Source organism: Lissotriton helveticus, chromosome 3_1 (genome assembly GCF_964261635.1).
Source record: "Lissotriton helveticus chromosome 3_1, aLisHel1.1, whole genome shotgun sequence".
Lineage (NCBI taxonomy): Eukaryota > Metazoa > Chordata > Amphibia > Caudata > Salamandridae > Lissotriton > Lissotriton helveticus.
The window spans coordinates 1,704,188,890-1,704,333,068 of record NC_136061.1 but is presented as its reverse complement, the minus strand read 5'-3'; the positions used below and the strand labels follow the sequence as shown (position 1 = coordinate 1,704,333,068).

Below are 144,179 nucleotides of genomic sequence, written 5' to 3'. Positions count from 1 at the left end.
GCCGAGCCGGTCAGGGTACGGTCGTAGTTTAGGGAGTCCATAAGCTTAATACATTCTTGGACCTGGTGGGTTTGTACGTTGTTAGAGAGGGGAAGGATTTCAGTCTTATCTTGGTTAAGTTTTAGGTGGTTGTGTGACAGCCAGTTTTCAATTTCTTTTTAGAGTATCGTTGAAACAGCGTATGTCTTCTGGGGAGGAGACATCCAGGTAGAGCTGGATGTCATCCACGTATTGGTGGTAGGTGATGTTGGCTTGGTTGATTATGGTAGTGAGGGGCTCTATGTAGACATTGAAGAGAGTAGGTGAGAGGACTGAGCCCTGAGGGCCATCTCTGGTCATTGTGGAGGTATCAGAGATTCTGCTGTTTATTTTGATTTGTTGAGAACGGTTGTGAAAGAAAGAGGTGAACCATTTCAGCACTATGCTGTCTGCTCCGATACGTTGTTTTAGGGTGTTGAGAAGAAGTTTATGGTCCACTGTGTCGAAGGTCGCAGTTAGGTCCAGGAAGATGAGCAGGCAGCAGCGACTGGCATCCATACATTTTTGGATGTAGTCTCCTATCCAAGAGATTGTTTATGTCGATGTGCTGGTTGAGTTTGAGTAGGACCCATTTCTCGAGGATTTTGGCCAGGAAGGACAGGTTTGAGATTGGCCTGAAGTTGTTAAGGTCCTCAGGGTCTACGCCTGTTTTTTCAGTAGTGGCCATGTTTTAGGCAGTCTGGCATGACCCCAGTGTTTAGCAAGCTGTTAATCATCGTCCAGAGGGGTGAAATGACGTGACTGAGGATTTTTGCCATGGAGGCCGGGAGGGGGGTCTGCGAAGTGGGAGGAAGGTTTTGAATTCACAATTCGTTTGGAGATGTCCATTTCTGAGAGTGGGTTAATGCTTTCTAGCAATTAAGGGTAGAGGGGGATCCTAGGATTTGGTTGCCCTCCTTTGTCTTAAGTAGGGGGATCCCTACTTCAGAGTCAGGTTCTTATGTATGGTTTTCAAGGGAGGACTTAATCAACATGATTTTCTCATCAAAGAATTTGGTGAATTTATCGCAGCGTTCTTTAGAACCCTGAGGGGCTTTAGTGGGAGGTTTCAAAGTCAGTTTTTTTATGATGTTAAAAAGGTTTTTCAGATGATTTATTACATTGTCAAGGGCACTGCGGAAAAAGTCTGTTTTTACTTTGATGATGTGATTTTTGTATGTTCTGCATTCTGCTCTGAGTCGGTGGAGGTGAGGTGAGGTGAGGAAGGGTTTACTCGCCAGAGTCTTTCTACAGCTCTGAGTTCTCTTTCTGTGTTGAGGTCCTTGGTGAACCAGGATCTCGAAGGGGTGACTCTAATCTTTTTTAGTTTCAGAGGGGCTACTTGATCTAGGATGGCTTTCATCATAGAGTTGAAGTGGGTTGTGAGTTTGATCGTTGAGAGGTCGCCTGATTTTGGGGAAAGGCTAGAGAGCATTTTTTTTCCAGCTCAGCTAGGGCAACTTGGCTTGATTTCTGGACCACTGAAGGGTTTTCTTAGTATGGATGGGGTATGATTCTTCCAGGTGTAAGTGGAATAGGGTGATGCGGTGGTCTGACCAATCAACTGGGAGGATATTGTTGATGGTTATCACCTTCTCCTGGGCCATGATGGCGTCAAGGATTGAGCCTCTGTTGTGGGTTTGTTATTTGCAGTGTTGGATAAGGTTGTGCTCAAGTTAGAGTTCTATTAAGGATCTAGGATTAAGTTTTTGGCGTCTGAGAATGAGCAGTGTGTTACCAGGTCTGGTAGGTGTACAAGGTTGCCTGGGAGTGGTAGAGAAGGTGGCCGTTTGTTGGCTTTTTATTTTTCAATCGTATAGAAGTGTTGAGATATTCAAAGGTGCTGTAAGTGGAGGAGACAGGACATCGTGATGGTATTCTTGTGGATAATGGTTAAGCCCCCTCCTTTTTGGTCAATTCTGTTATTTTTTTGATGATTGAGAAACCAGGAGGAACTAGTAAATCGAGGATCGGGTAGGATGATTCATTAAGCCAAGTCTCTGTGATGAATGCAATATCAATGTCATAGTTAAGGATGGTTTCTGCCAGTTCTGCAGCATGCTTGGAGGTAGATCTACAGTTTATAAGTAGACAGCTGGTATTATTAGAATTGCTGTTGTGTTTCTGAGTGGTGGGTGCCCTGGGGATATCCAAGAGGTGTACTGGCGGTCTGGCCGTTATCCTGGGTAGAACAGGGTTTCTCCTGATACCAGTGATCACCTGGATCTTGGAGGTGGGTTCTCTTTTTCTGGTTGGTGTCCATATTAAGCATGGGCGGATTTTGCGGGTCCACGATTCACGGATTTGCGTATTCACGGATCGGCGGATTTGGGGCGGGGCTTCCATGCCAGGACCATCGTGCCAGAATGAACCCTGCCCTTCATATTTATTCAAGAAGACGCCACCGTTTTGTGCCATACCTCTACTCAACTGGAGTACTTTCTACTGAATATTCAGTAAGTGCTACCTCGTTGGGTAAATGTATAGTGCTTTTACTACACTACAGCTACCTAAAGTGCCAGAGAGTTGTCTACAGCGACCAGGTGTGTGTTACTATGCAATCGCGCCGAAGGGCGCAGGGGTCCCTTGAGTGAGCTATCATAGTGGGTAAATGGTGGGAAGACGGTGCACACCACGAGTGTGTGGGCGGGGCCAAACGGACGGGGCTTCCATGCGAGTGCACATGCCTCTTGTGTGTATAAAAGGTCAGAGACCGATCAGAGCAGCAGATGAAGATACAGAAGCTCCTGGCCACAGGAACAGCACGAGGATTGCGCTCGTGAAAGTCAAGGATGCAAAGGCCTCTGTCCAGCATCACAGCTGATTTGCGATGGTATATTTGGGAAGAAGGCACATCTGCCCAGCCTTGACAACGCTCACGATTGTTTTTTGGGCCGATGAATGAGTCACTGAATTTAAGCTTCAACTAGGGCACATGCTTAATTGATATCTGTAAGTGCTTCCGGTTGAGGTTTAATTTTTGTGCCAGGAGCGTCGTGCCAGAATGAACCCTGCCCTTCATATTTATTCAAGAAGACGCCACCGTTTTGTGCCTGTTGTAACTATTTTACGATGGCGCCGGCAAGCTGCCAGCGCCATCCTAAAATAGTTACTAAATTAGCTTCAACAGGAAGCTCTAATAGATAAAATAAAGCAGGCGCTCGAGCACCTGCTTGATTTTATCTATTAGAGCTTCCTGTTGAAGCTAATTTAGTAACTATTTTAGGATGGCGCTGGCAGCGCCGGCGCCATCGTAAATTAGTTACAACAGGCCAGCAAGGCTTGAACTTTTGCCCCCGGAATCCGCCGCTCGCGGATTTGCGAATTCGCGGTAAATTCGCGGGAGTTTGCGGATCGCGAATTTACCGAAAATTCGCAAGATCCGCGAGCGTAACGGATTTTGCGCTCATACTTAGTCCATATGTATGTTTTGGCTAGCTCTATCGCTTCGCTGTGTGACATCTTAGAAGTAAATTGAATCGGTCTGTGAGCGGGGTTTTTTAAAGGAGTAGTGATCCAGCTATTAGGCTGAGTTTCTGAGGGCTGGAGTGGAGTCCTGGTGTTGCCCGAGGGGTAGAGGGGTGAGCAGTGAGCATGGTCGGGGGGTTTGAGGGTCATTAGGATTTTGTTGATACCTAGTATCACTTTATCAGGCTGAGTTTACATGAGATGTAGTCTTTCCTTTAGGTCTGGTGCGGGGATTTGGTTTGGGGGGAAGGAACTGGGGTGAGTGCCTAAAACTTGTTGGGAGTAAAGTGTTCAAAGTATCCAGGGAGCAGGTCGGAGAGTGTAAGAGCAGTGGGCGTGTTGGTACTTTCTCTGTTAGGGCAGTTTCGGAGGGTGCTTTAAGTGGGCATGGCATGGGGTCAGTCTGCAGTTTGGAAGGGCGAGATAATGCATTGTGCCTGTTCAGAGTGGGTGCTGTTTCTCTAGTGACGTGGGTGGATGGACGGAGGGGTATATGGTTTGGGGGTGGGGTATTGGGAGAAAAGCTGGGTTGAGTGGGAGGATTGACGTAGGAGTTTGGGTATGGGCTGACAGTTCTAATTATGTGGTTGATGTTCTGGGGTGAGGGTTACTGATCTGGGTGGGTGGGAAATTTGTGTCTGGCTTCGAGTGGGAAGGGGTGTGTACAGAAACTGTGGTCATGATGAGGGTAGCAGCGGAGAGTTGGAGGAGGCTGTTGTGGATATCCTCTTTCTGGATAGCATCTCTCTGGTTGGGTTTGTTTAGGGATGGGTTGCTTATGAGGGAGGGATCCTTGCAGAGAGTGGGGAGTATGGATGCAAAGGAGCATAGGTTGGTGTCTGTGGCTTGGATCAGTACGATACCGTTTCTTTAGATAGTGATGATGGCCTTGCCTTTGAACATGGAGGAGTGAGATACCGTCAGCATATGGTTATGAGGGATGGTGAAGGTTTCGCTGATGTGTAGGTAGTTGGTGATGGTAGAATTCCATTTCAGGAGTCGGTGGTGTAGAAGATAAGATCGGATTTTTCCTGTCCTTTTGAAGGGATCATCCCCTCATCTCTTTCCCATCCCACAATATTGGGCTTTAAACTTGATATGTATTTGAATGAACAGCAGTGTCTACTCTTACACTCAGTAACCTCAGGCAAGCCATGCTTCAACCACACCTTTTCAAACCTGACACATCTTTCCAAACATGTCCACATCCTTGGGCAATCTACAATCAACTCCATCTCAACCAAGCTGTCCAAAGGTGGTCAAAAGCCATATAAAAATTGAGTGCTTTAAAGGTTTGGCAGATGTATTATGCACCATAGAGATAATACAGCCAGGCCACCCAGAAAGCGCTGTAACCCTTGAGAAAATATACCACTATATGAATACAGTGCCATACAATGCAATGCTTTCATTACAAAAATACTGTAGTTTTAAAATTCATAATGGGAGGGGATGATGTCATACCCATGACTTTTTTACCCCTAATTTGCAAAGATGTTATAATTCCAGTAAATTATGGGCTCTATCTAATAGGATCCTTGGTCTTAGATGTTCTTTCCACCAAATATTTAGGGCCATATTTACAGTAAAGTCATGCAGCACAGCAAGACACCTTGCTGCACTGCACAGCAGGGAAAGGGCAGGAATGCACACTATTTAAAAGACTGCTGCACATTCCTGCCTTTGATCCTTCGCTGGTGCCGTTTTGGCTGCCTAGCCAATGCAGGCACCCTTGTACCATGGTGCAAGGGTGCCTGCATTGTAAGAAGGATCAGTTTTTTGCACCTTCCTGCACAAAAACAATCCCCTGAGGCATTTTCCTCTTTTACACATATAAAGAGGAAGTAATGAGGAGAAATAAAGATATTTCTCCTCTTTACGCCTCACATGGGAAGGCCCAGCATTTTGGTGCCGTCCCAGGTGTACCACTTTTGGTAAGTCTGGAAATGCTGCAACATCCATGGATGTTACGTAGGAACACCCACACAAAACCCAAGGAATGCCTCACTGGTGCAGAGTAACACAATGTAGCGATTTGCGTTCTGTTCTGTTACTCTAGATTTACGAAGCCATTTAGGGCCCCACAAGGTTGCCTTGTATAACTTCATAAAACAACGTTTGGGCTTGCATCACACATGCATCACGCTGCGCGACACAACCCCACTCAAATGTATGCCCCACAGTCTCATAACATTGCAGAGAATTTAGATGATCAGTGCATTAAACAAGTCTGCCGGGCTTCACTATTACTCTTCTCTTACTATTACTCTCTCTGGTCAGCATTCTCTTTATGAAAGTTAATCAAATTCTGAACATTGCAATTGCAATTAGAGCTCATTCTTAACAAATCCTGTTGAAAGGAGTTTTAAAATCCTTTCGCCTCTAGAGACATAATGCATTTCTTGCATGGCAAAATCTATTTTCCAAAAATCCCCATCTTTTGAACAAAATGTATAAAAATGTTTCTCTTTTTTTACAAGTCTGCAAATCAGTATAGTCTAATCTTATACTTAACATTTTCAATATATTTCCTAACTTAAAAATACATATTTTTCAAGCTAACTTCATCATAAGAAATGTGGAACTGAAAAAGAAAAACGACTTCGTTTTTTTCTACAGTGGCCCAGCTATTACATACTTTTGATGGACCTTTATATAAAGTTAAACACACATGCACACGTGCACACACACTCACAGACACACACACACGTATATGCATACACACAAGAATTCAAACATACACCAAGAATAAATGGTCAATATTGCTGTTCAATATAAACAAGTTAACAATCGAACATGTTTTTTTTATCCGCTAATATAAAGCCAGATTTGAGCACTTTTCAGTTCAGCTATCAGTCCTGTCAGTGTGCTCTTGTGTGCTGAAATTAATGACTCATTTTATTAAAATGTGTGTGAGATTGAATGCATGATAACATACAAATCGAAAAAAAGTTTTAAAAAAACAATTCTCCTAGAAATAAGGATATGTAGATTTCTAAGTTCACTAAACCTAACCATAATACATTGCTTGTATAACACCTTGTATCCTTGCCAGCATAACGAAGTGCTTCAGAAACAAGTTATACCTTTTTAATACCCAATTATAATTAATTGGCGCTTGTTTTACCTGACTTGGAAAGATGAGAGGCCACTGTGATTTGAACCTGCATACCTCAATTTCCCACAAATGGAACTGATGCCTCTGTTAGTTGAGATATCTCTCCAATTATGTTTGAGCAGGTCGATTGAAAGCATAAGAAATATTTCTGCTTTTTTAGGCAATTGTTCTTTCTTTCTTTCTTTCTTTCTCTTTTCTTTCTTTCTTTTTTCTTTCTTTCTTTCTTTTTTCTTTCTCTCTGCTTTCACCTTCTGTTTCACTTGCATGCCACAGCTGGTATTGTTTTACCTCAGTAATGGTTACTGGCATGAAAGATAATCCAGGAATGACGTGACAATTCAGTCATTTATCTGGAACAATACTAAGATTTTTATTAAAACGTAAAGATTATGTCATGGAGAAACTTTGAGATATTTAGCATTATTAGCCATGTTTTCATGAAAAAAATTGGTGTTCATTTTGCAAACCATGTCACTTTCTCAAATGGCAACGTTTTGAAGCATGGGCTACAACGTAGTAGAACAATATCTAATGTTATCTACCCTTTTTCTACTTTAAAATCTCGTTTACATTTTATACATTTGTTTTATTTGATTGCATATCTTAGAAATATAAACATAAGTTGCATTTTACATTGTTTGGTTTTTACTTATGTGTCGTGTTATGTTTGTTTCATTATGGTTTGATAGTTCAGAATTATTTGAAATGAGTATCTGAAGTGTTCACCATGCTTCATATTGTTTAATACTGACGCTGGAAAATAATGCCAGACGCAGTAATATACGCATCCTCAATGTCCCGGAGGGGAGTGAGGGTTCCGATATTCAACATTTTGTAATTTTGCTCCTAAAGGAGGCACTGTGCCGGGACCAAACTACTGAAGAGTTGGCCACTGATATCCAGCGGATTCATAGAGACCCTTTCAGGCGGAACCCTCAAAGGTCTAAACCAAAAAAGATCCTCGTAAACTTCCACACATACTCTCTTAAGGAACATGTCCTAAATCTAGCCCTAAAGCAAAAGTCTCTGGTTGGGAAAGGGTTTAATTATCAGATAAGGTCTGACTTATCTAGGGTCACTCTGGAGAAGCAGTGGGAGTTTGGCAGGAGGATGGATGCATTTAGGAAGCTGGGTGCGATAGTTCAACTAGGCTTCCATTCCACGCTGAAAATAATGTACAACAATGAGATGTTTAATATTCGTACAGTACAGGCGGCAGATGAGCTATTGCTGACTCTGGGGAAGGATAAGGGGCCTTCTGGATAAATTAGACACAGGCTTATAAGTTTATAAGTTCCCTTTCTTCTGCACCTTATGAAAGTGGATAGAAAAGTCGGTCATAAAATATAATGGAAAATAAAAAGCAATATTAAAAAAAAGAGAAGGGGGGAAATATTAGGTGAATATTCTTTATCCACCCGGGAGGACAGTTGGTGTAGGTGGAGTACAGTTGGAGTAGAAGGCGCATTTTCAGATCATTATGGGGGAGTCTCTTGCTCTCTCTTCTTCACCCTCTACTTCCTCTATATTACTCTGCTCTTAACACTTTTTTAAATATTTAGATAACAGTCACCTAGTAGGAGCTCGGGTAGGGGTACTATCTACTGGACCTGTTCCGGTTAGGTAGCTCAAGGGTTTCTCATGGGGGGGGGGCAGCTTAGGGCACTGGGGCACTAGGTGGGGGGGGTGTGGGTAGAAAAATTAAAACTTTCCTCATTTTCCGATTGGTTTTGTTTAGTTTTAATGGTAACGCAGTATTGTCAAAAGAGTTAGCCTCGCAGGTATGGCAGATTATTGTTAGCCTTCTTTCTTTAAATCAGTGGAAATCCGGTGGTAGGGTTTATACCTCATGAGTAGTCTTAAAATTCTCTCCTGGAATGTTAATGGCCTGCGCACCAGACCTAGAGCGGATAGGATTATGCAATCTTTGCGTGATTCGGATGCGCAGGTCATTATACTCCAGGAGACACATCTAATCGAGACAGAGATACTCACTCTGGTTAAGATAAATAGGTGGATCGATGTGTCAATATCAACCTCACAAGCGATGAATATTAGGGGGGTGACTATCATTTTTAAAAAATCAATAAGAACTAGAGTAGTTTCTCAGATGGTTGACCCAGGTGGCAGATGGGTCATCACTACAGTAGTTATTGCAGGGGCTCAAATTACGTTTGTTGGGTATTATGGGCCTAACCAGGACGATCCTTTGGTCCTGGAATCTCTATTCTCACACCTTCTGTCTTTCCCGGAACCGACCATCTTGGCGGGGGACTTCAACATAGTATTTGACCCCTCATTGGATAAGACCCCTAGCAGTAGACCTTTGGCTCATTCTAAATCTAGAGCTTTCCTGCTTAATTGCATGAAGCAATATGGTTATGTAGATATTTGGAGGACCAGGTCAAGACAACAACAAGGAGCCTCTTTTCGTAATTACAAGTATCACCACCAATTGAGAATAGATTTTTTCTTAATTAGTCATAAGCTGGTGGACTCCGTTAAGAGTGCTTGTTATTCCCTTTCTCATCTCTCAGACCATTCATCAGTATCTTTGGAACTTACCGGAGTCACTAAAACCTCTTCTAGATCTTGGTCTTTTGACCGTTCTCTACTCTCGTCATCTGATGATGTTTCCTTCATTAAAACCGAAGCCCAGAATTATATGCAAGATAATATTGGGTCAGCTACCTCCGGTGTAATATGGGATGCCTTTAAGGCCTGTTTGAGAGGTCTTATCACAAACAAGGTCGCATTCCGGAGGAAAGAGTACAAACAGGAAGTCGCTTCCATAGAAGCTGACATACTTAAAACTCAAGCTGATATCGATGCCACTACCACCGTCTCTGAATCTATATTATCATTGTTACATAATAAGCTACTCTCTTTAAAAGGACAACTGGGTTCGGTACTAAACCAGAGAATTTTACAGAAATGGGAGGCTAGTAAAGTAGCCCATTTCCAGTATTGGGAAGGGGCTGGTAAATTATTGACCTGGAAGTCTAAAACCGATCAGGCCTGTAACAATATTGAGTCTGTCACGACATGCTCTGGAACTTTCTCTTCTGACGTAGATATCAGAAGAGTATTTAGAGAATTCTTCCAGTCTATATATTATGAGGATAAAAAGATTGCTCCAGAGCGTATTGAGAGTTGGTTGAGTGGAATCTCTTTACCTTTACTCTCCTCAGAACAACGCACCTTTCTCGATAGTGTTATCTCCGAGGATGAGGTCAGGGCTGCAATTCAGGGCAGTAAGGGGGGTAAGGCGGCAGGTCCAGATGGCCTACCAGCTGAAATCTACAAAGCCCTGGAAAAATAAATAACTCCCTTTCTTACTACCTTATTTAATCAAATACTACAGGAAGGGTTATCACCTCCGGCAACTTGGGATAACGCATCAATCACTCTCATTTTAAAGCCTGGGAAGCCGGCTTCAAACTGTGGGTCATACAGGCCAATCTCAATATTGAACGCAGACTATAAAATCTTTGCTGCCATTCTAGCGAAGAGGTTGGGTCTGGTTGCGCCCTGATATTTTACATCCGAACCAGAAGGGGTTCGTCAAAGGCCGTCAACTCTATGAGTTGACATATGACTTGATAGAGGCCAATGACATGGCAACTATTGATTCCATACCTCTAGCTGTCCTTACGCTGGATGCCACCAAAGCCTTCGACAGGGTAAATTGGTTATACCTGTCGGGGGATTTGGCAAAATGTAATATTGGGGATGGCTTTCGCAGAGCAGTCAGTCTTCTATACCAGAGCCCCACAGCTTGTGTCCTGGTGAACGGAGACTTATCGGACCCTCTTACGATCACAAGTGGGACACGGCAGGGCTGCCCTCTTTCCCCTCTCCTATTTGATCTCTATATAGAACCCTTTGCCCAAAAATTGAGAGAGGATATCAACATGAAGTCCTTTATGTATAGGGGATGGGAAAAGAGGGTGGCCCTGTATGGGGACGATATTTTGATTTTTTCATCAGAGATCCGCACTGCGTTTCCAGCAGCTATTAAGTTGGCTTTAGAGTTCGGTGAAATTTTAGGATACGAGGTTAATGCCTCGAAGACTAAAATGATGGTCTGGAATGATGATGCTAGCGAGATAAATATGCAACCCAGTTTAAGTCTTCGATATCTAGGTCTCAGCATTGTTAAAGATATAAACCAGATTGTTTTAACTAACCTTACTGCTGTTGCAAAAGACTGCCGTAAATTAATGCGATTCTGGTCACACCTCCAATTATCTTTGCTAGGTAGAGTTAATTTGGTGAAAATGACTATTTCACCAAAGATCTTTTTTTTTATTTAATACAATTCCTCTTCATTTTGATGCATCTTTATTAGCTAAATTACAGTGAGATATCTCTTCTTTTATTTGGGATAAATGAATCCCAAGGATCGCATGGAAGAAACTTAGGCGTCGTAGGGAAAAAGGCGGCCTAGCAGCTCCAGATCTGCAAATTTACGCATGGGCGTTCCAACTTTCCAATGCCCGAATGCTATTAAAGATGCCCACAGATGTGGGCATTGGGAGCATGTTTTCAGCTTTGTTAAAAAGGGAAGGAGTCGGTCAGTCTGGCTTTCTGTTTAAATTTGGAGACCCTAAGGGGCATATTATCAAGGGGCTTTATCTCCGCTTTTTTGGCTTTAAAAGCCAAGAAAGCGGAGATAAAATTATCTCCCTATTACCAAGCTGTCGCTAACACCAGTTAGCGACAGCTAATAGGAGATAGTGACCATCTTGGGCCCCGCTTTGCATGTCAGTGATATTTATCACTAATGACATGCAAAGTGGGCGTGCCAAGATGTTAGCGACTGAAAACAGTCGCTAACATCGCTATCTCCTATTACCAACTTTTGGAGATATTCGCGCTAAGCGCGAATATCTCCAAAAGCTAACACTTGCCCAGGAGCAGTTCTTAGCCATGTTATCCAATGGAAGGTGGATAACATGGCTAAGAGCATTTGCTCGATAATGCATGAATATCGCTGACTTTTCAGCGATATTCATGCATTGCGGCCGTTTTTTATCGCATTTGCGATAAACCTTGCTAATAGCAAGGTTTATCTGCGATAAAAATCGCCGATTTGCGGCGATAATTTTTGTCTCTAAACAAGTTAGAGACAAAAATTATCTCTATTGGTTGGTAATATGCCCCTAAGTTCTTTAAAAAGATCAAATTGAAAGTGCTGCAGGGCATAACAAAAACATGGGCTACGCTGAGGTCTTCAATAAAGCTGGGATACTTTTCTAGTAGGTCTCTGCTTTGGGGTCTTCCTGAGAGTCCGGGTTGGCTGGGAGACAGTCTAGCAGTTCCCTTGAGGGATGCAGGAATATAGGTTTGGGGAGATCTGTTTGTGAAAGGGTGTTTGCTCCCATGGGATTGTTTAATAAACAAAGTTGGGCCTAATTTTTCGAGATTTAAGTACATGCAGATAGTTAGTTAGGCTCAATCGTACACCTCCCAGCCCTCTCGGGGGAGCAGTTTACCATTGGGGGGGGGGCTGTCAACTTGAGTCCCTTTTTCTAGATAAACCCCCGGCCAAGAAGGAGGTCTCTCTATGGTACAATCTAAGCCGGGAAGAAATTGACGGGGAATTCCAACTACCAGAGTCCCTGTGGGGCCCCTTAACTCTTGGCCAAAATGTGCAGGATCTGTGGTTGACATCTTGCAAGGTTCTGTGGGACATTGTTAAGCTGGCTTGGCTCCGCAGAAATCATCTTTTCACCATACACAGGGCCTACTATACCCCACAGAGGCTGTCAAAATTCTCTTCGGGAGGTCCTGTGGCATGTGCCCGGTGTGGCTTAGAAGCAGCCCCAGATGTGCATATGTTCTTTGACTGTCCTCATTTGGCTCCATTCTGGGACTCAATAAGTAACACACTTAAGTCCTCACTGGGTTTTCATGTGTCAGTCGACTTCCGTCTTGTAATCTTCGGAGTTATAGATCTTGCTCGGAGCCCAGCCAAGAACCTCTTGTTCTATTCCATCTTACTGGCAAGAAGGGAAATCTGTAGAAGATGGAAGGATCCTACCCCTCCTTCTCTTAATGATTGGTATGCCTCAGTTCTGCAAGTATTCAAGTTAGACCTGGCTAGGGCCGGAAACCAAGATAAGAGAGCTTTCTGCCATCTGCTCGGCTGGGTCCATTAAGTGCGCCAAGGTTTTTCCCCTGGTTCAATGATTACGCAGCTATGGTTTAATCTTCCTGCTCTGCCTTTTTTCGATTGGAATTTCGGCATACAATGGCAGTAACTGGTACCTTCGTTTTACTCCTTTTCTAGGTCTCCTTGGAGTTGACCTCTATGGAAAGTGTCATTGCTGTTGGGAGTTGGAACCACTCGCAAACAGAATCCCTGACAGTCTTTTAACTGAGGCAGCATGACGTCTTTTCTTTTTCTGGTGTCGACACTTGAAACCATGGTGGTTAATGAGGACAAAAAAACAAACAAAAAAAAAAATACTGATTTGGGATACTGTTCATATCTACATTTCTATAGTCACCTATGTGCCTCAGAGCCAGTAAGTAGGTGATAGGTCATGTTGGTTGTTGTTCTTGGCAATGTTCAATAAGCAATAATATGTTCAATGTTATCCTTGATGACATTCATTAGAAGACCCCTGAAGGTTATAGAAACCCAATCAAACAAACAATATGAAGAAAGGAATTTCCAAAGAGTTGAGGATCAAGATTTTTTCAAAGAAGCCGCAAAAATCTCTTCTTCAAAGACATGCACACTCTGGTGCATATATACAAGCCCCTACCACCACCGAAGCATCACTTTTTTGACGCGGCAATGATTTTGCGCCATCCCAAATTTTACAGGGTGGTGTTAAACCACTTACCGTGGCTTTATGCCACCTTGCAAATATGCCCCTTACTGCCGCAGTCTACTGCGGCAAAGGGGGGGACAATGGGGGTTGATGTTGGTGTTCCACCACAACACCTATTGCTTTCTGATGCTGCTCCAGATTCACAAGGCTGGGGCAGTGCCAAATAACTAAGGCCAGGTAATACCTGGTTTTAGAATGCTGATACGTGGAGAAATTATTGATTTCTCTCCGTTTAGTGCTCTTTCCATGTGTGCAGCATTCTGCAGCAAACCTGGATAGAGCAAATCGCCATTATTGATCGTTTATGTGCAGGAATATGTCTCTTGCTGCATAAAAACAATCACCCCTGCAGCACAGGCACCCTTGCAACATGGCGCAAAGGTGCCTGCACTGGGACTAGGCAACTTTTGTAGTGCCAGCACAAGGGCCAATGCAGAGGTGCATAACATTTTTGTAAGAATATGGCGCATCCCTGCGTTTTGAAAATGTCAGAGCATGGTGTTGCCAAATTTGACGTAACACCATGCTCCAACATTTTCTTGTAAATATCCCCCTAGATGTCACCTTAAGAAAGTCAGACAGCCTTTTCCGCTTCTGCTGGAACATCACAACTGCTGGCATCAAGGAGAGAGACAGTAGCTCCCTTTTTCTGCGGTACAACACATTCATTGTTCCATTTAGGTATACACTTAAAAAGCAAAACCACTTAATAATTCTTACTGGCTCCTTTTGGTGCTAAAGCAGTTTAGCCAGAAGCAGGAAGGGAGAAATTGGAACACTACAGTGAAATGCTGTATACCATTTTAATGTGCACTTTTTCCAATTATTTGACCTGATTCCACTACTATTACCACTATCGTGTTTTGTCTTATAGTTACTGCTATGCATATTCTTTGCTCTAAGATAGGACTTTAACCTTAGTGCATTTTCATGTCAGTGTATATTCAAGGTGAAAGAGTTTGGAATCTACAAACAACAAATACTCCTAAGAGTCTCAGGACAAATCGGTGCCCAGAATCCACATCCCGTGGTGTGCAGGAGGTTTATGAAATTATAATCCATCAGGTTCTCTGTCTCAGGGCTGGTTTATTGTCTAAGTCCTTGTTACCAAAGGGACTAAGGGGCCCGACCTTGGGCGGCATTCAGGAAAACTCCAGAAAACATATTACTTCCACAAATTTAGTGCCTGATTTAAATTTTGGTGAAGGTGTTACTCCATCTCAGTGGTGACGGATATCCCGTCTTTGGAAATATAAATCCCATAGGATATGCATTACAATTGTGACGGAGTAACCTGTCTGCCGAAATCTAAACCAGGCCCTATGTTTTCAAAAAGGTAAGCTTACAAAATACGCAGAAGTGACACAAAACAGTCATCTCCTTTCTGCTGACATGCCAGTGTTTGGAGACTGTACCATCTTGCAAACATTAATGGTGTAAACCTACGTCCCACAGGACCTTCAAGGAACATGAATGATGATACACTTTGGGGTCGATTCCGATCCGGTAAAATAATCCGGCGTACGAATCGTATCCGGAGCCGTTTCCGTATGACTCGTACAGACGCCGTACGACCGGACGATTCCGATCCCGATCGGCCGACCCGTACGCGATTCGTACGGTACACGTCGATTCGTACGGAAAAGCGCACGATCACCTACACACCGTACGGCACGTACCCCCCATGATCGCAGGGGTACGCGGCGTACCCCTGTGGTCATGCGGGGTACGTGCCGTCCACCCAGCGTACATGGGGTACGTGCCGTACACCCACTGTACATGGGGTACGGTGCGTACCCCATGTACGCTGGGTGTACGGCACGTACCCCGCATGACCAGAGGGGTACGCCGCGTACCCCTGCGATCATGAGGGGTACGTGCCGTACCCGGGGGGGGGCGTTCCGTAGCTGTTTCGGCGCGAACTCTGAGTTTACGACTGTTTTCGGCTCCCGTAGGAAAAGGGTCTTACGGCGCGTACCCGACACGAATCGTACTTGCTGGGTCGTAAAAACGTGCCGCGATGTCGCGTACAGCGGGTTCCGAGTGAGATTCGTATGGAGATTTGAGTCGTACGGAGTCCTGTACGACTCGTACAGAGTTCGGCACCTAGTACGGATCGTACTTCATCGTACGTACGGGACGTCTACGGATACGATTCGTACGGGGAAAAAACTCTCCGTACGACCATTCGGAGCGCATTTTACCGGATCGGAATCGACACCTTTGTGTGTAGTGACCCAGAATTTTGATGGTTCTGAAGTGTACCGTGTGCAAAGTGGCTGCAAGGCAACATTATATTTTCAGATCTGGGATCACATATTTTTTATTTCTCTGGAGTACACTATTTACTGAACAATGACCTATAAAATGACAGTGGAGCAAATTGCAAATTTGTTTGGGGTGTAAGCAAAGATAACAAGTTAAAAATAATACATGGGGCTTGATTCACTTAGCCAATTACAGCATACATCTATGCTTAATACTGGAAATGGGTACATTTAGGCATGCAGCTATCCACAAAAGGGATCACTGACATAATATCGACGTCACAAATATCGAGATACACAAATATCGAGTGAAAAATATCGAGTGACAAAATATCGACTCCCTATCTACAAACAGGTAAGTACCAAAATATCGACTCCAAAATATCGACTTACAAAAATATAGACTGTCAAAATATCGATTTTTTTAAATGTCTTAAAATTAAGTTAAAACTAATATAGTAATAAATATATTTAATATAAACTTAGAAATAATTATTTTAAAATTTTAATTTTACTAAATAATTTCTATAATTAAAAAAATTATATCACCAAAAATAATACATATCTATATATATATATATATATATATAAAAAAACATATTATTAAATAAACATATATAACATTTTTAGCGTAGCATAGAAAATGGTTAAAATTTATTGTAACATCTATAGTGAGTTCAACATTAGCAAAAGTGTTGGATAGCGTAGAGGTAAAATTTACTATTCCCACTCCAGTGGGTGCAACAGTAGGGAAAGCGCTGGATAGCATAGGGGTTAAAATTACTATTCCCACTCCAGGGATGTATGACGTTACAACACATACTTTTACAACACCTACCATTCATTACATCAAAACTTTTACAACACAAAAACTTTTACAACTCATACATTTACAACGCAAGATTTTACAACGCATATACCTTTACAACGCATACCAAAACAATGTAAGTATTGGTAAGTATATAATATTTTTTTTAATATAAATTAATTTAAAATATTATAATATAATTTAATTTTATTTAATTGTATTTAATTAATGTAATTTAAATGTAATTTTACTTTATTTTTTACAAAGTACCTCTGTACCCCAAAAACCCTAAACTGACCCTGAACCCTAAAAATACCCCTTTGCCCAAAAACTGAAAACTGACCCTGAACCCTAAAAATACCCCTTTACCCAAAAACTGAAAACTGACCCTGAACCCTAAAAATACCCCTTTACCCCAGAAACTGAAAACTGACCCTGAACCCTAAAAATACCCCTTTACCCAAAAACTGAAAACTGACCCTGAACCCTAAATATACCCCTTTACCCCAAAAACTGAAAACTGACCCTGAACCCTAAAAATACCCCTTTACCCAAAAACTGAAAACTGACCCTGAACCCTACAAATACCCCTTTACCCAAAAACTGAAAACTGACCCTGAACCCTAAAAATACCCCTTTACCCCAGAAACTGAAAACTGACCCTGAACCCTAAAAATACCCCTTTACCCAAAAACTGAAAACTGACCCTGAACCCTAAAAATACCCCTTTACCCCAGAAACTGAAAACTGACCCTGAACCCTAAAAATACCCCTTAACCCAAAAACTGAAAACTGACCCTGAACCCTAAAAATACCCCTTTACCCAAAAACTGAAAACTGACCCTGAACCCTAAAAATACCCCTTTACCCCAGAAACTGAAAACTGACCCTGAACACTAAAAATACCCCTTTACCCAAAAACTGAAAACTGACCATGAACTCTAAAAATACCCCTTTACCCAAAAACTGAAAACTGACCCTGAACCCTAAAAATACCCCTTTACCCAAAAACTGAAAACTGACCCTGAACCCTAAAAATACCCCTTTACCGAAAAACCCAAACATATAACATTTTAAAAATAATTATATACTTAGCAATACTTACGTTGTAATGGTATGCGTTGTAAAGGTATCTGCGTTGTAAAAACATGCTTTGTAAATGTATGCGTTGTAAAAAAAATTGCGTTGTAAAAGTTTCGTTGTAATGGTAGTGCATAGTAAAAGTTGCGTTGTAAACGTTGCATACCCACTCCAGTGGGTGCAACAGTAGGGAAAGTGTTGTATAGCGTAGGGGTTAAAATTACTATTCCAACTTCAGAGAGTGCAATAATAGGGAAAGTAAATACTTCACAAATAGATATAAATAACATAAATAGTAATACCAATTACAAATAAAATATTTTACTTGTGTATAAAAAATATTAAATATTTATTTATAAATACAAAATAAAATTATTTAATTATAAAAATTGCCTACTCATACTAATTAATTACCTATTAACAATAAATTAATTTACAATTTCAAAATTAATAAATTTATTTTAATTACCAATTATATTTTAATTAATTACCAATTAATAATCAATTAACAATTAATTCTAAATAAATATCAATAAATAAATTAACATATTTAATTAATTATAATTAAATTACTTCCCACCCTATTGCCCTATAAACCCACAACCCGCTACAGAAAATAAATTACTAAAATTAAAATATTTATCAATTAATCAATTATAATTAATTACCAATTATATTTTAATTAATTACCAATTAATAATTAATTAACAATTAATTCTAAATAAATATCAATAAATAAATTAACATATTTAATTAATTATAATTAAATTACTCCCCACCCTATTCCCCTATAAACCCACAACCCGCTACAGAAAATAAATTACTAAAATTAAAATATTTATCAATTAATCAATTATAATTAATTACCAATTATATTTTAATTATTACCAATTAATAAGTAATTAACAATTAATTCTAAATAAATATCAATAAATAAATTAACATATTTAACTAATTAGAATTAAATTACTTCCCACCCTATTCCCCTATAAACCCACAACCCGCTACAGACTTATATTACACAAAAAATAAAAATTATTATTAACTTACCTTAAATTCGATATTTTTGTTGGCTATATTATGTCTAGTCGATATTATGTCCATTCTATATTTTTGATTCGATATTATGTCCATTCTATTCGATATTAATTTTCTCTAGTCGATATTTTTGTTGTCTATATTATGTCTAGTCGATATTATGTCCATTCTATATTTTTTACTCGATATTCTGTCCAGTCGAAATAAAAGACTCGATATTATGACTGCACACCCCACAAAAGGATACTTGTCAGGTGTAAATGGATTACTGCTGCATATCTGTACACTAATATTGCACACAATTTTACACTAGAAAACTTCTCTTAGAGGATGGGGAATGGGAAGATCAAGTTGCGGACTGAATCCAGAGTTTGTGAATTCTCACCAACGTGTGAGTGTGTTCACTTTTAAACCTCTTCACAAACAGTTTCACTCCCTGGAGACCGTCATAGGTTTAACTCCATAAATGACAGCTGAGAAATGGGAATAGAACACTCCCAAACTTTGTAAGATGTAGGGAAAGTGTTTTTTCCACAGAGAAAACGTTTCTGCAGGGAGAAAAAATGTATTTGCGTGACAGGCTTCATTTAAACTTTGCAAACTCATACTCTGGGCCCATTATGATGGCGGGCGGATTGCCCCCGCCAGGCTGTTTTATTCATTTAAGATTCAGTATGTCTGCCATTTCTTTCTTTGGAATATCAGAGAACAGCCATAGAGTTATCGTTTTCATAAATCTAAGCCCTATGCTGTGCTGACAAAATACACATACCAACACATTGTAGCTGCAAATAATAAAAAAAGACTGTGTGTCTGTTCATAGAAAAGTTAAAGGAACTGAGGCACAGGTTTACTTTCCCTCTTGCTTTCTCATTTCTTTTTTGATCTTCTAGAGAATGAGGACAACTTAGAAAGACTATGCCAGCACAGAGAACCCTCCTCTTGATCTTGTCTCTTCACTTAGGGCCCGATGTAGGTAGGCAAATACCGGTCGGAAACGGCCGAAAATACCGATTTTCGGCCGTTTCCGACCGGAATATTATTGAATTAACAACTTTTTACCGAGGCCAAAACAGAATATTGATGTTTTTGAAATCCCCTGCTAGTAACACAGTTTAGAGAAGTGAAAATGAACAGTAATACTTTTCTTTCTGGCATTGATGAAGTGATTTGCCTCAATAAAAACAGGCACATCATTCTGCATTCAAGACAGAAACTACTCTGGGCTAAATTTACACTTTCAAAATTACTGTAAATACAGCCCCTCAAACCTCTTCCAGAAAGGAGACAGGTCTTTTAGTCACTCTGACTTCCTTCACCCCGACCCCCTCAACTAATCAGAATGGCTTTAATGAGGGGGCTCATCATGATTGGTTGCTGAGTTTCCAGTCCACAGATTAAAATGTTCATGGAATTCCACCAAATCTGATTTGTCATCCTGAGACATGACTCCTGTGGTGGGGCTCCAGCCACTGGAACAGTCGCATCTTATCCTGCCCATAATGCATGCTTCTGATCAGGAATGGGGTGCATTCTGCCTCTCCATTCTGATAGGTCAGTTGGCCATGCTCCTTATTCATAATTGATTGTACAAGTGTGGAACTCTGACACCAAGCGCTAACTATATTTAGCCGCATTATACTTTTGAAAGAAACTATCACAATGATCACTTTCCAAGCATTCTAAGATCCAGGTGTGATTCTCTCATTTTGGTGATACTAGGAACTTCCAGGCTAACAGGGTCCAAAGACTGTCTCAGTGGGAATAACCTAAAATGAAAAGGAATTCACTGATAAGATTGCCATGCTTCCACAGGACCTAGTATGCATCCCACTGATATTAATTGAGACTATGCTTAAACCATCTTTCTCACTTGACTCAATGTTTCCTTCAAATGTAACTATTACTTTAACTTTTCCCCTGCACTTTACTTCCCAATAACTCGGACTCTCGCGGCCCCACATCTTTCCTGCTTTGCTTAGATTTTTTCATTACATGGTATATTTCCTGTCTCCTTAATGTACTATCTACATTTCGCTTCTCCTTAGTTACTCATTTAATTCACACCCCCCTCCTACCCCTGCTTATGTTCTCTGTTTGCTCACTTTTTTCTATTCAGATTCAGATTTTTTCTGCTGGATTGATATTTTTTTCCATTGCCACTTTTTCCCCGCCTTACTTCTTTGACTAGTTTTCTACTTTTCTTCTGCTTCTCTAACCTCTTCTACTGACTCACTTCTTACTTCTGCTGCCACACTCCTTTCTTCTCCGTCTTGTTCATGTGTGCTTCCATTTCTCTTCATACTGTGCCTCCTTTTTATCCTCTGACTCACTTTGTACTGATCTGTTTCATCTCTTTTCTTACTCTTTCTTAATCATTGCAATTTAACAACCATTTTGCATGGGTTTTTTTTAAGACTGAATAATCCTTTTCTAAGACTGTTAAGCTCTAAATCCTTGCAGGAGGACAACAACTTTAATGAATAGGACTGTTCAAGAATGTTATAGAATAAGAAATATTGCGAAATAATTTTGATCAGGTAAGACAATTTAATAAAGGAATTTTGGGTTCAGCACTGAGCTGAATAGTGAGCAAGAAAATGTCTCTGGAACAATGCTAACAATCATGGTTTATTTTTTTAATTTAGATATGCAGAGAAATTGACACAGTAAGCTATGCTTGCAATGCATTTTTTTAACATGCCGTATCATTACCACTTAGGGGCATATTATCAAGGAGGCATCGCCGAGTTGTCGGCACTTTATCGCAGCCAAAGTTGCGATAAATGCATCTCCCCATTCACAAGCAGGTGCTAACAGCACATATCACCAGTTTACCTGCAATAGCAGCCGCAAAAAACATTGCCACAGATGACCCCGTCAACTATCGCTAATGAGATGCAGAGTAGGTGTTCCCGTGCAAAAAGCAGCGACAACACCACGTCACAACATTCTCAATGACCAGCCAGATCGGCAATAAGATCCCAAAACATGAGATAAGGCGTGTTAGCAGCAGGACATTAACACCTGCTCTGACCTGGTGTAAAGTCGGACGACAGCCTGCACCAGAAAAGGGAGCCGAGCCCAGGGCTACATCTGAAGGGCAACAGATGCCATGGAGCCACTGATCATGCAGGCTGGACAACCAAGAGGGCCACAACACTCACCGCCACCCCCCCCCAGGACCCAGCTGACTCCCCCCAGGCCAACACTGAGGCAGCACAGACAAAGACAGTGATGTTAAAAAAATGCACCAACCTCACAGACCCAACACCAGATAATTTCATTGTCCCCCACAGGCTAAAAGGGACAACCATCCTCTGCATTCTGACCACCACTGCCCACAGGCTGACGGTACCAACACAGCAGACAACCAACATCCCACCTCAGACAAAGCTGCTGCCCGTGCTGCACTTGTTGGCCTCTGGTACCTTCCAACTAACAACTGCCAGAGTCGGACAAGTCTCACAGCCAGCCCTATCCAAGTTCCTCACAACGGTCGTGGATGACACCATCAGCTTGGTGCCTCACTATCTATACTTCCCCCACACTGCTCAGGAATAGCTGGAGACCAAGCAAGGCATCTACGCCATAGCTGGCTTCCCGCACATGTTGGGGGCAATTGACTGCAAACATGTCCTACTTGTGCCCCATGGAAACACTGCACACAATAACTGCAACAGAAAGCACACGTATTCCGTCAATATGCATGCAATAGTGGACAACCGGGAAATCACCACCCACATCGACACCAACCACACAGGCAGTTAGTATGATTCCTACATCTTCTGACAGTCCATCATCAACCAGTGCTTTGAGGCTGGCACCTATGGGAATGATTGCTCATTGTTAAGTACCAAATGAAAACACCACACACCTCAACTCCCGAATCATGCAACTCACAACACAGGGAATGCACACGTTACAAACTCACGTACAACATGCCAAACAACATGTTCACCCACCAGACACAACAGCACTACTTACTGTGGGAACCTGGGCCAGCAATGCACATAAGCCATCAACGGCATGGCACTTCAGCCACACAATAGCAGAATTTAGGTAGAGGTGGGAACCAGGCATGTGCGAAGGAGGCAAGTGACCAATGAATAAGAAGGTACACAAAGCCAAGTGTGGCGTGGATGAGATGGCCAGACTACAGTATGCAGACCACACACATATCCATGTTGACATACACCCCTGGTGTTTTGAGTGTAGTGGACAGTGGATGCAACCAGGTCACCCCAGCCAGTGGGGATGCTCGAGGAAATGTAGCTTGTTATGTCCCCCCGTAAGAGTGAGCGGAGTGGGCTGGCCCAGCACACACCAGGCTAGCGTAGGGGTATGAATAAAAAGCATATAGCTCTGGGCGTAGCTCTCTTCCGGAATGCCCAACTTCTCTGCCAGGGTGGCACCCCTGACGCCATCACTGTGAGCTGTGTTGCCTGTGATCCTATGCGCCTGCTGCACCCCGGGCCGCTGGTCCCTGAACCTGTCTTGCCTGCCCCAGTGCAGCCAGGCCTCAATGCTCACCTGCTGACATTGGTGTGTGTCGAAGAGGGCCCACCACGTGCCGGTGCAAGCTCCAAGCCCGGGTGCCATGACCCTGGCACCCTGCTCAGACAATCAAGGCCTCCGCGACACAGGCCTGCAGCACTCTTTTCTCGTTTACGTACTTCACTGGCATACACAGTGGACTAGTAGGTCACACATTTGCAACTGAGTCTTGATTACACTATGGCAGAGGACTATGTTCAAGGCTACGTTTAAGTCACTATACTCCCCTCGATGTGGTGCCACCAAGTCTGTGTATAGCATTCCGACCACACGTGTGTGTGGGCCAACGTAGACTACTGCCCTCGGGCCACAATAAGCTCGAGTAGGTCACACATTTGGAACTGAGTCTTCAGTTTTTCAATGGCAGAGTACATATCATTGCATGCAAGGAGAGGTGTAAGTGAATTATGTGTTTTAGTCAGGAGGAAAAAAGGATCATCGTTATGGAAGTGATCAAACACTACCGACAACTGCCCTGGTGTCACTAACTCTGTGCATCGTGAGCCAACTACACATGGCTAGGGGCCACTGCTGACTGCTGCCTCTGGCCTACACTGCGCTCGAGTAGGTCACACATTTGGGACTGGGTCTTGATTTAGCAATGGCCAAGTTCATATCATTGTACCGGCATCATCGCAGACTGCATCCCCTCTCAGCCCCGGTACCACTAAGTCTGTTCCCCGACATTCATGGACACTCTCTGGTTGAACTTTGGTGGTGTCTGAGTCTATGGACTAGGGGTTGTCTGCATCCTAATGTAGCTGATACCAACGTGTTGGTAATGATGAGTTTGTGGCATTCCACTCCTCAATTTACCGCTTCCTGATGGCTTCTGTCCTCTGCATCATGCCCTGGAGGACACCTTGCACTGTCCCCTGCAGCCTTCCACCACATTCCCCTTGGACATCGATGAGCACCCGCTCAGTCCGCGTGGCCCTACCTCAGTGCACCGCAAGTCACCATCCTGTGGTGGTGTGCCTGTGCCAGCCGCTGTGCATCCTGGGCCACTAACTCTGTGCAGTTCAAGTCAGGGACCCAGTCTTCTGAGATATTGGATGGCCTCTGAGATGTTGGCCTTGGGGTCATCTCTGCCATGTATATGTGGCCCAGCGCTGTTCGGCCACATAATTTGGCATTCTGACACCTGGTATGTGTGGCTCAGTTAAGTGTTGGGAGCCAGCCGTGCTGGTGGGTGCTTCCTGCTGTGTGTTCTGTGCAGGGGCTGGGTTCTCCTCTATGTAGCTTGGCTGCCCTGGTCCTGGTGGTGGGTTGCCTGGGATGTCCATGAGCTGTTGTAGGGTATCAAAGGTGTGGTGATCCTCTCCAGCATCACTGATGAGTTGTCTGCTCTGCTCTGCTCTGCTGGAGGTGTTGTTTGTACCTCTGCAATGTGAAGGGGAGATGTTCACATTGTATTGACATGTATCTTGGTGCATTGTTCTTGTTTACATGCAGATTGTATGACAATGTACATTGTGACTGTTTGGAAGGTGCTGTACAGTGGACATTTAGACTACATGATGGATGTGAAGTTGTACGTGTACATTTCCATCTCACAGTTCCTTCTCAGTTAGATGTAGTTGGCTTGTTCCTGCACATGTGGGGAGCCAGTTGTGTCCTCTGTTCTGCAGTGTCGGGGTTACACATTATAACACATTGTCATCAATGTGGGTGTGCTGTTATTGCTATATGTGTGTGCTGCAGTGTGTCACGGGGATCAGGGACATGATCCAGGGTCATTGTGGGTGTGCAGTGTGCTACATATCATTGTGCATGTGTGCCATTGTGCCCATCTCCCCCTGGCCCCCCAGTCCCTGGTCGTTACTCACCCTGTTGATGTTGTGTCAGGTCCTCTCGAGCTGTGTCCGGACTCCCAACTCCTTGGACCGTCTCCACACTGATGACTGTGGCCTTCATTTCCTGATATGATAAAATTATTTATTGAGCGCACGTACACCAGCGGTTTCTTGGCGCTTAGGCGGAAATGCATTGACAGGTGTGGTGGGGGGAACTAGTTATAGGCCATAAGCAAAAAAAAGGTGACCAGGACAGCTTTACAGATGGTCTTCTACTGAGAGGCCTACTGCTGCTTTTTAGTAACTTTTGAACCTTTTGAATCAATACATTTTATCATTGTTTAAATTGTGCTGCAGATGATGGATTATGTGACAAATGCGGCAAATCTATAATTATGCTAAAATCGCTGCGGCCGCACAATCACATAATTGCAGTGGCACTTGGTATAATAGCTGTAATGCATGGGCTGCAACTTTGTTGCACGGTATTAGAGGAAAACCATACAATATTTCATGGGATGCTAACGGCTTGGCATTTGCAGCTGTATGTTACTGGAGGTAGCTGAACATCATTCATTGTGATTAAAACATACATACTTTTTTAGGTATTTCACCATCAGGTAACTACATATAAAATAACGGGCAGCTTCAATGAATAATAAATACATTTTTAAAAGTTGTTACTCAGTGGTAAATGCACTACACTACATTATGAAACCTCTATTAGTTAATGCACTGCATAGGTCTTTGTGATACCAGAGAGGCACAGAATTAAACTGTGATTGGTGCAGTGGAGAATAGTGACTTGTGTATTTTTAGTGCTATGAGGTCTTAAACTGTGACAGAAAGCCCTGTGAATATGTAAGTCTTTGTTTTATACTTGCATTACACACAGTATAAGATAGACTGCCACAAATTGCTCAACATGTTTTACGGTAAAATGGTGCATCCAAAATATATGGGCCGCTTCCAAAATAGTGCGCGCTGCCGGTGTATCACTTTTTATGGCGCTCTGCTTGCACAGAGTCCTGACCTATGTATACGAGGCCACGAAAACTCACTTTGTGTGGCTTTTCGTGGCCTCCTAGATATGGTCTAAGGCAACGCAGCGCAAGTCGATGCGTTGTCTTACGCTGCGTCAGGGGGTGTTCCATGGGGTTGCTGTGGGATTTCCCATGGGCTTTGACACATTCCCAGATTTACAAGGATCTAAAAACCTGAGGATGAGTCAAAACTGTACCCTGCCTCAGCGGATGGGTAACGAGAGAGAAATATCTTTATTTCTCCACCCTTGTTTCCACTTTATATGTGTAGCACACATAGAAAGAGGAAAAAGCCTCCATGGATTGTTTTTGCACAGGAAGGTGTGCCTTCCTGCACAAAAACAATTCTGCCATGAATGCAGACAGCTAGGCACCAAATTATGCACCGGCAGAAAAGATAGGAATGCACAGTATCTTACAAATGTGTTCCATTCTTCCCCTTTTGAATTGGCTCAGAGCAGCGCAGCAGAAATACTTGCAGAGCTGCCCTAGACCATTTCATGGTAAATGAGGCCATAGATTTTAGTAATACCCAAACTCTATGTAATGCATTTTTTAAAACATAACTGTCCCTTCAACACCTTCTCAGGGATAGTAAATATCATTTAAATACAATAACAATTAAAAGCAAGCACTTCACAGCTCAGTTAACTCTGTGCACTACAACTCAAAAAGCTTCAAGTGATTCACTCTCCTGTCCTGAGAAATCAAAGCCAGGCAGACAGCTAAACACACCTTTCTGCCAGTGTGCTACTGGCCTGAAATAAATGCAAATGTGCACAATGAGTTAATCTGCAAATCCTTTACATTTGCTGATTAACTCGTTGTGTGCTTTTGCATTTCTTTCTAGCCAAGGGCACACTGCTAGAAAGTTGTGTTTAGCTATCTGCTTGTCTTCCATTTCCAGCACAGGAATTCAAGGAAAGCATGTTACCTATCGGAAGAAACCATCTTGGACGGTTTCTTTTTGCAAATGAAGAGGGCGACCCCATTCACATGACTCCATGCCCTCCCGGGGGTTCGTGTCTCACAGATTGAAGACCTCTGCTCTAGACTCTGGGGCTGATTTATTTATTGGCAGGAGGTCCCTTTCTCCACCAGGGTGATGGAGATTCTGCCCAATGAATTTAGAAACAACCACCAAGCTGGCAGCTATTTGTAAAACATTGTGAGGAACTGCCATCACTGCCATCAATGATTTTCGCAGTTTGGTGCAGGGCTCTTTTTTAGCATGACTGAGCCTTTCGCCAAACTGTTTTCTTTTTTATTTAAAAACAGTATTATTTTGTTGAAAATGAAAAAGATAATGCACCCCTAACCTTGGGAGTGATCTCCCATGGCGATGGGGGCATTTTGAGTTTTTTACTGCCCATTACTGCTGGGGTTTGCCTGTCAGTGACGGACACTAAAACAATTACTATTTGTCCACCCATCCTTATGGGGCAAATGGACATATAGCCTTTCCTCCTATGGCCCTTACTCTGTCAGGCCATTAGAGAAATTTGGCTACGGCGATGATGGAGTAGCCACTGCAGTAGCAAAACCTATGGTCCACCTGCATATAAATCGGATATGGGACCACTGTGTTGGTGGGGAGAGAACTCAGTCACCACTGTACAGGGTTCTCTCTCAGCTAATACAGAAATCGGCCCCTCTGTTGGGAATTGCGGTCCACCCAAATTGATAATTCATTTTGCACGGGTGACTACCATTGCCCTTAACCAGTCCATGGCACTACTAATGGTCTAACTGTTGGCGTCAGGTGATAATTGTAGAGGGATAGAAGCAATGTTGTCAGATCTCTAATAGGATACTGGCTATTAACTCCCACTGATTTGAATACACAAAAGAACATATGGCAGATTGACCTCCAAATGGCTGGCATAGAGCTGAGGCTAATTAAAAAGAAAATGTACTTTGCTTTAATTTTTTTCTCCTCAAAAGTGTGGTGTGAACACGGAACTTGATTGAGCATTTTGATGAGCTGAAACCTCCCAAGATCGGATGTATGCTGGCACCCTCAGCTTATGCAGAGTCACCTTTTATGTCCAGGAGCTCTGCACACAACTGTAGAGAGAGGCAATGTCCAGATGCAGACTCCTAGGCTGTTTCCCTTCTCAGTACCCATTCTGCTGAGAAGAACCTTTGCTGCTGCTACTTAAGGACCAGAAGGCAGACTGCATGAAGTTGAGGGTCCGCAGTAAAGATATAGTGGGAAAACGGGAAAGTAGTAGTAAAATGTTGCTTGCTGAAACAATAGAATGAGAACCCGGTGTGGCTATAAAATAATTGAAAAATGTCATGCCTTTTAGGGCAAATGTAGGTGTTCTAGGAGCAGAGGCAAGGGGATCTTCTGTTAAGTTAGAGAACGGTGCGGAGTAATAGTAGGAGGATTATAGGATTCAGGGAAGGTACCATTGAAGGACAGTAACTGGTTGGCAGAGTTCAGAAATGTGTAGCTTTCAGGGGCAGATAGGGGATGTTATGATTCAGGGAAGGGTAGTTTTAATGGTCAGTTCTAGGTTTTAATAGTTAAGGGTTTGGTAGCGTTAAGAGGTATTAAGGGGTTAGTAGAGTAAAGTAAAAAGTAAAGTAAAGTCCACATTTGTAAAGCGCACAATCACCCGTAAGGGTATCTAGGCGCTGGGGGGCCGTCGGGAAGATTAAGCCAGCTATTGCCCAGAGTCACATGGTGCTGGGCTAACCTGCCGCCGGAGCCGGGGATCGAACCGTGGTCCCCAGATTCCAGCGTCAGTCGCCCTGGCCGCGGCGCCACACCTCTCCCACCTCCCACAGTTAGATAAATGATAGAATGCACGTAAGAAAAAAAACTTTTAACATTTGACATTTTTGGATTTGTCACAGTTAATAATGATGGGCACAACATTATAACCTCAACGATTTCAACTCATCTTGAATGTAGTTGACATTTTAAAGGTCATTGTTTTTACATACAACTCTATAGAGAGAACTTGTCCATTCAGAAGATAATGAGTACTACCTGAGAGCCTTGCCCTACGGAGGTCAGAGATATTTACCAAGACCGGGAACTGAAACCCCTGAATTGTTGCTTAGCCTGTCACATGCAGCACTCTCAGATAAGCAGGCCGAAGCCTCAAGTTGCCCTTTGTTTTGCACCTGACATCCATCAACCTGACTCCTGTATTATCACATACTCCTCAATGCCTAATAATCTAGAGAGGCTTGGCTTCTCAAACTTGCATTATTACACTGCTTCTCACCCTGCATTGCTACAGTGCTGTTTTGTTCCCAATGAGCGTGAGAGACCTCTCTGCCTGTGCACTCCAAAGCTGGGCCTTTAATTGTTCTCAATAATTATGAGAAGCACATGTCGGAATTGGGTATGTGATGTTACAACGCATGCCATTACGTCGCATGCCGTTGCAACGCTATACTTTATCCCGACTTTCTGTGGGGGGAGCGCTGGAAGTTGGAATATATTAATATTCTATTCCTACTTCAGTGTGTGCAACAGTAGGGTAGGTGCTGGAGTTAAATCCAACACCTTCTGCCCCCTGCTGCACACCTTTTTCGTTGCAACGGCATGCGATGTAACTGCATATGTTGTAACGGTTGCGTTGTAAAGGCTGCTTTCCGTCTGAATCCTGCTTTGCTGCATCTTCTCCAGGGCCTAAGGATTGTGAGAGGACTTGGGGCCCGATGTAGGTAGGCCGTTACCGATCGGTAACGGCCGAAAATACCGATTTAGGGCCCTTACCGATCGGTATACTGGCATCGAGATGTAGGGCTTAAAAAAAAGTACAAATCGGAGCGAAAACCGAATCGGAATGATTACCGAATGTAAAAGAATCCGATACGTACATACCGAAAATCGGATACAGTACGATTCGGTAACACACCGAATCGGATGCAAACACCGAATCGCTGCATGTACCGAATCGGTAGTGACACCGAATCGGACATAAGCCGATTCGTTGCAAGTACCGAATCGGTAGTGACACCGAATCGGACATAAGCCGATTCGGTGCATGTACCGATTCGGTAGTGACACCGATTCGGACATAAGCCGATTCGGTGCATGTACCGAATCGATATTGACACCGATTCGGACATAAGCCGATTCGGTCCATGTACCGATTCGGTAGAGACACCGAATCGGACAGAAGGCAAATCGGAGAACCTACCAATTCGGTAGAATCACCGATCGGGAAAATCCCCGCTTCGGACAGATGGGGAGATGTAGGGAGGCACAGAAACACCGAATTTGGCTCAAAATCGGTAGAATCCACTCGGCAATTACCATGGATTACGATCAGGTGGTAACCAACTCCAACCCATAAAAACAGCCCCAAAATGCATTGCAACTTGCAGGATGGCAGCTTTTTATGTCATAGCGAGGCGGCTACGGCTACAGCAGCAAGGAGAGAGGGAATGGCAAAGAGAGGAGCAGGTATACAGACAGCGTATCACCCTGGTCATGCTGACAGATGCAGAGATCCTACAGCGGTACAGGCTGGACTCAGAGACCATCACAGACCTCATTAGGGACCTCCAACCCCTGTTGCAGCACCCCACCCCAAGGGCACACGCAATCCCTGTGCAGGTGCAGGTGCTATGCTGCCTACACCTGCTGGCGTCTGGCAGCTATCAAAATGTAGTCGCTGTGGCAGGAGGGGTGACCCAGAGCAGCCTGTCAAGGTTCTTCCACAAGTTCCTTGATGCCATGATCCAGAGGATGGCCCACTACATTTCCTTCCCTGCAACCCAGGCAGAACTGGTACAGACCAAAGCAGACTTCTACCAGATGGCAAGATTCCCCCACATCATTGGCTGCATAGACGGCACACACATTCCGATTTGCCCACCATCTGACACAGAATACATCTACCGCAATCGGAAGTCCACTCACACCATCAACGTACAGGTGATCTGCAATGCGAAATGCACCATCACAGACCTGGTAGCAAAATTTCCGGGTAGTACCCACGACTCCTACATTTTCCAACAGAGCGGCATCTATGCACGGCTGATGGCTGGGGAATTTGGAGAAGGATACCTCCTAGGTGAGACACATCATCAGCCCCCCATAACCAAAAACAGCAAAGTGAAATACATGTATGCATGTAAGTAATTTTACCCCTTTTCCTTCTAGGCGACAGTGCATATGCCCTCCGCTCTTTCATTCTCACCCCCTACCTCAACCCCTCTACACCCAGCCAAAGGAGGTATAACCGTGCCCACAAAAGCACCAGGAATGTTGTGGAAAGGACATTCGGCATCTGGAAAAGCAGGTTTAGATGCCTGCACAAGAGTGGAGGTGCAAGGCAGTACACCCCCATCACCTGTTGCAAAATCATAGCTGTCTGTGCAATGTTACACAACCTTGCGGTGAAGAAGGGCACTGAGGTGGAGTTGAGTGACTACGAGGACCATGATGACGACGAAGCTGTGCCACTAACACAGCCAGCTGGGGTGTGTACGCCAAGTGATGGCAGATATAGACGTGAGGAGATAACAGCAAACTATTTCTGAGTGAGTACAAATGCACAGACAGGTGAATGGTTGTGTTGAATAAGCAATTTTTAATACTGTTGCTACACAGTTACTGCACTGATGTGCAACAAAAAAAAGGTGTAATGTCAATGAAAACAAAAGTCTAGGGTCCAGGTTGCCTCACCCGCCCTTGCTAGGCTATTTCTTTGAGCGCTTTGCAGCCCCACTGTGGTGTCCCTCACCCCCTTCAGAATGACCAGCGGCATCTGCGGAGCGCCTGGTGCTCCTGCGTGGCTCTGACGCAGCGCTGGCCGGGCTGCTGCGGCTGCTGCTGTCCCCAGCATCCCCCAGGTCCAGGGCAGGATTTGCGGCAGTGTTAGAGATGATCAAGGCCTCCATTGCTGTCGTGATGCGGGCCATTCCCCTTGTCAACTCTGCGGTATTTTGTGCTAGACTAGACTCCATGTTGGCACCGCGCTGACAGAGTTGTGCCGTTGCTGCAGCAAGGCGGCTCAAGGAGCGGTTCTGCACCCGGGCATCCCGCCTGCGCACCACCTCTTGCTCCTCCATTCTGCCACATAACTGTGTGATGGCAGTGGTTAGCCTGGCTAAACCTGCTACTGCCTCCTTGTTGGAATCCACAAAGGCCTGAAATCCTTTCACCATTTCCCCCATCTGCAGGTTGTGCTGCAGGAGCTGGCGTTGGCATGCCATGATGGATTTCGCCTGCTGCCTTTGGATCTTCACCATATTGCCTTCGAGGCCCCGGAACACACTGGCCTCCCGTGCTGGGTCTGCAGTGGTGGGAATGGCACGGCGCCGGGTACTGCTGCTGCCCGCCTGCTGCGTGGGCTGGGGTGCCACTGGTGGGGGTGTGGTGCTGGCCGGGGCCTGAGCCCCTGCTCCCAGGACAGGGTGTACTGGAGCCACAGTGGCAGGAGCTGGTGTAGGTGGAAAGAGCTCCCTTGTCGGGGAGTTCTCTGGGGAGAACTGCAAGGAGGGTGTGTTTTGCATTTGTGGGGAGTGAAGTGCATCAAAGTCAATTTCCAGGTCTCCCTCAATATCCAGCCCTATGGTGTTTTCCTCCTCCTCCTCGGCAGCCTGACTCGTGCTCGGCCCTGCGAGTGCAGTGGTAGATGGTGCTGCTGCCTCCTTTGGCAGTGTTTGTCCGCCTGATGGTGCCCCTGGGTACAAAGAAGCATTTGTAAATAGAGTGCCGATGTATTACAGTCAGTACAATTAAAGCATTCCACATGTCCTAGCATCTCCGTAGAATGTGTTCCACTGTTTCATGTCTTGTGATTCTGCACTGCCATATTTTGATACCTACTGCTGACTGGATGTACCATGATGCTTGTCTCTTGTATGTTGGTTACAGTACTGTGCTGGGGTTTGGCTATGCATTGTGTCTAATGGGGAGGTGTCTGGTAGGGTGTGTCCTGATGCGCATGCCTCTTACCTGTAGCTGTAGCTCTGGCTGAGCTGTCCAGGGTCCCAATTCCGGTCACGCTCTCCCTCTCAATGGTGCTGGAGACCAGTTCCTCCAGCTCGGTGAGGGGTGGCGCCGGGTTCCTGCCACCACCAGTGACTCCAGCCTGCTTCTGGATCTCTGCCATCTTCCGTTTGGTCAGGCTGCGGATGTCGTAGAAGCGCTTCTTCAGCTCATCCAGGGACCTGGGGGTGACACCCACAGCGTTGACCTTCTGGCCGATTTCGCTCCAGAGCCTCCTCTTGGTGCTTTCTGGCACATTGAGGGACAGCTTTCCGAATAGCTGCCGGTGCACCCTCACCACCTCCTCAACCAACACCTGCAGCTCGGTGCTGCTGAACTTAGGCTTCCTCTTCTGGCTGGACTTCTGGCTCTCACTCTGGTTTGCCATCTTGCTCTGAACAGTTCACTACCTCCTACTCCCACTGCTGCTAACTGTGACTGCTCAGCTCAGGCTGGCTCTCCAGAAAGTTCTTAATTGGCTGCACCTGCCAGGGTTGCCACTCCCTGTTTGGGAGGGGAAGGGGGAGCCACCTCATTGGCTGAAGCGGCTTTTACCGAATCGGCTATCTCCGAATCGGATATTACCGATTCGGTGAAATCCGAATCGGTATCATCCGAATCGGATACAGCCGATTCGGTTTCTTCAATGCATTCCTATGGGCTTTTTGGCCATGGGTGTGTTTTCATACCTCCGATTCGGTAATTGCCGAATCTGATTTTTCCGACTCGGCTAATTCCGATTCGGTGGTAGCCGATTCGGCTAGTTCCGATTCGGTGGTAGGCGATTCGGTACTTTCCGATTCGGTCCATGCAGATTCGGTACGTACCGATTCACATTACCGATGCCGACCGATTCCCTATTATTTCGCTGTTTGTTTCCTACATCTCGTTTTCCGATTTCAGAATACCGATTCGGCCCGCCTCGGTATTTTGGAATCGGAAATTCCCTTTTACCTACATCGGGCCCTTAGTGCCTCCAAACTGCCTTGCTAGATTAATTCTTAGAGTGTCTAGCAAGGCATGTGCTACCCAACCTTTGTGAACCACGTAATTTCTAGAAGCAACTGACGCCAGTGCTCGACCCCGGGTCTCTCTCCATTGTGCCCATCCTCAATTCGTCAAGCAGTTGATAACTGTGTATAGTTCATTGCCCCAACTTTCATGCAACTCATCTTCTCTTCAAGTGACTGATGACCAAATTACATGTATGCCTGAGCAAACATTGTGCACCAATGTTCATCCACTGTCTCATTTTTTTAAGGGATAGTTGAGTGTGTGAGGTCTGTGCGCACCCCCCTGCAGTTGCCTCTCAAACCTCTGCAGGTCTCCAGATAAGCGACTCACAGAGCAAATTTGTACATGATCATGAAACCCCAACTACCACTGTCTATCACCCCCTTGTGGTGGATATTGTAACTCCCATCACTCCTCTGACCCACTACCCTTAGTGTTATACCACTGTCCGGCAGCTCTTCCCTATGTGCATCCTTTAACTTTCTTGCATAAAAGTACAAGTATGACTACCAAATGTTGAACCAAGTATTAAAGTTAATAGTCACAGTTCCTTAACCATTAGTAAATGCTGTATATCTATTTATTGTAAGTGACACATGGACAGCTTGATCAGGATGATCAACCCCATACCCCACCCAAGGAGGTACTTAATTTAGTGTGCTTGCACTAGTACTTTGCATCTTTGTGTTGAAGGACAGTGGCAATGTTTTTTCTAGAGGTGGACAGAACTCATGGAGTTTCACGTCATGGAATCCCGTAGAATCACGTATAAATTCCACAAGATTTCATGGAGATCTGGCAATGGGCAGAAAATATGCATGTTTGACTGCTAATGCTGTATTTTAGCATCGGTATCGCGAGAAACACTGAAAAATCAGAGTGAACGGCACCATGTGATGGGCAAGAGCACACAGCCATTTAAGTAGATTTTGCTGCCACTTGTGTAAAAAATCTACTGGAGCAGCAGCAAATGTAGTCAAGAAGCAGCCTCTGATCACAGCCGCTCTAGACCGCCTGTGACCACAAGTGTTAGAATATCATGCTAGAGAATGCCTAATCTCACTCATGCTCATCAGCTTGCATTTCAGGAGCTTTGCAGGAATAACATTTTGCCACACTGCAACTGGCGGCATTTGGCCAGAACTCCATTTTACAAGGTTAATGCAGAGTCACCAAACTTGACCAATTCTGAGAGCGGAATGTTTCACAAGGATTTCCTGATTGCCCTTGAGCCACAAAGACCCACGAGAATTGGCCTGACTCACCACTTTATTCAACACCCTAAACATTCAAACATATGTTCAAACTACTTCTCCTGAGCAAATCGCACACAGATTAATCCACAGCAGCAAAACACAGCTCAACATTCCGAACCACACACTCATTCACTCTGTTCAAATACATATATCCCTACATTAAAAAACACCACATTTAAAAATCCCTTCCTATCAACTTTATAAAAGTTTGTTATATGTGTAATACCACGAAAAAATCAATAAAGGTGTCACTTGAAAAATATTTTAGCAGATTTGTGATTGTTCCAAATTATATAAAAGACAGAAATGCAAATCACGGCATTCTACTAATGCAGTTCATCTCAGAGTTAAAAAATCAGGGTGGTGTTTACTAATCTCGTTCAAAAAAGGGGAACCCAACTACCGACTTATTGCCTTGCTAGACCTAGAGACCAACGTCTGTGCATGGTGGGGCCTCAAATCACTGGAGGAATTGGTCACAGAAACACTGAAGTGTCCGAAGCAGAGGCATCCGCCCTCCGGGACAACTGGGAAAATCTGATCACAAATTTAATGGAGAGATTTTCGACTCAAAACCAAATCATTAAAAGGAAAACTGGAAAATCACCACATGTGCCTTTTGGCCCAATATTGCGTAAGAAAAGGTCACTCAATCGAGAAATCAGAAAGCTACATGCAATAGCCAAGACAAAGGGTGAAGATATTGGCAAACAAATTTATAGCTTGAGACAAAACTACAAAAAAGAAGTGTGGTTAGAAAAAGCGAAAAGCGAAATGCCAAAATGACATCTGGCAATCACTACTAGCATCTAGTAAATCTAATAACAACGGGAAATTTAGGGCTGACATTAACAAAGTGGCAAATGGAGTGGCACAGGTCTTCAATGCAAACATTCTCGAGGGCGATTGGATACAACACATCGAGCAAGCCCAAAGGAAAAATATCCCGGCTTGGTGCAATGACCAGCAGACTTCGCTACTAATAAATACCCAAGAAGTGGAGCCACAATCATACGGAAACTGGATAACGCCATCTCAGGTAGCAATGGTCCTTAAAAACTTGAGGTCCAAAGGTGCCCCAGGCCCAAATGGCCTACCGAACGGTTTGTTCAAACAAGACCAACAGTTTTGGGCAGAATACCTCACCCCACTATATAATGATGTATTTCAAACCGGAAGCATTCCCGAGTCATGGAGAGGTAGCATTTTACATCCTATTTTTAAGGCAGGCTCAAGGTCCGACCCAGGCAATTACTGCCTCATTGCACTCATAGATGTCGAGGCCAAAATCTATGCCTCGAATCTTCTGAGGGACCTGGAAGATTGGGTGAGTGCGAATAAGATTCTGCCGATCACGCAGACAGGATTCAGGCCAGGAACCAGTACATCATGCAACCTGCTGGCGCTAAATCTCATGGTGGAAAAAAGTAGGGAAAACTCAGCGAAACTGTACACATGCTTTGTAGACCTCAAAGCAGCGTTCGACACAGTTCCGAGGGAGGCACTATGGTGAAAGATGGCCAACTGGGAAATAACAACAAAGCTGCTGTTGGCCATTATAAACCTATACTCGAATACCTGGGTTAGAATAAAACTAGCCAACGGCGATAGAACGACAGGTAAAATCTTCACCCATGTTGGCCTCAAACAGGGCTGTGTATTGGCACCAACGCTCTTTAATATTTTCACAGAGGACCTGGACAAGTGCATTGCGGAAACAGAAAGTGATCCACCAAAGCTAGCCAACCACAAAATCAGGAGCATACAGTACGCAGATGACATCGTACTCTACAGTCAGACCCCATTGGGCCTTCAACGTTCCATCACAAAGCTCAACGATTACATCTGTGCACAAGGGCTCCAAATTAATTATTAAAAAATGAAGATTGTCTGTTTTGCCGCTCGGCCAGGGAGGAAATCCTTTAAATGGCAAATTGCAGGCAACACATTAGAGCAGACCTCCACGTACAAATACTTGGGAGTTGTAGTTGATGCTAGGTGGTCGCTGAAAGATCATCAGTCTTACAGAAAGACACAGGCTATGAAACTACGCTTCGCCCTAAACTTGTTAAAAAGAAAAATAATTTGTCCATCCAATTCGCATTTGTTGAAGATAATATCTGCAAAATTTCTCCCATCTCTCACGTATGGATCGGAGTTGTACAAGGGAAAAGATGCTAACTTTTTGAACACACAACAATCAGAGTTGTTCAAATACATCTTTCATATTCCGAGGTTCGTATCTCAATCCCAGATCCGCTTGGAATTCGGTCTACTAAACCAGCACCAAATCAGACAAGCAGCCATATTAAAAACATGCTGGAAACTAAGAGCTGCTGAAGAGGACACCCTTATGGGCCATTGTTGGACTAAGATAAATAACCAGAAAAAGACAAAAAACTCATGGAAAAGGGTATGGGAGAACGCCGTCTCGAGCCTTAATATGGAAAAGGCATGGAACACAAATCAATCATTTGTGGCGTTTAAAAAAGAGACTAGCGCAGCAGCAAAGCAAATATCATGGACAGCAGATAAAGCTGCCACAGCAAATAAAAAACATGGATGGACTGTGTTGGCCACATATGGGAAGCCGGAGCCACAACCATATTTAGTCAACCATATATCCCCAGCTGCTCAAAAAATACTTTTATAATTACGGCTGGGAACCACCATATTAATAAATCACACACCTGCATGGAAGCAAACATGGCCGACACCCTTCTGTAGACTATGTGGGGAAATGGAAGAATCCTTGATGCACATATTGTGTATTTGCCCATCTTTAACAAATTTGAGACGTTATTACCTACTTCATGTTTTTCGTCTTTCTCGAATTAGATCATGCCGCCCGGCCGTCATGCTTGCCCTGAACAGCTACAAACTGCAGACAGCTTGTAGGGCAGCTAGATTTTGCCAAAAGGCACTTCAGCTAATCATGAACACTGAGGTAAAGGACGGCAAAGGTCCGAATCCGACTGTGCGAAGTGCAAGTACAACTGCAAAATCACTATGTACACAGACATTTTAGAAAGTTTCTCTATTTTAATGTATCTCTAGTTTGTACACTTTAATTTTAAAGTACAAGTTGCTTTTTTATATGAACAATATTGTAAAGGTTTTAATTAACTATATACAATAAACAATGTACTTACTTACTTACTTACTGGTCACAGAAACAAAACATCTTACCCTTTTTTTCGACCTGGATTCCCCACAGCAGCCTCCACAATCGATGCCATCACTACCCTACCCATCCTGAGCCACTGAGCTGCTAAATAAAGTGAACTCCCTCTCTACTGTTGTTTCATCGGCAACAGTGCCGCCTTTCACAAAGTGGTCTGTAATACTCTGTGGCAAAATTAGACACCTGGGGGATACCCCAGGACCTGATTTGCACTCTCATATCCCTGCACACAAACACTTGGATGAGGACGAGAACAGGCACCCCAACCGTTTCTATAAAATCACCACAGATGGCTTGAAGCAAGGATACGTTCTCGCACCATTACTTTTTAATCTCTACACTGCCGATTTTTTTAGATTTCTGGAGCACAGCTGCTCACTTCCTCCACACCTGGGCCACTCAAAATTACACATTATACAATATGCTGACGATATCGTCGTAGTAGACCTCACCAAAACTGGAATCCAACGTGCTTTGAATACGCTAGAAAAATACAACAAGGCCAACTCTCTCAAAATCAATCAGGACAAAATCAAAGTCCTGGTCTTTGGTCATTGCCAAAAAAAAAATGTTAACCTGGAGCATTGCAGCTGCCTCCATCAAAACAACATCTAAGTACAACTATTTAGGGGAATGGTTTAGTGAGCCCTCCCGACACTTGGTTGCCCTAGCTGCCTAGAAAAAGAAAGCCGGAGATATAACTCACAGGCTGACAAAGCTGAAAAGCAACATGGGTAGCACCTCAGCATACTCTATTTTAAGGGTCATAAATGCCACCCTTCTCTCTGCCTTATCCTACAGGCATCAGGCCTATGCAGAGGCATGTCCACCCAGCCTAGACCTTGCCCATTCAGAACCTTCAAGTGTATCTGCCAACTCCCCAAATACATACTCAGGGCAAGACAATGGCTAGAGCTGAGCCTCTCAAAATAACCACTTACCTGCGAGGCCGACACCGTGAAATTCTGCATCAGGGTACTAAAAGCCCAAGAATACAATCTCAAAGCCTGCTTAAAAGAATTGTTTAACGGCGTTCTAAAGGGTGGGCGGGGCTGCGTCGGCCTTTGGCCGACGGCAGCACTGGGGAGGTAGTGCTCCCGGCAGCCGACGGTCAACAGCAGCACGGAAGGGGTTAAGAGCCCAGGGAATTCTTGGGACTGAATAATTCAAAATGCTATACGCTCACTTCAAATCAAAACACAGTGCTAAAATCAGACCCCATCCCCTACATAGCCTGGAAAAGTGTCATAAACAGGCAGATGAGACTAATCTCGCATCAGCAGGACATTCGGTCCCTAAAGGCCTCAACAATCCTTTCTCCTTTGAATAATTCTTATCTACCGGGGAAATCTCAATTATACTTCTCAGAGAGCCCAAACGGATTGGCGAGAAGGAAAATCATGTTTATGCGCCTGCTAAGTCTGCAAACTGGTGACTTCAACCAATGGGTCACACGCGGAGCGGGAGGGGCCTGCAGACTATGTAACTATATGACCGAATCATGGCTCCACTTTCTGTGCTGTTGTCCATCCCTGGATGCCCCTAGGAGATATCTCCTCAAGCCACTTAAATTAAAAAGAGGCATTCATTCATGTCTGGAGGCATGAGCACTATGCTTCCCCCACATAGACACTCAAACCTTAGTGAGGTGTGGCAAATATGTCAGGAAGCTGGAAGATTTACTATTCCCTCACCTAGCCCACTTCAAACCAACAGCTGCTGTTCAAGAACTGATAACAGACTATCAGAGAGCTTCACCCTAAGCTTTCCCTTCCTGTTAAATCCATTTACACAGGTCAATATTTCACACACCCTGCACTTTCACTAGCACTCACGATTGCCCACGGGAGATGGGGCTGCTATTAACCTTTAAGCTTTTTAACCACATCTGGCACAATGCTAATTTTACCTAAATCGTGTATGCAAAAACTCAGACCGACAAGATGAGCAACCGGCTGTTGGGTGTGCGTAACAAAGGCATACCGGGTCAGTCCGGTCAAAACAGAAGCAATGGCTGAGCACCTTCTACAATCGGTGAACAATCCCCTGCTTTTCTTGCACATAGCTATGGAACTCGGGCTCACACCAATATGAAACACACTCCGAACAGGTTCCCCTCGATTCTCAGTCTTGGTCTGCAACTGGGACTTCTTACCACAAACCTTTGCTCTTGCCCTTCCGGCTTTTAAGCACTTATCTGATATCTCCTTCATTTTTGCACCTGCACTTTGACAACTAAAAATACCTCTAATAGGTAATCAGGTCTTATTACTGATATTTATGATGTTATTTCTTTGCTATTGCACATGATCTCTTTCTCGTGAGAAATGCTTTCATTCTAATACATGCATCTCCAAAGTATTTAATGTGTTATTGACGGTGTTATTACTGCAATGGTTTTAAGTAACTGTGCAAATAATAAATGAATGAATGAATAACTAAATAAATAATCTCGTCCATTTGCACAACGTATTTTACGTTAATAGACTTCATGATTTCCGGCAGACAGTGGTTTCAGCCTTTTGCCTTTCTGAGGATGGCAACAAATGTTTGCCCTGCTCTAGAATGTTCTTTGAAGTACGTGTCAGAAGACACTATCATTGAAGAAACATGTAATCTTGATGTCGGCATTCAAAACTTGCATATCTCTGTTGAATTCAAACATTCATAACTTTAAAGAAAAAGTCTAAAAATTCCCCAAAATGAAATGCTAGACGAGAATTAAGTTATTTGATTGGGGGTGGGGTGAACTTTGTTAGCCAACCAGCACTGGAGGTTTGACAGATGGCTACTGATTATTTGGAACAGGCTGAATCAACCCTGCATGTGTGGCGCAATTTCAGTTCTCTCAAAGTGTGAGCAACACTTCCCAAGGAAAGGGGGCCTACACGGGAGGTAGAGGGGGTTCACCACAGCAAACTTCATTTTCAATTCTCCAATATTCATCGGAGTGGAACAGCCTGTCATTATACAGGAAATCTTCACAACGACGACCTTATAAACCAGCTCTGCTCTTCTCCAACAATACTGTGCTCTTTCCAGGACTAGTTTCGTGTGTAAATTTACATGTTTCTTGCTAAGCTTTGGTGAAGTTACGTGAAATAATCTTTTAAACTTGCACTTCCGTCCTTGTCGAGCTCTGTGCAGAGACACCCCAGATTGTCTTGCTTTCCTCCATCTGTGGAGAGTGAAGTGCAAAGGTAAAAATATTTCAGAGGAGCGTTTTCCAGGCCAGCAGGGAACAGATTGTCATGCCGGCTGTCTGCAGTGGGCCTCGGTAGGAAATGAGAGCTAGAGAGTGGGAGAGGGAGCATAGCCATCTAGGGGGTGTAGATAAAATGAAATGCGATCGCTGAGGAGGGAGGCATTGATTACCGGTAAAATAAAGACCATGTAGGGATTGGAGCACAGCGGGAGCCATACGAAAGGGGCACTGCGCAGCGGCTACTAATGGAAGTGGAACCATGCACATAGAAAAAAAAACACTCTAAATCATCAAATACTTGTGTATTGATATTGAGTTTCACAAGGAGAAAAATTAAAGTTAAAATATAGGTGCCTTGGGAAATGACAGTTCCACCTAAGAGCATAAATATGTACCTTCCTCTGGAAATAATTACCCTGGTTAATGCTATGGGGCAGCCTGAAAATAATCCTTACCTATATTTACCTTGCTTAAATGAGTTTATTGAAATATGATTTTTTCGTTCAAATAGTAGATCCAATGATGCACATGAATATTTTATCTGCTCGGATTTAGAGCGGAAATTGTGCAGTTTCCTATCTTAAATTTGTTTCAGGAGCCGATAGCTAATCATATGCACTATTTTACATGCTCTTCGAACATGGGTCAACTGTTGAGCACTGCAAGAACCAGGAAGGGTACTGTATGTGTAGTGAGATTCACACATTCTCCAACAGTATAAGTTATTAGTTTAAAAATTGAAAGGGTGTCCCAAAATGTCATGTTATGATTTACATTGATTTAAAAATGTCATTAAATTAAGTGCCAATTTCTTTTATGGGACTGCAAATGTGAATCAGTCATGTAAAAGAAAAACTCAGTTCAACAAAATATAGTCTCTCCCCAGCAGCTTCCTAGTACTTTGATCTCATATTTGGCACTAAAAGTCTTAACGTTTTTCCTCTATTTTCTATAGAGAAACATGCTATGATTCCACAGATGATATTCTGCAGATATCAACCATCTAAGCATGTGATGTCCAACTACATAAACTTTAGGACATGTGAACCTTCATACCATCACCTATGCATGCCCCTGGGATTTAACTCAGGGATGTTACGAGGATGGTCTAGATGTGGCTATTTGCCCGAGGCCCATTCTTTTCCAGGCCCAGTGCTGCCACTGTTAAATTAATTTTTATATCACAAAAGCGAGCCTTGGCTTTTTTGTGGTATATTCATGGTGGAGGAGGTAATTTCAGTTGTCATTAGGTGGCTCTATATGTTGGAGCGGCCTCCAAATGTTTTGCAGGACATTGTTCATATTTTGACCTAGTGCTACCAGAAAGCAAGAGAGGGCCCACCATGATGGGTGTGAACCTTTTCAAATAATATCAATAATTACTGTGATCCCCCAAAAGAAGAAATACATAAAGTGCATTGATGCACAATAAAGGAAGAATGTTGAATTCTAAGAAAAAAAAGATTCTGAGATAGGTAAAAAAAAAATTCTTTGGGCAGATAATGTCTTTGTTCTTCATGTGGTAAACATACACCTAAAAATTGGACCAATTTCGTGTAAGTCTATTTCTCTGCTGGTCATAGTGCCATATTGACTTGAGATTACATGCTACAGCCAAGAACTGGTCCTACTGGTTTGTGACACAGAGACAGATTTTCTTGTCATCAGCTTAAGAGTATAGGTAAATATATGAATGGACTACATATATGAGGGACTAAAGGGACACTGAGTTAGGGTGGTGGTTGCAGAGATGCGTTCAGGACTTCACTAGATGTCAGTTGAGTGAGGAGTAAGTTCTACAAACTCTCTGCTTGAAATCAGGCTGAATCTACTGAATCCATTTATGGCCAATATGCACATGTAATCTATGTGCTGCATAAAATACGTGCGGGCGTCCCTGTTGCTTCTGTTTATGTAGATATTCTCTTACATTAGCATCCGACTCCAGATGTGAAACGTACATATGATGTTCTTGTGATTCTGTCCTTAAGCCTATTTCTCTATACTTACTGTACAGTCACAGCATCCTACGAAAAGTATGCAAAATTTCAGCCACGATTCTGAACTGTTTGAACGTTAATCATTTGGAAGTACGTTGGGTGCATATGCATATAATATGCGCTTTTAAAACGTATTCATATGATTATTATAAGTATTATTATTACCACTGATCCTTTATAGGTTCAGGAGTAACGTGCTACTCGCCGAAAAAGCCCTTCAACATGGCCTCACTTGACTTGAAAATGAACGCGAAAAAATCGCAAATTATGCTTATGGGCAGGGTAGCTAGAAAAAAAAATTATCATAAAACTTTTCTCTGTGGACAAGAAAAACTTGCTTGTGTAACCTCCTTTCCCTATTTAGGGATTACCTTCGACGAGAAGGGCAACTGGGGACCCCATGTAAAGAATAGAGTAATCTCGTTAGCTAGAACATCTGCAGCCCTTCATGGGTTTTCTAAGAAACTTGGGGCTAGGCCTATCGCAGCCATATTGAAAATCTATAAGGCCAAATGTATTTCAGTGGCATCTTATGGTGGTTCAATATGGGGATATAGGGGACTGGATTCCTTACAGACGATGGAAAATAAATTTTTCAGATCTGTCCTCAGTGTTCCACAGTCAACCCCGTCTTACACTGTTCATATGGAACATGGGGAAGGCTACATCACAGACCTGATAAAAACAGCACCGTTAGTTGCTTGGCTGAGGTTGTGGCTTAACAAGGAAATTCCCTTAAACCATATTATTATGAGAGATTGTTTGTGTTTGGACAAAGTTAACAACATTAGGTGGTTGACATACATCAAGGAAAATTTCATAAGACTGGGGAGGCCTGAGCTTTATTCTGAAATTGACTCTATAACATCTAAAGATATAGAGTCCACAAAACTTGCAATGAAAGAGCTCTTATCTTTGGAGAGGGAAGAATGTGAGTTGAAAAAACCCAGTGTCAGGGTTAGTTTAATATTGTCCATACCCGATGGCCCAGAGAATTACTTGAATACGGTGACCTATCCATACCACAGGTTTATTTTAACTCGTTTTCGTTTTAACTTGATACATTTTAATCTTGGTTTTTATCCCGTATGGAGTACCCCTGATAAGGCGTCACCATGCTCTTGTGACCATTTCTCCGAACAAGATACTATGCACTTTGTGATGTTTTGTAGCCATTACATTGATGCTAGGAGAAAGTTTTTGGTGCCTATTCTTAGGGAAGCTGGATTTATCCAAGTCAAACCTGCTCTTATTTATTTACAGCTTCTACAGACTCCCAAGATCATGTTTTATGTAGCTAGTTTCTTGGATAGAGCTATTAGGAGTAGGAATATTAGATTAAAAAATGCAGCTATTTCTCCTAAATAGGCACCTTATATGTATTTATATTAGGATTTGTAATCATACAAGGTTTTCTTACAGGGACTATTGGTGTTAGTAACGCTTATTTTGCTGGGGATTTTCCCTCCTTAGTATTTTTTTGTAGCACTTTTAGCACTTTAGCACTTTGCACTTTGTATCATTACATCATCATGAATTGTAAATTGATGTATGATTTTTATTGTATTGTATCTTAACTGTTTTTAGAAGAATGTATTTGTTGTATATGTATGTTTGTATTTTGCCATTGTCTTTATATGATATTAAGTTATCGCAATAAAGTATTTTGACTGACTGACACTTCAACATGTTTTCAGGGGTAGCAAGTGCTATATAAATGCAAACCTTTTTCCCTCTTCTATCCCTCCACTATCCTTCTCAATCCAAATAACTTACTAACATATCCACCACTCAAATTACTTTCAAATTTCACTATACTAATTCACCACTAACCCTTTTTGGGTTCCAGAGTAGCGTGTTACTCACCGAAAAAGGCCTTTGACACCCTATCAGGGGTAATATGCGCTATATAAATACAATTACAATATAATACATTACAATATGATTGCAGGGGAAAATGAATTTCCACCATAAATGCCTATGTAAGCACTATAAGAAGCTGCAATTCCTCAACACACCAAACAGAATATAGACCTTTTACATTTGTGCAATGTCCAAAGAAGAAGTGTTTCAGCTTGAACATATTTCAGATTATTGAACATCAAATAAATTTGCACCGGCCATGTTCTAGCTTGCTGTAAAATAGCATTCCAAACAATGGAACGTTTCTGGTATATTTGGCGATATTTTTACTGAGTTATTTAGGATATTGCCCTTCACTCCAAAACTCTAGCTGTGCCAGACTGTGCTGTGACACACTCGTACGGTTTATTAGGTTGTAGTAAGCCATTTTTAATGGACACCAGCATTTGAGAATGCCAAGGCTTTTATACAGAGAACTATTGCTTTACAAATTGGCACGTTCAAAAACATCAAAATCAGTCATTGAACCAGGAAAGACCATGCTAGTCTTCTACGATTGCAGAGTGAATAAACAGATTAAATAAACGTGTTTACTATTTCTTAATGACCCCAAACATTACGGTAAAAACAAACTGACAATCTCACATGGTATATCAGAAAGTCAACTGTTGTAAAGGTCTTTCTCCGACCTGCAAATATCAGTCTGTAAAGAAATTAATCACGCCTTACGTCCGATGATTGCAAAAGCTCATTGTTTTATCACTCTTGTCACAGTCAAGGTAGCGGTTTCGTTTTTCATCTTATGCATAACATAGGGATGTTTGGGTTGTATAGTGCCCATTCTGCATATTGTATTACATGTATGATTTTTCGTTCTTTGTGTACTTTGGACAGAAGAATCCCCCGCCTTTCAAGAATCCAAAGTTTAAAAAGTCACAATTGCACTTTAAATGGTTATTGAGTTACAATGAAAAGGCATTTTGGCCTCAAGCATTCACTGCATTGAATGACATCACAATTAATAGCGTTGTCTTTCATTTAAACGTATGTACTTAAAAAGGAACAGCTTGCAGTAAGGATTGCCAGGTTTGAATACATCTGTAAGTACACAATGTGCCTGCAATGGAGCTTGGGCATACTATATAAATGATGTTTTATGAGTGTTGGTCTCTCCTCTGTGTTGTGTTTAGCAGAGGTAGATATTTGGCCACGAGTTGTTTTTGTAATGTACACTCCTTTGTGGCATTTTGAAATAATGATTTCTAAATTTATTTAGTTAATGGCGGGTGATGGGCACCAGCATTCGTTCTCGGGTTTTGGGACCTATTTTTCATCATCAGAGGTTGACCGGAAGAAAAGCAGACAAAGGGGAAAAAAAAGTGAAGAGGGTGGAAAAAACCAAGGAAAAAAAAGGAAAAGCAGAGATGAAAAGGAATCCGCAAAAGTGACATAAGTGGACTAAAAGTGTAGGATGTCCTTAATGGCATAGATCGCTCCATGGACACCCTACACTTCCAGTGTATAGTGATGGCGATAGAGATAGAAGCAGTTTTAAGCCAATTATAGAGCCACACCATAGCAAAATTCGCAAAGATTTTTGCCTGTGAATAATTGTGTTTACTATTGGAAATTAATGAGTGTGTCACACTTCAATCTGGTGAACATTACAACGAATCACAGACAAAAATGTGAATTTGACCTATATTGTTTAACCTCTCAATAAATCAACCACACCTCTCAGAGTGTTTTTTTTTTGTTACTCTATGTATATTGAACACTAGCAGCCCGTCCCGACTTTGCCCGGGGGCTATGAGGCTCACTGCGCAGTCCTCCGGAGCGCAACCGCCACCTTCAGGGCCCCCAAGCAGCCACACATGGTCCGTGTGCACCGACCTCCGGCAGCATGCCGCGTCCCGAATCCCCGGCCCCCAACCACCTGTACAGCCGTGGGCCAAAGACTGGGTGACACTCACCTACTTTAGCCCACCGCAGGCGCCGCCGCTCCTCAGCCTCACGCTTCTGGCCACTCCTCCCTGCGCTCCTGGCCGCTCCTACCCCTGGGCATGTCGGACCTCTACCTTAGCCCACCGTGGGCGCCGCCGCTCCTCAGCCTCACTGTCCTGGCCGCTCCTCCTCGCGCTCCTGGCCGTTCCTCCTCGCGCTCCTGGTTTACTTACTTTACTTTACCAAAATGTCTGACCGTGATGTCAGCACGTTCCGCACGCACGTCGTTAGCGCACACGCCCACCTCAGACATGGCGCCACTTCCAAGGGACTACTTTGGCAAAGAACGTACTTTGCCCTTCTAACATATATATTTTTTTGTTATATAGCCTATGTCCATCTGCTTACCCTGACAATTCCAATGATGTATTGGGTGTTTGGATTGGCGGTGTGGTTCCCGAGTTTACCCACCTCAAAGGTTCCCAGTTCTCTCTTTATAATAGTAGTATTGATAGTATAGTATGTTTTTTTGCAATTTTTTTATACATTTTTTTATCCGTCTGCATAGCCTATGTCCTTCTGCTGCAACTGCCCTTTACAACGCTGTATTGGGTGTTGTGATTGGTGCTGTGGTTACTGAGATTACCCGCCTCAAAGGTTTGGGCTCTCTCTTTATAATATTAGTATGGATAGTATAGTATGTTTTTTTTGCATTTTTGTTATACATTTTGTTATCCGTCTGCATAGCCTATGTCCTTCTGCTGCAACTGCCCTTTCCAACGCTGTATTGGGTGTTGTGATTGGTGCTGTGATTACTGAGATTACCCGCCTCAAAGGTTTGGGCTCTCTCTTTATAATATTAGTATGGATTATGGACCCATATGGATTGAACTGCGGACTTCCATGCAAGGTATTATATTTTATATGCTAACATGCTCTGTCTTATTTTACTATTGCCATTTTCTCTAGCAACGCCACCTAGAACTGTTTCATACAATTAATCCTGTATTTCTGTATTTATTAGATGATTGTAGCACCCATACCATATACTACCTAAATATTGTTGTAGCGTTTACTAGTTGGGCCTTATGAACTATTTAATGTAATTATTTTTCTCCTATCCCTAGTTAACCTCAGCAACCATACCAAATCTCTAAGGTCCTCCGATGGATCTTGTACTGTGCTGACAGGGATCGGAATACTTAAAGGATGAACAATTATCATATGAGAACCTGAAATAATATAATTGTTAACATTCAGTGTTGGGTGGAAACTCCCAAGTAATTCCACCTCTAATTTTTAGTTAAGCCACCAAATCAAATTGAGCTTAGCCACAAAGAAATAATGAAACAGAATCAGCAGAGTAATTTATCTTAATTTGTATTTCTATTTAGATTCAAATAATTAGCATACAACCTAATTTTAAAATAGATCAGTTTTAAAAGCATTAACAAGTTCTGTGAGATCCAGATATGAAGGATCTATCTTCCTCAGCCGTGGGACATTATTATCCGAAGGAAAGTGAAGTAGTAGGGAAATCAGTTGTGCCTCATACCAACCCTATTAGGAAAGTACAGTGAATTCCGCATGACCAGTTCCAGTTCATGGACAGAATTGTCTGCTTCTGTCTGTATTGCATCGACAATGCCACAGCTGCTAAGATGCGTACCATTTCAGGCTATAAGGTAACACTACACTAGCATACCAGCCGGCTGCAAATTGCAGTATTTTGTCCCAGTATGCGTTGTTTCTGGAATTGCCAATTGTTAATCTCTGTACCGCAAGATAGGTAGAGGGGAAGACGCCCTTTCGTTCAACATTTAGGCAATTATACACCTTTGATTCCAGATTTATACCATTTGACATCATCAAGTTTGTCGGACCACTCTACCCCATTGATTGCTCACGATAGGATGAGATGATATAGTAGGTAAAAGTATACAGATCGGGAAGAATTAACTAATCCATTACTCGCCATTTTCTTAGAGCCACCATAGTTTAGTCATTCGATTATTTGTTGCATTTAGAAAGTAAATGATTTCATGCTGTCATCCCTTGTCTGTCCATTCTGAAGAGTGTTGCTCTAGGAAGTAACACCTTTGTTGCAAGTCTAGTGAAACAAACTGCAAACATCAAAGAAGGTGATTGAGTGTGACAACACAGTGGCAACTTTATGAAAGGTTTCCATAGGCTTCACACTATTCAGTTCATACGTTCATACTAGGAAAAGAAGCAAAATTTGAGGCCTTCATGAAATACAGCTCATGAATGATGAAATTATGCTTAAATATGAATATCGCATTAAGTAGAATAGTGTATTAATTCTTCAATTAAACATATTAATATTAATTCATTATGAATTGCAATTAGTTCATGTAAGTATAGGTACCTCTAAAAAAAATGTAATACTCACTATAACTTCACATAAAATCTAGTAAGTCTCTTTTACACTTTGTATGTTATTACAATATACAGAATTTAGAGGCACATCAATTATAAGCTTCACAAAAATTCAATAATAAGTGTAACACCAACTTTTATTGTCAATGTCAGTGCTCATGTTTATACTTTCTAATATTGCTATCCGTTTTTCTAATACATTAAGCATTTTATTCTCACACAGAAGATTTCTGGGTTGTCGTTTATTCAATACGTTTATCTAAGCATAAGAACACACGCTACTAAAATGTCTGATTTTACATCAACTTATTTACTATTATGTGTTATCAGAAACTATGTCTAACATGCTGCATGCTTTTAGAATGCAGTATCTAAATCAGAACTTCATTGTATGTAGTTTTGAAATGTGAAACCTAATATACACTTTGTTGTATTTATATAAAATAGTGTCACAAACCATTTCCGTGTAAAATTGTCATAAATAGATGAAAGGTAACATCTCTGTTTTATCAATAATTACTTATATTTAACAACTACTTGATTTCAAACTTACCCTTTTTCACCAGGTTAATTTGAAATGAGGTAACTACAATGCTAGAGGACATGGATCTCAACCATTACTTATCTTAACACCAGTCTGTGTACAAACATGCAGGGGGAACTTGAACTGCCCTGGCCAGCATCTATGAATAACTCTTGATGAGCCTCGGTGAAAGTCAGAACTGGGGACAAACACTTCTCGAGTTTTCAGCCACCAGTTACTCTCTGGAATAGGACATTTCACAGGAAAGACTGAGAACTAGGCTGAGATCTCTGGATCCATATTAGAACTGGATCCAAGCCTTCCTCTACAGCCATAGTTACCAAGTCTCTGTTTGATCAGCAGCATCACAAGGCTGTTTTTTATCCTCTCTGCTCCTCATCAGTTACATGTGCCCACTGGTGCCACTCCTAGAGCAATAGAAGGAGAACCCCCAAATGCATGTTGGTCATGGTCAAATCTATTGGCAGCTGGAAATAGGGCAGTGGACAAGGTCATCACCTCCAGTTTACATAACATGCTTGATTGAAAAAGTGCTTGCTATCCCTGAATGTAGTCCAGACCAAGATCCTGGTGCTAGGTGTTCAAATTCAGTACTCGACCTCTGATGTGGCCATCAGTCTAGGTGCACAATTGTCTTCTTGGAAAAAAGGTAAAGAAAATGAGTACAGTTTTCAATGAAAATGTCCCTTTTGTGCCTAGGATCAAGGCTGCAGTCATAGCCAACAAAGCGAATATTTCTATTCTCTAGGGACGCCTTCTTTCTCCTGACGATTTATCACTGGGCCAGTTTTATAAAACGTTTGGTTATTTCATGGATAGACAGTTTCAACATTGTGTTGACTAGCATCTCGAAAGAAACTCACTGCCATGTTGCTAAGGCTTCCTAGCCAAGCTCCACTGCCGTACCATACCCTGAGGATGTGTAATCTCATACATCTCCCAAATAAATTGAGTGACTCCTAGTGGAGGCAAGGTTTATGTTTAACATTCTTTACGCCATTCTCATAGCCTTTTGGGGCAAAGGCCATAGATACCTCTAAAAACTCACTCCCCATTACAAACCTAACAGAATTCTGCATTCAATGGTGATGCACTTGATCAACTAAATACCGTGCAAGGAGATCAAATTATGAAGTAGTTCCTTAGGAGTCTGAGGTCCCACACCGTGGAATGCTTTGAAATCATGCTTGAGGTCAATGCTTATCTACATGAGTTCAGGAATGTCGTGAGGACAGAACTGTTCTGCTTCAACTGCAATTTATCTTTGTGCAACTGCAGACATCAGTGTATGTGACCTACAGATGACAATAATCTACTGAATGTTGTCAGCTGCTTTTCTGAAATAGTTGTGAATCGGTTGGCTCAAAGCTTGTTAAAACACGGAGAGAAGTACAAGTTTCTTTGTGTTATGTTTTTGTACATGATTCTGTTCTGTGTCAGAATGCTGGGCAGTATGAGCAGTGATACTGGCGAGGCATTTATTAAGCACCATGCCTTAAATTGAATTCTTATTCTGCAGAGGAACAGGTGATTCTTCTTAGGCCACTTAACATATTTTTAGGTCTTAAAAAAGGCTAGAAGCTGAATGTAAGCCCTATTTAAAGGTGGTTATCTTAGTATTTATTCTTAGAGTCCTGCATGAAGGGAGTTATTGTAGTGTACAATGGTAGTCATCAAAAAAACTAAAACAGTGGCTTGGGGGGGGGTGTCAAAAAATATGTAGGGTATGATAATTCTGTTCTGTTCAATGTGGAAGCAAATGCTTGTCACTACACCACTGACTTGGTATCAATATCTAGATAAATTACACGATTTTTGTCGGTTGTGCATATTCATGAAGGAAGTTGGAAGACATGGGGCTTTATTTAGAGTCTGGCGAGGGGATCACTGTCCTGCCTGCTCAGCAAAGTCTGTGTTCTCTTCCCCCAATGAATGAATGCTTACCAGATTTAAAAGATTCCTGCCAAGCATGTGGGGATCTCCGTGGCTTGATGGGAGCCATCACTGTAGAAGCTCTTTTTTAAGGCACTTACACAATGTCAAATCTGTGCCATGTGTGAACGACAAACTTATTTGTTTTCTGAAAGCAAACTTTGAAAGTGGGAATTTATTTCCAGAAACAAAAAAACAATGGCTCTGATGCAGACCTGGGTAGTGAAAACTAGTGATTACTTCTCCACTCTAAATAGGACAGATTGTGAACCACTTGATCTAGAAGCTCATTAGTGGTCGGGTCGCCAGGTCAGAGGTTTACAACAATAGATTCAGGTCAGGCTCTGTCGGTGTAAACTTAAAATTAACATTTCCCAGAACTCTAGAGTGAAGAAACCTGCTAGAAGCACTGCTAACTTACAGTGGTGCCCCAGCTCTGCCAAACTCTGAGTAACCCATGGAGGGCCTGATTTACGAGAAGTGGCGCATCGCTGCTTTCACGCGCCCTCCTTGCGACATCAATGATGCGTCATATTTACAATATGACGCTTCATGTTGCAAAGAAGGACAGTATAACTGACATATCTGTCAGTGCAAAAAGTGGCACGTTGCTGGAGTTGTGTCGGAAGCCTAACACAACTCCAGCAATGTTTCTGTCACATAGGGTAAGCCCCATGTGAAAGGGCCTGAGTCACCCTTACGCCTGCCATGAGGCAGGCATAAGGTTTTGAAGCATTGGCGTCCTAGCAGAGGCGCTATGAAATTTCATTCGATTTCGCTGCGCCACTCCTACGACACTTTCTTGTGGCGGAACGTGACCCTACATGCATTATACCTGGCGCAGGTATAATGTAGTGCAGGGGTTTACAAAGTAACGCATCTACCTAGATGCGTCACTTCGTAAATATGGTGTAACAAGCCGCATTTTTAACGCCACTGGTGCGTCACAAAAAGTGACGCAGGGGCTTATAAATATGCCCTGTAGTGTTTTATTTGGAGACTTAGAAGAATTTCAATTCTTATGCCGATAATGATAAGACTACGATTAGTGGTAGCCAGAATCTACTTCCCTCCATGTTCAATACATTTTGGGGGTTGGAGTGGTACATGCATTTATTTCAAGTGTTGTGTGGATCTTTTCAGTCACTTGACAGTGCTTTTAGAGATACAAAGGGAGAGCTTAGTAATTTCAGGAGAACAGTTGCATTGCAATCACTAGAGTCTATCAATGGTCTTAAATTTGGCAAGCCTTACCAATGGTTCCTCGGGGTAAATTAGGACATCTTTTGGTGGAAATGCCGTGTTTAAGACACAGAGCTTTAGAGTTCTGCACTTTCCAGCTTCTGCACCATAGGTTGCAGGTTAGCTTACTGTTTCGATTAACAAAACTATGTAGCTATTAGCCGCCCCACATGGGTACTCAACTGGCTAGAGCTAGACTATAATCATTAGGTCTATTAAGCTGCTCCAATCCTCCTTCTGTACTGTACGCATTTTCACTTTCTGATCCTCCTACTATTGATTGCAGATCACCCCTTACTATAGTTTTCAAACTATGTAGTTATCAGCCATTGTGCTAAATTGCATAATTCATTAGTTGTTATAATGTAGTCTTTATCCAACCTTCAGTTGTTGAAAAATTATATGCCTGCACTATTCACATTGTGCTGTATGCGCTGCAGTTTTATGGTCGTAATGACCAATATAAAGTATATTTGACTTTGACACAGAGCTTTACTCATGTTCTTTACTTATTTCAGGTGAAATGCAATGGTATAAAACCAAACTCATTCGGCACCACTGCAGAATGAGAAAGATTGATCCTCGAGATGTGATATGTGCTTCAAGATGCAATATACCTAAACATTTTGAAAGTGGGGTATCTTGTGGGGAAATACCAGTGATTTTGATGGGTTTGGATACACATGTTGAAACCTGTTTACGAGCAGGGCCTGAGCCATGTTATAGCAAGGTTAGAGTTATCATTTCATTTTATATAGAAAAATGCTATGTGAGACATAAATGAAAACATTAGAGTTGTCTACGGGCATTAGCATTCTCATTTAATTCCCATCTGTTTCAGAAGGGAAAACATCATACACTATTACTAAATACGTTTCTATGCTTTGTTTAAGGCTGAATCATTCGGCTGGAATTCTTGGATTGGGTTGATTTCCTTGAACTGCTGAATTTGCAAAACTGAAATAACATTGTGCATTTTTAGCAGTGAGTGCATCTATGAGGTGGTAAATGCTTTCATATTTTGGATCTAGAACCAAAATTTTAGCCGTGTGAGGAGAAACTTTTGAAGAAAGATGGTTTTGTGCATGGTGGATAATTAAGGGAAAATAAGCGTTATTTGCATTGTGGCTTTTTTAATGATGAGAGTAGAAAATGAGAACGACTATGGATGGACTTTAGGGACTCAGAAACATGTTCCTAAAGAATTGGATAGAATTTTTTTTTTGATTGTTCTTAACTTCAGTGTGAAGAAAGTACTTTGGTTAGCCCATAGACATCACCATAAGTGGATGATGACTTTAGTGCAACTAGTTTTAGGAAAAATCTAGAGAACAGGTTAGAAATCACTAGTGAGGGTTTTTGACAGTACTCTTTCCAACTCAAAGTCTAGCGAGAGATCTGTGATCGCCTCTTCAGCTTCATTGATGGCAGTGATGTTTTTCATTTAGCTCACATTCTGGCCTGGGTGACTCAATTGACAAAATCCTGTTTGTGAATTTTACAGGCTGAGGTGAAACAGCCACTATTTATATTATGGATGTTGGGTTGCTGGTTGCGTCATTACTAAATGAGCAATGTAAGTGACTTGGTTGTCAAGAATTGTGTCAGATTCAAGTCGCTACTGCCAGAAGGGCAGAAACCTACTAGTCTTCTTCAAGGTGGACAGTGTAGACAAGTACAAGAATGTAATCAACCCTGGTGGTGAAATGGGGTGAGGAGATCGTCCTATGAATAAAGTGACACAAAAAATATTGTTGGTTTGTAGACACCCGGATTATCTCATCAGATGGAGATTCTCTTGAATTTTCTGCAGTCTCCCATAACACAAAAGAAGGCTAGTGTTACTCTCTGCTCTTACATACACTTAAAATAGAATGGGGCTTATTTACAAGGCCCTTGCACCACTTTTGTGTAATTTGTAACATGGGAAAAGTGGAGGCAAAAGTGGCGCAAGGGGCTTGTAAATAAGCCTCAAGTTGTTTTTTCAATGATATACATTTTTTAATTAATGGTAACATAGTACAGGAAATGAGACATACACAAGATTTGCTTTAGTAACTAGGGTAAACATTCAACATATCAATGATACAGTACCTTTAACTTGCTAGATCCAAAAGTCTCATTGTTAGTTTAGTCTTGTTTGACCTTCGCAATATTTGACCTTCTTATTAATATTTATGAGGTAGGTAGAATTGTGACACACTACAATTCTGTTCTTTGTGAATCGACCTTATAGTAAGTAGGTGGGTTCATAAAATACTTAGACATTATAGAAAAAGTTGGTGTGCAAATTAAGACCCTTTTTGCTAAATGCATCCTTACTACATCTGGCCCTTAGACACATAGCAAGTTGGTTAATAAAGTATTCAACATGGCAACACTTGATACATGCATTACAAAAGATGTCAGTGTTCATCGGTTGTAACTTACCTATACTTCTCTGTGGTTGGATTTTACAATGAATTTGTGAATTCATACAGACTCGGGTCAGTGTTGGTGTTGTCGGGTTGTCATAATAATTTTAGTGAGTTTGCATCATATCCTCCAGGGTTGGTGCCCTAAATCAGTGCAAATAAAACCTCAGAGTTTATGGAACTCACTTGCATATGTTATCTTTGAAAATTAGTGTTTGTACAAATAAAGGTGCATGCAGTGCTTCATTTGTAAAAAGAGAAGTGCAGGTGCTGAAAATTTTGCCAAGGAGCCAACAGCTCACTTCTCTCTCCGGTGAGCCCCACTTTCAACACTCTCACTGCCTCAGTCTCTATCTTCTAACCTTGATCTGTTGTCTGGCCCCTAAGTCTTTCTAAGAGTCTATCCTCTCACCTCTCTAATTGTTTTCTATCATCTTTGTCACACCTGGTGTGTTACCTTATTCCCTGTATTTCTGATTTGCCCTCTATTCATTCTAGCCCTGCCCTTCACTTTTATCCATGCTCTGCTCTCTCTGCCCTCGATCTTGGCTCTTTACTATCACTCTTCTAGCAGTGATTAGCTGTGTCTCCGTTTTATCATTTGTCTGCTTTTTTTCCTCTGTCCCGTCCTCTACATCATTTCATTCTATCTTCTCTCTTCGTAATGCTCTCTTCTTCACATCATGGCTGCTTTCTCTTTGTATCTGATTTGCTCACCTTTTCTTCTACTTAGCTCTGTCTTATCTCTCTCCTCTCCTGTTGTTTCTTTCTTCTCTCTACTCCTGCTCTCTCTCTCATCTCAACACTGCTTCTGCCTGTGACCCCTGTTGTCAGCCTGAACATGTCCCTGCTATTTTGAACTCTGCATGTTCCTGTTGTCATTCCTAAAGAAGTGGAAGATGGCGTGTTTTACTTTCTTACCTACACCGACTGTAAAAACAAAATGTACACCGAATGAAAATGCTTTTTTTGCATATATTAATCAGTGCAGTATGACTGGGTTTATTGCGGAACAGACAGCTGCTCAAGCACATCAGGTGATGTCACTGCTAGTGCTGCCTGTAATTAGTAGGTCCGGGGATGGCGACGGCATCAGCATCCACTGCTCTGCTTGCTGTGACCCTGCCTGCTACAGCACAGGTATTGTCCCCAACGGTAATACTGCCAATGCTGGTAAGTATGGCTGTGGTGCCTACTGGACTCACGCACGCTCAGCAATTACCATGCTGCGGTGCAGTGCACAGATTCTACAGGTGACGCTATGGCGCACAAAGTTGTGTTGGTCCACAGCTGCATCGAGCACGTTGAGGATAGCAGCAATGCAGGGCTGCAGGATATGCTACTCTGGCTATGCAGCAAGTGGAGAGTCCACACTTACTTTCGTTTATTCTTCCTAAAGAGCCCTCACTCCTAAGCTTCAAAGGCGCTCTCGCATGTTCCTTGCCTCAACTCCGTCACGAGCCAGCCCCCAGTTACAATTATGCAATGGGAGGCTTAGGCTCAGGCAGTGGCAGGGTGCAATAGAATGCAAGCCATAGTTTGTCGATGAATTTGTGGATTTGGGATCGGCGTGATGACATCATCACTAATGTGGTGATACACAATCATGTCTGCCTGGACAGACGTATGCTGGCCTGTCTACAGACATTTACCATCCGGTCCCAATGTAATGTATGTTATTCTTTTTATTTTGAATTTGAACAATTAATATTGAGACCACCTCCTGCAGGTTCAGAAATTGTAGCCCCGGCCCTGTGAAAGAAATGCCGGTGCTGAGCACCTGAAAGCACCTGCTCAAATTTGTCGTGCATGCTGTCGTAGCCTACAAATTAACTGTTTTTTTTTCTGTGCAAAATGCATTGCCTTACAAAAGGCAGCACCTGGATACTCTCACGGGTGATTATCCATGCTATACAAATCCGAGTTGATTGATTGATTGAAGGGTGTTTTTTATGACATATTTGTTATAATGTTAGAGTGATTGTCAATATAATCTAATACTACCAGTCTAAAAGAACTGACATGAACTCGGAGGACATTTACAACTTTATTCTACAATTGATTTTTTGTACATATTCTTTTCTTGGAGCATTGGCTTCAAAAGGTGTGCAGCAACCTTTTATGGATGGTTTAAGGATTCTTTATTCTTCTCTCATCAAAAGCAATAGATTCAAGGAATTTAATTAGGTAATGGAATATATTTAATTAGGTAACGGAATATATGTACACATTATTACGAATGAATTTGTTTCAGCTTAGCTAAGCCTAGATAGTAGTATTTTATTTCTTCCCATACCAATACCCACGTAGGGTAGGCCTTTTAGACATCAGTCAAGGATTTTGACAAGCACTTCCTCTAGATTCTTAGTAAAGCAGTGATGTGAGAGATTGAAGTCTCAGAGTTAGATAGTATCGGAGTGATTGTTCAATGTGATGGTGATAAGAACACAGATGTCCTTGAAGAAATATATGATCGTACTATGTGTTCTAGAGATCAATTGGAAGGGTATGAGCTACAGTGTTTGTGTTGATGAGCTCAAGGTGCAGTTTGTGGTCTGTGTATGACTGTGAGTGGTGATGAGTGAGATGTGTATGAAGTAGCTGTGGTTGGAGCTGCATGGATGTTGAGTTTGGGTAGGCTGCTTTTGAGTGTGTGTATTTTGGAGAGGATGTTTTAGGGGATGCTAGGATGTGATGATAATCAGTTCAGATGCAAAGGGCAAAGGTTTTAGCACTCGGACTGGTGACACCCCAAATGACATGCATGGATAAAATACATGTTGCCTTTATCTTCAGCTGCCCTTTTCATTGGTATCAATGCCAAGATATTTTTCAATAATTTATTAATGAGGGGTGAAACAAAAGCACTTGGACACTGACATCAGGAGGAAAACCCTACTGCTATATAAAATGCTGTGGAAGGCCAATTATGATCTAGGAAGATGCTGTGACATGGAGCGTTCTATTTGCAGTAAAGTCATCTGACGTCAGATATCTGAGTTAACTCATTTTTTCAGCCAGTGGGAGGCTTGATGATGCCTGGTAATGCAGCTGCCTCTAAGGTGCTAAACATATTTCATTTTGTGAAATGTTTCTCTTTTGTAATTATCGTCAATAGGCTGTAGATGCTAATTCACTGTCTGTTGCCATGAATAAATAACAGGTGTACGATAACTGGTCTGTATCACACTCTAGGGGCTCCATTCACAAAGGGACTTACGTGTTGTAAAGCTACGAGTGCAGAGTCTCCCACTCGTGGCGGAATCGCTGTGTGGTGAGTCAGCCCCCAATGCGGACACTCCGCCATGAGTATAGATACTCCACACTTGCAACATTACTACGTGCAAGCCCATATGCGAATTGGGCCCTAAAACCTTAGACCCATTTCCAAATGGAGAAATATGTCATTAATGTTCTGCGAAATCTCTTTCTAATGATACGTTCAATAAACATCATCAACTTTTGGAGTGCAGTCGAAACAGATCAGTCATTGGTGCTGATCCTTTAAATATCCGTACATATCAATAAAAATCAGTGTGTGATTGATGTTTTTTAGAGGACTTTGGCAGTTCCAGGCTTCTTTATCCAGCAAGAGTGGGTGCTGTCTTGGTGCCAGAAAGCAGACACATCTGCTGTTCCTTGCCTGTTTGTGGGTTAGAGTAAACCTTTTTGCTACAGAAATCACAACAGAGTTTTGGAAAAATTGGGAGACAAAACATCGATATTCATAGTAGTAATGACAATTATCTATGGAATTGTGTGGGCATTTTCGTATATAGGGTGTGAAAAAAGCGTGAAGATTGAATGTGTAATATTTATGTGTTCCTGCCTTATTTTTATGGAAATAGTGCCAGATATGTCTGATTGTCCTGTACTGTACATAACATAATATAAAGTAAAATCATGTTGTAGAAAATGTATTAAATGTACTTCTAACTTATATTAAATTCGGAATCATGTTTTTCACTGTACTTCATATGTTATGTGGCAGTGACATACTTGAATAAATGTTAGACTTTGCAGTCCATTTACATATTGAAATCCTTTATATCTCTCACACATGAAATTAATAATCACATTATCAAACGCTTAAAGCTGTACACAAAAAAATCCGCAATGCTGTAGAGGTACCTGTGTGCCTTGGCAAGGTAAGTTCTTGTGTATTCCTAGGCGTCATTCATGAAACATTAGGCTGTAAGAAGACATCTTTTGTGCGGCAAAAGAATGCCAAAATTGTAATGTAAAAAGCAGAGCGTTCCAACAATAGCCTGTGAAATCGCGTAGACAAGAGCATTGTTGCTCAAATTATAAAAGTGGAAGAGAGTGACATCGGTAGAAACAAAGGCTTTCCGTGGGAGCCGCTGGGGTCTTTCAGATTTTAAATGAGTTGTGAGGGACGGAGGACTCCCGCTAGTCTGTAACCTATTTCAAGATGCTGGTGTGACAACAGAGCCCCCTCGCCTGGCAGGTTTACAAAGGGGGAAACTATTTGTCGCACATGCAAGAGACTGCGGTTTGAAAGCAAGCCGAACGCAGCGTAGAAAGTTTTCAGCACACAAAAGTCAACAAATAAAATAAGAATATTAAAAGTTTGTAGGTTCGTTTTTAGACCGATAGTTAGCTGCTGAGCATGGAGGACGCAAATGTGATGTTTGTTTCTTGTCGAGCACTGTGCTTTTAAGAAGTTGTGTACGTTTCTGACTTTGTAGATACGTCTGAACATCGCCAAGTAAGAATATTGGACAGGGGTTAGAGGTATGTGATGCTCGAGAGATACTGGGGAGGGAAGAAAGGGATACCGCAGGTAATGAACGCCCGACTCTAGGTCTGTGTACACGGCTTTCAATCAGACTTTCATAGTATATTCTTTTGCTGAGAGCAGTGACCCTAAAGATTCGTTTCAGCACTTCGGCAGGATCTGTAAGCAATCGAGCTCACATAAAAACAACCTAGGATATGCAGTGGCATTGGACAGGAAAGAGGCAGGCTAACAGAAAAAGTGTAGCCCTTGGATTAAAATGGGGGACAAGGTGCGCATGCCAGCTCCAAAAGAGATGAGATGGCAGGGATCAGATCATTGACAAGGGCACTGAATGCCAGTTTGCTAAGCAAATGCACACATTCCTAACTGTGCACAAATTCATACCATGTATATTAAAACAAAGAGAATCAGTCTATGGCGAAAGTAGCATGTATTCATTTTGTGCTCCTTTCTGTAAAGGCAGTACTCCATCATGGAGCTGCGGGTATGCCTGCCACTTTCTGAAAGTTGGCTACAAGGCTTCTCAAGATCAGGAGAGGGACTTTAGACCCACTTGGTCTTGAATGTGCATTCATAAATCCAGTTTGTATAATCCCAACCTCCCAGACAAGGGGTGGGTGTGTGTACCTACAGCTTTGTTGTACCTACTGTGGAAGGAATAAGGACAGCACTTGGTATTGATGGTTGCAATCTGGGCCTACACCGTTCCTTCTTCAGTCACAAGAGGGTCCCAACTAAAGCGCACCCTACCCCAGCGGGGAACTAAATGGGCACAACGTCAGGGGTGGTGCACATGCACCTCACCTCCTTTTGGTCTAATTGCTTATGCTCCTGAATGGCTATACCCTTTAGAATTTGGGGAATGATTGCCCCCTTCAGACAGCAAGAGAGATGGAACTATGCCCCCTCCATCTGGAATTAAGATAGGTACCCCTGTGTTCCTGTCTGTTATACTGTGGTGAACATTCTGCAAGTCAGACGGCACTCAGTGTTGTTTGCACATATGGTTTACATTACTTATTATGGTTGAGGCTTGTGTTCTGCTTTAGTGAGGACCTGACTTAGACGTTCAGCCTGGACTGCTCCTATTGGTTCAGGACCAAGAATGATTTGCATGTAGTTGTGTCTAATCTGAGGTGGGATGGTCAGCAAAAAATGATGCACTGGGGTGTGGCCCAAGGAATTACAAGTGGTTGAGATTAATTTAAGCATTCCATCCATTATTTTTTTTTGATTTGAAAAGTACAAGAGATCTCGCTTCCCAGCAAGGCTACTCCTTCTAGACCTGACTGCTGCCTTTGACACGGTTAGCTAGTCCATTTTGACTGAACATGTTTCTTCACTCGGAATCACTGGTCCAGGTCTAGTTTAAATCCTTCTTAAACAAGCAAACCCTGACATGGTTTTGCCTCCCTTCAAGTCTAAGACTGTAGACAGCCTCACGGCTCTACTCTATTACCCATCCTGCTCAATATCTATGTGCAACTACTAGGGGAATTGATCAGCTTTTACTTAGATTTGGTATCCTGGTTTCCAGTACCATCAGATGCCTTGGACAATGTTTCACTGATGTTTAGGAGAGAAAATCAAAAGTTCCTAAAACTGAATGGGGCCAGCAAGACTGAGATCCTGCTGAAAGGAGGAGACCAAACTGTTCAGAGAGGGACTAGCCACGTACTCTGGGGAATTTTATACCCGCTGATTCTTGGAAAACTTTGTAATCTGGTCCCCCCATGATCTCCCCTTGAACGTGCAGTGCCAGCTACTTTGGTCTAGCTTGATATCGACCTTGAAGCCACTCAAAAAGGGATTTTTTGTAATCCACAAGACACAAACCCTTTGGGTATCACCACCTTGATTCTGTCCCACCTGTATAATGCTAACAACAGCCATCTAGGCCCGTTGAATAATCTGCTGAGAAAACTGCAGAGATTTTAGGATATGGCTGAAAGATTGACATTGCTCTCTGAAAATTCTACTTTATTTCTGTATACCAGAGGACTCTCTATTGGCAACTAATTCACAAAGCAGTCCATACAAGGTCCTTAGAATTGTTCACAAAGACATTCATTGGAGCAGTTCGAAATTATTTCTGATATTATTACTCCTTATCTACCAGATCTTTGTGGTTGGGTTGTTTGCCCTTGCAAACACAAGGAGATGATGGACGAAGCGCTGAAACTTTTCAGACACTCACCCCCAGTCACAAATCTGAGTTGAATCCATCATTGTCCTTTAGCTCACTTCGGCAATCCAGTTCAGACCCAGCCATATGCAAATCAGTCTTGACCCTGTGTCTCATGGGAGCAGTCCCTGGACCTGAGACGAGCATTCTGGGGTGGCAAAATGAGCTAAAGAACGATGATGGATTCAACCCAGATCTGTAACTGGGGGTGAGTGTCTGAAAAGTTTCAGCGCTCAGTCCATCATCTATTTGTGTTTGCTTTGTTTGCTCTAAGTTGGCAGGGTATACCCAGACGTGGGCGCCTTGCTCACTTTGCCACTGGATTCAAGCTAGCCTGGCTGATGAGGGGTGGTTCCCTAAAACTTGTCCCAGAATGCTAGTTTTCGGTCCAGAGAAGTGTCTGAAAAGTGTTCAGTTCATCATCTATTTGTGTTCTCTTTGCCCTTGCTACAATATATCACATTCAAAAAGCCAATACTGTGAGTAGATCTTTCAGACTACTGGGCCCCCAGCTCTGGAACAAGCTCCGTTTTTTTCTAACCACAATTTGGGGATTTCTGATCCTTCAGTGTGGTGTTAAAATCTTTCTTTTATACTATTTGCTCACTGTTTGTCTTTGTGTGTTCTACCTATGATTTTTGTGTTTTTTTATTGTTCAGTTCCTCCTGCCAAGATATGCCTCTGGGCGACAGTTGCAGTCTATAAACAATGAAACAAATAAATAAACAAAAAAATAAATAGAAACGATAGACAAGGGCCAAAATATTACTTATATGATTGTTCTTTGTTTTAGAATTTCTGTGTGGGAATGCCTGATATACTCAACAGTTCCTGGTACATGTTTTACATTTAAACCTTGTTTGTGAGATGTCTGTATTAGAGAAAATCTGCGAATGTACAACTAGGAATTATGTAAAATCTCACAGTTATATTTTTTTTAACATATTTTTCTTCATATATAACTGATTTTTTTGTTAGATTTTTCTCTCTCTTTAATGTACTTTGATAATGTGATGAGCTCTATCCATTTACCTCACTTCATGTAATTGCTATTACTGCAAGTGTATTGAAATGTAGGTATAGATACATGTCTGTCCACTTCAGCCATTGTCTAACTTCACTCTGAGTGACAGCATTCCACACTCACTCACCATGAAGCACCAAGTCACAAGGAGCACATCCGCACATAAAGTAGTTCCCTTTCAGTGCCAAGGGTTTACTGTGAGAACATCCGCACATAAAGTAGTTCCATTTCAGTGCCAAGGGTTTACTGTGACAATGCATGCTTTATGAGACCAAGACATATTTTTGATTTTATCCATTTCCTTTAGATTGTTGAGGGTCCTGTAGTTCCAACCTCACCCTCCACCAACAACAGAGTTTTAGTGAAACCATGCAATAAACAGTGCCAAACCCCAAAGACTGGAGCCATCGCCAGAACTATTGACTTTGTCAATGTTCTCTTTCCGTGAATAGTTGTGCCTAACCAGCAGTTTAGGAGTGATTTACTCCTGCACTTTCAGGAGTAGATACGCAAGTCAGACTTAGGATCAGAAAAAGCCTTGAAAATCGTGTTTGCTCTACTTAAAACAAAACATGCAGTATAAATATCTCACCCTCTCAAGAGAGACAAAAAAAAGCTCATGCAGGCCTGTCCTCCCTTCACGCTCAATAGCATCATGCTTGTGTGATCGGCCCCAGTTGTTCGTGCTCCGATCCAATAACAGTGGAAACGGGAGCCCTCCGTGACCTTTGGAGCCTGTTGCAAAGTCACTGCTTAGCCATTATTGGACTAGCTAGCTTGAGGTAGAATAATGTTCATCTCTGCTTCCTGGAGCGACATTTGAAATGCAATTAATTGACTGCTGTTAGTTGTCAATTAACATTTATTATCAATTAGTTCATCGCATTGATTACTTGGCGGGACCTTTAAGCCTAAATGCACTTCTTTCCATTAGAAATATGTCTATACGAGTAAAAGCTACTCACTAATTGATGTCACACTGAAAATGCTGCTGGTCAAGGGACGCTGTACATTGTGTTTTTAATCCATATTAGATGCACTTGGCATCAAGGCAGAATAGACTGTTTGCGAATTTCAACTATTGCTGACTGCTCTGGGGCTGGCCACTTCAATCAGGACAATACAGAATCAACTGCCTCTTCTGATGCTAACACTGTCTATGGCGGTGCCCGTGATTTGGTATTCTAGCGCCAAGAAGCAGTTTAGTCCGGTTTACCCGTGCGCTTTATAGCTTTATTACTACAAAATAAATAAACACACTCAGGGACTCATATAGGAGTTAAGATGGCAGGTCGGTACTATGAAAGTGGAGGGGATACTGCATTTTTTTGTTTTTTTACCCTGGGCTTGACATTATTTACTCTGAATACCATATAGGAACTGAAAGATAGGTGCACTCTGCACAGCACACGTATAGGAAGCTGTGTTTAATAATTCAAATTACAGGCACGTGTTATTGCCACACCACTATATGACACAGAGGTTAGATTAGCGTCTAAAACATCAATACACAATAAGATAATCAACACAGCATTGGAGAAAAAAGGGATTTTATACTCCAACAGCTTACAACAATGTGAATAAATTAAGAAAGTAAACGTCCTCTGTTACCTTTTCAATGAAACGTGTATTCCGCGATACCTCGTGGTATGAAAAATAATCCAACCTCTTTTTCAATTTTTGAAGCAGATCCCAGATTCACTGATAATTGGTATCAGTTGAGGGAGACAAGCTAATGCACATAATAATGTAAGCAATTTGAGGAGGAGAAACAAATGCCTTGTGTATGTTGAGTGTCTCTTCTAAGGCCAACATTCTAAGTTGCACAGTACTAGGGGCATGGTAAAATGGAATGCATTTTTCGACTGTTACAATAAGGTACATTTGTTCCAGGACCGTGCATTTACAAGTTAAACCTCATGGAATGGGGTAGTACCATGTGGGGAAAGATTTATTTTTTTGTAAAACTACATGGAGTTCTCAATTGCATCGGGTTTATTGCATACATTTACCACCTTTTCTAAGTGGGCGGTAAAGGTATGGCATGGCATCTGGGTGGGTTGTTGGGTGGAGGAGAAGGGTGGGAAGAGCCTCATGCCATTTTATCATGCAGTAGTAATATTAGGTCGAGTTCTCCCATACCCAGGAAAACTGTGTGTGAAAAACCGACTGACTTGCAAGCAGATGGAATTCCATGAAATAATCCCCCCTTGCCTGACTTGTAATGAGGGCCTAAATGAAGGAACTTGTTCATATCCTGGATCTTGATAGTTGTGATGCAGCCAGCTCGTGCAGTGGGAGTACCTGCAGGGCGTTGACGTGAGGAGGGGGAGGGGCAGGGTGTGGGGTAGTAATGTATGGATTACTGAGTTTTACAGGTAAGTAAACATTTGAATAAATAAAACAAATTTCGTTGCACGCACTGCATCGCATTTGGGGATGCAGTGCACTCAACGAAATACGGCCGCGGCTGTTGTGATGCCAAGAGTATCCTCATGCTATTCAAAGCGGAATGAGTTCCAGAGGTTGAGGGTCATGTCACAGAGAAGCCAAGAAGGAAGCATTGCACTCTATAGGAGAAAACAGGCGAGAACGAGGCATAGAGTGATCAGGAATGGTGGAGTGTGGTTTCTTTACTAGTGACCTTAGCTGGGTAGAGTGTGGGGGGGCAAGTCCAAAACAGATGAGCCCAAACTATATTCGATGTATGTTACTTTCAGAGCACACGTACACCAGAGTGCCATGGTGCTAAGTAACAAGATACCGACGATAAGGTGCTTAAGTTATACAGTGAATAAAGGGGATTTTATTCCTTTTTTCCCAAGTGGAGCAATGATGGTCTGCTGTTCAGAAAAAGGGAGAGAATTCCATGTTGTTGCCATGCAGCAATAGAAAGAGTTTGATCTCCAGATATCCAAATGAGAACTATCTGAGCAGATTTTAAAGGTTTTACAGGTTTTTGGCATACAGATTTACAGGACAGAAACTCGGGGGAGGCAGAATTTTATGGAAACTCACTATTGCAATGAAATAATCCTGAATTGTGTTGGCAGACAGAGCAGCTGTCTTAGATTTGGAAAGATGAGGACTGGTTTGGAGGTGCCACTTAGGAGCTGGGTTCTGTATTCTGGCTGCATTCTGTACTAACTGATGGAGATTCATGATCTTTTCAGGTCCATCTAGATAAATAGTGTTGCCATAATGCAGACACGATTGAACCAAGATATAAATCACAGGAAAATTCAATTGCTTTTCAATTGAGGGGAAAATGGATCATAGCATTGTCAATCGAAAAAACAGGAGCAAGTCACCTTAGCTACCTTGGTTACCAAGGACACATTTGAATCCAGATAAATTCCCAGATTCCGGACAGAAGAAACAGGAGTAGGAGGCAGATGCATTACAGAAGGCCAGTAAAGGTCCTTTGCTGATTCAGAGCCTCGTGTGAGGAAGAGATGCCCTGTTTTAGTGGTGTTTAAGTTCATGCCCTTGTTAAATATCCACCACCACTTTAAGGATAAAGTGCCTGTAAAAGTGGAGGAATATTGCTTAGTGCATGATAACACAAAGATCAGTTGAGTTTTATCAGGACACATGTAGAATCTGACACTACTGTGATTAAGTAAGTAGGCCAGATGATTTGTTAAAAAGTAAATGGCCAAGTGAAGCACGGTCCCTTTGATGCCTGTATGGACGAGCCTGTTGGTGAAGCAGGCATGGTCTACGGTGTTGAAGGCTGAAGATGAGTCTAAAGCATTAGAGACCGACACCAGTCCACCAGTCTTCTCACGTTCTCAAGTACAGAAACAACACACGTCTATGTTCTTCTGCCTGAGAGGAAGCCGACTTGGAAAGATTCCAAGAGATTGTGTTGCTCAATTTAACTCTGAAACTGGAACAATACAAGCTTTTCCCAAAATCATAGCCTAATAAGGTAAAAATAAAATAGCTCAAGAATTATTTGGAACCTGAGAGACCAAAGATAGCCTAATTAAAATAGGAACGAAGTACCGAATAATATTGAAAAAATACACAATGATTTACAAATCATCTTTTTCTTTAGTATAATCTGAGAGTGTGCCAGCGGTAGTCCAGATGTGAGAAATTATGGAGAGTAACTAGTGTTTAAAGATTTCGGGGCATATTATCAAGGGGGTTTATCTCCGCTTTTTTGGCTTTAAAAGCCAAGAAAGCGGAGATAAAATTATCTCCCTATTACCTAGCTGTCGCTAACACCAGTTAGTGACAGTTAGTAGGAAATAGCGACCATCTTGGGCCCCACTTTGCATGTCAGTGATATTTATCACTAATGACATGCAAAGTGGGTGTGCCAAGATGTTAGCGACTGGAAACAGTCGCTAACATCGCTATCTCCTATTACCAACTTTTGGAGATATTTGCGCTAAGCGCGAATATCTCCAAAAAACACCTGCCCTGAGCAGTTCTTAGCCATGTTATCCAATGGGAGGTGGATAACACGGCTAAGAGCATTAGCTCGGTAATGCATGAATATCGCTGACTTTTCAGCGATATTCATGCATTGCGGCCGCTTTTTATCGCATTTGCGATAAACCTTGGTAATACCAAGGTTTATCTGCGATAAAAATCGCCGCAGCTCAGCGGTAAAATTTTGTCTCTAACCAAGCAATAGCGATAATTATCGCTATTGCTTGGTAATATGCCCCTTCATTTTCTAGCAGGGTATTTACACGTCACCTGCCATTGCTGATGGAGCATTCTGATGGAGAACTCTTAGTCTCACCATCCTCCTATACCTAAGTCTTTGTTGATTTAAAGATGATTTGCAGATTTCGTGGCATGTGCTAGGTAGAATTGGGAGTGCTACAATGAATTTAGATTGCATACACAGTAAAGTAATCTGATTGCCGTTCCTGGCATTTTTCAGACAAGCATGAATAGTGTAGGCTAAACAGCAAGAGAGACTTTGCTTAGCCTCACACTCTCCTGTATCCTGATGCTGTGAACAGGCATGGGAAATAGCACTAAATGTCATAGTGTTTTAAAGTTCATACCTACCCACTCTGTGTACACTAACTAATGTAACATTTAACCAGGCACCAGTTGTGTATCTACCAAGTGCACAACTTGTAAATAGTGTGTCCAGTTTGATGCCAGATTTTCCTGATGGTTTGTCAATTGCAAGTCTGAGTATACCTGCAGTACATATTGTATCTTACAAATCCACACATAATGTTCTGAAGGCACGTGTCCCATATATGGTGTTCTTGATTATCGTTTGCTGCCAGGACCTTTCAAGCAATTTTGTGGTATTACTTAGTTGGAAACCTCTTTCCAAAGTTTTATAGCATAACTTGCTCATGTGTCAGTGTTTGTGCAGTATGATCCCAGGCCAGCTTTTTGAAGAGGGTGAGGGAATATATGGATATGTACTTTGAATGTACTTGTGGCCAGCCTTGCTCCTTTTTTAAAGAAAAACTCACAGGTGGCATGCTAAATGAGCCCAACGTCTTTGGTAATGCACATTTAGTCCACTCCCAATTACCCGTAAGCCTATGTGTCCTCTTCAGGAACATGGAGTATATGCATGAGCAAAAGGCCAGCCTCCTTTATTTGGGGTCACACATTCAGTGGCATCTCTAGAATCAAATTTTAGGGGGGGCACACGTTGCACCACAGACAAAATTGGTGGCCATCCAATAAATGTGAAATGTGTGTGTGTGAGATGTTTAACATGTTCACATATATGCGCGTGCATATATCTATCTTTATCCATATCTATGTCCATTTCAACATATGTACAGAGATAGGTATAGAAGTAATAGATATATAAATATTATACAATGGCAATCTCCCTGTGTAGTTATAGGTAGGACCATGTTTTCACAGGAAACTGATTTGAAGTTGCCTCATGAAACATCACACAATACGGTTCATCACCCACCTCATCTTCCTCCTGGAATGTTTTGGGATAATCCGTCAAGTGGGGGCCAAGAAAATAAAGTGATGATTCCAAAACGCGTTTTCCCCATGCAATTTCTAATAGGAAAACTGGGCAGCGCTACAGCCAAAATGGCTGAACGTAATTACACCAAATTTGGTTTGGCAGAAAGTCGAATCTTTACATACAAAACATGCGTTTTGAGATTTTGTGTAAATCCATTGAGGAGTTTTGGAGAAAGCAGGGTTTCAAATTCAATATATATATATATCAGGCCATGGCTGTGCTGCAAGTCTGGCATATCAAAAGATAAGATCCGATTTGCTGCGTCATATCACCAATGATGTTAGGCAGCCATTTTCGGGCTCCTTTGCTGTTTGTCCCACTCTGTCTACCTCTGCTGCTCTAGCTGTGGTATGCTTGGGCCTGGCTGCCCGACTTATATTTCTCCAATTGCATGTGTCTGCCAACAAAAATGCATACTCCAAACCACTGTTGCCATATGTTTTATTTCTTTCCATTTGGCACTGGACCAGTTGCTTTTCGGCTGCCCCTGCAGCCTTGTTCATTGTATCTATCAGATTTCAACATTTGAAGCCAATAACACTGCTTTCGTGTGAAAGGAAGTTGGACAAATTAATGTGTGTGGCAAAGTGTAGTATCTTTTTTACTGTGTCACTACCTCGCTTCTTCAACAGCTGGGCTGCTGGGGTCTACATGGGGCTAAGGCAAATAGAACTCTACCACAAGCCCCCATCTGGCCCCCTCTATAGACGCCACTGCTCACAGTCTTTCAAAAAGGGGCATGCACACTTACCACTGTGCAGGCAACAACTTTATGACTATGTGATGCCTGTTACAGAAAGTGTCAAATAAACAGATGAAGTAACTTCTGCATTCCAAATTGGGCCTGGGAGAGCAGAAAGGGGAACCCAACCCACTATGTTCAAACAATAACTTTATTAATATTACCCCATGTGATTAATGGGCATGATTCAACCTTTCAACAAACATCCATTGAAAGTTGCTTAACTGCTCCCAAAAAATATTTGACAAATATATGACACCAGAATTTTTTTTGCATCTTTGAATCTCAGGGAGAGGCCATAACAATCTCGTTTTAATGTTTTCTCTTTAATTCATGCTGTAGGTTTTACTGCTACAGTGTATCTATAATATACGCACACACAATAAAACACAAAAACAATAGTGCTGCGGGAAGATCACCGGACCATGAGGTCTGGTGGGTTCTTAGTCCCCTAACAGTCAAAGTGCTTAACCAGTGGCGGAGCCATGGATCTATGTGAGTAATGTAAATAAGGAACTTGCCCCCGACCCCAGGTTTTGTACTACAAAAAAACTGAAATTAATTGGGTTGAAGTGGACTCCTCACACCATTGCGCCCAGGTACCACAACACTTGCTGCTCTACAAATAACTACACACCTCCTGTGATGTGCTTCTCCAGTACCTATAAAAGATGAACAGTCTGCCTAAGAATGCTTTAATTGTCTTGCAGTTTATCTATTGTGAGTTAACCTCTTGCCTTTGACAATCCCAGATCTAGCTGCCCTTCAAAACTAAAGGTCTGTTGAAAGAAAGCAGTCTGCCTCGCCACCACTGGCCCTGAAAGCATGAAATAAACAATTAACTAAGGATTTGCATCTTAAATATGCTTGAATATAATTTGCCAACTTGATGGACCCATAATTTGCAGTCCTTGACGAGCTTCACGCTAAAATGTTGAAACCCAGGTTAGGAGAGTAGAAAGAATGTGACTTGAGTCAGCCAGCCATGACCCCCCTCTACCATGAACCTTGACACGGAAATAATCTGATTACATCTAAACCATGGGGACTCATAATGGTTCAACATTTCAAATGCAGCTCAATTCGGATACCCGCCTTTGATTCAATCAAGGCTATTTTCACACGATTTTCCATCAAACTTGCTCATTTTATAGTTGCTCCTGTGCATTTCATTGCTGATTCCCACAAAAGCCCCCCCCCCCCCTTTCTTTAAAATGCCCCTGGTTTGTATGTGGGCAAATAAGCTTCTGGCGCATCTTTCTGCTGAATAATAAAAATGAATAACCTCCGCCTTAGAGTGCATGGTATACTGTTGCTTTGGCTGACTGTAATAGAGATGAAATTGAATCCAGCTCAGACCCTGGCTAATTAACGTAGCCAGCCCGACTTCAAAAACTTGACAACAACTCCTAATAGAAAAGCATTTGTTCATACGTGTGAAGACAAGGTTTTTATATTTTATTCAGTGATGACAAATTTCTTGTCTGACATAGTACAGACATGTCAAATTAATTTAAACCAGACGTAGTTTAAATAGGCTATCAATCTATCTATCTATCTATCTATCTATCTATCTATCTATCTATCTATCTATCTATCTATCTATCTATCTACCTACCTGCTTGTCTATCTTTCGCATTGTCTGTCTGTCAGGCCATTGTCCAATAGACAGCCACTGAATCCCTTTCTGCCTCCCTGCCTTTCCCCTCTTCGTTTCTTTCTCTTTCCTCCCGTAGGTAGGCTGCGAAGCTGCACTGTTGTTCTTAACAACCTCTTAAAAGGAATCATTTCCTTTAGAACTGTGTTGTGTAGCTGTTGCATTATGCAAATATACCCCCCACCCCCCGCAATCACATAAGAACAATGAGAGCGGCTACATTATTTTTTAAACACGGCGAATCCTCGAGAGGGGCCCTCTGTGCCTACTGTCACTCCAAAGTAAGAGTGCTCCCCGCTCCCCCCAAAACTGTGACCTAAATATGGCTGAAAGACACACCATGTGACCTGCTTAGCTCTGCCTGCCATGGCCCGGAGCCATTGCAGGAACTCTGTGAGTGGGAACAGCACAGATGCTACCAGATGGTCAACATATTGTCCAGAGATGACCCATGCATAATTGCAAGAGGTTCAATACATTCAGGTTTTGAATTTAATTGCATTGACCACCTTACCTACTGCTGCTACAAGATTTAATTTCTTTAAGGTGGAGACTTTCCCTGGCAGATGAACGGCGGCGGATGCTATTAGCCTTGCAGCATGGATAATCGACACAGTTTAGCAACAAAACACAATCTGTGTAAACAGATGTGTGAATCTTCCCGAGTGAAACTTACCTACATTTACACTCCTGCCCTTTAGAGGTACACACTTTTAAATCACATTTTTGTTTGTAAAACGATAAATCATTATCATTCAGGTCGGACATTTCAAAGCAGGAATTATAGTTAAAATCCTGTCTGTTCGTTGATACCACATCACCATATGCCCTGGCGGGATTTCAGTAGGTACGACTTCAGCAGAATAAATTATTTCCTGAAAGGGTTTGATTCAAACAAATAATCCTTTGAATCTTGATCTATTTCCCTGCGACACTGGACCATCGTTTTTTCTATGTTTTGAAAAGGTACAAATACTTGTCTCCATAAATGTCGGAAATATATTTGCCTGTAAACATCAGAGAAATGCTTTTCATATGCTGCTCATTTTCTTGCTGTCACAAGTCAGATGTAATTAACACTACACATGTTGTTCATTTAAATTCGTCTTATGAGTGTTACAGGCCCAAAGATTTATGTTACTGAATGTGGGGGTCTAATCGGATGCTTGAAGGATGAGAGGTGGAGGAATACATCATGCATCTTTTTTGTTAGAAAAATTTCCAGTCTGCACTTTTGATAATTAAACACTGTAGACCGTCAACATGCAGATTTGGTCTGTTTTCCCAGATGGCAAGTTTTTCAACTGAAGTGTTAGCAGGAGGCTGTTTTTTTAAATTCATACTGTATTCCAAGTACTGTACCATCATGTTAGCTTTTCACTTGGAAAACTTACTAGCTCAGCTAGAATGTTATAAAAAAAAACTCCATACTCTATACAAAACTCATGTGTGAGATTTCGTAAGAACCTGCGTCTCTCATTGTGGTAGTTTTGGGTAAAAAAAATCTCAAAACACAGGACTTGTTAAAGTGTAATAGGCCATGCGAGTACCCCAATGTATTCGATTTACACATTTTCTTTAGTGTAAAACATATATATGTATTTCATTCTCCTTTCTATTTTAAACAACGCTGTGTACTCCCAGGTGTAGTGAGTGTGTATGACTTTTGTAATTCTTCCATTATTTTATTTATGTGTGCATGACTTTTATTATTCTTCCATTATTTTATTTATGTGTGTGTTATCCCTAGCCTTGCCTTTTTATTTCGCGTTTTCGGTGCCTAATCAAATATATATTTAACATATTTAGAAGTATGAAGGATCACCTGATCTTGTATTGTAAATTACTGCCACTAAAGGTATATACAATGAGTATACTGGTGCAATATAAGGCAGATGGGAAAACCTGTAGCTTCGATACATCTTATTTTTTATTTATACATTAATTCCTGCATTATTTACAGTTTATACTATGTTTTACTACTGTTTAAAGTGTATGTTTGGCATAGCTTGACTCTCTGATACCGACACTTAAATCGATGGAATTTTGTCAAGAAAAATTTCTACATATAGTATATATGCAGGTGTACAGAGTGCAATATGCTATATATTACCGTTGTTTCGTGTGGGGAAAGTCCATGGTTCTCGAGAAATACAGCCTTGAGTGGATCATTTTGCCCCTCCTCTCCCTTAACAAGGGTAATACATAGACTATTACACTCACCGCATCGGTATGTTCGTGTTATCTAGTCCATTGTTGTCATGTACATTTCTTATAAGCGAAAGTATTTAACTATATCCAGAGCACTAGGGGTAACATGTATGCCCTTACTTACTCTCTCAGAACTAGCCACCAGTTATTTTCTTTTGCGTAGTAATTCTAGAATCAAACCTTTGGGTAAGGCATTGTGTTCCCCAAATCAATTAAGCTGTACTTTGGTAATAATATTACATTTGACTTTTGCACTCTAGTACTTAAGGAGTGAATCTGTGATTTTTATGTTTATCAGTAAATATGATCCAAATTTTGAAAGGCTATGAAAACAGACATAGCTTTTAACTTTACCTAAATATCCTGTGGAGTCTTAGAATGGTAATAGCCTGAAATATTGTGTTCCAAGTAAATGATTTACAACATTTCAGTATATTTATTCTTCCTTATGAGTTGTTGCACGTGTATAAATGCAAACATGCGAAAATAAGAGGGATAGGTCAGTTGATGGAAATGAATAATGAACGTAGTCAATTTACTGCCTGTTGTATAAGGCCAGAACTTGGAATCATATCATGCGAGACCTTCCAAAGAAACAACTGTTATTTAGTGATGTTTTTTTTACTTTCTCCTTCTTCTTTCTGTCTTGTGTAACAATTTTCATTGTTTTCTAGACATTCATTTATAGCTGCTTTGCTTTGTGGACCACAATGTAGACCATTTCCTCAGTCTCTTGGTGGTTCCTGTGATGGTGTGACAACAGGTTATCACCCTGGAAGGTGTGTCATTCAGGGTTCTTAAACAGGCTCTTGTGGCATTCCACCACAATTCTTTTCTGTATGTTGTATCCCTAAATATCATTGAGCTACTGAACCCTTGTACTTTAATACTTTTCTTAACAATTTACTTGCGTATGTCATTTTGAGGAGATTGTATATTCCTGATCTCATTCTCCATGTGTTCTCTGTTCCACCGACTATCACCGACTATCAGTTAACCAACGCTCTGGTTTATTGGCATGAATGTCTTCATGTGCGACACAGACTGCAACTTTTTACCAATCAAACTAAGTATGATATATATTAGTGTGTGTGTCCATGCTTCTGAATCGGTGGACATCATTTGGTGTGTGTTTTGGTATGTATTTATATGTGTGCATGCATCTGCATTCTGTGTGTGTGTGCATGTTTAACGTTATCTATTTTTCTTGTGGCAATGTGTAACACAAATGTATTGCATGTTCTTCCTGATGTACAACATGGAGGTCAAGGTGATACAAAGCTCAGAAGGTATAGAAATGTACCTATGCACAAATAATGGCATTTAAAACCTTCCCCTCAAATACAGGACAGAATCAGCCCCAATTTTAGGTTTGCAGTGTATGTAAAGGACAGCCACACTGGACTGGATCCGTTTCTGAATACCAGTTGGGGCAACAGCAGGACAATACTTGCCATTCAAACAATTCTACAAGATCACACAATACATAGCAATGAACAGAAGATCATCAAACAAATGCTTCAAGGTATGATCAGTTACAAATGAAGACACATTACTTCGAATAGTAGGCAGTCACTGGTAAATCACAGCATTGCTTGACAATGAACTGAACTTTAGAAGAAAACATTGCACCACAACTAGTGTATATATGGATTTCTTGCACAATAGTAGCAGATGGATCTCTGGTTTTGCACCTTACCAGATGATCCAGCATGCTATGTGACTCAACCGACGCTTCCAAGCATCTCAGCCACCCACATCTGGACGCACCAGGGAATGGAACAAGTTCCAAACATATGTTGATGTTACAACATCTGAGACATCAAGAAAGAAAAACAAGATGCAATGATAAAGGCGGTACTATAAATGTGTTCACTTGTGTCCCAACACCTATCTATGTGTGTGTGTGTGTGTGTGTGTGTTATTTTGTGTTTGTGTGTGTCACATGAATAATAGCATACCTGGACTCCTTAAGTAAGGACACTGTTCACAAAGTATGAGTGCAGTTCTGCCTGTGCCTGAAAACTAACGCCATTTATTAAACTAATCCCATTTGCTACGTTTGAGGGGCCACATCTTACACGTTCAGGCACATTACCTCACTCAAATGTATCCCTGGCACATGCATAGTGTCTCTCACAACCTTCCTCTTTCACATTTGCTGTCTCTTACACATGTATATGGCCATAAAGGAATTCTCTGAGAAAATCACTCAGATACGCTGTCTCACAATCATTTTCTGGAAAGGACATCTGTAGTATTTGCTCTTGAAAGACCTCTCTCACAAATGTACTTTTTCATAAACACACACCTTTCACAGGCACCCCGCCAAGATTTACTATTAAATGCGGAAAGTGTCAGTGTCTCATAAGACTATCAGGGGCCTCCTAGGTTAGCATTTCCCAAGAGTTGTGTATCTCATGATGTTGGTAGGTATTTACTCATTTTTTACTGCCCAAGGGTGTCTATTGCAATTTGTTTTCTTCACAGAGCTTGGGAGCTCTTACATTCTTTTTTCTTACTTGACACACATAAAAGGCCTAGATTACTTCTTTGTTATGCAGCTCTGCAAATTAATTCAAGGTATATTTACCATGCATACCTTTTTTTCCTTATGTGGTATTTTTGGGACTCTCATCTATACAAAAACCAAATTAATTAAGTCTTTTGATATTTTTTTTTTTACTATTATATTCAAAAGTTTGTACAGAACTCAATGTAACACTTCGGCATATATATCTCTTTAACACTATCAATTCAAAACAATTACAACTTATATTCTAAATTTGTCAATAACCTATTCAAACCACGCCTAGATGGACAGATAACAAATCTAAAAAGCTTACAGCATAACAATTCTTCTCACGCATGTCAAACAGTGTGTTTTGATAACCAAAAGTTTGACCACCTAATATATGGCTCACACAAGCACACTTACGGGAAGATAATGAATATGAGCTTGCTTCATAGAGCGTTCCATAAAATGAACAGATGTTTCTTATCATTAGTACATCAACCTCAACCCAAATTTATAAAAGCAGAACATATGGTATAGAATGGATGTCCCTTGGGGTAAAGAAAGGTGCCAAAATATTATTACCACACTTTTTGTACACTTATCTCGTGGTGGCCTATTCCCGCCTGATGTTTAGGGTTTTTTTCACTTCTTTTCAAAAACCTGGAATCTAATCCATTTCTTGATTTCACTCTCAACTATCGGTTCGACAACCTCTTTAGAATACTTTTTTTTTCTTTCTTCTGGTTGGAAAAGGGATTTTTTTCTGGAGTTCCTATTTTCTTTGTAAGACATTTTTATATTCAAAGGTATGTCCAGTTGAGGGAATGCTCTCTTTAACCTTCTTATCAATTCTCCTCCATATAAAAGTGCTCATTAGAAATGGACATTATCCATTGACATAATAGACCAAAAATGCCTAGGAAGCATGCTGAATTAAATAATTAGACAAGGAAATCCATTGTTTATTTAAAAAACATTTATTTTAATGTGTATTAGAGACCATTATAAACATCAAAACAATATAAAAATAACAGTAAAAGTATAGTCATTATTACATTTTGTTCTAGGTTTACATAATGTTTATTGACTAACTACACAGGCAAGCATCAAAATGTTTTCATAAAAATATGACTTCACCCCTTTTATCAAATGCAACAGTATACTCCACTATATCAAACTCATAATACCGCAAAACATTTATATGACATCCCCTATATCGTCCTAACCACTCGATCGCAAGTTAAGCCTACCTAATAATGATAAAAGAATACAGCTGTTAAGAGGGCTAAATACATGATTAAATCATGTACAGTTAAAAAGAAAAAAACAACGATGTAGTGGCAGGTGATGTATAGATGTGTCATAATTGAAGGTTCATATAATTGACCAAAATTAGTGTTATATAACCAATGCAACATCTCATAAAATACATCAATACAAATACTTTTTTCTATCAGAACGTACAGAAGAAGAATTGCTTAGGTGTTGAGGACGATGTGAGGGAAAAGAATGAAACCTCAGTCAAGAATACCACAAAGTTAACATTGACATTTCCTCTTATCCCAATAGGCTGTTACACATTAAAGACAGTGGGTTAATCAGTTCCTGGATTAACACTTCTCTCTTCTGCTCAAATGTGGGCCCTTTATATTTGAGAAATACCTTTGTTGCTTGTGTTCAGTAAAAGAATGTCATCTCTTTACACTTGACATAGGGATTTGCAAAGCTCGTATTGAAGCTTTTTGAGTCCCCACCCCCACCCCGTCCCTTTGTACAGTGTAGCCCTACTGATACCCAACTATATAAAAATATTGTTACCTCTGAATTGTAAGGGTCTGATCCTAGAAGGAGCATGAGTGACTACTTCATGCTACGTTGATGAACTCAGTTATATCTGAATGGTGCCTGCCTGAGGGTTTTCCCCTCCTGTATTTTCCAATCATTGACAGAGCACTTTGTGAACCTGCATCACAATCACAGCCCCCTGTCACAGTCCCTTACACTGTAAAACTGCAGTATCAGTGATTTCAGCCTTCCGTAAGCCCTGTATGCAAATCACCGTCAATTTCAAAGTTCAGACAGTATTCTCCAACATTTCAACGTTGTGTTGCAGATGTGTAATGGCAGCTGTTGTGCAGTCCCTAAACCTATATTGTTGGGCAATGATTCTCTTTGGTTAGTCACTCTGACCTCCATCATTAACATACCATACTTTAGGCCCTCTCCTATGTAATTCTGAATGGAATACCTCATGCTTTAGTTTACCTAAACTGCATCTATAGAAGAGACTGTCTAGTCAATATTCTTGTTTTTGCAAAGCTTCACCTTGAGTCATGATCACTGAGTGAAAATCCTACATGTCTTCACCGTCACTAATTTGCTGTTGGGAATAAAGCCTTTGATGAGTAAGAAACTAATTTTTCTCCCAGGTCCCTTTCTAATTAGTGTTCATTGGCAGCACATCTTGGGAGGGACCTCCAGGAATCACTGAAATGAGTGCTGATCCAGGGAATTCCAAGCAAAGAGCACAACAGGACCAAATGATCCCCTTTTGTGCAATCATCAGGCATGGAGGCTTGAAATGGGCCTTTGGTTTGTCCCCATGCTGTTACTCCCATCTGCCCCCAAAATGATTATTGTGCAAATCAAAGATCATTTGTCCCACATGCTCCTATAGCCAATAGGATCAAATTGTTGTCCCTACATGTTCCCAACTTCTGCCACCAGCCACAATGCAAAAGTCACAACAAAGAACAATGGAGGTGCATTCATCCAGAAACCCTTTTTTATTTTAATGAAGATAATCACAGTGTTTAACATAAAATATTTAACAGCATACAACATCTGATATTGATTTACTTAAGCTCTCCAGCTTGTTAATAGACAAAATGGAAAGATAATAGCTACAAATAATCCCAATATCCAGGAAGTGGAATTTTCTGTCCCTCACTAGTGCCCAAATGCTGTTACCAGCCTCAATGCAGGAGACAAAACAATTCCCAAATGTGGTACATTTATCCAGGATGGCCGCTAGCTGCAGAACTCTCCTATTAAATAAATTGTGAAAGGTATACAACATCAAAAAATTGTTAATTAAAACTTGATATTTTGTTAGTAGATACCTAGAAAAAATATTATCTAATATTATAAACGTGGTATAATACTTAAAAAAAATCATTGCATTCATTTGATAAAGAACAAAACCTATCATTTAAAGACAATATATTAGGCCACATAGAGTTAATTTCTAGTTGGTATTTTACATCAGAATGTAACTCTCAATTTCAATATTCTAGTAGAGTTTGACAATCGTTCAGAATTCACTGAACAAAAGCTAAAATACAATAAAGTTAAAAGATTAAAATTACATAAGTTAATTAGAGGGTATTAAAGCATTTTTCTCCAATATGTTAGTGGTGTCTTAAATGCAGAAAAGAAGATGTTATATCCCTTCAATATGTTTACCATTAGCTGACAAAATCCCCTTCAGCAATATGTATGCCTAAAAGTGCTGAGTCTTGATTTTTAAACAATATGATTAGAAAGATCAGAAAGATCAGCAATTTAGTTCACAAAGTATTACGCAAAATTCTCATCCTTTTACTCTTCACTCTTTCACAATGACTGAGATTCCTCTATTATTCCGTGATATGGAATGCTGCAGTAACCTATTAATAGATCTCCCCAAATCCTTTGTTCTATTTAAATAAATCTGCAACTTGGCTACCTATATGCTTTTAAATCTACAACAGCCCCCTCTTCTGTCAAAAAGACTGTCTAACAGTTTTTCACAGATCATTACACAATTTTGTAAACTTAATCTTCAAATATGTCCATGATTTATCCATTGTACATTACATTGATATTTTTTCTATACATTCCTACACACTCACCTTTAGCAGAAATCCAACACTGTTCCTCATTCCCAAAATCCCCTTTGTTGTTTTAAAATGTAGACCCTTAGTTCTCCTAACACTCCCTGTAGATTCACCTCCTCACACCTTGTGATAGGACACCAACATGTGCCCCTTTAATATAAAGGGAAGTATTGTTTCTACAAACCCAATGTACATAATTTTCCCTTTCTGAGTGGTAATAGAGAATGTTCAATGCAAGTTAATTAATTGTCAGGAGATGTCTTACTCATCATCTTCTCAAACACCCATACCACCCACTATTTTTCTGCTATTAACTATACACCATAAACAACAGGCAACTAATAGTATTCAGCAAATCATCCTCTTACAAATCTGTCTGGCATATGTGCTGCTCCTCAAGTGTATTACAGAGCACTGGCACATTAAGCCAGACAGATGCAGGAAACAATCATCACTTCAGTATCATTGAGATGGACTGTCTCAGGCATCTTAGTCTAATGCCGCTGGATGGTAATGGCATAACCAGAGAGTATTCTTGCCCAAATCAAATATCCACCAACTTCTCCCATAGAGAAGTCTCCTTGTTGACACAGACAAACAACTGGCAAATCATAAAGAGTGGTGCACTTATGTCATAGTAAAATTGATCTAAATATAAACTCTCTTTACCTGCATTTCTAAACATCGTAGGGAAGCCACTTTAAATTTTTGTTGCAATGTAGTGATTTATTAGAACCTGGAGAATGAAAGAAGCATTCATATAACATTGCAGTGTACTGGTGAATTTGGCCCTGCTGTTGGAGAGCACTTCAATATCTTAAAAATCCTGTCTTGTACTTCTCACCAGGACCAAACTAGTCCGAGGACCAGTATATGTTTAGAAATCCAACCCAACCTCCAAAATCAAAGGGAATTTGAGAAGTGTTCTGCAATGCAACATAATTGAATGATTGGACTATGCAGTATAAGCTATGGATTTCCCTCCAAATGAGAAAAAAGGAACTCTTGCGGGGGAGTAGCCTTTATTGTCAGTCTTTGTATCAAGACAGTCATTCTTGCCCAACTGAAAACAATCTTAAATTTACAGCATTGCCACAAATGCAAACAATGGTAGTTTCTGGGATCAGCTAAGATGCTGATACACATTTTTCTGCCTATGCTTCTTTTTATCAACTCTTACAGACAGAAGTGGTGCTATGAACTCTGCAGGATAATAACCCCCGTCATTATTTTGATTAGTGACATAATAGTCATGTGCCAAAATAGGAGCTCATTCATCTGCATTCACAAAGTTGATTACATTAAAATCCAGGGTTAAGAAGCAGGGTTAAGTGATGAAGCAAAGAAGTAGAATAAAAACCCAAAATAACTAAAAGGGGATTATCAATATATTGATTGTTACATATTTTTGTTCAACACACTTTGGCAAATAGGCCTTTAATTTGACAAACACACACATCAAAACATTAATCACATATCATCCAAAAAGCGTAGGTGGGTGCAAATGGGACATAGTTTGAAAATGTACAGTGTGAGGTTGAAAAATGTATATCATGATCACAAAGTAACACACATCGTTGTGGTAATAAAGTGATGTGGTAACTTGCATTTTAGACCATCAATTAAAAGATGCTGTGATAATGAGTGTTATAGAAAGTTTACGGCTTCTCACACCCAATTAAATTATTCAATGTTTAGGTACTTTGAGAAGTCAGAAACATTAATCACAGATGTCCCAAGAATCCCTAGAGTTTACCAAGAGTGTGAATGGTTTTTCAAGGTGCTTAAACTTCTGAATTCACACAAGCAGAGAGGCTAGTCACTGGTGGAGAAAAGTAAGTGGAAAGAAGAAATATTAAGGGTTCATGAACATATGCAAATTTAAAAAATGGTTTAATTATCATAGCGTTTTAAAATATCACCAGTATAGAATTGAAAACGTTAATGAGCAGTGAATCTAATCAGTGGTCTGACAGTGTGCAATGACGTGAGAGGATCTGCATAAAGATTAGTGCATTTGACACTTTAGGCCCTTATGTAACACAAGTATAGTGAACAGGGTGTGGTACATTGATGTAGATTGTGAAGTGGATAATGAGTAGCAAAGTTCTCATGAACTTCAAGCTAAGTTTTTCTTTTGAAAGTACTTATTTATCCAAATATATTTGTCTCCATGCATGATGATAGTGTGCTCCTCACAGCCTTACAAAATTCATGTTTTTCTACCATGAGCCCAACAGATGTAATGGTGTACATCTCTTATTCATTTGTTTCACTTTTTCCTCATCTCATATTGAGAGTTGACATGTACAGTTTTCCCTTCCCATTTAAGGCTTGGGTTGACCTTATGGTAAGTGCTGGTGCAACCATGTTTAGAGGTTCTAGTCTGTCCAGCTAAGGGTCATTGAGATACACTGTGTTAGTAGTGTAGTAGTCATCTGAACTGAGTACATATATCTAAGTTGGAGTAGCTTGTGAACTAATCTGATTTACATGGGTAAGTTTGTTCTTTTTCCACAAAGAACTGCTACTCCTCGAGACGGGCTAACCATTTTTCTAGGACTCAAACAGGTTCATCAAGCATATTTCTTTGTGGCTGAGACTTTCACCTCAGTGCTTCTTATCCCACCCGAATGCCTCACAGCTACCAACATGTTTTTTGATCTAATTGCCGCTTTGCTAAAAATCAAATCAAGTACCTTTAGTTTTTACAGTCTCCACTGCACAATGAACGGTCTCAGACCTTTCAGAGGACCCCACATCATTATGCGGTCATGACAGATCTCATGTACTGGCAATGGCAGAATTTCTGCTGCATCTACTTCTGGTGACTCTTCACACCTTCATCTCTCCCTAACTCTCTCCTCTTCGTGGTTCGTATGTACTGAAAGTGCTGTTCACCTCTCTCAAATTTAGATGTCTGAGAAGACCAATGAATGTACATTTCTCCTTTCTCGATTGTCACATTTGCATTCCAAAGTCCATCCAGGGCCTCTGCATTTAAGTGGCCAAAATGTAAATGTCATTCCATTAGACTCCAGAGTATTCGTCACTATCACCTTGACAACCAGCACAGTTAAAAAAACTGGTTTAGAGGGAAGCTTTAGCCTCCTTGTGAAAAGTATCCTACCATAATATTGAGTTTTAAATATCATCCTGCCAAAATTCGGTCTTGGATAATAGTTTGATGATAAGTATTTATGAGTAAGTATCATTTACTGTTCTTAATCCCTCATCTACATACCTTGAAGACATAAGATTTTAAAGTATGTAAATTCAGAGTTGAGCATTGTCAATTTATATTCATCTATGCACACTTACCTTCATAATATTTCGAGAGTTGATTTTCTGGATACAATATTATGGCAATGTGATTTTTGTCACTCGGTAAGATATACATCCATTGTGGAGTTAATTTACATTTTAAAACTAGACAGCAAGAATCCATTAAAAATTAAATATGGAAGAGGAGCTATATACGCTTTTGTAGTATTAGTATTGAGAGCTAATATTTGGTCAGAAAAAATATTTCTGGTAGTGTTAGACCTGGCATCCTTGGCGTGGTTTCCCCCTATCTTTTTGCCTCTACCTCCTGTATTTTTGATGCTGTGCTGGATTTCGTTTTTGCTGGTTTAGATGCTTTGGGCACTTTGCCACTGCTGTTCAGTGTCAAAGTGCAAGTTTTCCCTGTGTAAATTGTAATTGTGATTGGTTATCCATGATTGGCATATTTGTGTCACCAAAAAGTCCCTAGTAAAGTGCACTGAGTGTGCCAGGGCTGGTGATAACAAATGCTACTAGTGGGCCTGCAGCACTGATTGTGCCACCCAAATGAGTAGCCCTAAAATAATGTCTCAGGCCTGCCACCGCAGTGCCTGTGTGCAGTCTGTGAACTGCCATGTCCTCCTGGTCAGTGTCCCCACTGGCCAGGCCTAATGCTTCCCTTTCTGTACACATTGGTCACCCCTATGGAAGGCCCAAGGTACCCCCTTGGGCAGGGTGCAGTGTATGTGAAAGGTAAAGCATGTACTAGTGCAGGTTACATGCTCTGGTAGTGAATTACAGCCATTTTTGTTTTTCACTATTGTAAGGCTATTTTGCCCCATAGGCTATCATGGGGAATGCTGGCTACAGTGGCTACCAGCATATCTTCCCATAGGAGCAAGATAGGACATAAAAGTCTGAACTCAGAATTTAATAACACATCTTTTAGGAAAGGCTGTTTTTAAATCCTGTGATTGAGAACAGCACTTTTAGAAAGTTGCTGTTCTCTAGTCTGACCTTTCTGTGTGCCTTGGCCTGTTTGTCAATTGACTGTCTGGTTTGAGAGTGACAGAGTCTGGGAGCCCCCAGGAGGCTGGCTGAGTCAGCCCTGGCTGAATGACTGCATCAGCATCTTGAGTGGTTGGTGGAGATAGCACCTGGGCATGAATAGGGCTGTGCCTGCCTCCCACAATGCTGGCTCCACCTCCTGCTGGGCGGCTAATGACCCTGCTCCTCTCCCTTAAAGGAAAGGAGAGGCCAGGAAAACAAAGTGCTAAAGGAACACCCAGAAATGGTTCAGACCGGGCTCAGAGCCCTCCTGCACAAAGGGATCAACGACTTTTAGGAGTATAAGTACAGGACCCCTGACTACAGAAAATTAGATCATACTGGAATCAAGAAGGAACCTCTGCCCAGGAGAAAGCTGAAACTGAAGAAGGAAGACTGTCCTGCTGTTGCTCTGCTGGACTGCCAAGGAGAGGGGAAGGACTTTGCTTTGTGCTGTGTCCCCTTGCTTGAAGGAATCTCCAAGGGCCTAAGAAGAGCTGGCTCCCTGTTAAGAAGTCCCAGGAACAAAAGGAGTTCACCCCAGCTTCCCTGAACTCTGCTGAGAGAGTGCTGTCCTTCCTAGAGTGCTTGGGCCAGTTGTGGTGCCTCTGGAAGTTGTACCTCTGTTGGGAAGCTGGAAACCAAGCTTTTAAGGAACGTTCTGCAACTTTTACCGCATCCCCGGCTTAGCGAGAAAATTCCCACCACTACGAAGACCGAGATCGTCGCAGCACCTGTCACCGCTGCCTAAAGACGTCGCATCCTTCGTTTGGCAGAAGATTTCCGTCGCTGCGAACATCGTCGCAGAGCCTGTCGCCACTGGGTGAGATCACCTTATCACGTCGCTGCGAGAATCATCGCAGAGCCATCTCATCTGGGAACTGCGAATAAAAGATCGCCGCTGAGCCGCGCATCGTCGCCCCGGAGATCGTCGTAGTCCCTCAAGATCGTCGAATCATGCCTTTACAAGCATTTTCCTACGGAACCTCTGCACCGGAATCCATACAAGGTGTCGCCTCCCTACCCATACAGACCGGATTTGACGCAACACGCCCGCTAAGCCCAGCGGGGTTGTCGCATCACCTCCCCAAGGTCTCAGGAGTGACGCATCGCTTGTTTTCCACCGCACCAGCTTCTGTTTTGAAACTTTGTTGTATTTAAAGGTACTGTTGGCTAAACGTGACGCAACTGTGAACTTTTCACGCAACTGTGTATTATTGTATCGCAACTTTAAGAACACTTTTGCAACCATATTCTTCAACCGTGTATGTTGGATTTTTGTTGTTTTGGTCTTGTGTAGTATAGATTAAATACCTTTATTTTTCTAAACTGTTGTGGAGTCAGTTTGTGGTGTTTTCACTGTGTTACTGTGAGTGTTGGTACAAATACTTTACACATTGCCTTTGATAAGCCTTGACTGCTCGTGCCAAGCTACCAAGGAGGTGAGCAGGGGTTTTCTAAAGAGTGTATCCTGACTAGAAGCAAGGGTCCCTATTTGCACAGTGGTACCTACCTCTGCCAACTAGAGACCCCCAGTTCTAACAGGTAGACATTGTTCGATTAGGTAGTTATGTTCTTTTTAAGCAAACTTTATTTCAACTTATCATGAATGCCCTTGAAGGAGGGACTTAAGAATAAATTAGTAATAGGAGATGACTCAAATTCCTCTCTTTATCTGGTCAGGAGTTTTAGCCAAATAATTAGCAGTGCACAAATATTTTAAATACATTAGGGAGATGAGGAGTAAGAAGGTGTCATAGGAATATAGGTGGTCATTAGCCCACTAAGAAATGATTAATAATGATATATATGTTGAAAAATTGATAAGCCCACTAGGGCTTGATTGAGAACAGTGATGTGTAAAAGGAGGAACCCTGGGAAATGTACAGGTTACATGATTCAGAACGAGTAGGTTGCCAGTATGCAATGCACAATGAAGTGTAAAAATGCATGAGTGCACACAAATTTGGAAGAATTAATTACTATAGGATTTTTCATGCCTATTTTTGAGAAAAAATTCTGAAATGTGTAAATATAGTGTTTCAATGTTTACTTGAATTAACATGTGAACACTATAATAATTAGTAAGTCTGGGCATTGAACTCCGCTCCGCTCGCAGAGTTTGCAGAGTTTTCTGCACTCCGCGTTATGTGGAACTCGCAGAGTTCCGAAAAACTCTGCTTCGCATTGCAGAGCGGAGTATTTTTCCTTGTCGCGTTCATCAACATCAAGTTGGCAAGCACGAATGAGGAAAATCCAGCTCCCAGTGAGATATGTCCTTGTTTGCGATCGTTAACATCAAGTTGGCGTTGGTGAGCATGGAAAATCAACTTCCCCGTGAGATTTCTCAACACGGGCGGTCAGATTTCTCATTGCGAGTGGTCGCGTATGCTTGCTACCGCTCAGGTTGAGAAACCGCACGCTCGGGTTGAGAAAGCTGCAGCTTGAGTAAAAATCTACACGAGTGGCAGAAAAGAAGCAGCGCCTGCTTGTGCTGTGCATGATGCCGTTCGCGATGATGCACAGTGCGGACAAGCACCTGGCACTGACAATGACCGCGAACTGCATTAATCTAAAGAAACTCCACAGCTCGCGGAGCTCCACGTAGTGCGGCAGAGATTTTGGTGTACTTTGCGGAACTCAGGGAACTCCACTCAGGGTTAAAAATTAGTGTACACAAATACGGAAGAATGACTCAGTACATGAATTATTCATGTTTACTTTGAGGAAAAGGGAGAAAGCATGAAGAAATGTGTAAATGTAGTATTTTTTCCATGTTGATTTGTGGAATGAACGTGTGAGATCTATAATTACGGTATCCAAAATGGTGGCTCCATTATGTGAAAGCAATGCTCTTTGGGAGGCAGTAGCAGTGTTTGTGCAAGTGTGGTGCTGCACTTACTATTGCTTCTTTTTAGCTGTAGTAACTTTACATTTGGAACGTTGGTTCCTCCCCCTGTTTGAGCTAATGGAGGCAGACATGTAAGTGTCTACACTTTTGAGTAACTTTACACTCATTAATGGTTGATTACCAAAGTAGGAAATTTACTGAAGAATGTAAGATTAAAGTTCTACATGTAGATGTATTCAAGTGTAAGTTTACCTTTGTTAATCAGCCCCACTTTTTTAATCTGTCAGTTATTGCACAATAGGTCGTTTTACAAAAATAATAGATAATTTCGCCCAGCAGACTATTCCAGTAGTAGGGATATGAAATGTTTGTCAGCTGCCTAAAAACTTGATATTCAGAGCCATCAACAGAGTTGATTTTCCTTGTGTTTGAACTGTGCATCAATTCTTAATAAATATTCAGATGAATAAGAAATGGGCATGAGGAACCTTTGCATTTTTTAACATGTGCCCAAGAATCAGAATTTAGGTATTGGTTATATGCACTTGGCTTAATTTATGGGCCAAAGACAACCATTTTAGGTTGTTCTTTTCTCTGTAGAAACAGGTTGAAACTGAGTCTTAAGAGTGGTAGGTACCCTAGTGTAGAATGAATGAGGTAGGGAGGTAGTATCCAATATAGATAATCTCTCTCCTCTCCCCACATGTAGTTGTGAGATGAAGGCATAGGTTATCTGATGCTGTTTATCAATTATATGTTTTTTGTTTGTGAACACTGAATTACAGTTGGAAGCCATAATTATAGAGAAATTCACATTCCCACACTTCTCTCTATAAAAATGTATGTCATATGTGTGAAAAGGCCTATCACATGGAATGGGAAAGGGTCCAGAAATGTGATCCTGTGATTATAGAAAAGGATAATTGGACACGATAAATCAGTTGTGCAGAGGGAGGTCTAGTGTATTTGGGCCCAGGTCAGCCGAAAGACACAGAAAACACACAAACTAGTGACCTGGTAGAGATTAAAGATGTGCATCTTGTGTAGATCCTACAATGTTTCTTACCCAGAATGCCCTGCAAATACCAATCTTTCAGTGATATCACAGAACAGCCCCCTATCCCTGTAATCAAATGTTGTGCAATCTGCAGGGAATGGCAAAAGTCATTCCATCTGGCTTTCTCCCCCTTATTCTGATTAAACCAGCACCCTACTTCTGTGGGTGAGGCTACAGTGCAAACTGGAGAGCCACAATAACACAACATGGAAAGTCATGATTTTGCATTGAATTATATTTATACTTGGGACAGTATTAGCCATGGTATTTGGGCTTTGGGTGAGCTGGCAACCAGGAAAAGCTACCAAGCCTAGATATATTTGAAAACGTGACTCCTTACGAGTCCAGAGTAGAGTGGCATGTGAGAATCCCACAATCTAGTCTCATTCAGAATACCCTTCAAATGTTAACCTTTGGGAAAAATAATAGCATTTTCTCACTTGTCTCTGAATGAAAGTTCTGCAATCTATAGGGATAACATCATTCTTATCACCCAGTGTTCCTAGAGTTTTGTTGATAAAATCAGTAGCAGACTTATGTATGTGGGAGTATTGCCCAGGACAGTAACGACTACAGCATGAAAACATCAAGGTTTTTACTTTGAATTATAATCATTCCTAGAATGTGGGCAGCTATTGTATTTAGGCTTGTGGATGACGGGCACACAAGGAATGCTACGAAACCATGAAACTTCAGAAATATAGACTGCTGGAGGAGTACAGGCTAGTGTGGCTTGTGAAGGTGACACTAATTTCTCTTACTCAGAAAACCCTGCAAACATCAAACTTTGGGCAAAATCACTGATTTGATTCATATTCCTGAAAGGGAAGTACAGGATTCTGTACAAAATTATAAACTTCTACCACCTAGCATTCCCACACTTCACCTGATGAAAAACAAGCTTCACTTGTGTGGGTGGACTTATTGTCAAAGACAGGAAAGTCACAAAAAGCTGCATGGAAATGCCAAGAGTTTTGTTTTCAATTTTAATAATTTTTAAGATTGAGTACCTGCAGTATTTGGACTTGGGTTAGCTGGTAGCCATCTAAATCTAACAACCCCAGACTCTTCTGAAACTAGATGACTAAGGGCATCCAAAACAGAGTGGCATGTGTGGATCCTTCTTGGTTTTCGAATATTGTTTATGTGTAGCAAGGTCCCCCTTCCTTCACATAAACAATCTTTAAATGGTGTTTTTTGTAACTTTTATATGTGCTGCTTAATGCAGCACACAAAGAAATTGCAAAACGTTCTTTTTTTAAATGATTGTTTATGTACACGAATTGACACCTTCCTGCACATTAACAATTAATGGTGTTTTGCTGTTTCTCTGAGTGCTGCACAATGCAGCACCAATGGAAATAGCAAAAACAATGAGAAATTAAATATTCCTCCTCATTTTACTAGGTTAAGACCGAGTTTTCCAGGTCTTAATTTTGGCGCTGCCTCCTATTTACGCCTTCTTTTAAATAGGAGGCAGAATCAAAATCAACGGGTGTTGTGGTGGAAAGCGCACTGCAATACCTATTGCCCTCCCCTTTCACTTTAAGTGTAGCATGAAAGGATGCCTTATTTACAAGGCAGCGTTAAACCAGTAAGTGGCGTATCGCTGCCTTGTAAATAAAACAAAGCCCCTATCACCATTACAAAAGCCTGAAAAGTGACATTGTGGTTGCGATAAGGCTTGTGAATATGCCCCATTGTCTGTCACCTGGAGTTACACAGGTGCAGGCCAATCCCAGGATAACCTTGTCTCTCAATTCTATTCTTTTTTCTGCACACCAACCCCTTGTGTCTAGCTGGTCTTCTGCCAACCTGGGGTTACAGATTGGGTATAAACATCTCAGTTACTACCCCAAGGAAGCAGAAAGACTGCCTGGAGCCTGAGGTAGTGAGTGTGGTCCAATGTCAGGATAAGCCTCCCCACCACCCCATTGAATTTTTTTAAAACCTATTTCAAGTATTTAGTGGGCTTTATGTCTGAATAGGGCGGACAGATTGGGAATAGACCCTTAACATGTCCTTCCCATTCTGTTTTATTAAACCTCTCACCTGCAGCTAGTGAGTTCCCTGTCCCTGTGGGGTGGAAAGACTCGGTGTAAGCCCCAACACCTGCCCTCAGGGGCATAAAGGATTCCTGAGACCCAGGGATGGAGGGGTGCACAACAAACGCCACAAGGGAAAACTCTTCCCTTGCACTCTGAGTCTGAAATAAGAAATGTAAATCCGTAGTGGCCTAGAGGTAATGCTCACAACTGGATGTGAGGATATGGCATCCATGTTCTCTACACTTGGGCGTCGATTCAGATCCGGTAAAATATTCCGCTGTACGATTCGTATTCGTATCCGAATCCGTACAAATGGTAAATTACCGCCCGAACTGCGAATTCCGATCCATTTCCGTCGATTGCCGTATGAATATGAGCGAACCGTACGAACCACAGTCGATGACCCGTACGAATAAGCATCGTGAATCCTACCGTACGATTTGTAACCAGGCCGTACAAACACACTGGTACAATCCTGTACGAAAAGCCTGTCCGCGATTCGTACGGCCCAAAGTATTCGCGCATGAAGATTGATTTGTACGGGATTATTCGCCTCACAGCAAACGGCTTCAACACATACCACACGTGTACCCCTCGATCAAGCCTACGCGAACCCCCCCAGCCGCCAACGACCCATACAACTCACCCGCACGCACAAGTATGACACGCACCCCCCATCAAGCCTACGTGAACCCCCCACCTGCCAACGGCCCGTACAAGTCAACCGCACGCACAAGTACGACACGCACACCCCCATCAAGCCTACGCAAACCCCCCTACCTGCCAACGGCCCGTACAAGTCAACCGCACGCAAAAGTACGACACGCACACCCCCATCAAGCCTACGCGAACCCCCCCACCCGCCAACGGCCCGTACAACTCACCCGCATGCATAAGTAAGACACGCACACCCCCATCAAGCCCACGAGAACCCCCCCACCCGCCAACGGCCCATACAACTCACCCGCACGCACAAGTACGACACGCACCCCCCATCAAGCTTACGCGAACCCCCCCACCTGCCAACAGCTCGTACGAGTCAACTGCACGCACAAGTACGACACGCACACCCCCCATCAAGCCTACGTGAACCCCCCACCTACCAACGGCCTGTACAAGTCAACCGCACGCACAAGTACGACACGCACACCCCCCATCAAGCCTACGCGCACCCCCCCACCTGCCAACGGCCCGTACACCTCACCCGCATGCACAAGTACGACACGCACACCCCCATCAAGCCTATGCGAACCCCCCCACCTGCCAACGGCCCGTACAACTCACCCGCACGCACAAGTACGACACGCAAACCCCCCCAATAAGCCCACGCGAACCCCCCCACCCGCCAATGGCCCGTACAACTCAACCGCATGCCCAAGTACGACACACACCCCCCATCAAGCCTACGTGAACCCCCCACCCGCCAACGGCCCGTACAAGTCAACCGCACGCAAAAGTACGACACACACCCCCCATCAAGCCTACGCGAACCCCCCACCCGCCAACGGCCCGTACAAGTCAACCGCACGCACAAGTACGACACGCACACCCCCCCATCAAGCCTACGCGAACCCCCCCACCCACCAACGGCCCGTACAAGTCAACTGCACGCACAAGAACGACACGCACACACCCCATCAAGCCCACGCGAACCCCCCCACCCGCCAACGGCCCGTACAAGTCAACCGCACGCACAAGTACGACACGCACACCCCCTCATCAAGCCTACGTGAACCCCCCACCCGCCAACAGCCCGTACAGCTCACCCGCACGCACAAGTACGACACGCACACATAACGCCAACACCTAAACCAGCACAAGGACTTTGCTAACGAGTCGCACAACAACACTGAACATGTCTCCTGTGTACACACCATTGAGAAACAATGTCCTGGTCACAGCCAAACAGGCAAACAGAGGTCAACACTAACACCCACCCCATATAACACACACACCACCAATTCAAATTAAGCCACACCCACTAATTGACCAATAAAAGGGTCCACACATACAACCCATCATCCTTTGCAACATACCCATTCTTGCGAAGACACAGACATGTCACCAACAATTGCAGCCGCACACCTTCACACATACACCCTATCTCATCTACACCCACACCACCCACTTCACAATCAGACCCACACACCCTCATCTATACACACCATCACCCCCTTAATCACATACACCCCACACCATGACCACACCCAAGAATCCAAAGTTCACTAACCCGGAGAATGAGATACTTACAGATGAAGTCATCAGAGTCGAGCCACAGCTGTTTGGCGCATTGGTCAGACAGACCAGCATGGCTGAAAGAACACGCCTGTGGGAGAGGATCGTAGACCGGGTCAGTGCTGTTGCACCCATCAGGCGCACCAGGGCGGAATGCCAGTCCAGGTGGTATGATCTGCGGAGGATGGTGAAGAAGAAAATGGACCAGGACTACGCCAATGCTCAATACACTGGAGGTGGTGGTCCCCGCAGACCTCCTGTATACCAGCCCTGGGAGGAGAAAGTCATGGCCCTGCTGCCACCGGTGGGAGTACACGGAATTGAAGGAGCCGTTGAGTCTGGTGAGTGTACAAAAAACACATGTTACATGGGTGCACTTAGAACAGTGCCCAGCAGCATGGCGTGGGTGGCCATGAGTCCCAGCAGTACACAACCAAATGGGGGTAGTTGCAAGGGGGAGGCACAAAGGGTGGAAGGTGTAGGGTACCCAAGCCACACCCAAGCACCATGCCCAATGCACAGAGATAGGGAAATATCACACAAGATAGTAGACCACAGCTCATAAACAATTTTATGTTGCTGACACACCTTTCGGAGATGCATCATTTTGTGACACAGTAAGGCAGTGTAGCAAGCGAGCGAGCACAAACAACTTGTCTCCATCCCTCTGTTGCCCTCCTCCCTCTGTCTGTCTCCCTCCCTCTGACTGTCTCCCGCTGTCTGTCACCCTCTGTCTCACTCCCTCTGTCTCCCTCCCTCTGTCTCCCTCCCTCCCTCTGACTCTCTCCATCCCTGTCGCCCTCTCTCTCTGTCTCCCTCTCCCTATGTCTCCCTCCCTCTGTCTCCCTCCATCCCTCTGACTCCCTCCATCCCTGTCTCCATCTCTCTGTTGCCCTCCTCCCTCTGTCTCCCTCCCTCTGTCTCCCTCCCTCTCTCTCACTCCCTCCATCCCTGTCTCCCTCTCCCTCTGTCTCCCTCCCTCTGTCTCCCTCTCCCTCTGTCTCCCTCCCTCTGTCTCCCTCCCTCCCTCTGTCTCCCTCCCTCTGTCTCCCTACCTCCCTCCCTCTGTGTCCCTTCCTCCCTCTGTATCCACCCCTCAGTGTTCCTCCCTCTGTCACCTCACCCCAGCTCCCTGGGCACACACACAGTTGCACCCAAGCACTGCACAGGCCTTATAAAGACCAAAGAGCAGAGTGTTTAGGGATGTCTCCTAATTACCAGCAGTCATGTACTAAGTGCCTGCGACACACCCACCATTTGCAGGCGACACTGTACTGTGTCAGGACACACAGTTTGGAAAGCTCTGTAGCACACAATGGGCACAGGTATAGGCAGCACATGTCCCTCCTGTGATCATTGCAAACACAAACACCAGGACAAGGTCACACATCCTGTGCAGGAACACACAACCACGATTATGCCAGCATGCTACATGAGGGGACAGCCAAATCATGAAGGATGGACGCTTGCAAATCACACGCAAACTACTAGCATGGCCTGTCATACTCCCCCCTTACAGAAACTCATCCCCTGGGGACAGGCAATGGAGTGCAACACTGTCCCAATTGTCATGTACCACAACTAAACACTCACTCATATGAATACGCATACAACTTTTACATGCACATTGCAGATGCTCCAGTCCATTGTGCCTCTCACACAATGCACATGCCCCATCTCATGAACGTTGTGGATGCACTTAAGTACCAACATGGACATGGGTATTGACAAGGTGATGCGTCTTGGAGAAGTGCCACGTTCTAAAGCCATGATCTAGAAGTGGGTGTACAGGTCCTGGGGTGTTGGCATTGGTTGGCCATCACTGAACAGCAACACCTATCCAAAGTAGAAGAATTTATCCCAAAAATAATGCTCTGTCTCTTACATAACCATGCTGCATCTAAACTCTGTGCATGCTTGACGCAGACATAAGGATTAACACTGTATCCTGGATGTTGCGTGAACCAGAGCACTGCTGTATATGTGTTGTGCCGGCAAGACAAGAAACAGCAAAGGCTGTGTCAGTCATTGTCAAGAGAATGGAAGAAGGAAAATACCCCAGAGTACATGTCAATTTACTACCACTACATACACAACTGAACAATGACAACAATGTAAAGCTTGTCGAACTGTGATGCTGATAATGGCTAACTAATTAGGATGTCACTTGATAGTGCATTAACAGTGTCTGTCTCTCCCACACACAGGGCAACGTGTGGAGACCCCCCCAACCAGGGGGGAGAAGGATCCCAGTCCCAGACTCAGCAGGACCCTGACCCCACCGACAGCGACGCCACTCAACGCACTGTGGATGACCCCAACCAACCTGGCTCCTCTGGATCCCAAACCCCTGCAGCAACTGTACCAGCGACATCTGTGCCAACCATCGGAACCATTCCCACCACATCCCAGCAGACAGGTCAGAGCCCTGCCCATGATCCACCAGAGAGCCTGTGTGAAAATGAGGGACACCCTTTGTCGGGCACACCTGAGGTGGCAGACAACCTCCACCCTGCCAGCACTTGGGGGGCCCGTCAATCGGATGTGCCCACAAGCGCAGGCCGTGCTCGTGTGGGTCAGGGTGGTGGGAGTGGAACAAGGCGGAGGCGAGATTCTGGCCAGTCAGCTGCAGGCCCCGGTATGCCTGAACTGACTAACATCCTGGAGGCATACCGGCGGGACACCAGGGAGGTAAGCCAGCTAGCGGAGGCCCTCAACCAGGTGAAAGAACAGCAGGCTGAGCAAAATGCCAGGCAAGACCAACATTATGCACGGGTGGAGGCAAGTCTGGCTGAGCTCTTGACGGTGCATCGGGAAATGAGCCAATCACTACGTCAGATTGCTGCCAACATGCAGCACCCTCCCTGTGTCACCAGGCCAGCTACATCAAGGCAAAGTGCAACACCAGCCACAGGGAGGGAGGAGGAGGAGGAACTGTCTGACGTAGCGTCCCATGCATCGTCCATACCTGCACGTGAGGGTCCCCCAAGGAAGAAGGGTCGTCCACGGCTAAGACGTTGAGAGGCAGTGGGCCATGCACAACTCCCAGGACACCTGACCTGGCATATTGCCCTTGGGTGCAACAACATCACCTATGAGACTCTCCCACATGGACTTGCTGGTCACAGTCTGCCCAATGATGCCAAGCACTGTGGCCTGGACTCTGTTGACTCAAACTGTAAGGCATCTCATCTCCAGCAGTGAACTTTGGATTCCCCCCCTTTCTGTACAGCACCTCTTCACGTTTCCTGCACAAGATCACCCAATAAATATTCTAAACATCATACGCATTTGGTGAGTTATCTTGTACCCACAGTATAAAATGATATGTTTGTGGAAATGTATGAAATGCAAGGGTATTCAACAAACTGCAGCCATCCACACACTTGGATCTGAGTCCGGGTGAGGACACACATCGGTCACAAATTCCTAACAACTAGATACATGGATGGAAAGACACACCTGTGAGGGATAGTAAATGCTGGAGGGGGTTTGGATCACAAAACTGCAATAACAGCCAGGCCCAGGAGAGTCACTTTGAGGTGTAGAGATCAGTGTGACAAAACTAGTTGTCCACGTAGGGAGTACCTACATCTGTGTCCTCAGGTATGTGAACTATCATCAGCATGATGCTGTACTGTGGATGTGATGAATGGCGCACAGGACAAGGGTAGCAGGACAGACTGTGGGCAATGGGCTGTAGCACTCTACCCAAGCTCACCTGATTAGGTGACTTCCCCCTATGGAGCTACAAGTACTATACTCCTGTGATGGGTGCAACGCATCCATAACAACTACCCACGTCTGACAATTATCTACACCAGAACGGCCAAGAGACGTGGTCATGGTGTGTGTCCCCTGTGACTACTTGACTGACTGTGACAGCTATGTTGAAGTGGTGTGACCAGGGCGTGTACTGCCACGTGACTGTGAGGAAGCCGATTTATGCTGCTGTGGTGTTGACAAGGTAACACTGTACAATATTGTGCCTATGGAAGGTGTGTGTGTGTGCTGTACAAGGCCCATGACCTGGTGGTACGTAGACACAGTCATGTGGCTCAGCATAGTCTTGCCAGTATGTGTTGCACACACAGGCATAGAAGCTGTATTGGCTGAGTTTGAGGCATCGTGATACCAGGAGGATGATTGTCTGGTGTTTTCTGTGTGTAGGGTGGCTGGAGCATGCTCTACAAATGGATGGAAGGAGGGGTATCCTGTAGTCGTGTGTGGTCCTGGATAGTGTGCGCTGCATTGTGGCTGTGTATGCAGCAGCAGGAATGAGTGAAGACATGACGGCAGGAGGGGTGTGACAACTTGCAAAACAAGCACATACCACAAGGTCATTGGCAAGCCACAAAGTGACATGTGTATGTGAATGCAGGAGTGTCTGCTTCACTCAGGGTCACTGCAAATAAAATGGCACAGTAATCACCAAAGATCTCGGTCACTGGATCAGGCCCCTTAGGGACAAGTGCGGCACAGGACACACAGCGTCAGCAGGTGTAGACTACAGCTAGTGTGTTCCAAGCTAAACAGCAGCTACACAGCCATCTGCCTCACACACAATATAGTATTTTAGCCTTAACCAACACCATGCATGTAGTCACTGTACACGTAAACACATAACAAGCATAAGCTTACTTCATGCCATATAGTATACATGCACATTAGAAGGACATGTGCGTTGACATCAAGGAGGCACAATATTCAGTTGAAATCACACGTCATGCACAACATGATGATTTACCTTGTGAGCCCATGGAGCATTTTCAAACATGCATGGTCATTGGCATTGGCAAGAAGACAAAAAAAGTCTATGAATGATGTCACCTGTAATGCAGCAGAACTATTCGCTACAAGCCTGTCAGGGACTGGCCGTACCTTTCTTCATCAGAGTGGTGTGATGCTCAAAGGGTTCCATCTCCAAACAGCCCCTTGGTCTGAGTACAAATGACAGACACAAAAGGGTGATCAGGCGAGGGAAGGAGAGGATGGGAACTGCAGGGAGAGAGACCTGAAACAGAGGCAAATAACCATTAGGAGTAGTTTCTCATGTCACTGACACTATACTACCTCATGAGATACACTGTACCAGTCACACCTGTGAAGTGTAACGACTGTAGCCAATTAGAGATCACTCATCATGCTATCACATGAGATCCGATGCTGTAACACGGACACATAAAACCTAGGACAGTCTGTCATCTATTCGAGTCTTGTGTAACGCTCACAAGTCAGCTACCATGCAATGAGATCTATGTGGACAAAAACGAATTCACTGTCTCTGATGATGTGGACCCTACAAACAAATTAAAACATATGGCAATGCTACTTACGCAAAGTGTAATATCTGTATTTGATTATGTGTACCCGTAAGGGCCATGTAGGCAAACTTGACATCACCCACAACAGCTGTAAGAATCACATATGATGAGGAAGCTAATGACCTACGTGCAATGAAGGCACTTTGTAACCAGTCTTTTGCTCTATCAACTTTGCATCACTATGCTAAACATGACAAGCAGGTTGAAAATAACTCAACAGCAAGTGATGTTGATCCAAGCCACATAATGATACCCTACCAACCCACAGAAATGCTGCACGGGACAAGAGAATCATGTGAATGACCGCACTCCACTGGTGCAACACAATAATTCACATATGCATCATCCCAACATTGTCATGTCTAATGCTAAACATACATGGCATCATGTGAATTAAAACAGAACTGCTACTCACTGTGAAGGCTGGAGTAGCAGTATTCTCAACCTGCACTGAGGTAACGACATGACAGTGACATGACATACTGCAAAAAGGAAAGAAAACACCACTGGGTACGGGCTCCCAAGCAGCAAGGCCAAGCCACTGCCTCATGTAATATAATAGAAAAACGCCAATGCTGCCAATAACACTTCACCACAAATTTAAACAACTCACCATTGACTAAAACATAAAGTGAGGGGGTCTGATTCTCTTGAATGAATCTGTAGTTTTATTCACTTTTTACTTTTGTTTAGTTATTTGATCATTTTTAACAAAACATTTTTTCAAATTCAAAAACCAACATATACCATACAATATTTGGAAAACATTCTGCATATTAAAACACTCCCCTTTCAACATTCTCACAACCACTCTTATGTGGATCACTCTCAAACACTCTCATACACACAACAGTATCACATCAATATTTACAATTATTCAAAAATCCACTGTTTCTTAGATGATGCCATAGATTTGTGTTTTACACATATTTATAATTCTTTTTACAAAAATCTCATATCTTGAATAATATACTTATGGCATGACAAACAACAGGTCTACGCGTTTCAAACTCTTTTCAATATCGAGCTCTCATCAGGATCACACTGTAAAGTGAAGAAGTGGGAGACCTTCGTTAGAAATGGGTTCTATACCATACTAGAAACTGCTAGGTGGCTCAACAACCACTATTTTACATCTTACCTCATTTTTTTGTAACAATTCAATTTATCATCAAGATCACGACGCTGGACCACCTAAACAACATTAAAGCACACAGCTCAGTTCGACTTTTCACAATGTAAAAAAGTCTAGTGCATAAGAACTGACTTAATGGATATCACTCACCAATGTATCTTGGTATATGCAAATTATCCCTGTAATTAAATAATATGAAAATCAGTTGTAAGCCATTTTCTACTGTTAGCCATTGTCCATACACATTATTTTCTCATTTCTTACCTATTAGGATTATTGTATTCTTTTTGTATTGGGGGAATGTCTCAATGTTGCCCCTGTGAAAGTAATTCAAGACCATATATATTACAATGTATTCTCCAAGTGCTCTTACTAATAGCCATGTGTGTCGGCGTTCATTTACCTTAATTGAGGGACGCCATTGTGGGGACCCGACTCAAGATCCTGAAACGACAAAAAATTAAATGTCTTTCAGGTCTGTGTTGAAACGCTCAAAGCGTTTCCTTCTCAGTTATTTTTGGCCATGTTTCTGGGCTTCGATATGATCATTTACCTTACTTTTGGATTTTCTTCGCCAGACGTCGGCTCCTGGGTTTCTGTTGGTGCGCGACCAGTCGTGCTACAGGTAGCGCATTCGTTCTCCCGGTATATTCCATTTCCGGGTAGCGCAGATTGTGGAAGTGACGTGTAGTTCTATTTTTACTGAAAAACAGCCGCGCCATTTTGTAATGTGTTGTTCTCTATTGAGGGCTAATGGTGATCGCATTTTATTAATAATATTAAAGGGTCCATTGGGTCCTTAGTGATTTGCGTATGTGATATTATGATGGTATGTATGTGTATTCCAATTTTAGTAGCATCTATGGGACAGCAGCGCCATTTTGCAGTGTGCTTTGATTCCATGCTCTTTAATAAGGGCTGATGGTGATCGAATTTCATTTTTAATGTTCGGGAGTCTGTGAGGTCCTTGGTGATATTATGATGATTTGGACGTTTATACTGCAAAAAGGGGCAATGCATCCATGTGAACAGAATCACAGGACAGTTCTCTTAACATGTGGAACATACACTGGGCCACACCCACACAACATGGTTTTGTGGTAAACAAACTGGACTGGCCCACAAGGTGGAGGTGAGGAACCAGACACATTCTAATGCACACAGTGAGGCTGCAATCCTCCACAGAGTCAGTGGTTGTGACCTCTAACACAATGTCAAACCATGGTATATGCAATGTTGCAGTGTCAATGTCTACACACATTGATGCATTCACCCGAGTCTAAAACTACAACAACAGATGACTGTCAGATGCGGTGACTATCCTGTCATGGGAGTGGGCATACATGTAATAAGAAACATGATGTTGTTGCATGTATGCATGGTCTAACAACATGCGCATGAACACGTACCACACATTTGAAACCATACCAACGCTAAACAGCCTCATATGAGTCCTTACCCAAATTGACTTCTCCACATGTCCATGCATGCTCCGTTGATTCGGCTGACGTTGCAATCATAATGAGCAATAGCAGGCTGACCACGATGACACCAACGGACAACAGGCAGGGCGAGCTGGGGATGAGAGGCACACAAGGGGTCAAGTTCCGTATAATGTCATTCTGACATTGTCCTGTTGAATAGCCTGATGTTGTAGTACACCTGTACATTCCAAGTACACACATAGCACGTATGTGTGTTGCATTACATCTGCACCTGTGTGACACTGCACAACAAACATCCAAGTGACATTGCATACAGTCAGTTGCATACACAGCATGCTACCCATGCAACTCTATAGTACATGTTTTACAAAAATGCACCTATGACTCACCATTATGAAAAGAAGTTGCGGATAAGGTAACTCCGGATATCATCTTCATCCTCGTCGTCACTGGCATCCTGGGCAAGGCCTTCATCCTCAACGGGCGGATGTTCCAGCTCATAAGGATCAAGGTAGAGTGGCACGGCCTTCTCCACTGCCATGTTGTGTAGCATGCAGCACACAGTGAAGATGTCACACACCTTGCGTGGGGTGTATTGGAGGGCTCCGCCTGTCTTGTCCAGGCACCTGAACAGGCTCTTCAGGAGTCCAAATGTTCGCTCGATCACCCGCCTGGTCTTCCCATGAGCATTGTTGTACCGCTGGTCTGCAGCTGTCCTGGGGTTGCGTAGCAGAGTCATTAGCCACGGCATGTTTGGATATCCTGCGTCTCCTGTAAATTGACATCATGAAAATGAGTGTGTAATATGATGCAGTCCATGAAGTTTTGACATACTGACATACATAGCTGACAGAGTTTACCCACGAACAAGACATGCCCGGTGGTTGTGCAGCTGCAGCATCATCTGTGGTACCCTGCTACGCCTCATGATGAAAGCATCGTGGCACGATCCTGGAAAAAATGGAGAAACATGTAAGATATGCATGTTGGCAAGACACACCACCAGGGCATTTATCGAGTGGTAGTGTTTCCTGTTGCGGTACGCTTGCTCCTGAGCCTGTGGTGGCACCAGAGTAACATGTGTACCATCAATTGCAACAATTACATGTGGCATGCATCCCAGGGCATAGAATTCCCCTTTGACATGTGTCAACTGTTCTGGAGTAGGGAATGTAATGAATACATCAATGTGCAGCAACATAGCTGCCAATACATCACTCAATACCCGGCTAACCATTGTCTGAGACATCCCTCCCACATCAGCTATGGTAAATTGGAACATACCTGTGGCAAAGAAATGTAGGGCTGACATCACCTTTACCTTGGGTGTCAGCGCAGTTGGATACCTGTGTCGTGGTTGCAGGTGATTGTCCAGCCTGTCCGTCAGGTCCTTGATCAAATGTCTGCCGAAGCGGTAACGACGAATGCAATTACGTTCCCTCATGGCTTCCAAGTCTGGCAATGGCCTTTCCAGAGGGGGTGCCCTGCAAACCATATTTAGTAGAAAATGTGTACAACTGTCAGACTAAGACAATAACAATGTACATGGCACAAGCAACACTGCTTCAACAAATCTAGACAATTTTGAGTGTGGCGTGGGATACACATTGAGGAAAGATGTGCCAGCTGCCAGCCACTCCTCTGTGAAAAGTAAAAGACCTGTGGTCTGTGGAATGGATATGACATGCATACAAATGATCTGATGGGAAGGTCTGAGTGAGCATGACAATGTATCACGTCAGTGACACACGTCACATGAATTGCATTAGGAGGTTGTCTGCACATCCAGACAGCTGACAGCAATACACACACCCACATCACATGTGCCATCATTTGCACAGATCTGACATATTCCTATTGCGGTGTGATATTTCCCAAACTATTACATGGACATCATCAGACAGCAGAAATGTTTGATTTGTGACAAATGGTCTGTGATGCCATCACACATATGAGCGGTTCATTTGCATAAGTGGCATGGTGAGCGTACATTTGAAACCCTATCAGCAAATATACTGAACAGTATGAACTAGTTACTTACCTTTTGTAACGAAATATCTGTAAGGAACAGTAGTTAGTACCATATTCCTAACTTGGAATACATACCAGGATTTGCAACAAATTACCTCCGTGGATGCAATCGCTCTGCCCAGTGAGTCGGTGCTATCCAGCCCACACCGGATCGAATACCGTGTCGCAGATCGGCATTCTACAAGGGCTTGGCCAAGTATTGCCCGTACCTACAACGCGCACTCTGGCAGCAGTTCCACAACCGTCTCCCACAGAGAGTGTGTGTAGCGGACAAAGAGGCATGTGATGTTGGAAGACCTCAGTCGCAGACTCAGGGAGGGTGATACCATCTTTCCGTACTGCTCATACCTCTTGGATACCCTGTCCAGCGGAGCAAACGGGAATGCGGTCTGTGATTTGGAGGCCTGGATGCCCATGCTCTCTGGGGTGGGGTGAGAGGACAGGAAACATGGGTCGTCCGGGGAGGGGTGTGGGCGTCTGGCAACGTGCCTATCTACAGCCAAACCTGCAGTGGGCCTGGATATGGTGGCCAATATAGCGTCAGTCAATGCCTCATGAAACGGCTGCAGAGGCTCAGCCGAGCTTGACTGCAGTTTAAGGACCTCAGTGAGGAGGTTGGTCCTCACGGGCGTAACGGGGAGATGAAGGGGCAAGGCTTCGGCCGCCCAGGTAAACACAACACTGTACGTTGCCCGCTCATCCAAAGACACGTTTGGAGTAGAGACATTACCAGTGTCTGGTGAGGTGTCCAGACCACTCGCATCCCCCAGTCCACCTGTCCTGTCATCATGGGACTAACACTCACGTGTCAGTGGGTCTTCAGAACCCTCCCAATACTCCTTATCACCCATTCCCTGATAATCAGGGTTGTCATAAACTGTGCCCGGCTCGTTGAAGTTTAACTCCCATGCAGCATTAAAAGCGGTGTTCTGCCACGCAGTTCCCCCGCCGGAGCCGTATAGTGTGTGGTATCTGGGACAGCACCACCCGAGGACGGCGCCAAGGGTGACACCTGGGGGACTGTTGCCGGTGAGGTTGTGAGGTGAACCAGCGAGGACCAGGCTCACCAATCGGATCTTGTCTGTCCCAGCGGGGCCGGGACGAAGGCGCCGCCAGTGTCAGAGCCAAAGCAAGTGACGGCGTCGGGGGCAAAGCACCAGACCCGCTAGTGCCCCCAGACGGGTCCGCTGGGCCCTAAGCCGCGGCGTAGCCCGTCGGTGGAGTGAGGGACATCATGGCCATGAGGAAGCGCACTTACTCCTCCTGCGTCGCATGCTGGCCAGGGACCGGAGGTCGTGGTGCAGGCTACGACGACTGCAAATCTGATGGAGCCGCGTGGGCGGTGTCACCCGAATCCAATGCAGCATTGCACGTGCATTGTGGTGAGTTTGAAGTGCGATGACGTCTCTTTGACTTCTTGTGGTTACCTGACGACTTTGCCCCGGAGGACTGATGTCAAATCCCAGGGCTCTGATGTCTCAACACCCACTCCCAGGCACTCGACCTACGTCCATACCATGAGCTATTGCGGTGCAGGGCCAACTGCTGAGTCCGAGCCGCTTGTGGGACCACTCACACCTAGCTTCATATGTCTGGTCCCGGCAGTCAGAGCAGCTCTTGTTGTCATGCTTGACGTCAAAACAGTGGAGACACCGACGGTGAGGGTCACTCACCGACATGAGTCGGTTGCAATCCTCACAGGCTTGGAAACGGCCATCCCTATTGGCACCGTCCTGAGTCGGACAATCCAAGTTAAATGGTCAGAAGTGATCGTACTATGATTTGAAAAAGAAAAATGAGTAAGGTTACACTTATACGGGAACAGCGCTGGTGGTGTGAAAAAAGAGGACCTGACGTGAGCACGCAGAGGCGACGTATGAGTACTCAGACAATGTAATCACAGCGCACACAACGCCAACGACGCACGCGGAGCTGCAGGAGATGCCTATCGACACACAAGTGTACTGCTAAGCGGAAATTTGCATATCCAGTATGACACTTGGGGATATTCTAAGGTGAGGAATATAATACTGACCTGTTTATATCATATGCAAACAGCATGCACAATGTCGCACATGGCACAAACATGACGTGGTCACACAGGGTCATGCTGTGCGTCAATTCGACCTCTGTGACAGTGGGCATGTTGCTGTCATCATGTGACAGCTCCCTGTACTGAATGGTGTGCCATTCCAATGTTGATGTGCATCACAATATGTTGCAGACGTTACTCAGGTGCGAAGTGTTGAATGTATGTGATACACATGTGCAAAATGATTAATGACATGTCTCAACAGCTCTTCACACATCAACTGAGCCACAAGGTCTCAGTCCCTGTGCTACTTCAATGTCTGCCACACCTGGGGCATGCTGATGTAAGGATGCCATGCTGATGTGTGCATCCACATCGTCAACATGAGTGTAGACTACATCCCTGCAATGTGATTTCCTGGAGTCACTCTCCCAATGGTGACATGAAGGAGGTCAGGAACGCAGCCTACACAAGCGTTCACTTGAGCATGTCTGAGGCACTGTACCCCAATGGTACATGCGTGTGTAGGCCTCGTTTCCCTATTGCATTTTAGCCATAAGCGAGCACAGCATACCCCAATGGTACGTGCGTGTGTAGGCCTCATTTCCGTATTGCATTGTAGCCTTTCGCGTGCACAGCGTACCCCAATGGTAAGTGCGTGTGTACGCCTCGTTTCCCTATTGCATTTTAGCCATACGCGAGCACAGCGTACCCCAATGGTACATCCATGTGTAGGCCTCGTTTCCCTATTGCATTGTAGCCATACGCGTGCACAGCGTACCCCAATGGTAAGTACGGGTGTACGCCTCGTTTCCCTATTGCATTTTAGTCATACGTGAGCACAGCGTACCCCAATGGTACGTGGGTGTGTAGGCCTCGTTTCCCTATTGCATTTTAGCCATACGCGAGCACAGCGTACCCCAATGGTACGTGCGTGTGTAGGCCTCGTTTCCCTATTGCATTGTAGCCATACGCGAGCACAGCAAACCCCAATGGTACGTGCGTGTGTACGCCTCGTTTTCCTATTGCAATGTAGCCATACGCGAGCACAGCGTACCCCAATGGTACGTGCGTATGTAGGCCTTGTTTCCCTATTGCATTTTAGCCATACGCGAGCACAGCGTACCCCAATGGTACGTGCGTGTGTACGCCTCGTTTCCCTATTGCAATATAGCCATACGCGAGCACAGCGTACCCCAACGGTACGTGCGTGTGTAGGCCTCGTTTCCCTATTGCATCTTAGCCATACGCGAGCACAGCGTACCCCAATGGTACGTGCGTGTGTAGGCCTCGTTTCCCTATTGCATTTAAGCCATACGCGAGCACAGCGTACCCCAATGGTACGTGCGTGTGTACGCCTCGTTTCCCTATTGCAATGTAGCCATACGCGAGCACAGCGTACCCCAATGATACATGCGTGTGTAGGCCTTGTTTCCCTATTGCATTTTAGCCATACGCGAGCATAGCGTACCCCAATGGTACGTGCGTGTGTACGCCTCATTTCCCTATTGCAATGTAGCCATACGCGAGCACAGCGTACCCCAATGGTACGTGCGTGTATACGCCTCGTTTCCATATTGCATTTTAGCCATACGCGAGCACAGCGTACCCCAATGGTACGTGCGTGTGTAGGCCTCGTTTCCCTTATTGCATTTTAGCCATACGCGAGCACAGCGTACCCCAATGGTACGTGCGTGTGTAGGCCTCGTTTCCCTATTGCATTGTAGCCATATGCGAGCACAGCGTACCCCAATGGTAGGTGTGTGTGTAGACCTCTTTTCCCTATTGCAATGTAGCCATACGCGAGCACAGCGTACCCCAATGGTACGTGCGTGTGTACGCCTCGTTTCACCATTGAATGGGTTGCATTTGCAACAGCCTTGGCACCGTACTTGTGTGGGTATTCAAATAAATACATAGGGAACATATAGGGGAACAATGGAATGATCAGAATGCAACCAGGTTGTCATGGATACAGAGAGTTTTGAGCCTCCTACAGGTGTTCTAGAAAATTCAGTTGGGCAAAAGTATACAATGTTGCAAAAGTTGTTGTTCAGCTCTGGCTCAGTTTTCAAACCATGCATATGTGTGTCATGGCCTTATGTGTGATGGGATTGGATGAAACATAGGATGCTAACTATGGTGGCCTATCACACACTACTCCTTGGACTCACAGACCCTCTGCAGCACAAATATAAGGCAGCATGTGGCTGTGTGAGGGCACTTGCCTGCACAACATTGGAGTGGTAAACACAGCTGCTGTCTCTGTATCCTCTGGACCCTGATTAGCTGAGCATGGAGAGGGCACCTGCATTCAGTGATGGTGAGAACAAGGCCCTGCTGGATGCCCTCCTGCCTAACTACAGCAAGCTGTATGGAAGACCAGAGGAGCAGGTGAGTGATGTGTGCAATACCTTGGAGTGTGCACCTGTTGTGTGTGTGACATTATAGCCACTGTGTGTATAGTGTGTATAGTATGTATAGTGGATAGATGCTATGTTGTTGGGAGTGAGTGCCAGGGTGTACAGTGTTGTTTGAAGAGGGTTCTTTGTTGTAGTGGGGTGTGTGACAGCATGTCACGTGCTGCAGTGCACCCAGATGTAGCATATATTGCTCAGTGAGTGCCATGCTCAAAGAGTGGTTTGCACCCCTCATGTCATCTGTAGCCTTTAAATGGCATGTAATGCAGTTGTGTTTGCTCACAGGCCACATACTCCTGGACAATGATGCAAATGTGTGGAGCATCCGATGCCCTGTTGTCCTCAAGTATTTTGTGCACATATGTGTGTCTTTGAAACATGGACCAGGTGTACTGATGTTCTTTTACTTTACATTCGTGACAGGTATCTGCCTATGAGCAGGGTGAAATCTGGGTGGCCATCGCCAGGGCTGTCAGGAGAAACATCAAGAAGAGGTGGCAGGACATCCGGTGCTGGACCCGCGGCATCGCCATAGTACAGCTGAAGCTGGAAGCTCCACGCCGGCATGGCGGCACCCGCCACCTCACCCCCCACCTGCTCTGGGTCCTGGAAGTGGTGTTCCCAGACCTCCATAGGCAGTTGCAGCAGGGACAGCAGCAAGAAGGGGGTAGGTACATGTCTGTTTGTTGTCATGTGTGTCACATGCTACCTGCAGTGCTCCGAGGCATGGTAACACTCCCATAGTTGGAGTCGTGTGGTCAGACAGGCACTTAATGCATTGGCATAAGAATGTCCAAGTTTCAGCAGCTGCTTCTTTACATGCCTTGCCCTACTCCACATTTGACCAGCGCTTTGGCTAATGATTGTTTTTCACATGTACTCCTATGGTGCAATGTCTTAGTATGCATCTTCCTTTGCACATCATCATGTTGGAAGGGGGTCTGTGACACCTGTTGGTTCCTTACATGTAGCACCACATGTGCAATGTGTCTGCCCTTCTTCATATTTTGGCACTGATCTTGAGTCTCAACATGTGTTTTCTGCACGAGTCAGCCTCAGTAGCCTTTCTCCATGGTACACTTTCTAATTGTCATGTGTTAGCTACAGGTGCACATTGTACAATAGCACTAATTTTGGCTTGTGCATACTCACAATGGGCAGTGCGTGTGTGCATATTCTCTAAATATGTTGCATGTTGTTTGTAAATAATATTGATGGTCAGCCACACAATGTGGCTTTGGGTGTAGACAGCTGTGATGCCAGTGTGAGGTGATGGGACACTTGGTTCAGGTCCCAGGATGGCATCACATGGCAGTTCAGGCAGGACTTTTCCCATGTGTCACAAGGTCAAAGCAATTCAAACATGACCAGGTCTGGATTTGGGTGGCAGGGTGGGCAAATGAACTGTGATGCATCATCAGCTATCCTGTTGTCAGGCAGTGGCTCATCATTGTGTCTCTCATACAAATTTTTGCCTCGCCTGTTGCTTGTATCCTACTATACATTGAGCGTTGTCTCTCTTACAATTGCCCAAAACTAGACTTAGCATTGTGCAGAGTTCAGTGGCATGTGACTCATGATACATGCCATGTTTATAAATGTGCCCAAATGATTTGTAGCTGATATGTCTGATGTGTACAGGTGACTGATATGTTTTTCTTATTCTCCTTGCCAACAGCATCATCATCAGAATCTGGAGGAGACACAGGCACGGACCAGGCAGAGGGACCCAGCGACAGTGCCACCTGCTTTGAGGAGTCAGAGGGAGGCAGTGGCACGGAGGGTGAGGAGACTCTGCAGGTCAGACCACATGTGACTGACACATCCTACCATGCGGAAGGCTCCGAATCAGACTCTCAGGAGGAGGGGGAATATGCAGCAATGGTCACTTCTTCATCTTTGGCTGGCCTCCCCTCCTCCAGTACCATCTCCACCCTCCCAGTTGTTAGTGTCCCTAGGGTCCGTGCTAGCCCCCGTGTCTCCTTTGTTCCCGGCACCGCAGCCCTGCCCCTGTGTCCCCTGCTGCCCTCAGTGCTGAGTCTGTGGACCTACTCCGGCAGATTGTAGTAGGTCAGACATCCATGTTGACTGTCCTCCATGGACATACACGACTCATTACACAGTTGGTGTCGTTCAAGGAGGGCATGTCATCTGCCATGTCTGATCTACATCGGAGTGTGACTGCCATAGAGTCAACACTGACGGCAGCTCTGTACACCCAGCAGCATCCCATCCTTCAGACCCATCCACCTCTGCCTCTCCCATATCTACCCAACATACACGCTGATGCCACAGGTCAAACACAACACCAGACACACCCAGCACACCCACACAGCAGAAGAAAAGCTCAAATCTCCACGCACACAATCTCAAGGAGATGTAGGCACACCCACAGGGAGAGGGGACACACCTCACACACGCATCCACAGACCCAGGAGAACAGACTCACAGCCCTCTACCTCCACCCCCAATGGGTCCCCAGGTTCAAGTGGTAGTTTTTCCGAACTGGCTGAAGTGTGCAGCCAAGTTTATCTTGCTACTTTCAGCGATGCACCGGCCAGTGTGGATGAATCCACAATACCTGCACCCACTCCACCTGTCCTTCCCTCTACTGTCCATGCGGTGCCGGAGGATTCCACAGATGATGTCCCCAAAGTTACCACAGCGGATTGAACTCCATGTGCAGGCAAGTTTGGGTGTGAGCACATCCATGAAGGCACAAACTGTTATTCTGACTTGTTTGGACTGGCCATTGGCCTTTTATGAGCAAGGACTCTTATTTGCGTTTTCAATTTTGAACCAGCTGAATAAAGCTATTTATTTCAGTTTCTGAACTTTAGTTTGTCTGATAATGTCTGTGACTGCTGTGTGCCTGGGAGCTGGTGTGATGTTCAAATTTGGGTATGTTAACATGTGTCTATCTCCTGATGGTAATGAGGTTAACAATGGTTTGTTTTTGATTTAACGGCTGGGCACTGCTGGGCACTGCTGGGCACTGGTGGGGGTCTTAGCCACACACACACTCTAATACTGGGCACTGGTGGGGGTCTTAGCCACACACACACTCTAATGCTGGGCATTGGTGGACACTGGTGGGGGTCTTAGCCACACACACACTCTAATGCTGGGCACTGGTGGGGGTCTTAGCCACACACACACTCTAATGCTGGACACTGCTGGGCACTGGTGGGGGTCTTAGCCACACACACACTCTAATGCTGGACACTGCTGGGCACTGGTGGGCACTGGTGGGGGTCTTAGCCACACACACACTCTAATGCTGGGCACTGGTGGGCACTGGTGGGGGTCTTAGCCACACACACACTCTAATGCTGGGCACTGGTGGGGGTCTTAGCCACACACACACTCTAATGCTGGGCACTGGTGGGCACTGGTGGGGGTCTTAGCCACACACACACTCTAATGCTGGGCACTGGTGTGCACTGGTGGGGGTCTTAGCCACACATACACTCTAATGCTGGGCACTGGTGGGCACTGGTGGGTGTCTTAGCCACATACACACTCTAATGCTGGGCATTGGTGGGGGTCTTAGCCACACACACACTCTAATGCTGGGCACTGGTGGGGGTCTTAGCCACAAACACACTCTGATGCTGGGCACTGGTGGGCACTGGTGGGGGTCTTAGCCACACACACACTCTAATGCTGGGCACTGGTGGGCACTGGTGGGGGTCTTAGCCACACACACACTCTAATATTGGGCACTGGTGGGGGTCTTAGCCACACACACACTCTAATACTGGGCACTGGTGGGCACTGGTGGGGGTCTTAGCCACACACACACTCTAATGCTGGGCACTGCTGAGCACTGGTGGGGGTCTTAGCCACACACACACTCTAAGGCTGGACACTGCAGGGCACTGGTGCGGGTCTTAGCCACACACACCCTATGCTGCTGGGCACTGCTGGGTGTGTTTTCTACACACCTGTTACACTTACACTGACATAGCAGACGTATGTCCGACACGTCTCACTGTTACACAGGTGATATGCGGTAGCGTACCGTACCCCGAGGTCGATGACGTAGGTGCGGCACGTCTCCGTATTACACTGTTGATGTGCGGTGACGTACCGTAACCCGAGGTCGATGACGTAGGTGCGGCACGTCTCCGTATTACACTGTTGATGTGCGGTGACGTACCGTACCTCGAGGTCGATGACGTAGGTGCGGCACGTCTCCGTATTACACTGTTGATGTGCGGTGACGTACCGTACCCCGAGGTCGATGACGTAGGTGCGGCACGTCTCCGTATTACACTGTTGATGTGCGGTGACATACCGTACCCCGAGGTTGATGACGTAGGTGCGGCACCTCTCCGTATTACACTGGTGATGTGCGGGAGTGTGTGGCGCAACGTACCCAGACATTACAGTCGTGCAATGGAGATGTGCGCGTGTGGCACCATGTACAGGTATGTTGGACTTCGTTGTACTCACCTTCTGCGCCGTCGTATGTTTCTATGTACGAGGTGGTGGCCGTACAGGATTGGGATGACACGGACGATGGCGTTCATCTCCTGCTTGTCGCGTACCGGGGTGCGGTTCGTGCCGGAGTCTGGTTTTACGGTAGTTTTGAGCTCTCGTAGAAAAAGAGCCGTACGGAGTGTGTTCAACACGGATCGTACTTCCTGGTTCGGAAGACGCGGTCTATTTACGTTCGGACATAGCGTGGAGCGTCAGCCGACTGCAATTCGTATGAACTTTCGATTTGTACGGCGTTTTTTACGAGGTGTACGGAATGCCGCTTTTGGTTGGGATCGTACTTGCTGATTCGTACGGGGACGCTTACGGGTACGATTCGTATGGGGAAAAACGCTCCGAACGGCAATTCGGAGCGCTTTTTACCGAAGTGAGAATGGGGAGGATATGGAGATTATGTTCTTAGGATCCAAGGAGTTAAACACATATCTTAGTGACCAGAGCTAATACTACAGCTGGACATAAGAGTGAGGTGTTACCTGATACGTGCCAGTGCAAAAGAGGTTGATAAAGAAACAAATCTGCATGCGCATGAACTGGACCCTCTTTTTAGGTCTCTCCTACTCTTTGAGAAATTCACTTGTTACCAATGCAGTAAACATAGATATATGCATGTATAAATACATAACTATGGGGGTCATTATGATGGCGGACAGACTTCAGTCCGTCCGCCACAGTATCAGGAACTGGGACCGCCCACCTACAAGGCCCCACTAGGCAAATTAACAATGGCACCACCCCCACGGCCATCGCAATGCCCATATTTTACATTGCGCTGAGTGCTGCTGGCTGTAGCACCCGCCGCAATGTAAAAACTGGACTGTTCACGTATCCCTGCACTAAGTGGCAGGCAACATGGGGCAGGGCTATGTAGGGGGGCACCATAGGTGCCCCTCAACATCCAAAAAAATATGCCAGGGGAAAGGGGGCCTGATACGGGCCGCCAATGTCCATCCCCACTAGCCTTTTCTCTGCCAGTGAACTGTCATTAAAAGGCTGGTGTTGAGGGACATCGTAATCCCTAAAGCGGTGCCTAGTAGGCACCACCACCAATGAATGGGTGAACCTCAAGCAACCCATCGGATGCATGCGTTCAGAGTTTCCGATCTCCATGGTACCGCCAGCCACCGCAATGTGGTGTGCTGGGAATGGCCTTCCGATGGTGGGTAGAGCGCCACCAAGAGCCTGTAGGTAGTGGTCTCGCCGGCATCATAATGACGGCCTATGTACCTACAGTACAGAGAGTGGCTTTTCAGGACTTGCCATTCACTAGGCTGTTCTTAGAGCCATGGTATGTTGTAGAAGGTTACTTGGGGAATTAATTATTCACCTATAATAAACTCTCCACTTTTCTGGCCCCTTTGGCTTTCTCTGTTCCCCATTCCCCTCCAACGCCACCTAGTGGAGGATGTTAATTTTTCAAAAAGGTTGCTAAGAAGGTCATCTACCTGGGGTTAGACATTTCTTCCATGAACCATAAGGCCTTGCTTGCTTATGATATAATTCAACTTATCTGATCATATTAATATTAGAACACAGCTGTGAGGCGTATATCTTGTTACCAGAAACAACTCTTTACCCTATTCTGGATAAGACAAACATCGACCTTTTTACAAGTTCCATTTTAGCTACTTGAATTAATGCACAATGTATGTGCAGTTTTCTATGAAAAGATTAGCCAGGACTCATTGCATGGAAAATCAAACAATTTGCACAGCAAACTTAAACAACTCTTTCTACATTTCATCAACATTGCTTGGAAATCTGAATTACAAGAATATGGGCCCCAAAGGAAAACACAAGAGCAGAGCTATCATCATGAATTCCTATTCCTGTATTACCAAATTAAGCTCCTCAGAAACACAACTATTATTCTCAATCCACTTTGCATACATAGCACAGTCTCTAGCTGCACTACATTTACCTACAATAGCATATGGTACACTCAGGAATAAATCTAATAGTTGAGCTTGACAAAAAGAACCTTGGTCTACTGAAATAGACAATGTTTTAATTAACATGTAAGATGGCTTCATTTGTATATTGCTATAGTTTTAGGCAACAACAATAGACATATGTAGCCTTGATGCGCCTGGAGCAATGTCATATTGCAATGTATCAATAAACCACAATTTTATTGACATGCATTTTATCATCTAATTTTCTCATTGACAAACCTTGAAATTAAGTTAAATCTTTTGGTTGTTGATGGTATATTGGTAGATTTGACTGGAACCCTGGCTCATGGCTTCAAAATCCATTTGACAACACACAGATATATGAACAATTTCAATACAATTGTACTCTTGAGGCAGAGGAAATGGGACCTAACATCAGCCATGAGATGCATAGTTCTGCATTATAGTTTTGGGAGGAGATAACAGAGTTATTCTGATTATAGTTTACTACATTACAACATATCTTGCCAATATTTCCAGATGGTACAATGAATAGCTACTACTATGATTACTACTATGAGTAGGACTACTAATCGGCAGGGCTCCGGATGTACCCCATAGCGCAGGACTGGGATAGTACCCTGGCGACCTATCATCAGGTGTGCCTGCAGAATAGCATTGTGTAATCATTTGCACCTCTCTCTTCATTCCCACTTCTAATGAAACTTTCTTCCCCCCCTCCCTCTCTCCCCCCTCCCTGCCCCCCCTTACAGGGCCCCCCTCACACTTTTCCATGCACGAGATGAACCCTACGAATTGCACATTACCACTGACGCGAGGCACTATGGACCTATTCCCCACTTGCATCGGAGACTCCACACACACAAACACGATTACTGTTAGACACCACCCAGTCTTTTGTTTTCTGTATATTTTGGATTGTTCTTTATATTTGATTGTTTTAATACGAAGCTTTGGATATGAGATATATTGTCAATGTGATCAACTCCTTTGGTTCTACAGCCATGGCAGAGCCTATGCTCCGAATTGAACATATCTAGGATATGCAGTCACAAAACAGATGTTACTTTCTCCGTTGTTGAGCACTGACGTTATTGAACATCAATCTTTTACACACCTGCCGGTATTATACGAATCTGTCATGCTGTTTAATTGTGTTATTTTTTCTCTTGCTCCTTTGCTACCAAGCCTTCGCATGAGAGTGATTGCCTGCAACGGCCTGTGCACAATAATTCACACTACAGCGTCATTTATTATTCCTGTATACATATGTGTAATGTTGTACAATGACAAAATGCAATAAACATATTCAAACAAAAAATGAGTAGGACTACTAATATTACTATTTCTACTACTACTACTACTACTACTACTACTACTACTACTACTAATAATAATAATAATAAGAAGAAGAAGAAGAAGAAGAAGAAGCAAGTAAAAAAGAAGCTAGAAGATGAAAATATTCAACAAAATAAATATCATATTCATTATCCTTATAATTAGCAATTGTGATATTAGTAGATGTAGTAGTAGTAGAAATAGCAGCAGTAGTAGTCATAGCACCAGTAGAACTTAATGCTGCAAAATAAAGTTGGGAGCAACCAAACAAAAAGTTGAAACTACATAAAGGAGAACATAAACATAAAGTCAAATGATTATCTCCAGTCTCCAAACGAGAGAAATAAGTATATATAGATTTTCTTTGCTGCACTGTAATATCTAATCATAACCCTAATGTTGGGTTAAAAATAGGGATGGCTCTCTCATCAGTTCTTTAATTCATAAAATATTTCAGGCATTTGTTTTTAAGACAATAGACTTATTTGCCAAAGACATCCAACTGATCTCGTAAACATTCAATTGTCAATTGTAGTCCATTTTGACTATTGTTTTATCATGTGATTTCGACCCTCATCAATAGTTCATGAACAAAGTGTATTCTCTATGCCTAGCCTAACAGATTGGTGGTTAGAAATGGTGTCTCTAGTTGGCAGAGGTATGCACCTTGTTCTTGTAGGGACCACTACTGTGGTCAGGGTAAGCTATTTACACACTAAAAGATAACCTGTGCTCACCCTCTGGTAGCTTGACACAGAGCAGTCAGGCTTATTCGAAGAGGCAATGTGTAAAGAATTTGTGAAAAACAGACACACACACACAAAGTAACAAAATGAAAACACCACAAAAAGAATCCAAATAAGGTTAGAAAAATAGATAATAATTTTATGAGGAAAGCAATACCAAAATGTCAAAGATCTAAACAGGAAAACAAGAGTTATGCATTTTTAAAGAACATTTAAAAATATAATGCTTAAAATCTTAAAGAGCCAAGCTGGGATATCTGGTCGCTCTTGACCGGGGTAAATCCAAAGTCCAGGCCGACTGCAATTGAGTGCAGGTTGAATCCAGGGACCAGCCTTGGCCTGCTGAAAAAGTACCTTGGATGGAGGATGCATCAATGTTGAAGACCCGATGTGAGGTGCAGATGAAGTGATGTGTCATTGTCGATCCTGTGGATGTAGGCGATGTGTCTGTTCCAATCCGAGTAGCTGCAGAAGCTTCATCTGTGAACCCCTTTGTGATGCAGGTGATGTGTTCTTGTGCTATGCAGTCCGTCTTAGCAAGGTCCTTGAGTAGCCATGCCTATACATTGAAGGAGATTAATCACTGACATAAATATAGAATGAAAAAATATCGGCTCCCTATACTTAAACAGGTAAGTACAAAAATATTGAAGTTAAAAAAAAAGATGTAAAAAATATTGAATTAAAAATATATATAAAATAAAGTACAAAATAGGTTAAATATAAAAAAATTCTTCCAAATTTTAGAAAACTAAATTACATTTAATATACATTTTACCTAAATATAACAAATAAACTTAATAAAAAAATAACCACACAAATATAATAATTTATACATGTACATATATTTAACTATTAGCTTTATTTAATTTTTAAACTTTAAAATTATATACATATATTTATATAACTATTTTAAAATATGGAAAACATTCTATACTAAATTAAAACATTAAATTATATAAAAAAATTAAAACTTACATTTCTTAATACAATAAATGCACCAGTAGGGAAAACGCTGGATAGCAAAATAATTACATTTACTATTCCAACTCCACTGATCGCAATAGTAGGGAAAGTGTTGGATAGCGGAGGGTAAAAATGTATATTCCCACTCCAGCAAGAGACTGTGGGGTCGATTCCGATCCCGTAAAAAGCCCTCCGAATCGTCGTACGGAGCATTTTTTTCCGTACGAATCGTACCCGTAACCGTCTCCGTACGAACGACGTAGTACGATCCACACCCGATGCAGCTATCCGTCCGAATCGTACCAGGGACCGTACAAATGAAATCCCCGTACGAATTTCCCTCGGAAGCCGCTGTACACGACGTTCATACGTTTCGCGGCTGCTTTTTACGACCCGGCAAGTACGATTCGTGTTGTGTACGCTCCGTACGACCCTTTTTCTACGGGAGCTGGAAACTGTCATACAGTCAGAGTTCGCCCCGAAACAGGTACGGAACGGACTCCCCGGGTATGGCGCATACCCCCCATGATCGCAGGGGTACGCGCCGTACCCCTGCGATCATGGGGGTACGTGCCGTACACCCTGCGTACATGGGGTACGTGCCGTACCCCATGTTCGCTGGGTGTACGACACGTACCCCCCATGTACGCTGGGTGTATGACACGTACCCCCATGATCGCAAGGGTACGGCGCGTACCCCTGCAATCATGGGGGGTACGCGCCGTACGGTGTGTAGGTGATCGTGTGCTTTTCTGTACGAATCGACGTGGACCGTACGAATCGCGTCCGGGTCGCCCGATCGGGATCGGAATCGTCCGGTCGTACGGCATCCGTACGAGTCGTACGGAAACGTCTCCGGATGCGAGTCGTACGGACGGAGATTTTTAACGGATCAGAATCGACCCCAAAGTAGGGAAAGTGTTGGATAGCGGAGTGAAAAAAAAATACTATTCTCACTCCAGAGAGTGCAATAGTAGGGATGGTGTTGGATAGCAGAGGGGTAAAAATTACTATTCCCCCTCCAGTGAGGGCAAAAGTAGGGTAATTGTTGGATAGTGGAGGAATTCCATTTACTATTCCAACTCCAGTGAGTGCAACAGTAGGGAAAATGTTGGATAGCGGAGGGGTAAAAATTACTATTCCCACTCAAAGGAGTGCAACAGTAGGGAATGTGTTGGATAGTAAAGGGGTAAACATAACTATTTCCACTCCAGCGAGTGCAAAAGTAGGTTAAGTGTTGGATAGCGGAGGAATCAAATTTAATATTCCAACTCCAGTGAGTGCAACAGTAGGGAAAGTCTTGGATAGCAAAGGGGTAAAAATTACTATTCCCACTGCATTGAGTGCAACAGCAGGGAAAGTATTGGATAGCGAAGGGGTAACAATTACTATTCCCACTCAAATTAGTGCAATAGTAGAAAAAGTGTTGGATAGAGGAGGAATTAAATTACTATTACAACTCCAGTGAGTGCAACAGTAGGGAAAGTGCTGGATAGTGAAGAGGTAAAAATTACTATTCCCACTCCAGTTAGTGCAACAGTAGGGAAAATATTGGATGTGGATGGGTACAAATTACTGTTCCCTCTCCAATGAGTGCAACAGTAGGGAAAGTTCTGGATAGCAGAGGGGTAAAAATTACTATTCCCACTCGATTGAGTGTAACATCAGGGAAAGTGTTGGATTGCAGAGAAACAAAAATTACTAATAACATTTAAACAATACATTTTTTTAACAAATCATAAAAATTATTAAAACATATTACAAAAGATACATTTAAATATATTAAACATATAAAAAGAACACAAAGTATAATATAAATTACGTATGACAAAAAGCTTCAAATATTGTATAAAATAAATTAGTAAATACATTTAAAAACAATAATTATTTAAAAGGAGCAAATATTAACAAACAAAAAAAGTATGTAAAACATCAATGTATTTATTATATTTCCTACCCTATAACACCAGGGTAACACCACACCACTAAAAAAACACTTAAAAAGTATTATTTATAATTATTTCCATAATAATATCATTAATAATCAATTAAAACATATTGTTAATTAAAAAAAACATTAATTGAATACACATGCTTTAACACTATAATATCCACAACACACACCTAAAACTAATTAGACAATTACCATAATTAATTTCTATTTAATGAATTTAAATTAATTAACAACTAATTATTAATTCATCAATTAAAAATCAATTACTTCCCACCCTTTCCACCAATTACACCTTTAAACATCAGAACACACACCTAAAATAATTACAAAATTACCATAATTAATCACTAATTAAAATTAATTAACAACTAATCAAATCAAATCAAAATCAACTTTATTGTGTTTCACATGCAGAAAACCCGAAAAGTTTCACAACATCCAATATTTCATTTAAAACATGATACAATCAAATTACATACAAAATACAATTCCTATCAGTAAAGGACTAAAAAGGGCCCGTTGGACTACCTCACATGCTAAACAATAAAATGGAGTGTACCCTCAAACAAGAAGGGCAGCTAGTTATCCAGACAGGCCCTGGTCTCACAGTATATTTCAAATAACCCACAATGAAAAAAATACAATCAGCCTTCCACAGTTGCAAGTACAGAAGCGCTGGGCGGACCTGGTTAAAATTCAGCTTCTTTAATAATTGGAATAAAAACTATCTCCAGGGTACCTCATAATATTTACAAAGAAACATAAAGTGTAGCAGATCCTGTGGAGATACTTCGTTGCAGCCACACACCTTACCTCTACTGCACCCTTTTGGGACAGCGAGTAACAGATGAAAAATATATAGGCGGAACCTAAACAATAAAAAACGCTCGTATGTAAACAGCGACCCCATGAGATAAGGCTCAGTAGATGGATTTGTTTTTAGCATATGGAATGTGCGGACCCTAGGTTTTCGCCCTTCTCGCTCATCTCCTTCTAGTTTCCTTAAGTTACTAAAAGCATTCTTAACAAACTCCACATCCTTTTCAACAATAGAATCAGGCTTTAAGAAAAGTTCAAGGTGCCCCAACTCATCGAAACAACGTTTAATATATTTTAGCCTTGGTATACGGGACATGTTGTCAAGGCTCATGCATTCCTTTATGATCTGCTGACTGAGGGCTAAATCCTTAGTCAGTCAACACTTGAGCCAGAACGATAGGGGGCTCAAAGCCAGGGTGGCACATAAATAAGGCACCTCATGTGTCACCAAATTCGGCAAACCACTAGGCGCGCCCAAGTGCTCAGAAAAATATTCCCAACCACCTGCTCTGTGGCAATATGCCCCCAAATTTCACTGCCATAGCAAGCTGTGGCTATGCTTTTAGCCTGATAGACTTTCACCATGGCTGCAATTGGACGCTTGCCTAACTTTGCAGCAAAGTTGAAAATAGCAGCATTTACCCTCGCCAGCTCCCCCTTTTTCTTCTAAATAGGAGGCCCCCAATTCAAACGGTCATGCAATAAAACTCCCAAGTGTGAAGAGACAGTCCCTGCGCTCACTGAGATCCTTCTTTCCGACAGATTCAGTGCACACCGGCCCATACCAAGGTGGCCCGTGCAGCTCGGACTACTACCTCGACCTCCATTTCCTCACCTGGACACGTGGATTCATGGTATGTACGTGCCCCTGCAGATACTATTTTTTATGCATATTAGATGCTTGTTTATCTTTCAGTTTTCACTTTTTGCGATAGGGCCCGCATACTAATATAGAGGATGGGGGTGTCCACAACCCTCCTCCAACTGATCGGTCATTTGCTACCTATCTTACCCATGCACTTCTCACATTGCATATTGTACATACAAGCCAATCGCCTACTAGCTAGATATATATCATGACAGCTCTAAATGGTGTCTCTGCACCAGTATGCACACAGTGGCTTCACAACACTGTGTTTGTTTTTTATTTTTTTTATTTTTTATTTGCTTGCTTCACCTAAGGGACTTCTTTATCTCCAGCTTTTCACACTTGACATCCGTTCTCCACAAGACACCAGTTGTAGAATCTTAGTGTTTTGCGCTCATGTGATGTCATTCCAGATATTTTTCCTTTGGGCATCATGATGCACATGGTGAATTGTTGTATTACACGGTTTCCGGATGTCTTCCAAACAGGTTTTAAACATTCGGATTTTATAACACTACGCTTTTCCTTCTGCTCCTCTACTCCTTCAGTCCCCCTCTCCCTCGCTTTCAGGCATTCCTGCCAGTTATCATTTTTACATAATCACGTTTCCCCCTTACCCCATCCGCCTCTTCTCCCCCCATTCATCCCTGTTTCATTTCCGTAACCACTTCTGTGTCACAAAAAATCCTGTGTCATACATGTTTATATGTTCATTTGTGCACATTTTTATGTCTTTTCATTGTAACTTACTGCCCTGAAGAAGTTCATTCTCATGAATGAAATGCGTTGGCTGGCAATTTTGTGAAAATAAAGGAGCTGTGCGCCTCTCCAAAAGATTGGCGACTTAATTTGTCTGCGCAGCAGTTGGCACTCAAAGAAGGCAAATACTGGAGTAGCTTGTGCACACTCAACTAGATTGACTATAGTAACACACAACAAGGGAACTTCACAGGGAAGTGCGGTCACCGTGCCCGCCGTTGATTGGAACTGTATCTCGCATGAAGAGACAGTCGTCAAGGGAACCTTCTCGGGACCTACTGTGAAGAGAAACCTTTTCTTGGGCCACATCCCTACCTGCAATATATAGGATTTAGCATTATTAATTGCCAAATCTCGGGCCCTCATGAATTTTAAGAAGGCGTCAAGCAGGGATTGGAGACCCCTAGCAGTTATGGCTATAAGGACAGCATTGTCCGCAAATAGTAGGAAGGGAAGCAAGCCCTTGTCGCCCTACATACTGAAAATCTGCCCCTGTGTCCGCTAAAACTCTATCCAGATCGTTTATGTGGAGGTTGAACAAAAAAGGGGCCATAATACAGCCTCGCCGTACCACCTTCCCAATGTCAAAATCCCTGGAGGCACGAATATCCTGAGAGAATCTAACATCAGCCTTAGTGGCCCTGTGCAGATCCTCTAGGAAGTTAACGATACTGCTCTCCACCCTCATGGCTCTCGTGGACTGTCACAGTTTGACCCGGTTGACACAATCAAACGTGGACGAAAGGTCATTAATCATTAATTCATCAATTAAAAATAAATTACTTCCCACCCTTCCCACCATTCACACTTATAAACACCACAAAATGCACCTAAAACTAATTACACAATGACCATAATTAATGACTAATTAATTATTTAAAATTAATTAACAACTATTTATTAATTCATCAATTAAAAATAAATTACTTCCCACCCTTCCCACCATTTACACCTATAAATACCACAATACACACGTAAAATTAATTACACAATTACCATAATTAATTGCCAATAAATTAATTAAAAATAATTAACATCAAACAATTAAATAATACATAATACATTACTTTCCACATTTAACACTATAACATCTAAATTAAACAAATATTAATAAATAAAAAATATTCAATAAATGTAATATCATTAATTTAGGCCACCCTATTCCCCTATAAACGTACAACCCGCTACAGAACTTAAAACGCAAAATTCAAATAAAAAAAAGGAATCGCTACTAAAAATAATAAATACATTTTATATAATGAAATTACTTCCCACCCTATTCCCTTATAAACTCACAACCCGTTACAAAACTTAAAATGCAAGATTCAAATAAAAAAATAATAACTACTAAATTGGAACACACGTAATAAAAATACAAAGAATTTTTAAACAAAAAAACCTACATATAAAATATATACTAAAATACATAAAATTAATAAAAAATCAATATTTTTAACAACTATATTTTTGCAAACGATATTAATCACATCAATATTTTAAACATCGATATTAATTCCCTAAAATTGATATTCTTGACCACAATATTTTGTCTGTCAATATTTCTGACCCACAATATTTCTACCTTGATATTTGTGCAAATCAATATTTTTACATCGATATTCTGTCTCTGCACCAAGGAGATGCATCAGTTCCGATTGGCGCAAAACCAATGCTGCTGGGTCAGCTCAAAAAAATAATTTGTAAGGGTCCAAGACTGGATTGGTACCACTTGGCAGGGCTGAACTCACAGATGGCATTCCAGGTGTTGTTGCAGTGTAGCAGGAACTCTTTGATGTCCCGAGACTTCACAACAGGGGGAAAACTAGCATGCCCTGGGATTCACTCTGGGTACAAGTGAGATAGGTCCAGTCCTATTCTCAGCAGGGCAAAGGACAGCAGACAGCACATCTGAGCAGAAAAGCAGTTCTTTCAGAGCAGTAGTCCAGAAGAGTGGCAGTCCTTGTAGCAGCACAGCAGTCCTTCTTGTGCCTGCATGTCTTTTTTGGAGACCAAGCTATACGATTTCATGCCAAAGCTGTGGAGGTTTTACCAATATTTTGGAGATCTACGCTCTTCTTTGACAGTAATTTGAGGAAATAAATTACTTCCACCAGAAAAACATTTTTAAGTGAATTGTTCAGTGAGAAGTGAGGCAAATTTCACCTGATTTTCACTTTTCCATTGTGAGCGCACGACAGAAGGCTTGGGATTTGTTTGAGCGTCAATCTGCATGAAGAAATTAAACAGAAGGACTCACAAATATATCAAATAGGAAAACTTGTCATGCATCAGTTTGAGAAGACTCCATATCTGGAAGTCATAATTTCAGCAGAGTGCAATCTGTGTTCATCTATTATACCTGCTTTAACACATTTTGGAGATTTTTTTAGACTTATTTCAACTTAGAAATGAAATAATGAATGTATTTAATATTGTTTTAATATTGCCTGGGCTGACCCACAAAGGTATCAGAGCGATGTACTATTACCAATGGAGTAATATTGCACTGAAGTTAATGAGGACAGTAATAAACCTGAAGGACAGAGGCTATAGTTGTAATGCGAGAACATCGAAGCACCACATGAACGTTAGGGAAGTGAGCATGAGTTTTTAAGGTAGAGTTTGAAATGGTGAATCTTTATATTTTTCTGGAATTAAAATAGGGTGTAGTTGATTCCTTGGTCTTTGGGAAGTTAATTCCATATTCCAGGAGCTTGGTGCTACAAAGGTTGCTGCTAAGGTCTTTTTTTTGTTGGTTTCGGTATACCCAGATGTAGGCTACAATTCCTTCTCATGTATCTCTCTTTTGCTGAAGATTAAAGTTGTCTTTTAGGTAGACGGCGAACTTAAGGTCAGTGATTTATGAGTAATGCAGGCCATAATAAGTTAATTATGGTTTGGTGTAATGGTTTTCTCTGCTTTGATTGAGTGACTAGTCTGGCTGCAAAATGAAGGATATCATCAGTGATGGACTTCTGATTTTGGAAGGCCTGCTAGCAAAGTGTTTCTGGGGTGAAGATAAAGGAGCACAACATGTTTGCACTGTATTTATGAAATCAGGTGCATGTACGAAGGGCTTGAACTTAGAATAGATGTAATTGGATGAGGCAGTTTTAGTCACTCTGGAGAAATGCCGTATTATGATAAGGTTTTGGTTGATAGCAATGCTTAAAATATGACAAAGAAATCCTCAACTGCATCATTAGACAACTGCCTTTTCTTTGACACCCATTCCTGCACCCATTCCTGGAAGCGTCTGAAACTGAAACTGATAAACATTAGACTCTCTGGTCATCTAACCTTTGAAAGATGTTAACAGTAAGAGGACCTATACACAAATAATCTCAATTAATTACATAAATAATCTAACCAAAAACAGAAAATAAAAGAATAAGTGGAAAAATTAAGAAGTTCATCCTTGGGCATTTAACCTATACATTGGAGACATTTTTTTTTAGAATCAAAGATGTCCTTTAACAAACTTTTAAAAATGGAAACATGACAAAAGAAAACTCTTTGGCCATTACAGGTTTTCCTGATGGAAGCTATAGATTGGACAATTGGGATTTCTGCCATTCAAATCTATTCCTCATTTGGTCTTACTGGTGCACGGTTCTCCAAACCAATTATCATAGATGACTTATTATTAAGCTACTCAGTTTTGTGTAAGGGAAATCCAGGTACACTGCTAACTCCACAGCAGAATATTATTCTCCATTTCATAGCTGAATGTTTGAAGTCTTAAACGAAGGAAAACATTCTAATAAATTTTGAATGGATACCTGGCTAGGACAAACAATGGATGTTTTTTAATGGGTACTCGGACTTGAGCACACTGACCTGGGTGTTGCGGGGGAGAGCCAAGGAGCACCGCTTCTCTCCCGCGGTGTTTACCGCTGCCGTCTGCAGCCTCTTTGCCGAATCTTGCACCCTGACGCCCATCTTGATACCCAGCCCACAGAGGAACGGGGTCTACATCCCCCAGCGGCCCCTTCGCGACCGGAAGTCGCGCACGCCCTGTCCCACCCCCGGAGGTGCTCTTAGTACAGCGAGAGCCCCGGGGGAGCAGGGGACTTGAGCACACTGACCTGGGTGGTGCGGGGGAGAGCCAAGGAGCAGCGCTTCTCTCCCACGGTGTTTACCGCTGCCGCCTGCAGCCTCTTTGCCGAATCTTGCACCCTGACGCCCATCTTGCTACCCAGCCCACGGAGGAACGGGGGCTACACCCCCAGCGTCCCCTTCGCGACCGGAAGTAGCGCACACCCTGTCCCGCCCCCGGAGGTGCTCTTAGTACAGCAAGAGCCCCCGCGTTGCGGGACGCGCGCGGGCAGCGCCGGGCTAAGCCCGGGACAAGGTCGGGCCCTCTGGGGGCCTCAGAGGCCTGAGGAGGACGGGACGGGGCCACCCTCTTTGGCCTTTGGCTTTTGGTTATGAGGAGGTAAAGAAAGATTTTTGCTTGCTTTTGGTTCTCCGCCTCTTGACTTTGCCTTCCTCTAAGGACATATTCCCTCCCGAAGCGTATTTGTTGCAGATAACCATTCTGTTACACCCAAAATCACACCATGACTCGCAAGGGGGTTACTATAACCAGCTCAAATTTGTCTATTGCTAGAGATACAGGTGTATCTCCCCAGCCCACACAAACAGTAGTCGCAGAGAACGCTCTTGCATGGTTAGACGATCTAAACACCCTGTGTAAAACCAAACATGCTTTAGTGGAATCGCCGCTTCCTGATGATAGCCCCTGTGTGTCTCATGATATTGTTAGCCCCCTGCAACCTTTCCCATCAACCAAAACACCCAACATTGAAAACACTTAAAGGATAGTTTCCCCTCAATTTTCATCTGTTAAGCGGAAACGTAGTGGGATTAATCGCACTGGGAATCAATCAAAATTCCAAACATTGTCCTCGAGCCCCACAGTTCCAGTCTGCAACTCTCCCCCGACTCCAGAGGCTTCCGAGACATTATTCATTTCAGCTTCTCCTCCACAGCGGGATTTATTATCCCTTATTGAACAACTGGTCAGCTCTATTATAACACCACTAATAGAAAAAATAAACACACTAGGGGACAGGTTGACTGGAATGGAGGAAACCATCAAATCGAACTTTCTAGCCAATAAATGCAATAAATGTTTTATAACACCTAACTTTTCCGACCTACCTACTTCTCCCAACGACCCCAAGCCAGTTATGCAAGACAAAAGGGCTCCAATCCAATCAAAAGTCCCTAATGCACCAGCCCCAATAGCCCGTAAAACTTTTTTTAAAACCTTTTCTGCCACAGATTACTGCTCCTAGAGCACAGTATAAAAAAGCTACCCCTATCCAACTCCCTCCGGAGGCAGCTCCTTTTGTACTTGTCCTCGCGGGAGTACCCTTACTTACACCTGGGAAAACCGAGAGACAACATGACTTGCTGAATAAGGTCAAATTTTGGTTGGCAAAAAATAGACCCTTGCCATCTAACCTCGAGGGTACAATAGTGAGTGTTAGAAGGGTGTGTTGGCTGGGTTCCCTCCCAAAAGACATTGATGGTGATCTAGTACTGGTTAGATTTAGGCAGAGAAACATCGTCCCATACCTGCGTACCTGTGCACCCCAAGTGGGTAACGGCCCAATCACCGTCTGGGATCTGCATGATTTTTACCCTAGAATGCCATGCATCCCTACATCTAGCCCAAAGGTAGGCTGCAACATGATAATGGGCAGAGGACTCCATGTACCGAGCGCTCGTAGCTTTCCCTTCTGTACCAGACAGGAATCACCGTTTTATAGTCCCAAGTATTGGAACCCCTAGTAATTACTGTCTGATCTAAGCTTAACTTGTGAAAAGATTGCTAACATTAAGACACTTGTCCCCACGGGTTGTGGAAAAGTTTTCTTTTTTAAACCTCAAATACTATGTATCATTGTATGTATGTTTTTACCTGTAACTGATTTTATCTGTACGCTTTTATGATTTTAAATCAAAATCGAATAAAGCTATACTGACTGACTGACTGACTGGGTACTTGATTAGTTACATGGAATGTCTGTGGTCTAAATGATCGGCAGAAGAGACAGCGGGTGTCTACATTATTAAAGAATATGAGGGTGGATTTTGTGTGCCTTCAGGAAACACACATTATGGTGACACAAGGGTACCTTTTAGAACAATTGGGATTTCATGTGTTGGCATATTCAAAACAGGGAGCTAGAAATAGAGGAGTAGCTATATTATCCAAACGTAAGGACATTATAACGAGAAAGAAACTTGAAGATCAGTGGGGTAGATGGGTGCTTGTAGAGTGTTTGATCAATGGGGAGTGCATTACCCTAGGCTCAATATACGGCTCAACTGAAGATGATCCAGAGATTTTTGACTTTTTGGATGTGGAATTAGCTACTTGGTCCCCCTGTGTTATATATGATTTTAATATTAATGGTTCGGGTGGTTTGGGGCTAGGGTCACATGGGAGGTGTCAAGGCAGGAAAAAAAGGGTATGCCAAGCTGTTCTCAGCCTTGCAAGGAACAATGCGTTGGCAGATGTATGGGGTAGCTTAAAACCTGGGGAAAAAGGGTTCACTTTTTACTCAACCCAACACAAGGTATGCGTAAGGCTAGATTACTTTTTCTCATCGAACTCTTTGCTGGCTCAAATAAAAATCGAAAGGCTTCCTCGGATACTTTCCGACCACAATCCTCTGACTCTGACTCTAACTTCAGCAATAACACATAGAAGGGAGAGGGTATGGACCTTTGAGAGAGGGTTGCTGAAAGATGATAACTATATACAACACATGACACAATGGATCAAAACCTTCTTTGAGATCAATAGGGACAACACTGCTGCAGGCATTGTCTGGGATGCCTTTAAGGTGGGAGTTCGAGGGGAAACCCTAAGCTTTAATACTTTTAAACAAAAACAGGAGCAGGTAAAAAAATATAGAATTAGCCAAGGCAATATTGGATGCAGAGGAGGAGTTGTCTCAATGTGTAATAGTAGGGGCGCCACCCGATCAGGTCCTTATCAAAGTAGCAAAGGCAAAAATGGACGCGGAAGAGGATATAGCAAATAAGGGTGCGAAGATCTTTCTGGCAGGTTGGGAGAGGTGCCATAAATTTAGTGACACAGTGGGACGTACCCTAGCGGTACGTACCAGAGAGAAGGTAGCTACAGGAGAAGTAAGGGAGATTAAGGATATGACGGGAAGAATCTTCACAGACTCTGATGGGATTCGTGAAGTTTTCAGGCAATTCTACGCTACATTATATGATGAACAACAAGGGAAAGATCCTGATGAGATAGGCGTATACCTGCAGGATATACCAGTGGCTACTCTACCTGAGTAGGAAGGTGAAAGGTTAGATGCACCTCTCGAGCCAGAAGAGATCAATGCTGCCATAATGAATCTCCCTTCTGGGAAGGCGGCAGGGCCAGACCAAATTCCAATCGAATTCTTTAAAGTCTTCTGGAATATACTCAGTCAGGATATGATAAATACAATGCAGCAGGCACAGGCAGGGGTATCTATACCAGGATCTTGGGCAGAGGTGGATATTGTTATCTTTAAATAGGGGAAGCCGCCTATTGAACCCGGCTCATATAGGCCAATTACCCTTATGAATGCTGACACAAAGGTTTACTCAAAGGCATTGGCGATAAGGTTTGCTAGTATAATAGACACATTGGTGAGTGTCAGCATGGTTTTATCCCAGGGAGAGGCACCACCCATCACACTCGGACTTTTATTACCTTGTTTGATGCCACTGTAGTTGCAGGAGACCCGATGGCAGTAATGTTGTTAGACGCAGAGAAGGCTTTTGATTGGGTCTCCTGGGACTACCTGCGGTTTACCTTAAGAAGAGCCGGATTTGGGGAGGGGTTTGTCAAAGCAATACAAGCATTATATACATCCCCAGCAGCTTGTATTCGAGTAAATGGGGGTTCTACATTGCCACTACAAATCAAGTGGGGAACAAGGCAGGGATGCCCATGCTCCCCACTGTTATTCGCCATGTATTTGGTTCCATTGATACGTAGAATGGAGATGAATGATAACATCACCCCATTGACCACACATACAGGTCACTGTAAGATACTGGCATACGCCGACGATGTGGCGGTTGTTACTCCACACCCCACTGAGGTTTTAATACAGGTTGTGATTGAGGCTTTGAAGTTTGGCCAGGTTTCAAGATATGCTTTGAATACTTCCAAAACGCAAATAATTAAGAATAAAAATGTGGACTGCTCTGACCTGCGAGTGGTTCAGTCTGGAGTATATTTAGGGGTCATAATTACTTTCGAATTAGACACCTTAGTTGAAGCAAATATAACTCCCATAATCACTAAAGTAAAGAAGGACTCGGATAGGCTTCAGAATCTGCATTTCTCCATAGTCGGACGCACTAATATTGTGAAAATGATGATCCTCCCTAAGTTTCTCTATGTTTTTAGGGCAGTCCTGTTATTTTTTGAAACCAAGTGGTTTAAGATTTTAGAACACATGATTAATAGGTTTGTTTCGGATAAGGGAAAGACTAGAAGAGCATTAAGATTTATGGCACTACCAAGGAATAGGGGAGGTTGGGCGCTGCCGGATTTGAAACTCTATTATTGGGCAGCTGCCCTACAGTATATGACAGGCCTACTGGGGGGAGCAGAGCTGGAAGGGCAGGATGAGCTAGGCACAATAGCAATATATGCCCTAGTTTTGCGGGAGGATGTGGAGAATGTGCTTCTGAAATATGCTGATTCTAGTTATTTTAAAAGGACCAGATTCAAAACGATTATTGCAGCACATAATATTTGGAAGGCGTTCCCAACATAATTTGGCCTAGGGAAATATAACGCGTATACCAGAATGACTAATAATTCTGCATTTCCCCAAGATATATTTTCTGATTCAGTATTCAGAGAGTCAGGGAGACAGGGGATAACAAAGATTGGGGACATTATGGGAACATAGGGAATGATGCAATTCTCGGAGATTCAGTCAATGTATGGATTAGATTCAAGACATTTTTTTATATACTTGCAAGTCAGAAGTTTTATAGCGAGGAAAAAGGGAGGGCCGGTGGGATTTGAAAGGAATTCGGTTATGGACATTATACAGGGTGGGGCAGACTGTACAATTAAAAGGTTTTATGCTGAATTGATAGAGCATATGCAGGACGATTTGGAAAAATGTGGAGATAAATGGGCGCTGAAGCTTGGTATAGGGAAAGAGTGTTTTGCTTATCTCTAGATATGGGGCATAACATTTTGTGTTCAGCGGCTCTCCAGGCACAACACTACAAAACTTTGTACAGATTATATTACACACTCGCAAGAATTGCACAATGGGGGGGGGGGGGGCGACGGGAATCAATTGTCCAAGATGTGGGAGTTTGCAGGCTGATATTGTACATATCTTTGCAACGTGAACTCACTTGCAAGCAACACAAAATGATATTGAGGTGTTCCTTCAAAGGGCATTAAGAATAGAGATTATTTTAACACCATCGATAATACTGCTTGGAGTGAATGATGCAGATAGACAGATGGAAAGTGGATATTTCATTTTTGTAGCCATGGCAGTGTTAAGGTTATGTATCGCCTCAGCATGGCTTGACTGCCTTCCGCCGACTTATCATCAATGGCTAGCGAAATTACTTACGACCTATAACTTAGAGAAAGCAATCTATGCAAGAAGGGGGAAAAAGGGCAAGAAATTAGGTAGGCAAATTTGGGAACCGATAAGGAGATGGAAGGAGGAAAATAGGGGGTAGCTTGCCATACAATGCCATAGGTTTGTATTTCAATCTTGTTTGCTCGATATACATTTTGCACTATATGTTGAGATTAATTTAGGAATGTTGTAAATGTAAATGTAATGTGAATGTTTGATTCATTGTTTGTATATTTACTTTTTATATTTTCTTTTTTTTCTTTTCTTTTGTTGTGCCCTGTACAAAAAAAATATGGGGAAAATACCTTAATAAACATATTTAAAAAAAAAAAGAATGTTTGAAGTCATTTTCTTTTCAAATGTTATCGGTGCTTGAACGAACTTTAACCATGTCAGGCATGATGGGAAGAATACTCCTAACTTTGCAAATCTCTTCTTTTGAAGCTTTAACAGTACTTACTAGTTTTTTATATGATAAAAGGCTCTATCAATCTGTCAATCAATCATTCAAATCCAATTGTTTTGTCATCAAAATAAACTGCAATGTCTCTAACTGAAAGTGGTTTGTGTCATAGGGTCAGGTGATTTGGAGGGACGCTGTGTTGGGGATGTTCTCCTCTAACCTCTGTAATGACTTAGATAGGATCTTTGCAATTGGGATATTTTGCTCCGGTTAGCCACTTACAATTACTGGTGTCCAATATTGCAAAGCAGAAGTGAAACATCGCCTCTGGCAATGTGAGAAACCTTGTTATACGTTGCAAAGGGCCTGCTTTTCTGTCTTTGCTCAAAGTCATGAGCCAATAGTTTTACCTTCAACACATACTCAAAAAAAATTATTTTGAATTTAGTATCATATATGGAATGCACCCTCTTCTTTCCACCCGTTTGAACAATTAGCTCTAATCCTTCCCTGCTCTGCTAATCCTACATAATGTGGGTCCAATTCACAAATGTTTCTTCCATGAGTATATGCTACGTAGCATTGCGAACTCAGGAGAAAGTCAGTGATAAGCCAAACTTACAGAAAGATCTTTGTGGATTTTGTTTTAGCCAGACTTTCAGCATTTCTTCCACACCTAGTAAGGGGCTCACTGCTCTACACAGTGAGTGTAGACACTAATATGTAAACTGGGTGGTTACAAGTGGAGAATAAGAAAAAATCAACAGCCCTCAGGCATATGCGGTATTACCTTCAGCTTCTGCTATGTACCTAAAATGTTTTGAGATATTCATAATTTCAGATATGCAGATACTCCTGGTGCTATTGGGCAAAGAGCACTTCCATAGAAAGTGTGTTACTAGGCTGTACAGTGATGCTCACTGGTCTGTCCACTGTTAGCTTTCCTTACTTTAGATTGTATTAATCCTTCTAGCACATGCAGTTCTACACAGCTGAAAATCAGTTGTCTTTGCAACCTCTCAATTTCCATGTACAGAGCAATCTACATGAATACCACAGAGTGGGTAGTCTGGCAAGAACTCTTTTTCATCAATTTGTTGACAAAATATTTTTGGTAACATTGCTGATAACGCTGCGACTAATTAATGCCATAATCACAATTAACCTCATTGAACATTGCAGAAGGTCGTGAAGCAATAGGCAACAAAAATTATTTGCTTTCTGCACACATCCATCAAACAGCATTGTTCTTGGTTTCCACCCCCACCACATCATTATGGATTTGTGGCACTTGTGGGCATGGTCTTGTAAAATATTCTTTCGCAATCTAGGTATTTGAAAAAGCACTCCAGAAATACACAATTTACTCAGTGTGTGCATAACCACACTTCGAAGAAAGAAATTAGAGGAATAATGTAACGCTCAAAAGATTGCTTTAATTTCTGTTGGTGCATGGCTGATTTTTATAGCTCCTATTTAAAACCTGTCCTTTCTCTGTAAACAGCTGCAGTGTTGCGCAGTACCAGGAATACCTTAAAATAACGGTCCACCTTAATTTGAAAAAAAACTTCCACTAGCAATTATGTCAGCTACTTAAATTTATTTGCAGGCAGTCAATTCATATTGATCATAACTCGACCTTCCAGTGACCTTGGGAAAAGGTACGCTGTGAATGCTATAGATATTATGATCAATACCAGAGTGCAATTGACTATACCTAGTCTCTGATAAATGAAGTAAAAGGTATGCTATTTTCAGAAATAAAGACAATAACAGCTCATTTAGTCAACTGTTGTAAAGGATACATGTTATCATAATGAGCTCCTTGGGCATTCTGAAACGGCAAAAAGCAAAAAAGCACGCGGTGCTAACAGCTTATCTACTTTAAAGAAGCCTTTATTCTTTCACATAAGAGAAAAATCCTATATTTCAATTGTGTCGTCGTCTGCAAAGAACCTGTTTACAGATTGTCTAAGAGTAAGTACAATTAAATAAAGAACAATCTTTTTTTTTTAAAATAGAGAAAAAATAATCCACCAGACAAATGCCTATTCCAAAACATACTGCAGACTTAATTCATCGGCTTTTTCCTATTTAATCACCTTGAAGTACCTTTTATCATTATTTTAAGTCTCCTTAGTTCTCCTTACTTTGTAATCCTTACATTTTACATGCTTGAGAAACCATTTTTTTCACTTGTGTACCATGAATTTTTCTTTGCCAGTGACGTGCTTTAGACGTGCCAGGCATTGACGTGAAACATCCTGCCTTAATGATACTTATTTTTAAACTAATATTCCAAGCAAGGCGGATATGAAGCAAATACAAAACTAAAGAAAAAACACATTGATCAATTGAACATTTGCATTTATGTAAAATACATTAAGCAGAACTTTATTATTAAAAAGCAACCACTGTGTTCCTTCTTTTACGACAATCGCCAATTGTGTCAGAAGCCAATTTGGACCCGTACATGAGGGCACTATCAAACTGGAAATGTAGGGGCATATTATCAAGTAAGGGCATCACAATATCGCCGCTTTTATCAGCAGGAAACTGCCGATAAAGCGGCGATAATGGGCTTGATAATATGCTCTATGAATTCCAATCAAAGCCAATGTTAGATGTCTTCACATATAACATGGGCTTCGATTGGCATTCATAGAGCATATTATCAAGCCCATTATCGCCGATAAAAGCGGCGATAATGTAACGCCCTTACTTGATAATATGCCCCGTAGTTCCCAAATATTTTTTCAGCATAGTTCAGTGTTGTTCAACTTTTGTCTTAAATGTCATGGCTATGACTTGAACTTGCCAAGACAGGGGTGAACGTTGCTTTACAATCTCAGTAAGCCATTCATTCCGCTACGCCTTTAGGTGCAACACTGCTACTGTTTATGAATGTTGACTGAACTCACATGGTGTTATTTGGCCCCACATATAACCTTCCCAGAGCTTCGTATTTATTGGAAATCACACATTTGGAGAACACTGATTAGTCCAATATCACACAGTGCGTAGGTGAGGGTCAATGACTGCTCTTGATTAATAATAGACACTGTGACGCACTGGATCACGTTCCTTTCTTTAAAATCCAGTGGTCAACATTTATTTGCCCTAACGCAATGGTGAAGAGTGCAGCGACACACAAAGGATAGAAAATTGTATAACATCGGATTTACAGAGAGCTGCCTACCAATGATGTAATCAGCAGTGCTAGCACTATAAGAGACTTTTTTGTACCTTGCATAGTCATTCATCATGGTGCAAAGATGACTAAGAGGCATTTTTTACGAGCCCCTTGTGCTGCCAGAGTGTCACTTTTTGTGATGCCTTGGCAGCGTAAATTACAAAATCATAATATCTATGAAGCCACGTACAGCCACTATGAGTGGCTTTGAATGGCCTCACAGATATTAAATAAGGCCAGGCAGTGCAAATCGCTGTGTTGCCTTTCATTTTCACTTGGGTTCCATGGGTCTTGTGGTAAGTTTTTCCATTCAACACCAATGGATTTTGACGGTTCCTCGGAATTACGAGGGCATGTAAACCTGGTAAAGTGCTAAAACCCTATGCCATCTGAGGTGCAGTCTAAGAAGGAGAAATAACTTTAACTCTCCTCACTTTTTCCTCTTTCTATGTGTGCTGCATTCTGCAGTACACATAGAAAGAGGAAAACAACTCTTAGGATTGTTTCTGTGCAGGAAGGTGCTCCTTCCCCCACAAAGATAATCCTGCAGACAACACAGGCACCCTTGCACAATGGCACAAGTGTGCCTGTGCTGGATCTAGGCTGGTGAAACGGCACATATTGCATAAATATGGTGCCTTCCTGCCAGTGTACTTTGGTGTACGGCAGCGCAGCAAGAAAGTACCTTGGATGGAGCAAGCATCGGTGTCGAAGATAATGCATCAGTTCTGATTCACGCAGTCATGTCGATGCTTTGAAATTGAGCCTCACTGTCGGGTACTGCAACGTCATCGAAGCCCTTATGATGCAGGTGCTGCATTGGCATTGAGATTTGCAGTGGGGATCTCGGATCAGCGCTGTGTCAGCGCTGAATCTCACAGTGCAGTCCCGTGTTGTCGGCGAGCCACTTGCTTTGGCATTAAAGGGCAGTGCACCAGTTCCTATCAACGTAAAGTCATCACTGTGTTAATTTTTACGCAAAAATCAGCTGGAGGAACCCGTGTCTGAGGCCCAGGACTGGATTGGCAACACAGGCAATTGAGGACTCACATGTGGCAGAGTCCAGCAGCAAAAGCAGGGTGAAGGAAGTCTTTGATGGCCTGAGACTACAAGAACAGGAGACAAGTCAGCAAGTTCTTGAAGAAACATGGGTTCACGAATGTAGAGAGCAGGTCTAGTCCTTCTCACTCCCATGTATGAAGCAGCAAGCCAAGACCGCAAAACATGAAGCAATGATGCAGTCCCTCCTTCCAGCACAGCAATCAGCAGGCAGCATGTCTACACAGCAAAACAGTAGGCAAAGTGTCAGTCCCTCCTGCAGCACAGCAGATCCTCTTCCATGCAGAATGTCCTTGGCTCCAGCAAAGTTCTGATTTGGTGGTCTCAGGGGTCCAGTACTTACATCCAGTTCTGCCTTTGAAGTGAAGGAGATTTCAAAGAGGCCTTTGATGATCACAGGGTCCCTGCTTTTCCTGCCCAGCCTCCAGACTCACTACAGCAGGGTATGCAGCTGTCAGTACCACGCACCTGTATACTCAGTTTCCACGGGAGTGATGTACAATTCCACAAATCCAAAACTCCGCTGTGAGTCAGCGAGACAATTAACTCAGAGTCAAGAGGGGAAAGGGGATTGGGAAGACAAGAGAGATTGCCACTGCTGTGCCTCTTCCTCTAAGAGTTTTTGGATAACTTTTGGACACCTGTAACAACAAACCCAAAATTACTATGTTCTACACTGCCTCCCAATTATCCCTCCACGCCCTCACTTGAAGCCCTTATTACCTGTAATATTCAGTGGACTAGCTGCTCTCTATTCAAATAATAGTTATATGCATCTTTTGCAGATCAATCCTCAATATTAACAGCTGTTTTAAATCTCTTTCTTGCAGATGGAAAACTGATGGTGACTTTGTTGGTAAGTACAAATATAAATATATATTTATGTGTACTGTATAAATGATTGAGCTATCTGTTGCTATATTCAGAGGATTCAGTTCAATTGTGTTTTATGCATGTAAAGCTCCAAGATACAATGAATTGAAAATTCTGCTTCTCTTTCCTTAATAACTGTACAAAGGAAACACTGCTGTTCATTGAGTGTGCTCAGATGATTTAGCAACTACTCAACAACTCTACATGCATAGGAGGTACAAAGTAACTATATAGTTCCAGTATTACGAGTAGAGTTTAGTTAAAAGTTAAAAGTCTATTCAATGCCGGTTGTTTTAATTTCTCTGTATTACTCGCTCTGAGGGTTACTAAATTTGAAGATACACTGAGAACGAATATCTGTACAAAAATATGCTTAAAGGATTCACAAGCAAAAGATTCATGTAATATTTCTGCTGCCAAAAATAGCCTGTTTTAATGTATTAAGAGCTCCTCACAAATTATCTAAAAAAGCAATCAAAAACTTAAATACCTTGCAAGGATCGACTAAATTCTGCAGCCAAATGGATACTTCTACTGCGGTTCAAACAAACTTGCCGAAAGGGGCTCAAACTTGACTAGAAACACTATCTCCTGACAGAAACTTCCAGGAACAGTGAGCACGAAGATAAAACGCTGCTTCCTCTGAGGAAAATCGGTTGAAGTGCGCTTAGCGCCTAGTACGCGAGCGCCATTGCGAGAAAGCTGCCTCAGTGAGCTGCACACTAGACCGGGTACAATCCAACTTCCTCTGTGAGCCTGCCATCTAAAGAATAGATTTTGGACTGAGCTGAATCAGCTTCCAATATGCAGATCGATGATGCCTTCCCAAGGGGTAATTAGGCAATCTTCTGTATTTAAACCTTTTTGAGAGTCTGTTATGCATAAATCTAGACTCGAATATGCCAGTCTTGACAGCAGCTCCTTGTGCGGCAACAGACACAGCCCTATCCAGGTGCAAGTGTCAGATCCTCTCCCCCAATCTACCTCGGGAAGGCCCATTGGCCTGGTGATGGGCCATCAGGATGGAAATGTCACACACCAGCTCCCTTCACAACCGGTCCTAGGATGCTAGTTTCCTGTCCAGGGAGGACCTGGCCTGGCAGTTAGGGCTGGACTGTTCCCATGAGGCAGATGGTCAAGGCTGATTTGCATATGGCTGGATTCAAACTGGAATGGCATGGTGAGCACACAACAATTGATTTAGGCCCAGATCTCTGTACTGGGGTGAATGTATGACATTGTTCTGCATTCTGTCCATTAATTGTTCTTTTTGCAACTTTCTAGAAGTGGCATTTTCAGACTTACAATTTAAATTCCGACTTCACCATCAGTTGTGATTTTAAAATGTGGGACCAAACTCCAAATTTCTATATTTTCCCATTTGGAAATTACACTTACAAGTTGTGTTAAGACAATCCCAGTATTAGCCTATGGGAAAGATAGGCTAGCAGTAGTGAAAAATCGATTTTGCAGTTTTTCATCACCAGGACATGTAAAACTCAGAAGTTCATGTCTTATCTTTTGAAATACACTGCACCCTTTCATCGGCTGACTAGTCCCTTCTTTTGGGGTGGCTTATATGTAATTTAAGGATGGTTTGGGCTTGCCACGTAGGTTAACTGGCAAGGTCGATGGGGCAGTTCAAACTGTACACACAGGCTCCCCAGTGGCAGGCCTGATCCATGTTTAAAGGGCTACTGAAGTGGGTAGCACAATCAGTGCTGCAGGCCCACTAGTGGTATTTTAATTTACAGGCCTCAGGTATACATAGTACACTTTACTAGGAACTTACAAGTAAAATAAATAAGCCACTTGTGGTTAAGCCAATCTTACCATGTTTTAGTACACAGCATACGCAGTTTAGCACTGGTTAGCAGTGCTAAAGTGCCCAGAATCCTAAACCCAACACAAACAAGGTCAGAAAAAAGGGAAAAGGAAGGCAAAAAGTTGGCAAGTGACCCTGCAGAAGGGACCAGATGCAACAACCTCCAGCACTAATTCCTCAACGAAAATGACCACAGAAGCGTAGGCTGCCTAAGATAAATGCTTTTACGTAAAGAATGTTTCATGCTTAGGGCTTATATAAGCAAATTACTACTTGGATCCTCATATGCACATCGATTCACTTGACCTTAGGTTTTACACAAAGCCAGGTCAGGACATTTCAGTTGATCTCTTTTGCATCAAACCTAGGTGTGTTCTGTGGAATCACCACACACACATCCTTTTGCATGCATTAGTAGTCAATTGGGTCATTACAGTACAAAGTGATTTTGGTGCAGCAGTAGAACAAGGATAGGTTTTGGCGTTATGAAACTTTAGCTCTCAAAAGCTTATTTGTACTAGCAATTCAATCATTTTACATCTGTGAGCACCTTCGGAAAACTTTACTCGATCAAAAATTACAATTACTTACACCGTTCAGTTTTATCTGGTCAGTGTTACATTAAAAAGTAAAGACTATAAAAATTTACATCAAGTGGAAGTAAAATAAAAAATATGTATTATGGCAAAATTAAAGCACAAACATAAGGGTGATAGCAAGGAGTTCAGTGATTATTATGGAAAATATACAGACATTTCCATAGAGAACAAGGTGCAAACATTGTCCAGTGTTACTCAATGAGAAACTAAGAAAGATCTTTTTCATTTAAAAGTCTAGAGGAATAGTTTGGAATGTAACTTCTTACTTACAAGGATTCTCAGTCTGAACAAGTTCCAGCAACTTAAGATAGTCCTTGGTGTGCACATCTGCCTCTTAGATGTCACACTCATTTGCAGACTATGAGCTCTACTTAAGGGAGCTAAAAAGAGGGAAGTATTTGGGCCTGAAAGAGGGAGAATGATAAATGTCTTTTGTGAGGAATATTAGCCCCCCTGGTTTGCCAGGATGATCCTCTCTAATGATCGAGTACACTGGCAGAACCAGAATGCCAACGACTGGCTATGATGAATGATTAAGCCACCTCCATGTTCAAATTAGAATGAGAATGTCTAGACTAAAGTTCAAAATATTAGCCAACGCATTAGCACAGTTTGAATCTGCAGATCTACACTCACGAATGTGCAATAAGGACGTGTTTGTAACAGTTTCGATTGGAGTGTGACCTAAGTTTAATTTTATGAGATGTCAAGGAATTAAACATAATTTGGATGAGTGATCTTTTCTAGGAATCAAACTTGACTAGAAACACTATCTCCTGACAGAAACTTCCAGGAACAGCGAGCACGAAGAAGAAACGCTGCTTCCTCTGAGGAAAATCGGTTGAAGTACGCTTAGCGCCTAGTACGCGAGCACGATTGCGAGAAAACTGCCTCAGTGAGCTGCGCACTAGACCGGGTACAATCCAACTTCCTCTGTGTGCCTGCCATCTTAAGAATAGATTTTGGACTGAGCTGAATCAGCTTCCAAGATGCAGATCGATGATGCCTTCTAAAGGGGTAATTAGGCAATCTCCAGTATTTAAACCTTTTTGAAAGTCTGTTATGCATAAATCTAGACTCAAATATTCCAGTCTTGACAGCAGCTCCTTGTGCGGTGACAGGCACAGCCCTATTGTTGAAAATTAGTACGTTTTGGTGAACATTATCTGCGCCATCTTGCCTCTTCCCCTGATGCCACACTTTTGTCGTGCGCGCCCGCCATTTTAAGATGCCCCGATCAGAACGAACCCTTTTGCATGCCGCTGGCCCCTGACATAGCCCTTCGCCTTCACTAAGCCTGCACGCTATCCACCCCCTGCTTGCACCTGCCTTGAGTCATAAACCCCTCTTCGGCGCTGCTCTGCCCCAGGCCCTCATCCTGTTCCCAGCGCGACACCTCCCTGTTTTCCTTTCATGATTTCCGGCCCTTAGATGCAAACCCCCTTTTTCCCCGTGTGCCCGTTTTTGTCTTCCCCGTTCCCAGGCTGACACCCAGCTCTGCCGATACCATCCCTTGCCCCTCCCCGTACAATAGAAAGCTTCCCCCATCAAAGAATCCCCGGGTTGATCAAAGCCCCCACCCCATGAGATCCGATCAAACTCCCCACATTCCGTGAATCGGCGGATTATCCAGCTGCGCGATGCTCATCACCTGTTGTGACTAGGGTGGGGACTTCAACTGTAAATGTGTGTGGGAACGGGCCCAAAGGGGAGTTCCGAGAATGTCTTTTCCGTTCATCAAAGCTTTAACATGAATGTGTAATCTACAATAAAGTCATAAATGTGTGTATAAGAGGCCAGGCCTCAGGAATACAGTTAGAGCACCTCAGAACGATACCTTCTGTCCGTTTCGTTGTGTTCTCCTCCGGAGAGAATAAAAAAACCTTGTTTCCTGCTTTCCAGTCTCCAGCGCCTGCCTCTTCATTGATTTAAATAACTAGAGGGTCACAGAGGCAATACCGCCGGGCAAATATCGATTGTCCCCGACCCGATTGAACTTTTTACAATTGGCGTCCCAAGCGTGGGGCCCATCAGCGACTCGTGGATCCAGTGGGAGAGGTCCCGACGACAGAGTGAACGACTGCAACGATCGGGAGAGCTCTTGCCCAATAGACCCTCGTCTGGCAGCCGATCATCCGAACTTCACTAGTTCCGAACAGACCTCTCTCGAGTGATCTACGGTCCTGACTGGGAACCATCAGGAGTGCCGTGAGGAATACGAGAAAAAGAGGACGATCGGGCGCTGGATTCGGAAGACAAGAAACTGTCCATGCGGTCCGGGTAAGGTCGTGTTGCCACGACAAGTTGCGAAAAATTTGTTTGATTGCTTGATTGTTCAAAAATACTAGTATTGCTCTTTTTATTTTTATTTTTTTTATTTGGAGATTCACTGTCTGCAAACGGAGAAACAACAGGCTCTCTCTCTTTGCAAGCAGTGGAGGATAGGTAGGGTAGCAGCCGTGCTTGTTTTTTTCTCCCCCACTCAATAATTGCTTGAAACTGAACTGTTGTTCGCAAAAATATTGTTTCCTGGAGATTCCCTGTCTGCAAACAGGGAAGTGACCACCCTTTTTGCAGATAGTGAAAAGGGTAGGTAACGCAGATCTTTGCGGACCTACTCATTCTCCCCATTGTTATTTATTGGTCTTTTGGTTTTTGGTCCATGAGGTATTCACTGCCTGCAAACAACGTAGAATAGAAATATTCTGTCTAGTCTTTGCACCTAGTGATAAGATAGGCAGTGCTGACTTTTTAGTCCCTCGTTACGAGCCGTCATGTCTGTCTTCTCCCCACTGATAAATAGCCTGTTTAGCCCGGACCGGGTGTTAGAGGTGGACCATATAGCTCCACTAGAAGGCACCCCTAATAAGGACATGTTCATAAACTATGGGTTAGTCACCATAGCTTATAATAAATTATGGCACAGGTATACCGAAGATAGCCAAGACAAACAGTGGCCACTGGCAGGATCCTTTGACCTTGATAAAATAGAAACGTTAGAAATAGCCCTTCGAAATAATAAGACAACGCCAATTATGCTTGACAGTCTTGGTATGTGGCGCAGAGAGGCTATGCAACGACAGAGAAAAGACAAGGACAAACAAAGTAGAGAAATATACCGACAGGACAACCCCAGGACACCGCTACCCACGACTTATCCCCCGACACTATGCAAAGGACGACCAGACTTAGGGTCAAACCAATGCGCTTTTTGTAGGTATGTCGGACACTGGAAAGCCCAATGCCCGACTCTACTGAGCGTGAGTAAAGGCAAAGGGCCGAAAGGAACGACAGACCGGCAGTACAAGAAAAAGCGCGAGACAAAGAAGAACCCGACTTACATAGACAGACCAGACAGAACCACCACGTTTGATTATGCCCGATGGCACAGATTTCGCCAGGAAAATCTCAGCGGCATGCTCAAGTTCTCCTAGGTCGGGCAATGTCAAGACGGGAACCCAGCCTCGTTTCAAATTCACAGACAGAAAGAGATAATTATGACCAATAACTGTTTTATATTCGTCTTGGGTCTTTGTATGTCATACTTGTACTATCCCCCGTCTGAGTTTGTGTGTATGTAATGTACAAATCTACGTCATCCCTCTACACGTGTTTCCGTGTTACTCAACCTCTGTTAGCAGAAACTTAGCATAAAAAGCAACCTGGAAAGAAAGAAATGGTAAAACATAATCCGTAGACCATTAATGAACTTGAACTTTTAATTTAGCACAACAAACAAGGAATAATAACGGTAAACTGTAGAAAATGAAAGTCAAACAGAGCATTCGCCCCCCCCCCATTCTGGAACCTTCCAAAGTAGGGCAGGGTTACGGCTACGCCCAACCAACGGCAACCCATATAAGGCGAGCCCGGCCGCCAACTCTTGGTCAGGAAATCTTAACGTATGGGGGAGCCGGAGGAGAGGCAGGAGCCCGCAGCCTGGGCATTTGCAGGTAGTCCCGCCACATGTCTCCTTGGCCGGCCGCAACGGGCCTGGAAAGACTAAAGTGGTCCCGCCACATGTCCGGAGAAGAACGAGGCACCTCTTCCTTTTCTCTTCCGTCACAGCCGCAGCAGTCCTGGACGGCGGGATGTCCTGCACGTACCTCCACAACAATTTGTCCAAGTTGGGCTGGGAGGGAGAGGCGACGCGGACGAGCCTCTCCCACCTCCACCGGTAGGAGGTTTCCCAGCCCCTGGCCCGACGCCGAACACCCCCAGTCAGGCGATGGTGCCAATACTTGCGCAGCACCGAACGTGCAATGGTGGCCATACTCCCACAGCACCGAGCACAGGACTTGGGGGACACCGGATGTGGAGAGACCTTCATGCGGGGCGATGAAAAGGAGCGGCATGGAGTGCACCGGGAGAAGGAGACGATGTGAACGAGTCTCCCTCGCCCCCCAGGTGGGGGCATCACAGCTGCACCCCAGCTGAACGTCCCGCTTACACAAAACAGGGACCTCTTCCTTTCACTCCGAAGGATCTCTCCCACTCTTGCAAACTCGACGAGAGTGGCCCCTGCAGGGCCTCAAAATGGCGTCTGGGTCCACTGGAAGGCGGGCCCCGGCCACTAGAGTAACTTTGATCAGCAATATAACTCGAACATTTGCGCCCTGGAGCACGAGCCCCCATCTCCGACAGCATCTCCGCAGCCTTGAAGATCCTACAAAGGTCCCCGGCGGAACCTTCGGCCTTCGCAGGTTTCCGGTAAGGGACGGCTGCCTTGATCGCCAACGAAACAAACATGACATTGCCACACCTTCCGTTAGCATGAATTCTAGAACTGCCGAAAAGGACTCTGGTCCAAACTGCCAGTAATGGGAAACATTTCCCCTGATGCT

General features: G+C 43.0%; 1 protein-coding gene across 1 annotated transcript; it reads right to left on the bottom strand.

The window, feature by feature from the left end:
- Positions 1-30,739: 30,739 nt before the first annotated feature.
- LOC144824301 (uncharacterized) lies at positions 30,740-125,914 on the bottom strand. The gene is made up of 5 exons (XM_078683426.1): positions 125,813-125,914; positions 116,713-116,917; positions 48,618-48,703; positions 32,973-33,381; positions 30,740-32,697 (listed from the first exon to the last, which is right to left on the bottom strand). The coding sequence occupies exons 1-5, from the start codon at positions 125,912-125,914 to the stop codon at positions 31,712-31,714; spliced, it is 1,788 nt and encodes a 595-aa protein (XP_078539552.1). The 3' UTR covers positions 30,740-31,711.
- Between the last annotated feature and the right edge of the window lie 18,265 nt (positions 125,915-144,179).

Coding starts and splice junctions, on each gene's coding strand:
- LOC144824301 (XM_078683426.1), bottom strand. CDS start 125,914: ATGGGCGTCAGGGTGCAAGATTCGGCAAAGAGGCTGCAGGCGGCAGCG. Junction 116,918..125,812: donor CTCTCCCCCGCACCACCCAG/GTCAGTGTGCTC, acceptor TTCAATGTATAG/GCATGGCTACTCAAGGACCT. Junction 48,704..116,712: donor TGATGCATCCTCCATCCAAG/GTACTTTTTCAG, acceptor ATATTATTTCAG/GTTCTCATATGATAATTGTT.